Source organism: Rhinolophus sinicus, chromosome 14 (assembly GCF_057876585.1).
Source record: "Rhinolophus sinicus isolate RSI-liver-muscle chromosome 14, RSI-T2T, whole genome shotgun sequence".
In the NCBI taxonomy this organism is placed as follows: Eukaryota; Metazoa; Chordata; class Mammalia; order Chiroptera; family Rhinolophidae; genus Rhinolophus; species Rhinolophus sinicus.
Genome location: NC_142514.1, coordinates 146385507 through 146521501, shown reverse-complemented (window position 1 = coordinate 146521501; position 135995 = coordinate 146385507). Strand labels below are relative to the sequence as shown.

General features: G+C 37.5%; 3 protein-coding genes and 1 non-coding gene across 8 annotated transcripts; all 4 read right to left on the bottom strand.

The window, feature by feature from the left end:
• Positions 1–17132: 17132 nt before the first annotated feature.
• ZNF143 (zinc finger protein 143) lies at positions 17133–60089 on the bottom strand. 5 transcript variants are annotated; one of them, XM_019728891.3, is made up of 16 exons: positions 59941–60089; positions 48707–48825; positions 48295–48387; positions 47383–47466; positions 46785–46868; positions 45334–45530; positions 44541–44615; positions 37904–38023; positions 36029–36104; positions 35182–35307; positions 32779–32958; positions 27124–27351; positions 24565–24713; positions 22281–22442; positions 18971–19117; positions 17133–18125 (listed from the first exon to the last, which is right to left on the bottom strand). In XM_019728891.3, the coding sequence occupies exons 2-16, from the start codon at positions 48816–48818 to the stop codon at positions 18042–18044; spliced, it is 1917 nt and encodes a 638-aa protein (XP_019584450.1). In that variant the 5' UTR covers positions 48819–48825; positions 59941–60089; the 3' UTR covers positions 17133–18041. The 5 variants fall into 5 exon arrangements, with proteins under 5 accessions (XP_019584450.1, XP_019584480.1, XP_019584470.1 ...); XM_019728921.3 differs by having other exon boundaries at positions 46785–46865; XM_019728911.3 differs by lacking the exon at positions 59941–60089 and adding an exon at positions 59018–59895.
• A 7465-nt stretch (positions 60090–67554) lies between these two features.
• On the bottom strand, positions 67555–115287 carry IPO7 (importin 7). The gene is made up of 25 exons (XM_019728877.3): positions 115019–115287; positions 101015–101096; positions 97613–97766; positions 96985–97143; positions 93288–93444; positions 91126–91215; positions 88743–88837; positions 88541–88625; positions 86580–86714; positions 85843–85942; positions 84153–84229; positions 83877–83993; positions 81204–81293; positions 80629–80794; positions 80262–80422; positions 79066–79194; positions 77357–77423; positions 77148–77273; positions 76611–76708; positions 75146–75241; positions 74228–74448; positions 73918–74123; positions 72916–73122; positions 70527–70643; positions 67555–69689 (listed from the first exon to the last, which is right to left on the bottom strand). Exons 1-25 carry the CDS (start codon positions 115100–115102, stop codon positions 69592–69594), a joined length of 3117 nt encoding a protein of 1038 aa, XP_019584436.1. The 5' UTR covers positions 115103–115287; the 3' UTR covers positions 67555–69591.
• LOC141572556 (small nucleolar RNA SNORA23) lies at positions 80874–81055 on the bottom strand. The gene has a single exon (XR_012497881.1). It is a non-coding gene; the product is annotated as a small nucleolar RNA SNORA23 (small nucleolar RNA).
• LOC141572232 (rho-related GTP-binding protein RhoG-like) lies at positions 105557–106325 on the bottom strand. Its single transcript, XM_074335974.2, has one exon. The coding sequence runs from the start codon at positions 106193–106195 to the stop codon at positions 105692–105694; it is 504 nt and encodes a 167-aa protein (XP_074192075.1). The 5' UTR covers positions 106196–106325; the 3' UTR covers positions 105557–105691.
• Positions 115288–135995: the final 20708 nt, after the last annotated feature.

Below are 135995 nucleotides of genomic sequence, written 5' to 3'. Positions count from 1 at the left end.
CCCTACGGGTCGGGGCAAACGCGGAACCGCCGTGGCCCTCGGGCGCTTCCCGGAGAGACCGGCCTCCAGTCCTGCGTCCCTTTGGTGGTGTGGGCGAGGCTGTGGGCAGTCACGTCCTCCGGTTGAGGTCTGAGCCGGAAATGTTGACTCGGGCCTCAGGACCTTTCCGAACTGTGTGAGCCGATTGCTTAGGCGGGCACCGAAATCAGAAGAAGACGGACTCGCGAGTTCGTTCTCGAGGCGAGGACACCGGCTGTGGGAGCGGCCTCTGGAGCTGTTAGGGTGGGGTGTCTGTAGCGAGAGGAGCTCGGTCCCCTCTGCAGTCCACCCCAGGCTTGTCCAGAGTAAAAATAAGCAGCACCACGATTGGCCCTTGCACAAAACCAAGTGCCCACCTCGCGACTACGGTGATTGTCTGCCAGCACGTGGGCAAGTGTTGGCAAAACGGATTGGCCCAGCTTGCTGCAAACTTAAAGGCAACTTGAGGAAAAATATCCTAGTACTTCATCAAATTGTGATTTAATTTGTCACTTATTGTCGCACAGGTTTCTTAAGTTTTCATTTATAAGTAACCCCATGGTTAATAATCCTCATGTTTTTTCTCTGGTGTGTGTGTTTTACTATTATTTAGGATATATTTATATAAGTATTACTAGGTCAAAGGACATAAACTGCCCTCCAGAAAAAATTTACATTCTCACTAACAGTTGATTAGAATACACTCTAGTGAATTCTGAACATCAGTCAGTATTTAAAGTTTGTTGACAGATTTGTTGTTTTGACTGATACTGGACAGATTTCCATGAGCTTATGGCCATTTACATTTATTTCTATTGTTTGTTTTTCTTACTGTAGCACTTCATGAATATTAACACAGCCATATATGTCGTTCTGACACTTTTTAAAGGCTAAACTCAAGCTGGATTTTGAATAATGGAAACATCTTAGTACTCGGCACATGGGGAATGCCCTAAAGATGCAGTGAAGGGTAAACCACTGCCTTCTACAAACATTTGCTAACTGATGTATAAATGTCTTTTTTGCATGTTAATCCAAATTCAATTTTAAGCTCTTGAAAGACAGGAAATCTACCTTCTTGTGTGTTTCAAGGAGAAGCAGTCTCTGATTCATGGTGCCCAATGCCAAGGAGTGGTGTTTAGCACCCTCCCTCCAATGCCTCCTCTCTCCTGATGACAAATATAATTTTTTGATGTGGATAGTCAACATTTTCCCAATTTCATGTGAAGTGTAAATAAAAACAACTTTAGAAAACTTCTGCTCTTTACTAATCTGTAGTGTGAGTTGTCTGTAAAACTAGTGTGCTTACTTCCTAAGTAAAGGGGAAGTTGCAAGCCCCAAAGACACTTCTCCCCCACAGATTGTTGTTCCTAAGCCCCTCCTATATAGGAATTCCTTTTCCCTTGTTGCTATCTGTGCTAGCTCACATCCCCTCCCCCCTTCATTCTTTCACAACACCCTACTTATTTCCTTAACAGGTTATATCTGTCTCAAAGTATGTTTATTACTATACCCTTCTACAAAATGAAGTCCCGAGTGTAGGGACCTCTTCTGTCATTGCAGTATTCTGATGTGGCTTAGGTGCCCAATATCTTCTTAGTGATAATAGAGCCCTTACTTAAATGTTTGTTGGTTTATTTTTCTCAGTGTAAATTTAATGGTACAGAAGTCTCCCACCTACCCCTGCAGCCCCCAGCCCAAGTCCCCTTCCTAGAAGGTACTTAATAAATGTTTCTGGAATAATTGAATAATAATCTTGTGTTCTTTAAAACAAAAGTGCCAAAATGAGTCAGAAACCCGGGACCTGCCTCCTCCAGCTGAGAACATGGCACAGTGCTGTGGTTTAACTGCAGCAATGTCCTAACTGAAATTCGAAATGATTGTTCTGATTTTTTAAATTTCATGCTTTTCTGAGTACCGCACACACTGTACTGGAGAAACGGGGTTACGCCCACCTGCCCCACGGCATATCTAATTCAAATTTCCTGTTCTTTCCCTACCCAGTGTTATTTCTAACTATAAAATTGCTAGGCAACTTTTGCAGAATCCACGAGCTTGTGGTAAAGTTGTAATAACTGAGTAAAAATCTTGCCCCTAGGCGTTGGAAGAACAAACTTAACCTGTTTGTCTCCTTTAAACAGATGACTTAGCACTTTAATACCACTATTGTCAGCCCATTCACCTTCCTTAGCAAAATAAGCAAGAGTCCTGCCCTAAAGATTTGTAATTGAGATTCCTAAATCACCCTGTCAAATACTTTTTGTACAAGCATGAATATATGTGCATATTATTAACATAAGAATGCACTTTCCAATGAAAGATCTTTCAGAACTAGGAACTAATTTTTCAGTCTGTAAAAATGTTTCATAAAACTAACCAGGCTTTCCCTAAAGCTGAATCTTTTCTAGTTTATGCTTTTGATTTTGGAGAAATAACTCTCAAAACAAGAGCTTATTCTGACAGATTCCTAAATTTAAAAAAAAAAGTCATGTTAGTCAAATCTGTCTTTCACTTAAAAACCAAATAATATGCTAAAAAAGTTTAACTTTCTTCATCTTCCTTGTTATCTTTACCTTCCCCCTTCTGCTGGTTCTCTCAGTAACCAAACACTCCTACCCAGCTCTAACTGTTACCAACTGCCAGTTGGTCCCAGGAATCCAGATCTCACACTGGAATGTGGTCTAACCCCTACCACTACTCCTGTTTGACTTCCCAGGTATAAATTTCTCTACTCTGTCACTTGTCTTAATAACCTCTGATGGATGACATTTGACCATTTTGCCACATGTTCATCAGCTCACCCTCACAATACAATACTGTATAATCAAATCCGGTTTCTCCTTAGTTGTTCCAAGAATTAAATGGAAACTAGCATTGTCCCTTACAAATAGTGTTCTATAAATGTTATGTGTGCTCTTAATTATAACAATGTTGGAGAATAATCCACACTTGTTAATGGCTTTGTAGTCAGTAAATGCAACATTTGACTCCTGATATCCACAAAATAAATTTGCTTACGTAATACAGGTAGACAGTTGAGTTTCTGTATAACCAGTGAGGATAATCGAATCAGAACAGAGATAGTATTGATATAATAAAAACTTGAAAAGCATAGCTCAGGAAGAGTAACCAATTGAGAGTTTGTATTTTAATGACATAAACCATATTTCTTGTCATGTCTAAATAATCTTTAAATACTACTAACATACTATTTCTGTTTATGCTTCTAACATTTATATAATCAAGGGCAGATTTCATTATTTCCTTTAGGTATGGATTACATCAATTATTCAGATTACATGCAAAAAGTTTGAGGACCTATGATACTCATACCATTTTTGCTTGGGGTCTTTGGCTATGAGAAACCATGCCAGGGTACTTCAAAGTTGTGTCTGTACATACACAAAACCTTGGCGATCACCAGCCTTATTAGTGAAAGAATTCTTCAGGCCTGTTCCCAGTGATCTTAGCCCTCGCACAGGCCCCCTAATCTTGAAAAACTTGACAGTCCACTGCAATCAGCACTGTGGCAATGATACTAACTTCAAGACTTTTCCCAAGAGAAAACACTGACCACTGACCATATCTCATTCCTAGATAAGAGGAATGCTCAACCCACTTATTTAAAACTATAGTTCTGTGAAGCAGTTAGCCAAAACATCATGCTTCCTATTTACGATTTTAAAACTCCTTTCTGCTGGAACGGAACCAAGTAGCCCCATATTCTCCAATTTCCTTTTTTATGTCTTTTACAAAGGCCCCAAAGGCTGCTTTTATCTATATGCTTAATGAGTATCAATAACTGAAAAGGTCACTAAACAGAAATGCTATAAATAGGAAGAATCATAAGGGAGTGCCAGTGCTCAGTACACCTTCAGGTAATTAATGAATTGCCTCTTCTCTTGGGTTAGTGACATACACAGGAAATGACCTGCAGGACCACGAGGACGGCCAGTTGTTTGCTGGCCACACTGTGGTTATTCAGACCAGCTTTGTTCAGATTACTGCAGCACAAAAGATGTGATGACTCCTCCAGTGAGTCAAGGGGCCCTGTCTCATTACAGACAGGGAAAGGAGATAAGGCAGACATCCCATGCTGGTCTTTTGTGTAGCAACAGGCGTGTGTTTGGATATTCCTATGTTTTGATGACTCAATAGTGAGTCAGTTTTAAAGTTCTGTAAAAGGCCTTGTTCAGCTAGCAGGATTGAGAAATGAGCTCATCCAGTAGCTAATTGGATAAAGACTACCCGGTAGTGTGTGATACAATCAGCCGATTGGTGGTGTAAATATGTACATGGAAACATGCCAGTGAGGATGAACTAATTAATCCCTGAAAGCAGAAATCAACTGTACTTGGCAGTCATCTGCTGAGTGCCTACTATGTTCAGGCACCATCCATGTCCTACCCTCTCCCCATTGCCTTTATACAGGTCAGAATATGAGAAATGTCCTAAGTACGACAAAAAGCTGGGGTGCTTTTGAGGGAGCTAGGAAAGACATAGTGCCAGCTATAAGGTAGGCACTGTGTGAGATGCTTTACACATTTATCTAATCTTTACAGGAATGCTCTGAGAGAGGTATTTTTATTCACATTTTACAGATGAAGAAAATGAAATCCAGATAGGTTGAATGCCTGCATCACGTAGTCATAGAGCTAGTATTAAGTACTATGTTTCTAAGACTGTAGTACTACTTGCTTAAAGACTAGCTCTTTCTAGAACCCCAGCAAGAATGGAGTAAAGTCAAGGTGAGAACTAACTGGCAGACTTAATGAAAGCAGTGTCACTGGACCCAGCTGGTGGGCCAGACGCATTATGCAGTGTGATGCTGGAGTCCTCTGGACAGCAGGGCACACAGCATGTATGTTATGAAGGAGGGATGTGGGATCCAAAAGGAGTCAGACTTGCACCTCTACTTTTTTGTGTTACCAAAAAACCCACTTGCATTTTAAATTCTAAAATCAAGGGGAAAGATCACAAAAATTGATAATATCCTGTGTTGTGGAGGGTATGGGGGAAACGCATTCTTATCTACTATGGGGATGGGTGTAAATGGGTACCATTTTTAAAAGATTGTTTTGATGATTTCTGTTACAGTTTAAATGTTGATACTCTTTGACCTAGCAAACGTTTAAAACATTTGTACATATTTAAAAAATAAGTAAAGGAATGTTTATCACTGTATTAATTCATTCAATAAATACTTCATGAGATTCTCCTGTGGACACTGGAAACACAGCAGTGAAACAAAACAAAGTTCTTACTTTCATGAAACTTTTGAGACCTCTGATGGAGACAGACAATACTTAAGTAAACACACACACACAAAAAATACCAAGTAGTAACAAGTTCTATTAGCAAAGAGGGGAAGGGTAAGGGATTAAGAAATGGTGAGGGTTGGAGGGAAGTGTTATTTTAAATAGTGTGATCTAGGAAGGCTTTTCTGAGAAGGCGGCATGTAAGGAGGAACCTGAATGAAGTGAGGGAATCAGCCAAATGGAGATCTGGAGAACTGTATCCCAAGCATTGCCTATAATACCAAAAATAGGAAGCCACCCACATGTGCATTAAATACTAAGTAACCACAGTCCACAAAATGAGAAAGCCATATGTAAAAAATAAAAATATATTTAAGATATAATTTAAAAAGTCACAAAACTGTATAATGATCCCATTAAAAAATAATAAATTGAAACCTATATAATTTTCCCCCTTTTCTTCTACCTCCCCCTCAACGCCGGTTCAAGCCGTAGCAGAGGGCACAGCTCACTGGCCCATGTGGGAATCGAACCTGTGACCTCTGCATTAGGAGCAGGGTGCTCCTAACACCTGAGCCACCAGGCCAGCCCATAAACCTATATAATTTTACTAACAAACATCACCCCGATAAATTTAATTAACAAAAATAATAAGAAAAGTAACCTAAAGCAAATATGTCTACCACAGGAAGATATCTAGAGAAATACACAAAATTGTCAAAAACCTTACTTTTAAGGGTTGTTGTATGGATTGAATGAGAGAACAAGTCAAAGTGCCAAGGTGCCAACTAAAGAGACAGCCAGGAGGAGGGCCTTATCATTGCCTCTAAAACAGGCTAGGGCAGACAGAAGTATGACACAAGTCCTGAAGACGCATTCTCTTGCCTTCCTGATGTACTTGGAGCTCTCCTTGCAGGTCGCTGATGCCTGAGCCCTCCTTCCCTTTCCTCACTTCCCCACATCCCTAGCTCCCTCCTCCAGCTTTGCTCTTGGGAGCAAAGACTGTGCTTCTGTTTTCTTAGCCTGGATCCTTCATCTGGAGTGGTCTTCTTTTCCATCTCAGACAAGCAACTTTGTGTTCTGGCTGCAGTCTGTGATGAGGTGCTGATAAGGAGAGGGCTTTCAGGATCCCTCTGATATATTATAGGCTCACCTTTTTTTTTTTTAATTAAAATTTTTTTTCCAATTACAGTTGGCATTCAATATTATATTAATTTCAGGTATATATACAGTGTAGCCTTTAGACATTTATGTAACTTACGGAGTAATCACCCCAATTAGTCTAGTACCCACCTGACACCATACATCATTATTACAGTATTATCAACTATATTCCCTATACAAACATATCAAAATATGTACAGTTTGGTGACTATTCCCAAATTCGAGACCCAGATTGAGAAACAGAAGAGTACCAGCAGCAGGCATGAGGTATATAATTTACAGGGCCCAGTGAGAAGTGAAAATGCGGTGTTCACATCTTACTAAGAACTTGAAGATGGTGACAGCAGAGCAGGGTCTCCCTAAGTGCAGCACCCTGTGCCCATGAAGCTGACCCTGCCACACCCCTCTGGGCTCTCCTCCCATCCCTAACCCCACCTCCCACCAAGGGTAACCTGACTTCAAATGGCGAGGATAGTTTTGCCTGTACTCCTTTGTGTCTAGTTTCTTTTGCTCAGCATTCTATTTGTGAGGATCGTCTGTACTTTTACGTGGAGTTGAAGATCGTATATTCTCATTGCTGTATAGTTAAAACTAGCCTGTAATTCAGTTTAGGTATGCCACTGAATGAGGAGTTGTTTAGGAGAACTCGAAAAGTTTTTCTAGTGGTTGAGCACATTTCCTAGTTTCGGGCTCTTTTTCCTCTGAAAGAGCAGGTGTTTCCTCACAGAACATATTGTATGAGTAAGACTCAGTGAGCTTTATTCCCTCCTCAGGTTCTTCTGACACCCAATAAGGATGAAAGAGGAAAAAAGCTAGCCAAAGAAGGTAGTTAAAGGCAACAGTTTTTTTTAACCTTTCCAAACAGTTTTTCTTTTTAAACTTTTCCAGAGTAGTAGCACACACTGATTATTACAGATAAAGGGGCTGAGGTTGCCTTGTCGGCCTGTGAGTTGCCAAGGAAACTGGAAAGAAATTAGGTCCTACCCTGTCAGGTCAGACGGAGGCACAGCACGTCCATCACAGATGTGAACAGGGGCAAGATCCCTGTGCATGTGTCTTCCCCCAGGCTGTCCTGGAGAGGTGACCAGTGGGCCCTTTCTGTTATGGGGGCAGCTGAGTGCATTCCTGACAATGAGAAAGTCAGGGATGAGTAGCCCAGGTAAGTAGTACACCAGTCCTTGAAGAATATATCACTAAAACCCAATCATACTTTTCCATTCAAACTTAATGTTGAAGCCTAAATTCAAACTATTTTATTATAATCAACTTGTACCAGCCAGCCTATAGCTCAACTATGATGAGCAAACATAACTTTTTTTTATCAAAGTACTGTTTGTTTGAGGTAAAGGGCCTCAATATGTCATTGGGACTCTTTCTTGAAAACAACAACTTTATTTGTTTTTAAATAGATAAAAGTTTATAATACAAAATTTAAAAGGCACAAAAAGGTATACAGTGAAAAGCAAGTCTCCCTTTCACCCCCAACTTCTAGCCTATTCCCCAGGGGCAACCAACTTTATTATTTTCCTGTATTTTGTTTCAGAAATGACCTATGCAAATAGATGTAATCTTTTAACTATTTTAATAGAAATTGTAGCATTTTATGCATACTGTTCTGCACTTAATATTTCTTGGAGATTGTTTCATATTAATGTATATAGGACTGCCTTATTCTTTTTAAAGACTGCATAGTATTCCATTATCTGGATGAACCATAATTTTTTTTAAAAGGTTTGTTTTCTTTCTTTAAGCAGCTTCATTGAAGTAAATTTACATACCATAGCATTCACCTATTGAAAGTATGCAATTCAATTATTTTTAGTTATAGAATTGTTACCATCACTACAATCCGGATTTAGAACATTTACCACTCCCCAAAATTTTCTTATGCCCATAATTTATCTTTTAATCTTTTCATTAAACTTTGTTTTTCCTTTTCACTACTTCATTTTAACATTTCCTGGGGTTGTGATCCTTTGATTTACTATCCACTGGATAGGATTTAGAATGGTGAGATGTGTTAGGAGAGCATTTCAAACCTCATGTGGTATTGATCCTCTCTTTTAAAAAGCAGCTATTCTCCTTTTCATTCAAGGCTGCTCTGATTTTGGAGTGAGAAATAGGAGATCCTGAACATTTTGCCAGTGAGCTGCTTGCTGTCCCTCCTTCTTTCTCTCTTCATGAAAAGCAGCACAGTCTTAACAACAATAGGTAGGTTAGAGGAGATGGATAAGCTCTCTCCCTCCAGAAGATGGCTGGTCACGATAGACAGTAGCTAAGTCACAATGGCTACAGACTGTCCTGAAGGCAGCAGGAGGTAGAAGGCAGGTGACCTCTCCATATTTACTAACACACCATCTCAGACAGGCACCCTTCTTTTGGCTGATGGTCACCAGGGCTGATGAGAGAGTGTGTGTCTCTTGTTCTTCCAATGGTCCAAGCATGCATACCTGCAATGGAACAGAGAGCAGCAGCAGGATGCATACCTGCGAGAGAACAGATGGTAGAGTCATCACATGGTCCAGAACGTGAAAATACTATAGGTTGGTCCGTTGCTGTGGTTTTTCATTTCTCCATATTTCCCCTCAGTTCTACTCACTACTATCTTGTCTCAAATAAAAGGTTATCCATAGTTAGTGCTCCAGAATGGGAAATATCACACTAAAATATACAGCGTAAAAAATGATTTTTTTCTGACCCTGTTCTTCCAAAATTAGAGCTTTTTTTTTTTTTTCTCATGCTTTTTTTTTTTTAAAAGATTTTATTGGGGAAGGGGAACAGGACTTTATTGGGGAACAGTGTGTACTTCCAGGATTTTTTCCAAGTCAAGTTGCAGTTCAGCTTCAGGTCCAGTTGCGGTTGTTAGTTGCAGGGGACACAGCCCACCATCCTTTGCGGGAGTCAAACTGGCAACCTTGTGGTTGAGAGGATGCGCTTCAACCAACTGAGCCATCCGGGAGCTCAGCAGCAGCTCAGCTCAAGGTGCCGTGTTCAATCTTAGTTGCAGGGAGCAGAGCCCATCATCCCTTGTGGGAGTCAAGGAGTCAAATTGGCAACCTTGTGGTTGAGAGCCCACTGGCCCATGTGGGAATCGAACTGGCAGCCTTCGGCACTAGGAGTACAGAGCTCCAACCCCCTGAGCCACCGAGCCGGCCCCTCAAGCTCCTTTTTTTCCTCCTCAGTTTTAACCTGAGAGTTATGTACCTGTTAGTGTGTATACAGCCTCATTTATATTTTTATTTCCAAAATCAGTAATTATCCAGTCAAAAAATTAATTAGGTGGCTCCTGTTCTCTTCATCTCAAAGATGAAAGAGAGGAGAGCAGATACACACAGTATGATCAAAACAGAGCCCTGGGAGAGGAGGGTGAGGGCTTCTGTGCCTTCCCCACCAGGCTGCCCCAGCTAGCAGGGTGCCGGCCCTCCCAGACTGGCAAAGGGGAAAGTGCAACTGCAGGAGGAAGTCACCACCTGGTCATCCTGAGTTCCCCCTGAGATGGTGCCCTCCCTCCTGCCAGGAAGGGTCCATGTGACTCAACTTGCAAAGAGACGATGATCATCCAGCCAAAGCATCTGTGTGCTCTGGAAATCTAAACTCAGGGGCCAAAAAGAACAGAAGCCTGAGGAAATCTTTGTAGAAGGTGGAATGCCAACGGGCCATTTGATACAGATCCTTTGTGAGAGCTGCCAGTGTGGATGGAGGCTTTCGGCGCCATTTCCCAGAGGGTTGGCTATCTGTGGTGTGACTTCTCTGTAGATTACCTTGCTCCTGAAGGAGGTCAAGCTCCAATGCTACTGCATGGCTGGGGACGCGGAGAACCAGAACACGGATGGGACTGCAGTACTTCCTTCAGAAGCTGGTCTGGTCCCTGGGCCAGACTGCGCTGGACCAGTGGCTCTAAGCTCTCAAGGCTAGGATACCGGGTGTATTAGTTTCCTGTTGCTGTTGTAACAAATTACCACACACTTGTGGTTTAAAACAACACAAGTTTATTCTGTTATACTTCTGGAGATCGGAAGTCAGAAATTAATTTCACTGAGTTAAAGTCTAGGTGTCAACAGGGCTGGTTCCTTCTGGAAGCTCTGAGGGGAACATCCATTTCCTTGTCTTTTTCAGTGTCTAGTGGCACCTGTATTTCCTGGCTTGTGACCCCTTCTTCTGTCTTCAAGGCACACCACACCAATCTCTACTTCTGTCACCACAGTGTCGCCTGCTCTGTCTCTTCCCTCTTATAAGACCACATCAGGTCCACCAGATAATCCAGGACAGTCTCCCCATCTCAAGATCCTTAATCACACCTGCTAAGTCCCTTGAGCCATAAAAATTAACATTCACAGATTCTGGGGATTAAAACATGAACATATTGGGTGGGCCATTATTCAGCCTACCACATCCCGAGACTCCCCAGAGCACCCCACCCAGAATCTTCTCACACAGTGCAGAGGCTCAGAGGAGCCCAAGGCAGCAGGACTCTCCCAACATATATCTAAGTGGTACTCCATCAGGTTGTCTTCAAACTTTTGCTATTAGGAGCAATGCTGCAATGAGTATTCTTGACATCATTTCTCCACACGTGAGTGCATCCTTAGGGGACATTATTAGGAGTAAAATTGCTGGGTCAAAGGACATGTGCACTTTATTTAAACCTATTTCCCTACATCCTTGCCAAAAGATCAACTCTTTTGAGATTTACCAATTTGATAGGTGAAAAATGCAATTTTGGTATAACTTTTTTTTTAAACTTTATTTTGTGGTAATTTTAGTACAGTTTTATTATTTTTTTCTTATTATAGGTGAGATTGTGTATTTTTTCATATGTTTAAAATTCCGTTTCCATTTATTTCCTGTGATTTATTAGTCCCTCATGCAAAACATTATATCTGAAGTTATAGTCAATAGTGGCAATCAAGCAAAAACGTGGTGTCATATGACTAAAAAAAGCCCACCTGGAGAGTGATCATACAGATGGAGAATTCAGGGGCAGGCAGAATAAGACTCCTGATACCAGGCTGGATTTCAACAGCAAGAAGAGTCCCTTGGCATTCTGCTCTGATAACCACAGACACAGCTTCACATGTCTGGGATCCAGGAGAGCTGACCAAGGCAGATTCACTCCTCGGGGACAAGATCAGATCCACTTATTAGACTTGGATCCACAGGCAGGGCAGAGGAGGGCATTTAGCCCAACACTTGCTGTCTAAGAACACGGGATAGGAACTATTGGCACCCTGTTGTCTCTGGTCAAGGTTGACCTGGGTTCCTGGACTGGGCTCTGCCTTTGGGTGAGCAAGTGACTCTCCCTGTGGAGATGGAGAAAGGTGGCCCTATTGACCTTCCTCTGAGACTGTAGGGTGTGGTGCAGATGCCAAATACTGCCAGCAACCTGTCCATTCATTAGGACTGGGCTTAGGAGTGTTGGATGTTGCTGATAATAAGTGACGAGGGCTTAGGACTCTAGGCCTGGCAGAGGTTTGCCCTGCAAGTGTATGTGTGACAATGATATTTAGTCCTCAGCACCTTCCAGTCCCAAGGATGGCAACTGGCATTTCAGGACTGAATCTGAGATGCCCTCAGAGGTTTTTCTTCGGTCAACACTAGTTATATAGCAAAAGTGGTTGTCAGATTGGGCAAGGAGACAAAACTAGTCTCCAGGTCTGATGTGGGTGTTTATTTCCTCCGTAGTGTCATCCCAGTGACCCGAGGAGACAGTCAGAATCTTTCTATTCCCATCACTCACCCTGTTTTCTCCCAACATAAAATGATTTCCTTCAAGGTTAGAGAAAAGACTGCCCCTGCCCAGGCACAGCTGGTTGATTTATTCCAGAAGCAAGTGGGAAGCAAGTGGTGTTTGGTTGTGGATTGCTCCCTGAACCTAAACAGCGCCTCCTGCTGGTGGCTGACCCCAATACTCACCAATAGTGCCTTTCATTCATTAACTAGTCCTTTCCTTTTTTACTTTGAAACACCCACAAGGTTTCACCAGTTTCACAAAAGTGAAGACCACCTTTGCAGAAAAAAGTGGTCCGTTTTTCTGTTCCTGATTTTCTGCTTCAAAGAACATTAAGCAATTTCAGGACGTTAGAAAAGCCCTAAGGCAACGGGGGAAAGCTTTCCTGATGAGTTTTGTGTGGCTAAACAAACTGGTGAATGTTAGGAGCTGCTCCCAGCTGGGACCTATTGCTCTCCCAGGGTCCTCAAAAAGACCTGTTACTGGCTTGGAGCAAAGAAGTCTCTTATTTACAAAGATAAGGCAACCCCCTTGCGACAGCAGAGATTGTATGTCTTTGCTTTTTCATAGAAATTGCAGAATATGACTGGAGGGCATTGCAGTTGAGTCTGTAACCCAGATTAGAGCTGTTTTCCACATACCTTTCTCAGGCTTTTATCTGAGCCAGGACTTTTGGACAGAATAGTGAAGAGCAGTCTGTGGAGGGCTTTTGGATGCCTCCAATGTGTACAGGGAAACCTTATAGAAGTGAGGCAAACTAGGGAGAGATTTGGGATTGACATTAGAGCAAGAATCCCATTTTCTTTCACTTGAATGTGGCAAGTGTCAAGAAAAAGTTTTGCCAGATAATTTTCATTTTAACTATTCATGCAATTATCCTGAATCTTGAGCAATTCTTTATTTGCCTCAGCATGACTTTCTGTCCTTCAGTTTTTTGTTTGTTTGTTTTTAAGATTTTATTGGGGAAGGGGAACAGGACTTTATTGGGGAACAGTGTGTACTTCCAGGACTTTTTTCCAAGTCAAGTTGTTGTCCTTTCAGTCTTAGTTGTGGAGGGCGCAGCTCAGCTCCAGGTCCAGTGGCTGTTGCTAGTTGCAGGGGGCACAGCCCACCATCCCTTGCGGGAGTCGAGGAATTGAACTGGCAACCTTGTGGTTGAGAGAGTGCGCTCCAACCAACTGAGCCATCCGGGAGCTCAGCGGCAGCTCAGCTCAAGGTGCCGTGTTCAATCTTAGTTGCAGGGGGCGGAGCCCACCATTCCTTGCGGGACTTGAGGAATTGAACCGGCAGCCTTGTGGTTGAGAGCCCACTGGACCATGTGGGAATCGAACCGGCAGCCTTCGGCACTAGGAGTATGGAGCTCCAACTGCCTGAGCCACCTGTCCTTCAGTTTTAGCTGTGCTCTGGAAGCAAATGAAACTCCTACATGGAGGACGGAGGATTCTCTGAACCCCTCAAGCTAGGTGAGTTTAGAGCCAGAGGTAACAGATAGAGATGACCTGCTGCTCTGCAAGCCCTCCTGAAGTTATGGGGAAGTTGAAGTTGCCAATTATATTAAGGGAGCCCATAATCTAAAAGGAGAAGCAGATAATATAGTTCTAAAATACAAGTCACACTCATGTGACAGCAAAAAGAGAAGGGCTAATAGAAGGGCTTTCCTCAGCAGGGCAGGCTACATAATCTACGGGGCTCGGTGCAAAAAGAAAATGTGGAACCTCTTGGTCAAAAAGCAGGGGAAAAAGTGCTGATAAAGGTACACATAAAGCCAGACACAAAAGAACAAATAGTGTATGATTCCACTTATATGAGGTACCTAGAGTAGTCAAATGCACAGAAAGTAGAAAGGTGGTTGCAGGGACTGGGGGAGAGGAGTGATGGGGAGTTATTGTTTAATGGGTATAGTTTCAGTTTGGGAAGATGAAGAAGTTCTGGAGATGGATGGTGGTGATGGCTGCACAATATGAATGTCCTTAATGACACTGAACTGTACACTCAAAAAGGGTTAAAATGGTAAATTTTATGTTGTGTATATTTTACGCCCTCCCCCCCACATAGTCTACTTCTCATGGCGTTTTTTGCTATTTAATGTCATTCTAAGAAAAAATAAAATTTTAGCATGAATTTTACCCTTCATCTTTATATTACCCAATGTCAATTTTAAATGAAAACAGTATTTAACTTGTATTTGGAACCACTGAAATTACAGTTGGAATTTCGTGCCTCATCCCAGGAGGAGGGTACCTCCAGCTGGCTAGAAGAGGCAAACATGAGCCAGGCTCTGGAAAGGTCGAAGGAGGAAGCGAGGACCCCTGGGCACAGAGCTTAGAGAAAGAACTTTCCAGGGCATGGGCCCGCACAGGTGCCTGGGGTAGGTACTCTCTTGAGCCTGACAGATCTCCTCACCCCTCTCCACAAGGCTGCCACCCCAACTCACAAGAGACAGGCTACTCCCAGGTATCTTCAAAACTCAGAGCTGGGACACACTCAGTACGGGGATTGGCAAGAGGCTAAAGTCGGCCATCCATCAGGGACACCGGAGCTGCCAGCCTGGGGTGAGGATAGCTATCACCACGCCCCACTCCACAGGGAGATGCACCTATCACTGACCCTCCTGCACTGGCACCCAGGCCCCTGCCAGAGGCAGAGAGCACAGCAGCAGCAGCAGTCGCAGGGTAAGGGTGAGAAGGGGGAGGCCAGGCAGGGAAGTGGCAGTGAGAACCCATCCAGGGAGGCCTTGGGGGTGGGACTATGTCAGTGCAGGCTCCAAGGCCCTAATGCCTGCTCCGTTGTTCCATGAGACTTCACTTACAGAACACAGATACAAAGAAAAAAATTACTAAGAATTTTAAGACTACAATCACAGTGCATTAACTCCCAAGTGCAGGATCTTGTTCAACTGCATTGGTCACATGTCCACGAAGCAGCCTATTCCTCAGGCAAAAACAGAGAGGGTGTTTGGCTGGAGTGTTCTTTGAAAGATCGCCTCATCCCTAAAGGAAACCTAAGCAAGGAAGTGCTGACCGCAGAGGAGACTGAGGCAGCCTTTCTCCACTTCCCATATGCTTCACAACAGACTTCTCCTGTGCCCCTTTTCTTTTCACCCTCCTGCTCCGTGCTCACTGTTGGGGTCTGCTGATACTTGACTGGTCTCAATCGTATCTGAGCCAGGAAATACTGGACCGGAAATTCCTTGGGACGATACATGGAATCCCGTCCATTTCAGCATTTCAGCACCGAGTGCATGGTTTCCCAAGTTACTCACCTAGTCCCAGGGCTGCCATACAGGAAGGAAGCATGTGAGACCGCCCAGGTAGCTTGCTCCTGTGGCCTGGTGGCAGGGGTTGGGGGGTAGGCAGGAGGCAGTGCAACCCTCTGGGCAGCTGCCACCTGCAGAGGATTAAGGAAGCCAAGCCCTTATCTTCCTCTATTTCCTTAATTCTTACAAGTGCAGGCTGTAGGCAATGTACTTTTCCTTTGTGGTGGCCTGGAGCTGTGTCTGGGATAAAATGGGGGTGTTTTTCTTGGGCTCAAAGGTTTGTCTTGAGCATTGTCTGGATCGTATTGCAATTATGCTCCCACTGGCTCCATTTGCTGAAGTGTACTCGTTTCATCAAGTGCCTTTTGGGGGCTTTTCAGCTTTGGAGGGCTCTTTTCTGCATCCTGCACTTTAAAAAACCCACATCAGCTTTACCGAATAGCAACTGACAGCACATCAGCTGGAGTCCTCCCTTGGGCACATCCTCCCCAGCCTGGGCTCCTGAGGTTCCGCTCCCAGGAAGGCAGGTAGGAGACAAACCAGCGAAACGCCTCTGCCCTTTTCTCTGGTGCCAGCAGGAAGGCATTTTCTTTTGAGCTGAGTTATCCCTCAGGCCACACCGTCCAGCTCAGCCCTGCCCAGTCCAGCTGGCAAAGGAGCTGGGGCCAGGGAGAAACAGCCTGGAATCAGAGCAAAGGCAGATGTTAGAGGCTCGGGGAGGTCAACAGCTTGGGTTTGGGTCCTGGGCACAGCAGGCCTGGCTGGACCTAGTAGAGGAGCTCCCTGTTAGCAACCAGGACTAGGGCCGGGAGGCAGGCGCACCGCCCTGTGACTTCACAGATTCTGTTCTTGTCCCCCCATGCCAGCCCCTTTCTGAGCCTCAGCTGGGAGTTCTGGGGGTTTCAATGTCTCTGTCAAGAATGAAGACTGGTTCTGTGGGTGACTAAGACCTTTTCTAATGTTTTATGTCTATGAAGAGCTTTGAAGGGCAAGTGACCAATCCCCTGCCCAACCCAGAAGGGTTTCCCATTTCAAATGACTAAGTCATGACCCTTTTTAGTAAGACCTCTAAGAACCTGATCAAAGACAACATTTATATTAAGCAGCACAACCTGTATTTCCTTTTTACTATGAAGCTGGAAATGAAAAACAGCCCCATTTCAGTTCCCTGGTAAACAAAGCATGGTGAACGACAGTGAGGGACTGATTGTTACAGGAAAACCCTTTACAACCCCCCTTCTTTTGGACCTTGGTGGACTCCACGCTGAATTTCTGACATTAGAGATGGGTTTTCAAGTGCTCACGTTATTAGGCAATCAGAAACCAAAGCTCATCTTCATAATCTCTCCAACAAATTATCACCAGAGAAGGCAGTTGTGCCATGGTGAAAAAAGCACTGGACTTGAGAGTCAGAAAGTCTGGGTTCTCCAGTCTTTGCCCACCTTTTCACAGCTGTATGGCCCGGGTAAGGCACTTAACCTCTCTGGACACTCAGTTTCCTCCTGTACAAATACAGGGATTGTAAATTCCACGTATCTCACAAAAATGGTTATGATACATAAAAATGTATAGAAAAGTACTTATTCTGTGCTTGATACACAATATACTCTCAATATATATAGGTTGGGTTATAATTTATTACCTTTGTGGTATTCTCTGCAACACTTCCCCCCACTCCGATACCAATTTAATAAAACAAATATAACCGTAACATTTTAAAAATTGCTGTATTCAAAATTAATAACAAACTTTAGGGTAAATAAGCTTTAACACAAAAGTACATAAGCAAAAATAAATAATTTACACCAACCCACTAACCTAATTTTCAGAGTAAAGCCATTTCCAATTACAGCACTGTTATCTGGGCTCTGGCCTGTGGTCGAACTTTGATAGTTCATTATTTTAAAAAAATAGTAACAAAAACCTGAACACTAAATAAAGTCTTTAACAAAACCAAAGCATTGTATTGAACTTTTTAATTTTAAGTAACTTTGTAATTTTATACATAATCCAATGTAGTGCTAATATAATTAGCATTTCAGCTTAAAGAGTTGGTATTTAACAGGGATAGAAAACTATAATGAATAGTCTTCAGACAGTGAGATACAAATAAAAATGAACAAGTACACAGTAGAACAAAAACTGCAGACACTGTACTAAACTGGGGAAAATATTTGAAGGCTTTACCTCCTTTATTATCCATGATGGCTTTTGGAATTATGATTGTTTGACATATAGAACCTTTAATGTTTTAGATATAGCCTTTATTTTATTTTTTTCACAGTAAGTTAAAAATCCATCATAAGGCTCCGTAAGACTTCACTGGTTTTGCATGAAGACTCTGGGAGTTTGCAATCTGATAAAAGAGTAACATGAAAATGTACTGTATTGCCCTAATTTCATACTTCCTTGTACACAACGAATCAATTTGGGAATCTATTCCAAGAGTTATATACACAAAAGTGTCAAGAATAAAACGTTCTCCACTCTTGCATAAAAACGTGTACAGTGTTTTAGGAATGGAAAATTTCTCATTTCCCTGGGCCTGGGCTTCATGGATCTCTGCTGCCTGAAGATGAACGGCTCCTCTTGCTTTATTGCTTCACTGTTCTCAGGATTAGTCATCCAACCCTGGCGTTTCTCCTTGTTGGATCCTGGATGCTATTCTGATGGCTTCTTCCAGAGATGGCTGTTCTCCAAGCTGAAATAGGAACATCCACAAACCCACAGTCAAGAGAATGGCAAAGGACAGTATATGCCAGAAGTGGAGTTTCTCTCTATGATTCTGACACCTGGGCTTGTTGAGGTATTACTGCTGATCCAATCAGTAAGAGCACAAAAACCAATTCCTGCAGAATAATGCAGTTTCTTTATTTAGGATTTTGATAAACTTTCACATACTCAAGAGACAAAAGATGCTCATGTTTTCCAATGGAGATATGTAGAGAGCTTCCTGAGCATTTAGCTTCTATGCCCATAAACTAAACTAAAACCAACGGCTGTCACTTCCCCGAGTATGTTCTAACCCATTTCCAAGTAAATACACAAACAATTCCACCCAAGGAAAGATAATCTGCACCTAGCATTCTAGATTCTCTGCTTGAATCCAGTGACTTCCCAGAGAATGGTTTTCTTCTTAGTTTTCTGATATTCCGCAGTGTCAAACAGGGCGGTGCAGTGATTCTCAGATTTATGGTCTATGTTTACACTAGGTTCATTTCCATGGAGCAGCTCCTAAGTGCTTTGTAGAATACTACCTAATTAGGCTTTTATTTTGAGAGTTAAGATAGCTGGCTGCGTGCACACAGGGATATATACCACAAGCTTTATTTTTCTTGCTAGAAATTCCCCTAGAATATGCAAAGGTAGTAGAGAACAAAGCGTTCGTCTCTTTGAACCCCCCTCAGACACAGCAATTTCCCTCAAGTGGCTAAGTGACACAGATTGTTCTGTGCCCTGCCTCTTGTAAAGGTTATTCATAAAGCACAGTATACAAAGTTGAGAGTAGCGCTGCTGTTGACAGAGGACAGCTGCCACTGTACTCACCTGAACTGCAATCTGGGTGCCATTGGATGTTGCCACTAAGGTCAGAGGTCTGGTTTCCGTGGTTACTAAGTGATGGCTGTGCTGTTGGTGCCCCATTTCTGATGACGCAGTGTGGAATGCTGCCAAGTCCTGAGCCACAATTGCAACCTTAAAAAATACACAGAAGAATTAAAACTACAATTTAAATAGATTAAAATCCATTTAATGAGAAGGATTGTCTTCAAATTCGAAAGGAAAAACTCCCTTCTGACCATAGACTTGTAGAAGCCTAAAGCTGTAAGGGGCCTTACATGTTGTCTATTCTGGACTCCTCCTTTTTGTTTGAAGAAGTTGATGCTCAGAAAGAAAGGATTTATCTAAGGTTATGAAGGAGCCAATGGCAAAACAAAGTAGAGGACTCTGGAGCAGTGGACCCTCTATACCAGGTTCCACTGACCAGGGGAAATGTTACTAATGTAACCTAGGTTCCATTAGCCCTAAGTGGCTGCTCGGGGAGTTACACATATGGACTAATTCACATCTCAAATGTATACTTATTCTCGTTTGGAGCAATGGTACGTTATCTACATAACATACTATTTTCTCCTGTTTATCTGTTGCATTTAAAATTAGATTTCCATTTAACTAGGAAAGGACCATTAGCATTACTGACAAATAGCAACATATCTTGTTATACTCATTTCCTGTTTTAGATTCCATGGAATCTTTCCATATTGTTCCTGAAGCATCCAGGTAGAGCGGTTAAAAGTGCTTTTGTGGCCTCCCAAATCACAAATGTAGCTTTTTCTATGTAGCTAACATAGAAAATGCCATCAACTACTTCTGATATAGGATGTTTTAAAATTTCATTCAGTCAAACTCAGAGGAAGAACAGGTTAAAAACTAAAATTTCTATTTTACTTGGCCATTAATCCACTAAGAATGCTACATTTTTAAAAGCTAATAGATATTCATCTTGGACCAATCCCAGCAATGTTCCGTAATCTTCTAACAGATATCAGCTCAGCAAGAGCAAAGTAGCTTATACTAGACTAACCCCTCTTGCAGAGAATAATCATAAATTGTGGACAAAAATATGAAAAAGAAGTTATTCAAAGGGATTAGCAAATGAGGAAAAGCAGGCAGAAACTGGAGGGGATTTCCAAGGAAGGAAGGGAACCACACTGGGTCCCATCTATTTTTACATAGCTTTTCTAGTGAGGGCACTCCCCAGTCTGAGCAGCATAGGGCAACTGAAGGTATCAGATAATGGAGTCTAGGGGTGCTAGAATGGCTATGCATTGGGAGGAGTATCTTAGAAAGGAGAAAACTAAAGGGGGGATCCCCAAATCTGTGTATAAATATTCAATTCCTTAAGACCCCAGAACTGCAAATGTGTGGGAGGTTCCAATAAATCTGGTAAAAACAGCAGCTGGAAGGCTGAAAACGCTGCGAAGAGAGTTTAGTAGTACTCGCCACAGGAGAGACAGAATTCAGCATTTCAATCCCACCAAGTTCAAGGGCTGTACTACAAATAATGCTAAAGCAGATGCTCCAGATAACCCATAGGTGGCATCTGAACAGCCCGTGTGCATGGCCCGCATTTGCCCCATGGCCTACAGTTGCAGCAGAAGGAGTGGCAGCAGCTGTTCCTCAAGTGAAACCCCACCTCTGCTGTGATATCCCCGTTACTGGAAGCTGCCTGATTTCCTTCCAGTCCTCAAAGCCTTGTCTCCTGAGAATTTTCCCAAACCACAGGCTACAGATAAGCTACATAAGATTGTTTGCTTTCGGGTCACTACTTTCCCAGACCTACAACTGTGACTAGTACAAGGCGTATTTACCCAAGTTGGGCTATAATCCCATCCAGGAATCCTAGATCATTGGAAACGGCTGCAAAATGATTAGGTGGGACCATTCCATAAAGTGGCCTGAAAGCTCGAGCTTGGGCTTTTTGTTTTAGCATAAGGTATAGTTAGCAAACAACAAACACGCCCACATGTTAGGTGTTGAGTTTTGACAGTTAGATACATCTGTGAAACTGTCACCTAAAACAAGGTATAGTACAGTTCCTTCATATTCCATGCCATCAATTTCCATCCCCCAGCCAAGCAGCCCTTTCTGATTTTGATCACATGGATTCGTTTTGTCTGTTCTTGGATTTCATATATGTGGAATCATACAGTATGTATTCTAGAGGAATTTGTGTCATAGGATAGAGGTATGTTCAACTTTATAAGAAACTGCTAACAGTCCTCCAAAGTCGTTGTATCATTTTACACTCTCACTAGAGTGTATGAATGTTCTAGTTGCTTCACATCTTCGCCAATATTTGGTTTTGTTACTCTTTCTTATTTTAGTCATTTTCCTGTGTCTGAAATGGTATCTCACGGTAGTTTTACTTTGCATTTCTTTTATGACTAAAGATACTAAATACTTTTTTGTGCTATTGCCATTCATGTTTCTTTCTTTTTTTTTAATTTATTGGGGTGACAATTGTTAGTAAAATTACATAGATTTCAGGTGTACAATTCGGTATTACATCATCTATAAATCCCATTGTGTGTTCACCACCCAGAGTCAGTTCTCCTTCCATCACCATATATTTGATCCCCTTTACCCTCATCTCCCACCCACCACCCCCTTTACCCTCTGGTAACCACTAAACTATTGTCTGTGTCTACGAGTTTATGTAACTTCTTTTGTAAGAGCTCTGTTCAAATGAACATTCAAATGATTTGTTCATTAAAAAAAATTTGTTTTGTTCATTTCTGATGGGCTCTCCATCTTTTTATTGTTGATTTACAGATGTCTGTTATATATTCTCAATACAAGTTTGCTGTCATATATACTGTGAATATCTTTTTCTCACACTGGGGCTTATCTAATCTTTTTCTTAATGGTATCTTTTGGTCTTTATGTCAACAGATGCAACAATCACTCCTATTTTACAGATGATAAAAACCTGAGACTCAGAGGGTTATATAGCTAAGAAGTTGTAAAACTATCCTGTTTCCCTGAAAATAAGACCTAGCCAGACAATCAGCTCGAATGCATCTTTTGGAGCAAAACTTAATATAAGACAGGTAACGTTTTATATAATATTATATAAGACCCGGTCTTATATTATAGTAAAATAAGGCTGGTCTTATATTAATTTTTGCTCCAAAAGACACATTAGAGCTGATTGTCCGGCTAGGTCTTATTTTTGGGGAAACACGGTAGGATTGAGTCTGAAATTAGTGTGCTCAACTGCTATATCACTCTGTACCATCTAGTAACAGCGTTGATGCTGATATGTTTTGATTGATATAAAAAAAAAAGCAATTACCTGCTGCCCTTCTGTACCCTCAGCAGTTACCATAGCAACAGAGTGTGTTCCTGCTGAGGAGATGACTGCATCATGAGCAGGGACTGTGATGGGCGTGCCATCCTGAGTTACCATTGTGATGGTATTGCCAATGGCTTGCATGTCAGCTTGAGATATGTTGACCTGAAATATAATGCATTTTACAAATCAGGTAACGTTTTTTAATATATTTCCTAATCTTTATTAAGGACCAGGTATAATCCCTATATAAATCCACTCTATGGGAACAAAAAAGCATTTTACAATGGAATAAACTTTTAGAAAGAGGTCATCAGAAAAACTGAGTATTTCTTAAATGCATTTCCTCCTCTTCATCTCTCTTGCCAATTAGGACCCTTATTTTTCTCTCATCTTTCTGCAATAATACAACTTCTTTCCAGCCTAACCCTTCCCTAACCATCCTCTACCTTGACACCTTTCTAAAAAAACAAATTTCATTACGCTCCCTGCTTAAATCCCCAGTGGCTCCCCGTCACTACAGTTCAGACTTCTTACATGGCGTGCATGACCTTTCACAGCTTCCCCAGACTCATCTTTCACTACTTCCAGACCAGCATCTGGCACTCCAGCCACAACCAACCATCTGCAGTTCCAGAGAGTGTTATGTTGTTTTATCTTCGTGACTTTGCCCTTCCCTTCACTCTGCCTGGTGAGCTTATGAAAACTTTTCAAAATCCACTGAATGGCCATTCTCTGTAAGGGCCTCCAAGATTCCTTCAGGAAGAATCATTTACTCCTTTCTCCAGACTGCCACAGAACTTTACATATTCCTGAATTATATACTCACTATTATAAGAAATTATCGTTCATTTTAGGAATGTCTCTTTCTTATTAGATTATGATACCCCCTTCCTGTACTCCTGACACTATATCCACCAAAATGTCTAGCATTGGGTAGATGTTGAGTAAATGTTGATTATTTAATTGACTAAAGGAATGAACAGAAACCTAATTCCAGAAAGAAACAGGAAGCTACGTCCAGAGAAAATATAACACTGGGATGGGGAAAACAACTGTTTTGGAACACATGAGGGATTGGACTCATTCTCGATGGTGAGAGAGGAGCCATGAGTGGATGACACAGCAATAGGTTCCAGTGTGATAAACACCAGAATTACCCAAGAATGGAACAGGCTGCCTCTTAGGAGAGAAACTGCCTCATCTGTTTTGGGTCTGCTTTAGAGGGAATTTCTCCTGTATAAGGAGGATGGTTAGATCAAATGACCTACAGAGGGCGTCTGTGGTGATCTAATTCAAGAAAAAGTCTTAGGGTTGAAGCTAAATTAAAACTGGTTAGTAAATATGTTTAATCTTGCATTCCAATCAGTGGGCAAAGAGGACTGTGTGGGAAAAGTGAGGGGGAGAGAGATGGTGGGATGGTACAAAGCTTTCTATTTTCCAATCCTGAGTATGTTCTGTGTCCTACCTAACACTGACATCTTAACAGTCACCAGCACAAATGGCAGATTGATCATGGGAGGTAAAGCTCTGAGAGAGACGGGTAGGCCAAGAGTTCTCCATGGAAAAGGCAGATATAGAAGGGTAAAGAACCATATATGCCTATTTCCACCAGGTACTAAGACAACCTTAGCTAGAGCTTAAAAATGAAATTGAGTCTGAATTATTTTAGACTCTAGAAAACAGTGGCATCTAGAAAACAATAACAAGTTTGCCTATTGGAGAACAACCATTACATTGCCTTTCCTGGAGAAATCAAGATACCTGTTCTATTAATTCTGTGAAACTAGTTGAGTGAACTCCCATCATTCCAGATATGGAGCGAGCCACACTTTTTTACAGGTTTGGCCATCACTGACTCCCCAGGATCTTTGAATGTTGCCATCATCACTCAGCTAAGGCCTGCTGATTTCCCAATCTCACCTCCTGGATCTAATCAGCCACCAAATCCTATCTCTTCCCTGAATTGTGCTTCACATGGATCTGTTATTTTTCAAGCCCTCAGTTTCACTGTGGTTCTGACCTTTATCACTTCGCCTTTGAACTATACCAGTAACACCTCTGAATCCTACAGTCACAAATCTTCCCTCTCTACCAATCTCCTTGCATGTGGGCTCTTTTAGCAGGCTACTGAAAAACCTTCAGGAAAGCTAGCACAGTCTACAAGCTGAAGTCCACACTTATGCCCTGATATTCGAGGATTTCTTCAATTGGGACCCAACCTGACTTTTAAGCCTAGGTTCAGAGAAATATTATTTAACTTGTTTGGCTTCTGGTGGATACTTACATGCTGAGTCCCGTCCTGGGATATGAGTGTAACTTGTTGACTCAACCCAGATTGGGTTACTGTGGCCACTTGTGTAGACACAACATCGTCCCCTTCTACACCTGTAACATACGTGATCTGGGACCCTTTAAGAACATCTTCACTTTGACCTGTTGAAAACAAATGAATTATTTATTTGACCGACCAACCAAGATGTTTAGAAAGCAGAGGATATTTTAAATATATAGAGAAGTGTATACAAATTAAAGTGTATATGTATTATATTCTAAATAGTGAAATGGCTTCTAGCACCTCTTTCCAATTCCTCCACCTCCATTTTGCAAAGCCAAACCAAATCAAGGCAGACCAGACCAAACCTTTCCACATCAAAGTGTTGTAATTTTGAAAACTAACAGACCAATAACCCTTCCAATATGGCAAGTATGCACTTAGTTCTTGCAGTCACTTAAGAAGCTGTTAAAAATGATAAGACAATCTTCATAAACATTAACCACAAATCTGGAACGGTGTATAAACACAATCTACTAATATGTTACTTACTTTTTTATTAGTTTCAGGTGTAATAAAGTTACTTACTCTTTAACACAAGTGATTGATTGCAAGTCATCAGTACATGACATCATTGTGTAAAGACAATGTAGTGGCATGTTATCTGAGGTAAGGTTAATCATTTAATAAGTGACAGAACAGGAACCATCACGCACTTATTTCATAAAGAACCAGCAAGTAAATAGCATTTTCAACAGTCCATTACTACTATATTTGGCAACCAGGAAGATTACTAATCCTTCTCTTCTTACGTCTCTTGCCACCTCCCATGAAGGCAGAAAGAAGGTACATATATATATATATTTTTCCCTCAAAGAAGGACTTAGGGCCCGCCTGGTGGCTTAGGTGGTGGGAGCGCAGGGCTCCTAACATCATCGAGGACACTGGTTTGATTCCCACTTGGGCCAGTGGGCTGCGCCCTCTACAGCTAAGATTGTGAACTGGAGCTGGTCTGCCATGAGCAGCTGGAGGTTGACGTGAGCTGCTGTGGGCTGCTGAGTGCTGCTGTGAGTGGATGACCTAGGACTGGTGACCCAACTGCCTCAGCTGGGGGTGGCAGGGAGCGCAACTCAATACCAGCATGGGCCAGGGAGCTGTGTCCTACACAACTAGACTGAGAAACAACGGCTTGAACCGGAGGGCGGAGGGAAGCGGAAGAAAGGGGGAAAAAAAGAAAAAAAGGACTTAATATGCTAATTTAAGAGTACTTCCCGAAGTTAGTGGCTGACGACGAACAGACTCAAATGGCTATAGTAATTCTGGTGTACTCATTACTTCATTTTTTTTGTCCTATCCCACAGCTATTTATATACCATTATTCTAATAGGTTACAAAACTTAGGGGATCATATGCGGGAAAAGGAAAAAAAATCCATCCCTATTCTTGGAAAAACAATCTTATTTTAAATAATAGAATGTATATTATATTATATTATAGACTATTTTCGTGAATACAAGAAATTCTGACAATGTGAAATATCAACATTTAAGAAAAAGACTGAGGAAGCTTAAAAAAAGGAAGAGTCTTAAAATCTAAGTTTGACATCGTCAAAGCCTGCTTTCCAACTGCCAGGATTCAGCAGTTGTTGTAGTATGTAACCATGCACGCTTACACAGTGCTTTGTCTAGAAAATAATACAGCATTCAAGACGGAAGGATTTATTTTATTACTATCATATGATAGAGATCTGAAATGACAAATTAGAACTACAGAGAATCACCTGAGCAGATAATGAGTGATCTGTTTTCCCTTATTCTTCAACCAACTTTTTTCACCTAAATGTTTTCAATGTGTCAGTATCAGTTGTTAAGAATGGGAAAAGATTTTTTTTTTAATTTAAATTTTCAAATTTACTTCATTTAGGAGATACTCAATGAAACAGGAAGACAACCTATGATTTGTTCTTTTGTACAACACTACCTAATAGCACGTGAATGAGCCAAGAGTTCTTTGGGAGTGCTGCACACTGATGATTCAGACCAGCATCCTCAACACACCCAATCGTCTAGCCGCCCCTGCTTCTCTCCGGCCTCATTTCACACCACCATCTCGGGAGAAGTGCCACACTGGCCAGGCTGCTTTCAGTCTCCCCAATTCACTTTGCTCTTGCCAACCTCAGGGCTTTTTTTTATTTGGAATGTTCTCTTGCCTTTTCTCCCTATTTCCCCTCTCGCTAACCCCTGCCTCTTCTCCGCTTAGTTAACCCCTATTCGCCTTATAGATCTCTCCAAAACTCACTTCCTCAGGGAAGCTTTCTCTGACAAGTCTAGACTAGACTAAGTTTCCTTATACAACCCAGAGCAACATGTACTTTTCTTTGACAGCATGTATCACAGTTATAAATTATACGTTCATGTGATTATTGAATGAATAATCACACAATTGAATGAAATAATTGAATAACCACATATTGAATGAAACTGTACGATTTGAGAAAATACTAATCATAAATGATGTTCATTACTGTGGATTCTCAGACACAGAGACAGACGTACTAGACAAAACCCTCACCTGGGGGAGGCTCAAAGAAGGCTTCCTGCTCCTCCTCGATGGGCTCAGTGTCATTGTGGGCCGTCCGTTTGTGCATGGCCAGCGTGGAGATCTGCTTGTACGTCTTCCCACAGTGGTTACAGTTGTATGGTTTGGAGTGAGTGTGAACAACATGATGTTTGTACAAACTGGAATATTCTGTAAACCTTTTATCACACCCAGGGACTGTACAAACATATGGCTTTTCCCCTAAGTAAACAACAGCACCAAAAAAAAAGTCAACTTTTACATATGAAGACATAAGCATTCCATACCTCCCCGGAAAGGAAAAAAAGAAAAAAGAAAAAGCTTACAATGGCAAAAGTAGGTAGTTGCCAGATTCCTTCCTATCCCACCATTGGGCAGCACACAAGAAAAGACTCCCTAACAATGATTCTGACTTGGCTAAAAAGGTAGTCTGCATCCTGAGTGTTGTCCTGTGTCTCAATACCACTTTTCCCTTCATTGCAAGGGATGAGAAAATTAAGGACGGAGATATTGCCCAGTTTAACTCTAAGCTTTGATGATTTATTGTTACCTTTACTAGATGACAATAATATATGCAATTATAACTAATGCAGTTTATCCTAAAGATAATAAAATAGGATTTTCTAAAAAGCCTTATAGTTTGGGCATCTCAGTAAATCTAAAAGGACATACATGTTTCATACTAACTTCACTTGACTTCTTACATCCATTCAAAAGCTACTGAATATTCACTAAAAACAACTAGGCAATACAAAAGGAAGTAAAAACTGTTAATCTTTTTCCATGAAACAATTTGAGAACAATGTAGGCAATACTACCATTTTTAGAACTTTTTATTTAATTTGGGGAACAGTGTGTTTTTCCAGGACCTATCAGCTCCAAGTTAAATCATTGTCCTTCAATCTAGTTGTGGAGGGTGCAGCTCAGCTCCAAGTCCAGTCACCATTTTCAATTCAGTTGCAGGGGGCGCAGCCCACGATCCCATGCGGGAATTGAACCGCCAACCTTGTTGTTAAGAGCTTATGCTCTAACCAACTGAGCTATCCGGCCACCCCAAAATTTTTTATTATAGACAATTTCAAACAACACAAAAGTATAGAGAAACTGTAAAACCCCCCACGTACCAATCACCCAGCTCTAACTAGCAATTCATGACCAATATTATTTCATTTATTCACTACACATTCCCTGCCCCTTCTTCCTACCCTGGATTATTCTGAAACAGCTCCAGATAGCATTCTATTGCATCTATAAATATTTCAGACTGTATATCTGAAAGATGGAGCCTTTAAAAAAACACAAAATTAACAATAATTGCTTAATAACATAAAATATCTAGACAGTATTAACACGTGGTGGTGGTGGGAATCTAAAACTGAAAGCAAACTAGAAAAAAATTAACCTAATTGTGGTTTAAATGAATACTTTTAACCACACTTAAAGAGTTGGGGTTGGGGAGAAAGAATAAACTAATTCAAGTAACTCATACATACAGTATCTGACTAACATGCTCAGTCTTGGACTAGGTTGTGGGGTTGGGGGTAACAGCAAACAAATCTTCAACTCTTTTTAGTAGCGGTATGGGCAAAGCAATTCTGAAACTATTTGAGACATAAAAAAATATGAAGCAAATAAGTAAATGTGTCATTGCTGTTGGAAGCCAGACTCTTGCTGTAGACAAAGGGACATACACATATGGAATGCGGAAGGAAAAGAAAGAGCTCTGTTGGATAAAATGCATTGGAAGTATTGGTGTAAACTCATATTATTTCTAAAATGTGCACATGCATGTGTGTAAACATGTGCATGTCCTACTTTATTCTCATTTTACACCTTCCTTGGGTAAACCACTCACAAATAGTAAAATTTCATAGTAATGCAATCTGTAATATAAGTCTTAGACATAAAGTAATTGGAGCTTGCCTCCATCCTCTGCCAAGTCCCCATTCAAAAAACAGGGCAGGTTAAAGTTCTTATCTTGGAGGATGGTTGTGGGGAAGGCGTGGTGAAGGCAAAGCCAGGCAAGGAAATGGGCAATTACAACTCGGGAAATTTGCCCTATTCATATTCAGGCTGGAGCAAAAACCGTCACTAGGTGGCACCAAATCATAGTCAAGACATAGATGGGTTTACATTGTGCTTTTCAGCTCCCTATAGGCCAGGGGAACAGCCTCAACTGGGTCATCTGATCAACCTTGCGGACCACACTAATCTTTACACTCCACTGACAGCATAATGTGGGCATTTACTGTTTTACACACTTGATGATCATTAGCCAATCCTTTCTTCCAGCCCAGAACTATCTCTTGAGTCAGACCAACATTTATAACTACCTACTGGATCTCTCTACTTCAATGATTCTCAGCCACGTATACATATAAAAGACCTGGTGAGTTTTTAATATATACCGATACCTGCACCTCACCCCAGTAAAATTACATTAGAATCTTTGCACACAGAATTTGGGGAAGGAGTCTATATTTAAAAGGCAAATGCGGTGTGCAGCCACATTTGAGAGTGTTGCTCTTTCTACCCAAATGTTCTAAAGATGGCCACACTTAATGTAGGCACTACTCTTACTAGAATCTAATTTGCCCATAAAATGTGTTGAATGGCAAACCTTCAGATAATAGGTCTATATTCCATTACTTTAAATGGGAAAAATATTTTCCCAGTCAATTTCCTCAAATATCACAAAAAGGCTCTTAAACATAGGAATTTAGTTTTCCTTCTATATTGCAAACATGTACTATAATTTAAAAATGAAATATCTTAAAGATATAAAAGGAATGCAAATTATATATTAGCAAAATATCATCTTCTAATCTACAGCCACCTTTCCTAGGTCTCTTAGGTTTTCACAGCCTTTTTAACTTTCTTAGGAAACACATTAACTTAATCATGTAGGGAAGATGATAGCAATAGTGCATAATGCACTTACACAATGTAAGCATAAGATATGAGTGCATCAGAAATATGACTTCAGTGTATTGTATGACTTCACTTAGACTCACATGCGATTTAACATTTTTTCCTTTCATAGAAAAGTGCACCCACATGTAGATTTATTTATAATGGTTTTCAATCTGGATCATAAATTTTGGGTAAAAATTTTACAAATCGTTATAGCAAATAGACAGATGGTAAGAGTTCAGGTGCTGAGAGATACCCACAGACCTATATATTCCAAACTGACACCACTATCTTCCATTTCCAACCTGCTCTTCCCCATCTTAGTATCATCCAATTTATCACACAAGCTAGAATGATTGGTTCTTCTTTATTCCTCATGACTAACTTGGTCACCAAGGCTTTTGCTGATACTTCTTCAATGTCTTTCATTTATATCCAGCTCCACCTCAGTCTCCTTGCTTATGGTCTCATCTCCCTTTAATTTCTTTTTATACTATTGACTGAGTGATTTTTTTTCTAAAAAGCAGATTTTCTTTAAATCCCGTTAAGGCTTCCGTTCTGCCCAAAGCAGTATTCAAACTTGTTAATGTACCCTTTCAAAAGAAAGGAATTGTTGTGGATCCCTGAAAATATTTACGGAAATACCCAGGGGTCTGTGGAATGCAGCCTGAGAAACACTGACTTAAGCAACTAAAGTTCTGTTCTGTAAAAATGTCTTTTAGTTTTGAATTATCACAAGTTTCTGAATACCAGTAATACAAACAATGTTAAAAAATTTCTTGTAAAACTAATGCACATTTTGCCCTATTCCATTTGCCCTTCCTTTCCCACCCACCAAAAATATATTCACAAAGTGGAGCACCAAAATTAAAAACTTTTCTTCTATAAATGGTACCATCAAGAAAGTAAAGACAACCCATAGGATGGGAAAAAATACCTGTAAATCATATATCGGATATGGGAATTGCATCCAGAATATAATAAAGAATTCTTACAACTCAACAATAAAAAGACAACACAATTAAAAAACAAAAAAAAGGCAAAAAACAGAAAAGGCTGAATAGACTTTTCTCCAAAAAAAGATACAAATAGCCAATAATCACATAAAAAGATGCTCAACATAAGTACATTAGGAAAATGCAAATCAAATCACTTCACACAACAGAATGGCTATAATCAAAAAGATATATAGTAACAACTGTTAGACAGGCTATGGAGAAATTGGAATCTTCATACATTTTTGGTGAGATTGTAAAATGGTGCAAATGTGTTGGAAAACAGTTTGGAAGTTCCTCAAAATGTTAAACACAGAGTTACCATATGATCCAGCAATTCTACTCCTAGGTATATATAAGAGAAATGAAAAAATGTCAACACAAAAACTTGTACATGAATGTTCACAGTATTCATAATAACTAAAAGTTAAAACTGGTGAATGGAGAAATAAAATATGATACATTCATATAATGGAATGCTATTCAGTAATTAAAAAGAAAAATATTACTGATATATGCTATGACATGACTAAACCTCAAAAACATTATGCTAAGAGAAAGAAAACAGATGAAAAACACTACATATTGTATGATTCCATCTATATAAAATGTCCAGAATGGGCAAATCCAAAGGGAGAGAAAGTAGATAAGTGACTGCTTATGGTTGCGGGGTGGGGATAGCAGAAGACCACTAATTAAGTATGTAGTTTCTTTTAGGTGGGATGAAAGTGCTTTAAAATCAGATTGTGGTATGGTTGTACAACCCTGTGAATATACTAGAAAAGATTGACTCATATACTTTAAATGGGTGAATTGTATAGAATGTGAATTATATCTCAATAAAGCTGTTAAAAAAAAAAAGAATCTATCCACAGACCACCCCTCCCACTGTCCCACAAGCACCACAAAACCCACTTTAAGAAACGCCCCTGGGGGTGGCCGGATGACTCAGTTGGTTAGAGCACAGTGCTCTTAACAACAAGGTTGCCAGTTGGATCCCCACATGGGCCACTGTGAGCTGCACCCTCCACAACTAGATTGAAACAACTACTTGACTTGGAGCTGATGGGTCCTGGAAAAACACACTTAAATAAATAAAAGTTAGAAGAAAAAAAAAGAAAATGCTCTTACCATAACAGAAAACACACAAGGCCCCCGCCTCCCACCCCTGACCTCACTTTGTACTACGCTTTTCCATGTGCTGGGCCTCCAGTCATAAGGAGTTCTCCAAATAAGTCATGCTTTCTTGTACCTTTGTGCTTTTACCCATGGCATTTCTCCTGCCAGGAATACCTTCCCTCTACCCAGCAAACTTTAGGACTCACTCTAAAAGTCAAACTCCCTTGTAAAACCTTCCCTGAATGCTCCTCCCACAAAGATGGCTGCTCCCCTCTCTTCTTCCACAGCATCTTGTTCATGCACATGGAAGACACTCTGTACTCTGTGGCAATTATGTCTACTATCTCTTCCCACCTCACCTGCCCTGGACAATGTCTTATCTGTCTCTGTATCTCTGATGCCTGACAGGGCAAAACGCAGCAGATGCTCAACAATTATTTGCTGAATAAATGAATGTACAAAAGCTAAGGTGGAGTTTTTTTTTAAGTTGCTTAATCTCTCTCCACCATGCCAAGTGGTAGGAAGGAGGGAAGAGATTACTTGGAAACAGTTTATGAAAGAAGCAGGAGTTAAACAAAGCCTTGAAAGTTAAAAGATCAAGAAATCAGAGACTGTTTGTTACCTGTATGTATCCTCACATGGTTTTTATAATTGGTTGCACTGGCAAACGCCCTCCCACATCCTGGTTCTGTGCAGTAATAAGGTCTTTCTCCTGTGTGTGTCCTAATATGCACTTTTCTGATATTTGATGTTGTAAAAGACCGACCGCAGCCTTCAATGGGACATTTAAAGGGCCTTTCTCCTGAAAACACAAAAGGGAATAAATTAAATGGTGCAAAAATACATACAAAATTGAAATGTCTTATCTTTCACTTCTGCTTAGGATCATGCTCAAGGCTCTAGCCTTCTTGTGTTTGAGCTTCCCTTTCAGTTTTGTTTTATTTTCCTGTAATCTACTCCAAACTTAAATTTACATAGGAAAACCTGACTAGTGTTCAAAACTCATCAATGATTACATGACTCTCCAAGATAGAATCAAACAGACGGGCATATTAAAAAATAAGCTAAGCAAAGCAACTAAAGAAATACCATAAAGAAATACGAAAGAAAAATAGAGTGAGGAACAGGATTAAGTTAGAACAACCCTAGGTTAAGTTAGAACTCTAGAATTCCCTAAAAGCTTATCTCCCACTTTATTATTCCATAAAACTTTGAAGAAAAATGATTTTTGGTCTTTTTAAAATCAAGTGTCTAGCATATAATATACACAATAAAATTACTGGTTGAGTATATTACTATTCTCATACTCTTACGAAAAAGTCTACTCTGCCAATTATATTCCTTTTCTTCATATTTGCTTTAAACAACCTCAGAAGCCAAAGGGCCTTTAAACTGTCAAGGAGAAAACAGCCTTTGCTTTTGATTCCCATGTGCCCTTTCCTTGAAGGAGCTCAAATTAAGCAAACAATTTCTGGGACAGAAAAAAAAGATTTCTCTCTCTCTCTCTAAATGTGTGTGTGTAAATAGATAAACAGATATAGGTATTTATCTATACATATTTTTCTTTTGGTCAAGTGAAATTAGGATTTTCTTGGTGGAAACCATTCCAAAAGATTTCTGCCCTCAAGTATGAAGTCATTTAAAAAGGAACAGGAGCGGGAATCCTTGATCCTTTCTTTAATGAGAGTTTTGTTCAATACATTAACCTAAGGAGAACAAAGAGTTTTACCTGGGGTAAATCCCTTCTCCTCTCAGGATCTAGATGACCTCTAATGTTTTCCCAGCTCTGACATGCTATGATATGATACCAGGCATTTTAACACTTTTCATTGTGCTATATATGCACGACTCCTCTGACTCTGCAATACCTTGCTTTGTTTTTGCACTGAAATCACTTGTATTTATAACAGAAGTCCCTTGACGCCCCTTACTCAAATACAACATTATACAAATGAAAATACTCATGATTTAGAAACCACATAAATATGTGGTTTGCTGGATGAGTACTATCAAAGAAAGCACAATTTTGATGTTTTGAACAAATATTAATAAAACTAGATTATGATTTTATGTAACTTTTATATAAAAAGTTGACATTATGTAGCAAATCCAAACAAAATTTGCAGGAGTTTGGAAACACTTGCTTCTGATATAATGAATAAAAATAAGTGCATGAATGAAACAGAAGCAGAGATCTACAGCTTTGCTCCTGAACATTATAAAATAAAGCCAATTTTGGATCATATTGGAACTAAAAGTTTAATGAGTGGAAGAATCCTCCATGGAAATGTGCTAAACTATTTCAGAATGCTTGTAACTATCTGGGGACAAACTTATCACACTGTATTTAACACATCTGTTGTAAAATCTCAAACAAATTTCTCTCATACTGTATTTCTTAGTCAACAGCTTATAACAGCATCTCTTATCAAGTTTCTGAAATTCTTCAAGCTCTGACCCAAAGCAAATAATTACCTTTATAACACTAATTCCATAAATAATCAAGCACTAAGAAGAGAGGGGAGGAAGGGAGGTAAGAACAAGTACCCTTTAGGAAAAGGAGAGAAGGAAATATAAAGGGGAGGAGATGATCACAGGAAACAACAAGCTTTTCTTTCTTTGGGGCTGTTAGGGATTCAGACGCTTTCTTTAGCAGCAGCTTAATGTCTCAGAAACAATATTAAATTGAGAAGGAATTGGGTGCTTTAGGTTTTGGTCTCAGTTGGGCTACTAAATAGATGTGTAGTCCTTAAATAAGACTGTTGCTTAGATAATTCCTGAAAACTGAGAGGGCTGGTGGTCTAGGGCCATTGTTAATCTTTTTTGGGACAAGGACCCTTTTGAGAATCTAACAAAGTTATGGGCCCTCATCCTGGAAAGAAGCATACATGTGCAAATGGAATTTCAAGAGTTCAAGAAAAGCCCTTGACAATGACTCTCTGAAACTCCTTCAGAGGCGCCTTCCCCAAGGCCCCTCCCTGCAGGTAAGAACTCCTGGACTTGATATATTTGTTCACACCAGTACCTGTATGAGTTCTGATATGTTTCTGTAGATCTCCTGAAGTTTTGAAAGATTTAGTACAATTATCTTCTGAACACCGATATGGCTTTTCTCCTGTGTGAGTTCTGAAATGACTTTTTAATCCATAACCTTTAAGAAAAATATAAAAGAAATTTAATTACACAAGATGCTTCATTTCTAAGCATCCCCACTGAGATGAAGCTATTTAAAAATACAGTAAACACCAAGGATATAAGACTAGGCAAACAACAGAATAACTATTAAAAACGTACAAGAGTACGACAGCTCAGGACTGTCATGCTGAAAATTCAATAGTTTCATCGCTGTCTAGAAGAGGCCGTGTGTTTTTCTTTTTATAAAGTGCCCCAATCTTATTAGATGTTCACAACTCATAATGCAAAAGCCTGAAGTGGATGGAGACATGGAGCGAGGAACAGGGTGGAAGTCAGGACCCTGGTCCTCGTCCTGCTGGATGCGATGCGCCCTTGGGCAGACCCCAGCCCACTACTAAGTCCCAGTTCCCTATGGTTCCCTAAGGTCCGTCCTAATGTTGAATTCTGTGTCCGTTTTTAACGCTTGGCTTTTATTTTTCCTGCTAAAAGAAAGCAGGGTGTGGAATGAAACACCGAACATAGTAGGCAAAAACAAAACAAGCCTGAGGAGAAAAATGAGAACAGAGAGAGAGATAATAGAGCAAGCAGGACAAGAGGTAGTTAAGGGAGAGACTGAAAAACTGGTCGCTGTGTATCTGCTAATTCAGACAAAGGCAAAGGGTCAGTTCCTGGCTCTGGCCTGTCTCTACTTGCCCCCAAAGTGGAACCAAAAAAACAAAGAAAATTCACGTCTTTACCTGTTGCAAATGCTTTCCCACAGCCTGCATGCTCACACTGGTAAGGCCGGTCTCCTGTGTGTGACCTCTCATGGACCTGTCATTAAAACATAGGCGTGATTCTATTTCCTTCAGGCATTCCTCAGGGAGATGGTGTCAACACAGGCCTATGGATTTTTTTTATTCATTGCTGAATTATTTTGTTGTTTGTATGTTATTTTTGAGAAACAAAAGATAACTTTTCTCAAAAACTACAGCCCAACAATTCTCAATATAAACCAAAATGCTCTATGTTAAGAAGTACTCATTTTAAATAAGGAACAGGGACACTGGAGGTTTGGTCTTCTGGACTGGTCAAAGGTGTCTGTATGGAACATATACGTACATGGTGAGAGCTAGGAGCCGAGTGTAGGGAGAGGCTACACAATGTAAGGGTAAGAATGGGGAGGCTGCAGCTAGGCAAAGCTTCTGAGGCAAAGCTTCCCCAGTGACTAGTGGTGTGGCCACGGCACTTGCCTTCTCTAAGCCTCCAAATTTTCTTTGTAAAGTGGGGACATAACAGTATCTGCTGTAGAGTGCTGCTATGACAAATCAATGATCATGACAATGGCCAACATTTACTGAACTTCTACCATGTGCCAGGCCATTCTTTTCAGTACTTTACATGTATAGTATTATTTAATTCTTGCAACCACTCTATGAGGGAGGTACTTTTTGTGATCCAATTTTATAGATAAGGACAATGAAGTACTAACAAGTCAGGCAACGTGTCAAGGTTACACACTGATAAGTAGTAGAGATGGGCTCTCAGGCTGCTACTCCAAATATGCCAAATGCACACTTCTTGACCCACTGCAAGTTATTCAATGATTGTTACTATTATTTTTATAAGTGGTATGTTGTGTTTAGCTGCAAAGAAAGTACTTGGCTTATATATTTGGAAAAGAGAACAAATCAACCCCAACTTCTACTAGATTTCAGCATATCACTGTTAACGAGTGATTATACACACTGCTCATATAATTATATACATTTCACATTTGACAAAAATATATTCAAAATTGGGGTGGCCAACTGGCTCAGTTGGTTAGAGCGCCGTACTCATAACACCAAGGTTGCTGGTTCGATTCCTGTATGGGCCAGTGAGCTGCGGCCTCCACAACTAGATTGAAAACAATGACTTGACTTGGAGCTGATGGGTCTTGGAAAAATACACTATTCCCCAATAAAAACAAAAACAAAAACAAAAACAAAACAAAACAAACAAACAAACAAACAAACAAACAAAAACAACTAAAAAAAAAAGTATTCAAATATACAGAGTACCTGTCATGTGCCAGGTGCCAGGTAGTATGCTTGCCAATAGGGAGGCAGAGATGAAGTAAACACAGTTCAAGACCTCAGACTTGATAGTTTCTAAAATATGCATAGGCTTTTTTTTTTTTTTTTATTGGGGAAGGGGTACAGGACTTCATTGGGGAACAGTGTGTACTTCCAGGACATTTTTCCAAGTCAAGTTGTTGTCCTTTCAATCTTAGTTGTGGAGGGCGCAGCTCAGCTCCAGGTCCAGTTGCCGTTGCTGGTTGCAGGGGGCGCTGCCCACCATCCCTTGTGGGACTCGAGAAATTGAACTGGCAACCTTGTGGTTGAGAGCCCACTGGCCCATGTGGGAATCGAATCGGCAGCCTTTGGAGTTAGGAGCATGGAGCTCTAACTGCCTGAGCCACTGGGCCGGCCCCTGCATAGGCTTTTGTGTGTCTTTGTATGAGTGTGAATGTGTGTCTGCACCTTGATAAGCGGGGGAAAACAACAGCATTTGAATGCTACATATATATTATGTTGGCGTTTAATATCCTAGGTCTCTCATAACTAGATACAGCATTTCTTTATGTATACCTTAAGATGATGAGCTGTTGTATATAATTTTCCACATCCATCATATGCACATCGAAATGCCTTCTCTCCACTCTGTTGAGATTTAGCAGTTACTCTTGTTGCATGTCCTTGTAAGACAATCTAGATGAAACAAAAAGTATGATTTAAATTATTTATACAGAAATAAAATAGATGAAATTACTATTTTCAGAATAAAAAAGAAAAAATTGTGATGCAGGTTTCCAGACTCAGGTCATTTTATGAAGACTCTATCATGAGCCAGTTAGGCTAATTCTGTTCCACGGCTGAAGTCAGCGGTTCTGGAAGAAGTTGAAAGGAGACCCACGAGGGGGTATAGCAAGAGCTCACAGATCTACAGTAGTTCCCTCTTATCCATGGGGGACACATTCCAAGACCCCCAGGGGATGCCTGAAACCGCAGACAGTACCGAACCCTGTATATACTATGTTGTTTCCTATACATACATTCCTATGATAAAGTTTAATTTATAAGTTAGGCATAGTAAGAGATTAACAACAATAACTAAATACAAAATAGAACAAGTATAACAACATATTGTAATAAAAGTTATGTGAATGTGGCCTCTCCCTCTAAATAGCTTACTGTACTGTAATCACCTTTCTTATGACTATGTGAGATGATAAAATGCCTTATTAAGTCGAGAACTTTCAACTTTCGCTTGAAGGAAGTACTTTACAGATTCTCTTTGCAATATTTGAATTGCCAGCATCATTACTACTATGCTTTGGAGTCATTATTAAGTAAAATATTACCAAGTACTTAAACACAAGTACTACAATATCATGACAGTCGATCTGACAAGCAAGATAGCTACTAAGTGACTCATGGGCAGGTAGTGTATACAGCATGGATACATTGGATTAAGGAATAATTCACCTCCCATGCAGGATGGAGCAGGACAGTGTGAGATTTCATCATGCTACCCAGAATAGCACACAATTTAAAACTTATGAATTGTTTATTTCTGGAATTTTCCATTTAATATTTTTGGACAGCAGTTAACCACAAGTAGCTGAAACTGCAGTTAAGGAAGGGAATGCTGTATTCCCACTATAGAAAAATCAACCCAAGTGGCATTCACATTATATACAGGTATTCCCTGACATACTCAAGGGATCCACGCATGCGTGCATACACACACACATGCTTTTTTTTTTTTTTTTTTTTTTTTTTTTTTTAGCACGTGTCCTAAAAACAATGTAAAAAGCATTTTCAATTTCAAAAGCAATCAAAAAGGAGGTGTTAGGTCATTTGGGTCACCTGTGGGAGACATTACAATCCATATAATCCTAGTCTGTACTTATATTCAGTAGAAATCACTTTTCTGGAAATGGACACCACATGACTTCAAACAACTGCACTGATTTTAAAGGCTTTTTAAAGATGACCATCTATTTTAGAAATTAAGATAGCGTAAAAATTGAAGAATGACTCTACTCTGTGAATAATGTGATAACAGTGTTGCAACATCCCAGGTTGTGACACATGGCTCAAAAAGACTCTTCCAAAAGCTTTTGTATATTGCAAAAAATTTAAAAATAATGGAGGACTAAAGATCATCATGACTGAGGAGATACTACAGATGCTAAAGGCTGAAAGAGAAATCCGAAAATAAAAGGCATAACAAAATTAAGGAGATGACCCTTTTTTCCAAAGAGCTGTTAGAATCCCTTTGGTTTCTGGTAAAGAGAACTCTCTTATTTCCCAAAGAGATTCTATCACACAGCACCTGCTGCAGATCAACATGGAGTTTTTGGTAAATAAAAATTTCATACAGGGCCGGCCCTGTGGCTCAGGCGGTTAGAGCTCCGTGCTCCTAACTCCGAAGGCTGCCGGTTCGATTCCCACATGGGCCAGTGGGCTCTCAACCACAAGGTTGCCAGTTCAATTCCTCGAGTCCCGCAAGGGATGGTGGGCTCTGCCCCCTGCAACTAAGATTGAACATGGCACCTTGAGCTGAGCTGCCTCCCAGATGGCTCAGTTGTTGGTTGGAGCACGAGCTCTCAACCACAAGGTTGCCAGTTCAATTCCTCGACTCCCGCAAGGGATGGTGGGCAACGCCCCCTGCAACTAAGCTTGAACACGGCACCTTGAGCTGAGCTGCCGCTGAGCTCCCGGATGGCTCAGTTGGTTGGAGCCTGTCCTCTCAACCACAAGGTTGCCGGTTCGACTCCCGCAAGGGATGGTGGGCTGTGCCCCCTGCAACTAGCAACGGCAACTGGACTTGGAGCTGAGCTGCGCCCTCCACAACTAAGACTGAAAGAACAACAACTTGAAGCTGAACAGAACCCTCCACAACTAAGACTGAAAGGACAACAATTTGACCATTGTTCCCCAATAAAATCCTGTTCCCCTTCCCCAATAAAATCTTTAAAAAAAAAAAAAAAAAAAAAAAAAAATTTCATACAGGGCCGGCCCTGTGGCTCAGGCGGTTAGAGCTCCATGCTCCTAACTCCAAAGTCTGCCAGTTCGATTCCCACATGGGCCAGTGGGCTCTCAACCACAAGGTTGCCAGTTCAATTCTTCGAGTCCCACAAGGGATGGTGGGCAGCGCCCCCTGCAACTAAGATTGAACAGGGCACCTTAAGCTGAGCTGCCGCTGAGTTTCCAGATGGCTCAGTTGGTTGGAGCACATCCTCTCAACCACAAGGTTGCCGGTTCGATTCCTCGACTCCCTCAAGGGATGGTGGGCTGCACCCCCTGCAACTAGCAACTAGCAATGGCAACTGGACCTGGAGCTGAGCTACGCTCTCCACAACTAAGACTGAAAGGACAACAACTTGAAGCTGAATGGCACCCTCCACAACTAAGATTGAAAGGACAACAACTTGACTAGGGAAAAAAAAAACTTCCTGGAAGTACACATTGTACCCCAATAAAGTCCTGTTCCCCTTCCCCAATAAAATCTTTAAAAAAAAAATTTCATACATATGTTTCTAATTGCCTGATCTTTTCTATCTCCATTTTTAAGGTAATGAATGTGCTTTACAGAATCTGAGTCAGTATGAGAACTGATAAACAAAAATTTTTACTTGCATTACTAAATATTTAGGTTTTAAAATAATCATTGTTTCCTCCATTTTCAGGTAAACCCAGATATTTTCAATCTGCATAAAACTGTGACTTAACACATTTAATCTATTTACATGATGCATTTACATTACATAAGATTTTTTTTAGGGTAGATCCTTTTTAAAAACTTGTTTATTTTTTATCTTACCGCATGTGACAAACTAGCTTTTTAAAATCATTCTTCTAGCTTTGAATAGAGTTATTGAAACTCTGGGACTGGGTCAGGTCCTCATCATTTAACTACGGTAATACACATGTTTAAATGGTAAGGGGAAAGAGTAGACAATTACTGAGGCTAGAACAAGGGTCAGGGGATTTAGAGGGGCCCAGAATTAGGTAACTGCATAGAAAACGGTGGTTCAGTATGCCTAATATGGACACTGGTGGCTATACAGAATGTACCTTAGGTTTTTCCTTGAAACTGTCAAATCAACTAAAAAAACAAGCCATAGATCTCAATGTAATTGTTAAAGTACAAGCAGTAATTTAGACATACTCATGTATTACAGTGTATCCATTAAATGTTGCAGACCACAATTTTCTGATTAAAGGTAGGCCTGTGTTGATAAAACATTTAGGTAAAACATGGGCGCAATTCCCAATAGTTATTAAGGGAAATGCTTACAGACTGGAAAGTGTCTTTAGAAAGAATGATACAATTCCACATCTTCTCTGCCTAGGAAATTCCATCTCCCTACCTCCATGAGGTATGTTCTCATCATTCTAAACAGAATTGATTCTTTAATTCCTCAGCATCTCTGTAATATTTAGCTTAGATCACTGACATGGCACTTGATCAGCTGTCTTATTTTAAGAATATCTGTATTCTGTTCTCTTCCCTATTAGTTTAACAGCTCCTTGAAGTCAAGGATTGTGTCTTATCTGCCTTCATACCTCACAGTGCTAGGTAAAAAGATTTATGTCACTAAATATATGAACAGAATCAAAAGGAACTGAAAGTTTTTTTTGGGGGGGGTGTTAAAAACTTCTAAAATTAAGATTGTGGTGATGATTGGTCAACTCTGTGAATTTACTAAACCCACATTGTGGTTTACCATTTTAAATGGTTGACCTTTATAGTATATGAAATAAATGGTAATTGGAATAAGAAAGTTTCTGTTTATTTCTCAAAAACCAGAAGAGCCTCTGATTCCTTTAAAAATTAACTCTTATTTTTCAAAGTTTATTATTACTTTTTCTAATTATAACAGTAATCCATGTAAGAGTACATTGGAGGAATCTGGATACCATTGCAAAGAGTAAAGAGAAGTTCAAGGGAACTATAATTCCACCATCCAGGGAAAACTTTTATTAACATCATGATGTGTTTCTATTCAGTATTTTCTAAATGTACATATATTAGTGTGTAGTTTTATCTTAGCAGAATTGGAATTATGCTTTACATGAATTCTAAAGGCAGATATTACTTGAAAGTGAGACTCCAAAGCAAGAGAAAAGAGTTCTTGCTCGTCTCTCTACTTCTCTAGGAGCACCAGAGGAGTGTGCTTATCTCTTCTCAGGTCTGACAGATTAAACCCAACAGCTCACACTTTCAGACTAGATTGTGGCAGCACATTATCTTGGAGAGGCTCACATCTGAATCTTTTGTTGCTATATTGCTCCCTCCTAGGCCAATTTATCAGAAGCTTTAATTCTGGTATGAAATATTCATCAAGGGCTTGGCATCTAATTTAATTAAGCCGAAACAATGAAGTAAGGTAGAATTCATAACCTGTGATGAGGATGAAAATTATTTTAAAAAATGTACTTATGTGGTACACATGTCCAATGGAATATTACTCGGCCATAAAAAAAGGAAATCTTACAATTTGCAACAACATGAATGGACCTAGAGGCTATTATGTGCTAAGTGAAATAAGTCAGACTGAGAAAGACAAATACCATAAACTTATATGTGGAATCTAAAGAACAAAACAAATAAACAAACAAAACAACAATAGACTCCTGGATACAGAGAACAAACTGATGGTTGCCAGAAGAAGGGGGGTTGGGGAGCTGGATGAAAAAGGTGAAGGGATTAAGAAATACAAATTGGTAGTTACAAAATAGTCACGGGGCTGTAAAGTAGAGAATAGAGTCAATAATGTTCCAACAGCTATGTATAGTGTCAGGTGGGTACTAGACTAATTGGGGGATCACTGCGTAATCGTTAGACATTTATATAATAACTGTTAGTCATTAATCAGAGATAGAACCCTTACTGGGTCACCCCCAGATACGGACCTGCATCACTTATATATATTTACATTATGTTTACACTTTAGTAGAGGTTGACTTAGGTGGATATGACATACGGCCATATAAAAAATATTAAAGTCTCATTTTATGAATTCAAAGACTTGAAAATTTGTCAAGAATCACATAGTTTCAAAGCTGATGGGCTTAGTGAACTGTAAACAGTGTTTATTGCCACTTCATGGCACCACTTTAGCTGAAAAACAGAAATACTGGCTATTCAGCAACGTTTAGAAGCATCAAATTTCTACCACTGTTTTCAGTGATTCCTGTTATTTTTATCATTTACTATTATTATAAACGTAAAACCTTCTTGATAACCCCTAATAGTATCACTCAGTGTCACTTAGTGGTGATGCTAATGCTCAAGTTAAGTGTGGCCCTGAAGCAGTAACTTTAAAATAGGAGTTAAATATGATAAAACTCTCAGAAGAATGCAAAAAACTGTGATAAGGGAGCAGCCAGCAAAGTGTCAGAGATAATTTCTGAGACAATAAGGAGCAGCATTAGAGCAAGAATATGCTACAAGGATTATAGAAGCTCCAAGAACACTCACTCATGCAAACACAAAAACATATAATGCCAAACAGAGTCTTGAATTAGGCAAGTTTTTGAAGTTTTGAATTGTAGATCTCCCAGAATGCATCTGTACTATTTGGTACTTGCTACAAAACTTTTAGAAGCACTGCTGCTCTAAGTTGTTATTTGGGTAAGAGTTAGCCAATGACTGGATGCAGGGTGAGCATGTGAATCAAGGGCAGCTAACCCATGGCCTTCTGCAGCCCAGGAAGCGGTCTGGCACAAAAAGTATAAACAGCTTTGCCCAGTAGGAACAATGATAACCAGCTACGCTGGACCTTCTCTCCAAGAGTTGAAAAGGGAAGTATGGAGGGAATCGGAAGCAAAAGAAACAAAGACATAAAAAGCAATGTAGCGAGGATTAGTTAGTCATAATAATGACAAAGCCCCAGAAAAAGGATCCACAAACTGCTACAGGCAGGGGCAATCAGATCACCTGGTCTCCAAAGCTGCCTTGGTTTCTAGCACACAAACTTCAGCTGGATTTCTGTGATATTTCTATTTCTTCAGTGCCACTTTACAACCATATGATGAATCCTGAGACCTGAGGTAGTTTGAGAAAGCTGCTAATACATACTGTACACTGTTTTTCTGAATAGGTAAGATTTTCCTAGAAAAGTAGTGAGTTCCCTATTCTGGCTTTCATCCATAAAAGAGCCTAGAATGCTAAGAGAAAGAGATTCTAATGTAAAAAAGTAGCTTTACATACCTGCATTTTTTTCTCTTGCTCATTTTCTCCAATCATTCCAGCACCTGTTACACTTTCACTTCCATCAATGGACACCTATAGGAATAAAATAAAGCTTAAAAACGTTTTACCATTTGATAGTTGTTTAGGCTGGGTGATAAGTACATCGGGATTCATTTTCATTTACTTTTGTGTATGTTTGAAAATTTCCATAATAAAAGTTGGGAAATAACCTTTTAAATTATATAGAATATATATATTCTATGCCAGGGGTGGGTGGGGTGGGGGAACCCTGCCCTTTTGATGTAAAACTTAATTGAGATTTTCCTTCTCTTTTTCCAATCTCTAATTTCTACTTCTTAATTCATAAACAGCTCTATCTATATTTCTCTTATGGCACTCATCCTCAAATATATCTTTTTGTGAGTTACCTGCCACACATTTCTTTTCTATAAGCTCTTATCCCATCACCTTATTTTTCTTTCAGTATTTCTTTTTACATTTCACTTCTTTTAAGATAAATGCCAATCTTCTTGATGCTGTCTGATTTTGACTCCTATCTTTGGTGTGGTATTTTTCTTTTTTAAAAAATTTTACTAAATTTATTGTGATGACATTGGTTAATAAGATTATATAGGTTTCAAGTGTATAATACATCATCTATAATGTATTATACATCATCTGTTTGTTGCATTGTGTTTGATTTTGACTTTGAATTGCTAGTTTCTTATTTGATAAAATATGTATTGTTTTGTTTTCTTTTCTTTTAATGAAAAATAAAGCAGGATGTTGTTGTCATTGTAAAATGATGTACCTTTGCTGCATACTGTTCCAAAGCACTGATGGTGTCAGGGTCGATCGTGGCATCTCCAGTGTGCAGACCTGCCACTGTACCATCAGCCTGAATGGCCAAGATGGTGTCCGACTGCGGGACTTGCACTGCATGGTGGATGTAAGCTGTGGTGCCGTCCTCCAGCTGAACTGCCTGTAATGCGCTCTGGTCATAACTATCTGAGGGAGTGGAAGAGAATGGCATTAAAGAGAGTCTGCTAAGCAGTTACGTATTTAAAGGAAGAAGAGAAGGAAGTTTAACTGAGTAGTTTACATGAGCACTGGCTCATTTGTTTTACATGTGTTATTTCATTCAATCATCACAATTCTACTTACTACTACCCCCACTGTACAAATGGGAAACTGAGGTTTGGGGAAGTAAACTTACTTTCCTTAGGAACCAGGAGATAAATAAAACTAACAATTAACAGTCAAAATCAGTATGTAGAGAAACCAGGATCCAAATTCACGTCAGTGTGACTCCAAAGTCCATTTTTTGCCCTCTAAGTAACTATACGAAGCTATATACAGTGTTGTGAAATAGTAAATCTGTACAATTACAATGAACCGATGATTTACTCCCACAGCTAAAGAAGAATTTCAGAGTTTACTTTTTCTCATCTTTAATAAACAAATTTACTTACAAATTTAAATATTCTCAAATTTAAAAAATTTCTCCCTTTGGTTTCACAACTAAACCGTCTTTCTAAAACATGTTATATCATTCTATAATAAAATATTTTATAAAGTAATAACAATAGGTAACATTTATTAAGCATTTACTATGTGACAAGAATTATTCTAAGTGCTTTACAGATGTTTGCACATTCTGTTGTCCCAACAACCCTATGATGTGGATACTGATTATAATCCTCATTTTATAGCTGATGAAACTGAAGAACAAGGAGGTTAAGTAATTTGCTTATGGTCATACTGCTAAAGAATAGCAGACCAAGATTTGAATACAGATCTTCTGGTTGCAGAGCTCTGCTCATTACTCCGATGCATTCCATCTCAAACCCCTGGTCCTCTCCACACAAAGCTAATAAACGTTAACATTTTGCCATATTTGCTTTAGATATTTTTAAAATTTTTATTTAGTTTTAAATAAAGATCAACACAGCAAGCAAAGGACTTTGCTAAAGAAGTTACATTTAAGCGGAAGAAAAAAAAATCAACAATTTAACTTTCAAATATTTAATTTCATATTTTAAAAGCAGCCTCTATTTGAAGTCTTGCAGGAAACAGGGGTTTGCTATTCAGACCTGGTATTGGACAGTTCAAATTATTAGGAACTTTTTCCTTAGATTGTGCAAAAATCTGCCATCTTGTACGTGAGAACAAGTACACAATTCTTTTACATGACAGCACTTCAGTAACTAAAGGCAGGTCTTATTTTTCCCACACTGCCATTTCTCCCTTATTTTATTTTACCTTTGGAGGTATGGTGAATAAATGCTGTAGTTCCATCTTCTAACTGTACTGCTTGACCATCCTCTAGACGTAAACTGTCCCCTGCTCGAGAACAATGCTTACATTTAGATCCCATGTTTTCTGACAACTCAGCAACAACAGAATAAATAAATCATTAAACACATTATAAAAACTACACTTGCTTTATGGGTCCTTGAACATTTAAGTAACTTCAGTGAAGCTGTTCTGAATAAGTGTCTAAAGGTAAAAAGATATTAAGATACTTGTTTTAGGAATATATCAGGGGATAAGGAGAGTTGAAAGAAGGAAGAAAAAAGAAGAAAATGAGAGACATGCAGGATTTTGCTCAAATAGTAGAAATATTTACTTAGGACTGTTGCACATTTATCTCAAGTGTAGTCCAGTAATTTATTTTCTTTTATCTTTGAGAGAAAGTCTCAATTAAAATGGTCTTTAGATGCTCTTTTTGACATCTATTGATCTTCCCTTTCAGAAGGAGGACTAGAGCTCAGGATTAAGTTTAAGTAGTAAGAGGAACTGGAGGTAGCAAATACTGAAGTATGAAAACCAAAAGGCTAAATAAGTATCAAATACTTACTACTTTTAGGTATGGGTACATGTTGAACATAGGCAGCAGAACCGTCTTCCAACTGAATGACCTGGCCATCTATGAGTTTTCCATCTGGAACACAACATTTAAGCCAATAAATTAGCACAAGCAAAAAGTTTTAAACGTTATACAATTTCAAAATGATATCAACTATAAAAACATACACTACTTAAGCTCATGTTCATCTTGATTCTTCCCTCAATGTTCTGAGGCAATTCAATAACACATCCAGTGATCCTATAGAAAGCAGAAAATCCTCCCTCAGCCATCCTTCCTCCCCTCCAATTTTCAATTAGACAAGTTCAAGAGGAAGAGTGGCTCATCACAGCAGGCTACATGAGTTGAACCTCTATATACCTTTGAGAGCCACTTAGGAACAGTGACTCTGACCATTGGGAAGCTGAAGCTGGGAAGAATAAACAGATATGTCAGTGTATGTGAGGCTATGTTGTATGTTGTCATTCTCATCCCTGGGGGAATAAGTCCCTGGACTACATATTCACATGCTCAGTAGGTTTCCACAAAAACAAGTAGTTTGAGAATTAGACTATTTTTTAGAGCAAAGTAAACACTGATTCAGAGACAATGTTATATAAGCAATACCAAATGTCTTTACTCTTATGCATATTTTATAAAAACATTAAATAATAACTTGAACCAAAAAAAGTAAGAGCGGTCTTACTAGAAACAGGCTGGGGACACTCTCCCTCCCCGCTTCCCCATTTTTCAAATATCTCAAAGGGGATCTCCAAATTATCAAAACAAAATTTAAGTTAAACTGAAACTATTTAAAATATGCAATAGAGTCTTTAGGAGGGATTGGGAAGGGGTAGAGTTGCTAAGTGCTCTGACTCTGAGGTTATGCATTGCTGGTATTAACCAATGGGCTGAGGCACATACCTTTGGAATTGTGCTGTATGTAAGCAGTAGAACCATCTGCAAGTGTCACTGCTTGCAAGCTGACACCTTCCATATTTTCCAAATTGTCACCATCTATTATAAAAAGATAGTTATTTTCTTTAGATAACTATTATATGTGCATGCTGTTTAATTTTTTTTAAATGAAAATTAGGCAAAAGGTAGATTGCTTAACTTAGACTCAAATAGAATTTCTTCTAGCATTTACAAAAATATTTCCCTGCCCTACTGTACCCAGCACCCACACCAAGGTAAAAACGCTCCTAGAAAGGCTTAGCTTTGGCTTGCCTTTAGCTACACCAGGAAGAGGGAAGTAAACACAGTGAGTTTTCATTTCCCTTTAGATAAATGCTGTTTTCAAACCCACATCATCCCTGCAAACAAGACTGCTCACCTGCCACAGTTACTGCCTCTGTCAGGCACAGGGTAACATGCTGGGCCTCCATTCCTCCTCCAGGAAACTCTGCCATTCCCTGAGAATCTCGATTTATTTGGGCTAACAACATTTTTTACCTTGAAGAAAAATATAGGCACTTGAGAACAAAGAATGATACACATGAAAAAAAGTTACAAAGAACATTTCAGAACCATAAAAAATTGCTAAGAAAGTAAACGGTGTTTGAAATAAGCTGAAATTTCACTTAATATGCAGGTTAAGACTATAAACCCGAGTCACCTCTTGCCCTTCCCATTTTTCCTTCCCTTGATGTAAAAGAAGCCTGAACTCTGTGCTTTCTTAAGATGGATTTGAAATACCACAGGGCTCCCATCTTCTCCATCGGCACTTTCTAGATCAATAAACCTTTCCTTACTCCAAACTCTGACGTTTTGAATTTTGGCCTTTTGAAGTGTCAGGCATAGAGACTTTGAACTGGTAACACTTCCATGTCCACACATATAGAAATAGCTCCTTTTAAAAGCTGTGTTGTGGTTCATACTGAGTACAGGTCCTAATATATTTGATAAGCCCTCTACTCAGGGTTATTTTAATATTTCTTTTTTTTTTTTGCTATTGAAAACCATGCTGCAAAAAAAAAGAAGAGTATTAACCCAAAGTCCAAGGCATGCTTTTCATAATTCATCAGTACTATTAAGCACACTGCCTATCAGTCTTGCCTATCGGTTTTGTATCATGTCTAAAATTGCCATAATTAGAATTCTTTGGGTTTAGCATGGTTGAAGATTCCAACTTACAATCCATGAGCAATCCTGGTTGCCTCAATCTTCAGAAATCTATCCTGAATCTGGCCACTTCTCACAACCTTCGCCATTACTTCCCTGATGCAAGCCTAACTACAATCTCTCACCCACTTTACTGCAAAGCATCCTAACTAGTCTGCCTACTTCTACTGTGACTTCCCCACAGTCTCTTCAACACAGCAGGCAGAGTGCCCTTTGTTAGAGCATGTCCCTCTTCTGCTCAAACCCTGATGGCTTCTCATCAGAGTAAAACCAAAGTCCTCATACTGGCCTATGAAGCCAAAGGTCTTGTCCCTCATTTCCTGTTACTCTCCATCTCATTCATTCCATTGCAACCACACTGGTGTCCTTGCTTTTCCTCAAACAAGTGTTCTGCTGCTTGAGGAGCTTTACATCTGATGCTCCTTCTGCCTGAAACATTCTTTCCAGCATTTTCATTATTATTCCCTCATCTTCTTCAAGTCTCTGTTCAATGAACAGCTTCCTTGTTCACCTCATTTCCAGCTGCACCTCTCACCCCTCAAGTGTGATGTACCCTCTCTCTCTTTCCTCCTTCATATTTCTGCATGGTACTTATTATTGAACACATTACATGTATTTACTTGTTTGTTTCTTATCTATTTCCCCCTGCACTAGAATGGACAGGGATTTTTCCCTGTTTGCTCACTGCTGACTCAAGTGCCTAAAAAGTACTTGAGTTATCGCAGAGGATTTGGGATAACTTAGCTACTTTAAGCCAGGGAACCGGACGAGAGTATCTCTTGAGGACTTTTCCAGGTCTAAAGATCTGATTTTCAGTGTCAATATTTAAAAAAGCAATAGGCAGAAAGCATAATAATTTTCAGTTATACTTATGTTTAGGACTACTTGGAGATTTTTGTTTTAGAAATTCTATAAATAGTGCCCTCTTTGGACTAATGCCAGGGACTGTGGTTTAGACTCACAGAAAGATATTAGTGCTGTGCTAAAAGTCAATCAAGGGTTGTTTTTCCGGGATCCCTGAAAGATTCATAGAGCAGACTGAAACTGCACTTTCTTGTTACCTCTGAGGGCTGACAGAGAAGTCTCAAAGTAACACTGGTACTCTGCTGTTAAGATGCTTAATGAATATAGGATTGGGACAAGCTAATTTTCAGAACTACTATCACTATATAACAGAAATATAAATTAAGATAAGGAAATGCAAGGGAAAACACTTATAAAGATGCAGTAAGCATTGCACGATTTTTGCAATATTCATTTAAGAGAGGCAGATTACAAGGTAATTTGGCTCATGAAGTTAAAAAATATCTAAGGTTTAATCGTAATGCAAGCCTTTGTCCTTTTCCTTCAATTATTTATAAATCTCCAAATAACTACAATATGTAACATTAGTAGGTAGCTGGCATATCTGCAATAAATAAAAGTTCTCTCATTTGAAATCTGGTCAACTGTTAAATTTCTTTAACCTATAGTTTCAATCCTAATGGGGAAAAAATCTACTCTAACTGAAAGATGAGACAGCTGTTTTCTGGACACAAATTGCTGGCAAATACAAGGGGTAGTGAAGGGAGAAAGGACTCAGAAGAGTTCAAATGGGCACTACAATTACCAGAGGTACTAAGCGATGGGAGGTGCACGGACCATCTTATTGTTAAAGTTCTCAAAAAGACTCTGTGATATAATCAATGCCTTGTTAGAAAATGATCCAAAGGGGAAAATCTGAGAGTGAAGAAAAGGAATAAACAAGCCAGAGATAAAACACTCTACAGTTGTTCACACCATACCCATCACCATGTCTTGATCATTTCTGTCACCAACGTTTCCAGGTTGTATGAAAATGAGCATGTAAGAGGCACATGACATCTTTAGAAAGGGCCACCTTGTGAAAGGCAGTCAATTTCATGCGCTTTAATAAGACTCATGGACCAAAATCAGACACAGAGGAGGCTGTCCTGAAGCACTAAGAATCTCCAATGAACTTAATGTGTGTAATAAAGTTCCTGCCTTTCTGGAAAATGATGATGTATGTGAGCATAAGAAGAAAAACCCTACAGAAATGTAGCAAATGTAATATCCAGAATACATAGAGCACTTGTACAAGTCAACAACAAAAATCAAAATACCATGATCTGCACTCGACTAACTTCGCCAGTAGGGAGGATAACCTAAGTTTGCCTAAGACTGAGGAAGTTCTGGGGACATGGGACTTTCAGTTTTGTTTAGTTTTGTATTGTTTGGGGCGGAGGGGAGGGGAAAATTCACTTTGTTTTAAAATTGGGATGGCATTGGGCAAATCAAGACAAATTGGTTACTATATCCCTCCAGTCTTGTTTTAGCCAAAACCTGCTCCCTTTCTATACTCCAACAATATGATTAAAATTCTAGTAGTTAACGATATTGTCACTTAATAATAATGTTAATAACACAAATATATTAAATAGAAAATGATAATGATAACTAACCCTTCCATAGTACTATTAGGTTGGTGCAAAAGTAACTGCGGTTTTTGCGACTATTTTTAACCTTTTAAACCGCAATGACTTTTGCGCCAAATTAATATATGCCAGGCATTATGGCTAATTTATTCAATCCTCCTAACAATCCTATGAATTAAGTACCATTTTATCCTAATTTTGCAGATGAAGAAAACAAAGATCAGAAAGGTTAAATGTCCTTAACTTCACAACGTAAGTGGCAAAGTCTGCCTTCTAACCATTTGGCTCAACAACTGTTATAGGAGCTACTGGAGTGCATCTAGACCTCCAAACATTACTATTCACACCATCTAGAAAACTCTTTCTGCTCTTTACTTGGCTAAATTTTTCTTGTCTCAGTCCACCAGACAGTTTTACCTGAACTCCTCAAACTGGGTCAGAATGATTCAGATTCCCCGTGATACTCTGTCTATACTCTTATCATAACATTTATCACAGTAACTTTACCCATTCTTCTCCAGAGTGGAAGCAGTGTATCTACAGTAAGCAGTTACTAGAACAAACTCTCTAAGGAGGATGCCCCATAGTTAGATTAGAAAGTGAGGGTTACACCTAGGAAGGAATGCTTGTAAGAGGTAATAGAACATTATTACTTAAGAATGAGGACTCTCGAGCCAGACAGCCTGCTTCAAAATCTCGTTTTTCCACATATTATCTATGTGATCTCGGGCAAGTTATTTACCTGCTCTGCCACAGTTTCCCTATCTGTAAAAGGAGGGTACTTCACAGAGCTGTTATTAGGATAAATATAAATCCTTTAGAATAGCACCTGGCATTACATATATGTTTGCTATTAATGCTTATGAGTAGTTTTAAGCTAAATGAGAAGAGATTTATACAGCTCCATGTCTCTGTCTTATTCTACTTTCTCTTATTACTAGGTTTTTGGTGTGAGGGGGGTAGAGTAGATTACATTCTTAAAGTAAACTCCCAGGATTAAGATTACTGGATTTAAAAATATGAGCATTTTTATGGCTATGACAATTTACCGCCATTAGTTTTTTAAAGTGTTGTGCTAACTGCATTGCCACCAGCAACACAATGAGTATGTTCTTTTTACATCTTTAGTGGCATTGGATATTATACTAGAAGGTTGGTCTGTTATAAGAACAGATGGATGATTAGTCAAAAAGATTAAAGGGAAGCACAAAAATGACATATACCGCAAATATTTTAATTTTAATATATAATCATACATTCATTCACTAATTTTTGCTAGAAGGCCAAGGCCTTTACTCTGAGAATTGGTCTGTGGATCTGTTCAGCATGGACTTTTTGCAAAAATCAGTAGCACGATGAATTCCAGTTGGGGTTACTTCAAAGAAGAGCAAGAACTTAAGATCTTTGCAAAGGGATTTTAAGATAGAATCCTTCTGGGCTGGTCCGGTGGCTCAGGCAGTTAGAGCTCCATGCTCCTAACTCCGAAGGCTGCCGGTTCGATTCCCACATGGGCCAGTGGGCTCTCAACCACAAGGTTGCCAGTTCAGTTCCTCCAGTCCCGCAAGGGATGGTGGGCAGCGCCCCCTGCAACTAAAATTGAACACAGCACCTTGAGCTGAAAGCGCTGCCACTGATGGCTCAGTTGGTTGGGGCACGTCCTCTCAACAACAAGGTTGCCGGTTCGACTCCCACAAGGGATGGTGGGCTGTGCCCCCTGCAACTAGAAACGGCAACTGGACCTGGAGTTGAGCTGCGCCCTCCACAACTAAGATTGAAAGGACAACAACTTGACTTGGAAAAAAAAAAAAGTCCTGGAAGTACACACTGTTCCCCAATAAAGTCCTGTTACCCTTCCCCAATAAAATCTTAAAAAAAAAAAAAAAAGATAGAATCCTTCCATATTTGAACGTTTTTTCCCCTTCTGATATTTTATAGTTGTATCACTTACAGGACTAAGTCCAATTCCTTAGTCTGATATTCAGGCTACTCTTCAACCTGGTCCCTACCTACCCTTCTAATTTAATCTCCTATTATTCTCTTTTAGGTCTTTACCTTTACCATGGTCAAACTACTAAAAAATATGTTTGTTGGATAAATGTGCAGGATTTATATTTTGAGTAGTATATGTACAGGCACATGTATGTGTATGCACATACATATCAGACAATGTGTATGCCTTTACGGATATAGAGAGGTAAAAAGAAGTGGTCCTTGTTTTTAAGAAACTCATTCCATTACTCCAGACATGTAAAAACAGATCATTAAAACACAACATGGTGATTCCCTGTCAAGATGGTGTAGTAGATAAACGTTGTGCTTGCCTCCTCTCACAACGACATCAAAATTACAACTAAATTATAGAACCACCGCCCTTGAGAACCACCTGAAGACTAGCTAAACAGAAATCTTATAACTAAGAATATAAAGATAAAGCCACGTTGAGACTGAAAAACAAACCAACAAACCAACCAAACAATGTAGAAAAACAACAACCCACAATTAGGACAATTTGGCACTAGCTATCAAAATTTTAAACACAAGTCTTAAACCAAGTTATTCTACTTGGAACGTATTAAACAGATCCTCTCTCTTTTTTTTTTTAATTAAAGTTTATTGGGGTGACAACTGTTAGTAAAGTTATACAGATTTCAGGTGTACAATTCTGTATTACATCATCTATAAATCCCATTGTGTGTTCACTAAACAGATCCTCTCTTAAGTGTGCAAAGTTCACTATTATATTATTTATAATAGCAAGAAATAGTACAATCTAAAAATCCATCAAAAAGGACAGGTTAAATAAATTATAGGACATCCATAAGTGAAACATGCAGGCATTAAACAAAATGGGATAGATCTATATGAAATGGTGGGAAATATGTCCAAGATATACCGTAAGGGGGAAAAAGCAAATTGCAGAAGAGTATATATGGTATGACTACATTCGTGTTTTTAAAAATGTATCTAAGTATCTGCATATGCTTGTATAGATATTTAACAATTCACATGGTTACCTCCCAGAAATGGGACTAGGAAATGAGGGTGGAGTGTAGAAATTTAAATTTTTACTCTATACCTTCTAAGTTAAAAAAATTTTTACGTTGTATTATGTTCATTGTTTTAAAAACTAAAACTAGTTACTTAAAAAAAAACTAGTTACTTTACTATAAACAGAAGCATTAAAAGTAAGAGCACCTAAACTTTGTCTCAGGGATGCAAAGACAGGGCATGTGAATTTGGGCATAAAAAAATAATCATTTCCTACAGTAGGACGAGCAGAAAGGCAGTCCCGGAACAGGTAACAGCCTTTACCACCGGCTCTTCCAAGGTGCTCAGCTCCTCACTACCCAGTTTCAGTCATTATTTGAATCCTATAGTATTTGCTGTTATTTGACTTCTGGCCCAGGTCACTTTGAATTACTAATCGCTTTTATCATAGATTTATCTGCATATGGCTTTATAATTTGCTGGAGTGTTACGCATCTGAATCCTGCTCAGCTCCTGGGCAATTAGCCTTCTGCTGAGCTTCCATTTCCTCTTTCGAAGAAATGCAAGAACACCCACCTGATAAGGCTGTTGTAAGAATCAAGTGAAATAATGTATGTAAAGGCCTTAGCACTAAAGATGTATTCTTGTGCCAGTTTTCTTTCTACAAGTGAGGAAAGTGAGGTTTATAGAACCTTGTTCTTGGCTGAAAGGTTTCTCATTCCTGATAACTAATGCTCCTCTCCTCTTACCAGTTAACTCCTACATCTAGTCTGCCCAATTAGACTATAAGCCTTCTAAGGTATGTCCTGTATCCTATGGGTCTTTGGAATTTTGACTCCCAAGATTATATGCTCAATATATAATGAGTTTAAAATTCCTCATGTTGCAAAGTGCTTTACAATTACCATCCATTATATACCAGGGGTGCCAAAAAAATGTATACAAGTGGACACTTTGGTCAATGTTGCTCAAGCAGTAGTTCGCCAGTAATCAGAAGTGTCTGGACGTTGATGGTAACCACTTTGAGCAACTCATGTAATTGCAGAAGTCACACATGACTTGTAGTCATCTTTTGTTATCAGTATATATATTGAGCATTACAGTTTTAATAGTTTTCCTTTCTTAAAATGTGTATACATTTTTTTGGCACCCTCCGTATATTTAGCCACGCTGACCTTCTAGTAACTAGTACACACCTAATTCTTCCTGCTTTTGCACATATAGTTCAGTGTCACCTCTTACTTGAAATATCCATTCTACCACCATCTCCTTATTCTCTATCATAGGACTATTTCCTTCATAGAGAATTTCACTTACCAGAATTTCCAAGTTAACTCTAAGTTCCCCAAAGACAAGGTCCCCATCTGTCCTAGTCACCCCTGAATCCCTAGTGCCTACAAGAATGCCTGGCACATGGTACCTGATTACTAAATATTTGTTGAACAAATGAATACAATTTGTATGAGGTCATGGACAGGATTAAAGATTAGGTTTTCTTTTATTCCAGTGCTCTTTTCATTGTCTCACTTTTTATAACATGCTGTATTGTGTGGCTATAGCAAGTACAAACTACCATTAATTTAAATGATTCCAACTTCTTGTGACCATTACTCCATACTATATAAATCTCTGTATTTTCAATACGAGGCCAAATGCCTTCATCATTTAACTTAAAGATACATAAAAAGGTACAATAACATCCATCCTATGCCAATATTATGTACAGTACTTAAAATACTGTTATCAATCTAGGAACTACAGACATCTTACATTTTAAAAGTTAAAGAGTTGGGTATGTAGTAGGTTACTCAGTAGAATAACTCAGTAGAATACTCAGTTGAGAGACTGAGCTTTTGAGTCAACATAGATTTAAGCCCCAGCTTTGCTGTGTAATACGCAGTTGGACATGTTACCCTAAACTTCAGTTGACTCACCTGCAAAACAGGGGTAACTACTCCAGTACTTGACTTAGGTTTGTGGTTAAGATAAAGTTTATGTATATATGTAAATCACCCAAAAGCCATTTAATTCACCCCAAAAATCATTTAGCCACAGTTAAGTGCTGAGTAAAGTGGTATCTTAAGTACAAAAAAATGTAGTTTGGAGTTAAATGCTTGGGTCTACACATTAATGGACAAGTTATTAATGGACAGGGTTGTTTGTTACTGCAGTGTAGTTTTAAAATGGAATTACAGTTATGGGCAAGTATGTTGAAAACTTTATCATTGTTTTCAAAATTTTCTTTTCTACAAGGGGGACAGGGGATTTCTCAGTCTAAATCCATCTTAAAAACAAAATCATTTTGACAGTACAATAAAGTTTAAAACACTGTGTCACTAATTAAGCACAGAATGGAGCAGTAACGCATGCAACTCCTGGTTTTATTTCAGGACATTTTGTTCTGAAATACAGCCAGGAGCAAAAAGACCCAGAACTAGGTAAAACCTCACATTATAAAACAAAAACAAAAACTAGATAAAAACTTCCAAATTAAGTAAGGATGAAAACCTCAGGACTCAGAAAGTTTTCCTCACATGATCATAAACTGCACATACATTATACATAATTAATAACAGCTAAAGTAATAGTAGAGGCACAATTCCCCAATCCAGCTTGGTCTTTCCATGAAGAACACAATGAATCCTTACTTCACAGCACTATCTCAACTTGCAGCAAAAGGCTATGGACAGGGCCTGCCCGGTGGCTCAGATGGTTAGAGCTCCGTGCTCCTAACTCTAAAGGCTGCCGGTTCGATTCCCACAGGGGCCAGTGGGCTCTCAACCACAAGGTTGCCAGTTCGATTCCTCCAGTCCCACAAGGGATGGTGGGCTGTGCCCCCTGCAACTAGCAACTGCAACTGGACCTGGAGCTGAGCTGCACCCTCCACAACTAAGACTGAAAGGACAACAACTTGAAGCTGAATGGCACCCTCCACAACTAGGATTGAAAGGACAACAACTTGACTTGGAAAAAAGTCCTGGAAGTACACACTGTTCCCCAATAAAGTCCTGTTCCCCTTCCCCAATAAAATCTTTATTTAAAAAAAAAAAGGCTATGGACATTTTGCAAATCACTATCTGATAAGTTACTTGTATATAGATAAGACCTTTTACAACTCAATTAAGAGACAATCCAATTTAAAAATGCGGAAAAGACCCAAGTCGACATTCTCCGAAGAAGATACACAAATGGCCAAAAAGCACATGAAAAAAATGCTTAAAACCATTAGTCATTGGGAAATGCAAATCAAAATCACAAGAGATGCCACTGATACCCACTAAAATGGCTACCATGAAAAAGACTGCGTTAATAACAAGTGTTGGCAAGGATATGAAGAATTGTGAATTCTCATACACTACTGGTAGGAATGTAAAATGGTGCAGCCACTTTGGAACAGTTTGACAGTTCTTCAAAAGGTTGAACATAGCTACCATATGACCAAGAAATTCGACTCCTAGGTAGATATATCCAAGAGAAATGAAAACATGTCCACACAAAAACTTTTACACAAATGTTCATAGCAGCATTACACATACCAGACAAAAGCTGGAAAAAACCCAAATGTCCATCAACCGATGGATAAAACATGTTGTATCTATACATGAAATATTTGGCAACAGAAAGAAATGTATTGCCACATGCTATAACACGAACCTTGTAAATATTATGCTAAGTGAAAGAAGCCAGTCACAAAGGCCCATAAACTGTGTAATTCCAGTCATGTAAAATGTTCAGAATAAGCAAATCAGTCAATTAGTGGTTGGGGGAGGGGTGGAAGGTTAAGGGGAAATGGAGAGTAACTTAATGGGTAGTTTCTTTTTGGGGTCATAAACATGTTTTAAATTGATTGTGGAGATGATTGCACAACTCTGAATATACTAAACCAACTTGATTACATACTTTAAATGGGTGAGTTGTAAGGTTATGTGAATTATACCAATAAAGCTATTATTTAAAAAAAAAATAGGGGACTATGGAATTATACGCCTGTATTAGTTACGAATCTCATCAGTTTTTCGGTGATCTTATCACCTATTCTTACTAAAAACTTAACAATGAACTTAAATACACAGATTTTTGTCAACTACAGCAAAACTCACATATCTTCCACTAAGATTCAGGACAAAGCTGACAATTTTCCACCATATCCCCCCGTTGATTATATCAGCTGATTAGACACTTCCAAACTAAATGTTGACATTGGTTTTAAACAAATAATGGGTTTAGCAATGGTTTCTCCCAACTTTTTCCTTAACTTCGTTAATGCGGGGGTTAAAGGTTAAAAAAAGAGTAAGGGGAGGGAATAAAAACTCCTTCACGTTCCACAATAAAATGTTAAAAAGCAACTGAAGGATTCGTTCACTCTTTGGCCCCAACCATGAAAAAGGAGGTATGATAAAATGAATAATTTCTAACATTCGATGTTAAGCCTCAGTGACCTAAAAAATTAAAAAAAAAAAAAAAGTGAGGGAAACAAGTGATCTGTGCACGATCTGGGTTGGAGAAAATTCCAGGTGCGATCCGCAGGTGGGGTCCCAGCGGGCCCTGGGCCAGTCCTGCCGCCGGCGCCCCAGTTGGGGCCTAGTGCGGGCTGTGTCCCGCCGTCCCAGTCGGAGGAGCTTCGCCTCAGCAGCGCCTGGGGACTCGCTCCGCGCGGAGGTCAAGCCGAGAAGCGCCGCCAGGCTCCAGAGGGCTCCACCCTCCCCTCCTTCATTCCCTCCCCTCGGCGGTTCCCAGAGGGGAACAGGCGGGGCACAGCGCGCAGAGACAAGGTGTGTGGGGGGGTGGCGTCCGCAGCGAGAAAAGCTCCGCCGCCCCAGAGTGGCGGCCGCGGGTTATTAATAAACTCCGCTTCTGCCCAGGCGCCGCTCCCGCGGCCGGCCGTAGAATCGGCAAGGCCTGCGGCGGAGGTTGAGCAGCCGGAGTCAGAGCCGGGGCCCGAGCGAGCCCGCGCCGCCGCGCTAAGGGCGGCGGCCGGGCGGAGAATAATGCACACTGGGTAAAAACACATTTATATACGAACCTCCGAGAAAATTTTCCAACAATTCCTTCGTCCGACCACCATGCACCAGGACAGGAAACAGCCAACCGGCCCCCAGGCCCCGCAACCCGCATAGTGAGTCTGAAGCCCACCCCCAGCTTCCATTGGGCTATCACTACGTTACTCACTGGACGGTTTCTGCTTGCCATTGGCTCAAATTTAGGCTACGTGAGAGACCGCCTTATCCACGCCCCATTTTCGTTACGTCATGTCTTAAAGGCTGCGTCTGAGTGGCTTGCGCAAAGTGCGGAATTAAAGTTCCTCTGTCTGACTGGTTAGCAGAACCGCTCATCCTAGACCGACACCGCCTCTCTGACAAGTGAATTACGCCGATTCTGGGGCCCCAGCGGGAGGCGCCATTTTGTAGCGAGGGAGGGAGGCTGGTCCTTGTGACTGGCCGGGAGGGAGAAGGGGTGGCTGGCGCCATTTTCCCCACAGGGGTAGGAGATGGCCTTGGCTCTCCCGGTGGGCTTGTTGGAGAGCGTTCTGGCGATTGGTTAGGCTTTGCCTTGCGATTGCCGAGTGTCGCCCGTTGGGAGGGAAGTGGGTGGGAGGGATAGGACAGGATGGAAAGCCTAACAGTTCCCTGGGGGCTCTCGATGCCAGCTGAGGCCTTTGGTCTTGGGCAAGGGCTGTGCTTATCCTAGAGCTGCTGTTTGCCGGTCACTGGCTGCCCTGCTTCTGCAGTCGCCGGGGTATCACCATTCGGTGGGAGGGTGAGCTTCCTCCCTCTGCCGAAGCTCCGGCGCAGCTTGGCACCTGGGCGATGGTCTTGAATGCTGCTGGGAGACACTGCGGATGATTTTTCGTGCTTTCATGTTTAAATTCAAAATTTGAAATCGTCTGTAATGGTGTCGCTACTTTACTTGACCTTTTACCTTTTGTGTGTCGCGAATTAAAGGAAAGTCAAAAGGGTGGGAAAAGCATTGACTTGGACTCCCCAAACCTATTAAGAATGGATACAAATTAGTTGTGAAATTTAGGTACTATTTTTGTGGTCTTAACCCAAACTTTTTCTATACTATTGGAAATACTAGCCATTTCAGTAGTATTAAGTACTCATTTGCTTTGACAAGCAGGCTGAGTAAAGATTAGATAAGGTGTATAGACCAAAGGTCTTAAATCGGGCATTCCAGATGCAGAATTGAATTACTAAGAATGAGGAGGCTTGCCGGTTGTAACAGGTTTGTATTCTGTCTGCTTCCAAAAATTGGCGAGAGCTGAATGATGTTAGGTTTATTGCCTTTTGCATTTCAGACGATTATTGAATAGCCAAGGGGTTAAATCAAAAGGAAGTTAAAGGTAGCATTCTCAGAACAATTAAAATGTTTTGATTTACAGTTGAGCTTAGTTTGAGATTTTAACATTACCTTCTTTTTGGTGGAGAGTGGCGGGGGTCAGGCTGACTATAACCAAAGTATAGTTGCACAATCATTGTCTAAATGCCATTCGAAGGAAAATAGAACTTTGAGTTTCGTTTGATTACATATTCTTTATTAGTCTAAAGTAGTTATTTTTTACATTCTTACAAAAGTGAAAAATGTGACAAAATTGGATTAGGTTACTTGAAACTGGAGGAATGGCTCACTTAAACCAGTCTTGTATCCAATGGATTCCCTTTGTCTTAGGGCTGTACAGAGTTCAGATGAAAAGTATTTTAATTTATATTGTCTGTACTTTCCAGATGGTGTATCTGTATTACTAAGTCCCATGCCTGTAGTCTACTCGTTAAAACACTAATACAGAACCTCAAAAAGAATTTAAAAATAACCCTTTAATTGCAGATTGCAGTTACAGGACGTCCCCAGGACTACTAAATAGTTGTAAAAATTGAATGGTAGTGGTGGTGAATAGGACGCTGTAATTCTGATTCTGGGAGAGAGTTTAATTCTGATTTTGTCACAAATAATAGAACTTTGTATTAACAGTATTTACCAGAGACTGGAACAGAGTTCAAATGTACAAAGTATTCAGAGCCATTCATCATCTTCACATTTGCCCCAGATCACCTCCTGTCCCTTACAACTTGTATCTTAAATCAGCGGCTTGAAAGTATTTCACTTCCAACCAATGCTAGTCTAGGCTCTTAAAGCTGGACTATTTGCCCAATTTTCTAGATAGCCTAACTTATTTCTAGCCCCCTTTAAAAACTATTAACATCACGTTTTTTTTTTTAAACATTTCCTTCAATAACTCAAAACTTTCTGGAGAATTGACTTAAGCATATTTGTACGGTGACATAATGGTTATAATAGGTATATGTATACATATATAATATGTATAGAAAAATAGAAATGATGCATTAATTATGGGAGGTGTTATAGGTGATTTGGATTTATTAAATTGTTCCTGTAATAAATTTGAATTTATCATGAATTTGTAGTTTGTTTTTAAACACTGAGGAATTTAAAACCAAACTAGTGGTTTGCTCTCTGTTGGGAGCTGTGGCTGTAGATGTGTCACTTGTCTCAAAATCTGTTGTCTCATGTAAAGTAAAACCACTTATGCCGCAGTGTGATTGGATGTCTCATGAGAATGTAGGTAAACAAATCTAGCACAGTTCCTATCAGAGATGCATTCAAGAGCTTAATAAATGGTAGCCCATCTTTCTCCAATTCTTTTTAATGGTCTACAGCAGTGGTTTTTGAGCACTTTGATAGCTCCTTTGAGATTTTGGATGAAAACTATGAAAAAGATTAAAGTAAAGTTTATGGTTTCATAGGGCTCATGGACCCAAAGTTAGAGCCCTTGCTTGGTCTGTAGACTAAACTCATTCAGTTAATCTCACTCAGCTTCCACACTGAAAGCACTGATTAGGGCTTAATTAGAACATATTTTGGAAGTTTTGCCATGATTAGTTTACTTAAAATGTTCCTTTCCAATCTCAGATAAGTGATTCTCAGTATATATGTTGACTTAAGCATAGCTATAGTACAACTAATAATGTTAGCGGCTAATTGCATGATTGCCCTCAGAAGCTGATGTATAGTAATTCTGGTATGAATGCAATATTTCCATTTTACCAACTCTACCCTTGGACCACTTGTTAACCCCATTCATTATATCTTTGAAAAATCACCCAATAGCTCAAAGGCTTACCAATTGTGGTTAATGTGTGCTAAATTTTAGTGGCAAACTAAGGGAAAGATACCGTTTATTTACAAAAGGTTACAAATCTAAAGCCCCTTAAGATTCCAGGTGTCCCTTTAAAACTGGCTACCTTCAAAGATTCTAGTTATCATTTTGGCTTCTAATTACATTTGCTTAAATCTAAAGTAGAGCATTCCAGACAAAGGGAAAACCAACTTTCATTAATATACGTAATGTCTGCACTGTTCCAGCAGTAGAGTTAAATAGTGGGTAGTCCATGAATGAAACCAGTCTTCAACATGATTTTATCTTCCGGGAAAAAACTTGAGACAATTTTTTTTAAGGTGAAGATCATGTCTCCAAACAAGCAGTAAGGTTGATAACCACTTTATAGAAAAACACTAAGTGCTGTAATTTTGGGGGGAAGTTTGGCTCAGTCTTTTTTTTTTTTTTTTGCTCAGTCTTAAAATTCCTAATTATATTACATTGAAAGATATAACAGATGCAACATTTACAGAAAAAAAGGAACTTTAAGGGTACCCCAAAATTTAACCAAAAGTTTGGCACTACCTTAGATTGTTTGATAGGGTAATAGGATTTAAAAAACAAACCAGTAACAAAACAAAATACTGGGGGAATACAATCTATTTTCCCTCTAATATGGGTAACACCTGCACAACCATAAGTAAAACTTAGTTGTATTAAGTCAACATTTCATTTTACATTTTAGAGAACTTTAACCAAATTGGAGACTTCCTTTAAACAAAACTGAAAATTAAGATCCTCATGTACCGTAAGACTCACCATTTTAAAGTATATACTTAGTTTTTAGTATATTCACAAGGCTGTGCAACCATAACCAATATCTAATCCAAAACATTTCATCATCCCCAAAAAGAAACCCTGTACCCATTAGCAGTCACTCTTCATTTCCTCCTCCCCCCCACTCCTGGCAACCTCTAATGTAATTTCTGTGGACTTGCCAATCCTACACATTTCTTTAACTGCAATTTTTGTGTGTGACTTCACTGATTTCAAGGCTCATTCACATTGTAGCATGTAACAGTACTTCATTCCTTTTTATTGCCAAATACCCGATTTTATGGGCAAACCACATATTACAGATTTTTCAATTGACAGCTACTTGGGTTGTTTCTGCCTTTTGGCTATAATAATGCTACTATGAACCATCACAAATTCTTGTGTGTACATGTGTTTCATTTCTTTTTAATATATTCAGAGCCAGTCATAATCACACACACAAACACACACACAGGCTGACAAGTTCACGAACTTGTTGGAACGATGTTGCTAACCTTTTGATATCAGAGGGATTATTCATTATGAATTTGTACCAACTGGACAGTTAATCAAGTTTACTATTTGGAAGTGCTGAAAAGGCTGCGTGAAAAAGACGACCGGAACTTTTCACCAGTAATTCGTGGTTCTTGCATCATGACAATGCACCAGCTCACATGGCACTGTCTGTGAGGGAGTTTTTAGTCAGTAAATAACTATTGGAACATCCTCCCTACTCACCTGATCTGGCCCCCAATGACTTCTTTCTTTACTCGAAGATAAAGGAAATACTGAAAGGAAGACATTTTGATGACATTCAGGACATCAAGGGTAATACGATGACAGCTCTGATGGCCATTCCAGAAAAAGAGTTCCAAAATTGTTTTGAAGGGTGGACTAGGTGCTGGCATTGGTGCATAGCTTCCCAAGGGGAGTACTTCAAAGGTGACCGTAGTGATATGCAGCAATGAGGTATGTAGCACTTTTTCTAGGATGAGTTTGCGAACTTAATTGTCCGACCTGTGTGCGTGTGTATACGCGAGTGGAATTGGTGTGTGACATTATTTTCAACTTGGTGAGGAACTGCCAAACTTTTTCATAATAAACATTTTACATCTTATCAGCAATGTATGAGGTTTCTAATTTCTCCACATCATTACCAATACTTGCAATTGTCCACCTTCTTGATTATAGACATGCTAGTAGGTGTGAAATGTTTTATTCTGATTTGCATTTTCCTAATGACTAGTGATGTTGAGCATCTTTTCCAATGATACTGGTCATTTATCTTTAGAGAAATGTCTACTTGGATTCTTTCCCATTTTTCAATCGTCTTATTGAATCATAAGTGTTCCTATACACTAAAGATTTGCAAATATGTTCTCCTACTCTGGACTGTCTTTACCATTTCTGGAATGTGTCCTTTGATGCACAAGTTTTAAATTTTGATGAAATCCAAGTCATCTATTTTGTTGCTTTTGCTTTGGTGTTATATCCAAGAAACCATCTAATTCATAGTCACAAAAATTTATGCCTACATTTTTTCCTAAGAGTTTTATAGTTGGAGATCTTGTATTTAAATGTGAGGCAAGGGTCCAACCAACTTCATGTTTTGCATGCAGATACCCAGCTGTCTTAGAACCATTTGTTGAAAATATTCTTTCCTACACTGAATGGTCTGGCACCCTTGTCAAAAATCAATTGCCCACAAATTTAAGGGTTTATTTCTAGACTCAATTTTATTCCACTGGTCAGTATGTTTATCCTTATACCAGTGTCACTGTCAGGATTATTAAATCATTTTCACATTTGAGGTTGTTTTGGCTACTGAATCCCTTGTATTGCCACACAAATTTTAGAATCAGTTTATCATTTCCTGCAAAAAAGGTAGCTGGGATTTTTATAGGAATTACACTGAATTTGTCGATTTGGGGAGTATTGCTATCCTCACAATATTGTCTTCCAATTTGTGAACATGGGATGTCTTTCCCATTTATTTAGTTCTCTTCTTTCAATAGATTAGAATGCAAGTTTTTCAGTTTTAAACTTATTCCTGTGTATTTTTTGATGCTATTGTACATAGAATTTTAATATCACTTTCATTTCATTGCTATATAGAAATACAACTGATTTTTGTATGTTGATCTCATGTTCTGTATCTTTGAAGTCATTAGCACTTTTTGTTTGTGGATCCTTGGAGTTTCATTTAAGATCACATCACCTGTGAATATAGTCTCACTTCTTCATTTCCAATCTGGATGTCTTTTATTTCCTCTTCTTGCATAACTGCCCTGGCTAGAACTTCATGTCCAATGTTGAACAGAAGAAGGAACAGGGGGCATGCTTTTTTGGTTCTTGATCTCAAGGGGTAAAGGGTTTTAAGTCTTTTATCATTAAGTCCATTAGTTTTAGGTTTTTGGTAGATGCATTTTTCAGGAACTTCCATTGAAGAAGTTCCCTTGTATTTCTAGTTTGAGTTTATTAAAAGGATTTTGAAGGAAACATCAAAAGACTGATAGGAGGAAGCATTTAAATATAAGAATCACATAGAGTATAACTGACAAATTTCAGTCTGTAAATATATAAAGGAATTATCACCTGTGCTTTAAAAAACCTGGAGGGGGGATTACCACACACCAAAAATAAGCTATTTATTCCTTCCATAGTGATAGAATCCTGGATTTCTAGCTGGGTACCTACTTTCCCTTTGTAAGAAACACATGCACCAAAGTATGAAGTATTGCAAGGTTGGCCAACTTCAAGGGTAAAACCTAAAATTCAGGCAGGTAGCTATCATATAGTCACAGATAATCTTCACCAAAACTTATATAAACAGAGCTGACATTTTTATAACTGTTAAGTTTTAATGTAATTTTAGGTTATTCATTTTACAAAGCATGGAATGCCTATGCTTAAGGCATTGTGCTAGCTCTTCCCAAAGACCTGGTTTAGTCATAATACATTTTTTAATGACTTTTTATTCATGCTTGCTTTCAGGGTATACCTGGGGCTGAATAGCAGTATGTAGCCATAGGGCTGTGGTTTGGCCAATCCTGCTCCACACACTGGTCTCTTCCAGCAGTGAGCATAGTAGTCACCATCTTGATAAAAGTGTGTAGGTTAGTAATTACCATTTTATAACCTGCAGAGAAACAGATGCACTTCTTTTATTGACTACTGATAAAGGAATAGGTTTTTAAAAGATGGATTGCTTAAGTTTACAAAAAAAGATTTTACGCTAGTGTCAGCCACTAAGATAAATACTGAAACCCAAACAAAATCAGAATTTGTGTAAATTAAAAATTAAGTTATAGGTTAGTGAAACTGTGGGAAAGGCTATACGTTAAATAAAATCTACATGCAACGAATTACATGTTTCTAAATATACTCAAAAGTTATCAAAAGTCCTATAACCTTATCTAGAAACAGACATATCAAGATTCATAATCTATAAGAAAATAATTTGATGTTAAATTTAATAAATACGGAAAATAACTGAGATATATTTGATGCATTAGAAACTACCATTTGAACACTATTTAATATTAAATATAAGTTTAATTTTAAGGTCTTTAATTTCAGTTAAAATCCATAAATGGAAATGTTTGGATTGTATGACAGAGGAAACAATAAAACTTGTTCTCAAAGACATACCAATACATTTTCTTGAAACAAAACCTCAGCAAATGAGAATTTTCATACCGTGCATGGGAATAACTAAAACCTTTATTAGATATGGTTTTCCAATAACAGTGAAAACTGGAATTATCAATTCAAAGAGCAGTGAAGTCTGAAATTTAAAAAAGTGGACTAAGTATTAGGGGATAAAAGGTAAAGGAAGACGAAAACGTTTAATACTATTCAGTATCTCCCCTCTGTACACAATGTTGCATATATACAACTACTCCATTTTAATTTTATTGATTTTATATAATAGTGAAATCCCCTTAAGCAACCTAGGGTATACAGATGGTGTCCAACTTGGGGGGAAAAAGTAGAAACACACTTAACAGTTTTCATCCACACATTTTAGACAGACAATTCTTTTTTTTCATCTTTTTTTGGCCAAGATTTTCATAGTAAATTCATAAATATAGGAAACTTTTCACTCCTTCAGTGTTAAAATAGAAAACCAAACAGTGCCAACAACAGTGGCTTAATTATTGGCATACAAGAAAAACACAACACCAATGGGTTTTCTTCATTATGCATTTTAAATATCAATATGTGCATGTTTCATTTTTACAGTTATAAATTTTCTAGTCTGTTATAGATAACAGCATTTAATAGTTTTTAATCCATTGAGATGTTGCTTTCAATTTGAAATATTGTGTGTATACATGTATATAAAAAAATAACCCAATGTATGACTCATCTGACAGATGTTTAAGATCAATAAAGGCTTATTTTTGAACATGCAGTTAGGAGAGAGGGAAGCAAGCCAACCTCTTTATGTTGTCTTGTTGCCGGCTTGTTTTTGCAGTGGTATCAGTAGTGGTTTTTGGAGGGAACCATGTGCCTTCAGCCTATCTATTTAAGATAAGATACCACAATCAACAAGAGGGGTAAGAGAGATGGGCAAAAGGGGGTGGGCAGGTGTTAAATGTCAAATTTTAAAAGTGTGAATTTTGCACACTTTCTCGGTACAGGATAAAAACAAGCCAATGAGGAAAAACTTTTATAATTAGGAAAACACTGCAATCGAATTAAGACGTAATAGCCGAATTAAGTTCTTTTAATAGATTGCATATATAGATGTTTAGCCATACTTTGATCAACTCCTTAAGAGTAGAACTTTATATCCAGTTTACATGCTTCAAATATCACCTTTCTTATTTGTTACAGTAGGGTCTTGTATCCAAATATCCACTTGTACACTGAGAGCTTTAAGAAAAAACAAGACACAGAGGGAGTTGCCATTTTTTAGCAGCAATGAAATACCACTAACCCCTTTTAACATACCGAATTCAAGTCACTATCAGAAGTGAGCGCACCACGAAGTCACCAGGTACAAAACTGCTAGTTCATTTTTAAATTAATAACTTGAAATTACCCCTGCCCCCCGCCCCATTACATCCCTTCTTTTTATAAACAGCAAACATTTTGCTATTTTATACATAGGCTAGCAGGCTTGTTTCAATATGAAAGTGCTAATTCATTTACAGATTTTTTTTTAATCAGTTTATGTAGTGCTACAATAAATGTCCAATAATCTACATAGGAACAATATTTGATGAATGAAATGATGAAGACTGAATAAGGTTATCAATTACCTTATCTTATTTACATATGAAGAATAGATACCCAATGGTGAGAAAGAGACAGAAATCGGACAAATACTCATAGGTGTAAAAATTACATCTACCTCTGAGCTTATACTGTAAATGAGACATTTTAAATAGTCCTGTAGCCCATGCCTATTTTTTCCTCAGAAAAAGAAAAGCTGCCTTCATGACATCCCCTCTTGTTTCATATTTCCACAGTGTCACTTGAACTTTCAGTCAGAATCTTACTTTCTTCAAAAAATAAAGAAAATACCCCCCCCTCAAGTTTCCTCCCTCCCCCCCAAAATCCCTCTGGTTTCTTTTTCAGTGCCAAGTTGCATGATCAGGTCCCACCTCCTGGGTTTTTGTCCATCTATTGATCAATTAGTTTAGAGTGGATAACACGAACCAGTTCTGGAACCGCTACTGGGAGGAACACAAGCTCTTCACTACACTCACACAGCAGGAAGGAAAGTGAAACTCAATTCATCCCTGGCGCCGGGCCTCCAAAATTGAAAGAGCTTGGCACAACTGGAGCACTGAATTTGTATCCTCCATGCTTCTCAATCATTTTGGATTCTAGAAAACAAGTGAGTGATAGTTTAATAGAGCATTTAGTCATCTTACTGCTTTGGAAAACAGAAGAAACTGACATTAACCATAGCTTTACTAGTATTAGGCATGAAGTTCCAAAGTTCTCCCTCTAAATGTACAGGAGCCGAGACAAGTATTATGTAGACAAGATAAACTCTCCTGCTGTAGTCTGTAGACTTCTTAGCTTTCACTTCCCATTGCTTTTTTTTCCCTTAAATCTTTAAATACCCCATTTTGAGTCAAATACTGAATCAGTAGGATCCAATCTTCAAAGGGACTAACAGCTAATGAATCTAATGCAAGCAAACCCAAACCCAATCATAAAAATACTTTAGAAAACAGGAGGACCCTTCATTGAATATAAAAGTAGTTTGACTAACATGTATTAAGATGTATAGAAAATTGTTAGGCTATACATTATCTAAATGTCCTTTTTAGAAATGCATACTGACTGGAATGTTTGAGGATGAAAAGACAAGATAATGTCAGGATTTTCTTTAATAAACTTATAAGAGCAGTTTTCATAACTTCAAACATTTTTTTTTCACTTTTAATAGGATTTTCGACTATCAAGCTATCACGATGAGCTTGAGTGACCTTACGAAAATTCCTGCACACTGAGTCTTCAACTACACTTTAAACCAGTAAACTATAGCCAAACACAAAATTCATTACTTCATTTCATTCCTTCAGATTAGAGTGAATTCCTATCACCTGCAACAACGGTAGCTGTTATATAATTTTAAATCATTTAATATAAAATTTTAAAGCTGTACCAAATTATTAGTTGCATTAAAGAGGGGCTGTGGGCAATTAACATACCATGGGCTGCTCTTCTTTGATCGGCCAGAGTTGCTATATCCTGTAACTGTTTTCTTTGTTCTTCACTAAGACCATGAGTCAGAGCCTGATACCACACAGGATTACGATTTTGTATAGCTATCAAGAAAAGAAACAAGGGTGAAAAGGGCAATAAGACAGGCCTGGTAGTTCCTTTCCATTCTGTTCCCTATAGTCTATCTCCAGTACCAAAATTCTGACCTATTTTATATTCCCCCAATAATAAGTTATTATGAAACAAATGGTATAGGGGAGGAGGGGAAATTCTGGTTTTGCTTTATGCCTCAAAAAATATAATCATTCTCATAATTAGATTCATATCCTTAGCAAATAAGGATTCAGAGCGTAAACCATTCTTATATAATAAGTAACAAACTAAGGAAAGTTAAGAAATAAAATTAATATGACCCCCGTACAAGATTCAGAATTAAAGCAACTTGAAAATAATCAAGGCTACTTTGGTTAGATTTCTCAAATCCCCAAGTTACAAAACAAAAATCAGAAGCATTAAGTAGATGCAAGAAAGGGGTGAATGGTACAAAATAAATGCCTCATTTCTTTCTGTACTCCCGATTCAAAACCCTTCTTAAATACACCTACTGTCTTTCCATAGAAAGATAGCTCTGCAGTGCTTAAGTTTAAGTTAAAATTGAAATGCTCACACATTTTTAATGTTATATCCTAAGTAATGTTCAAACTCAACCTGTGAAAAAACGAGAACAAATTTTCCCAGCATCACAAGACCAGGTATTAAAAATCTCACAATGTTTCATGAAAACATGCACTAGGGAGCCGGCCCGGTGGCTCAGGTGATTGGAGCTCCATGCTCCTAACTCTGAAGGCTGCCGGTTCGATTCCCATATGGGCCAGTGGGCTCTCAACCACAAGGTTGTCAGTTCGATTTCCCGTAAGGGATGGTGGGCAGCAACTAATGATTGAACATGGCACCTTGAACATGGCACCTTGAGCTGAGCTGCCTCCGGATGGTTCAGTTGGTTGGAGCGTGGGCTCTCAACCACAAGGTTGCCAGTTCGATTTCCCGCAAGGGATGGTGGGCAGCGCCCCCTGCAACTAATGATTGAACACAGCACCTTGAGCTGAGCTGCGCCCTCCACAACTAAGATTGAAATAACAAAGACTTGGAAAAATTACTGGAAAAATACACACTGTTCCTCAATAAAGTCCTGTTCCCCTTCCCCAATAAAATCTAAAAAAAGAAAAAGATGCACTCTTATATAAAAAAAAGAAAACATACACTAGATAAATTGATGTATAAAGATATCAAGTCTGACCATGTATTTCCCTATTTCAATTAAATAATTACACAAAGGTGTGTGTTGTGTGTGTGTGTGTGGTGAGTGAGAGACAGTGACAATGAGAGAAAATGTTCTCTATAAAGATTTTCCACAAAAGAATTTTTTTTAATGGAGTAATTTCAAGAATGAAAACTGATTTCCTCTTATACTAGGCGTGCCAAGTATTTTGTGGAGGAAGGCTGATTTTCAATCACATGATTTTATATTTCTATTTTATTGCATTTACTGTGCATGAGCCCTCTATTTTAATTCCTTAATCCTTTAGGGATTAATCCTTTGTGTTTAAATCTACAAAACACAAAGCCATAGACAAAAGCAAGACAGTAGTTCTTGGCACCTCAGTCAATTCTTGCTGCCTGCCATGCTCTGAAACCATTTCTTTGTGTTTCTGCAACGTTGCATCAAAATTGCTTTGCAATGGGCTTGGAAGACTAATCAGAGAACTTATTTTATATATCAAAGTTGATAATGCACAGGAATGATACAGTGTAATAATTAACTCTGAGGGAAATGGTGTTTTGTTGAAATCCAAGCAAATGAATGGTTAAAAAAAAAAAAAGCACAAACTTGCACCTAATATTCTGTAGTCACACACTGTGACACAGGAGAAAAAGAAAAGGGACGCCAAGGCCATTATTTATAAATGATCAAATTCTCAATAGGTAAGTGTAGATTTGGCTGGGAAGAAAAGATACAGAAACCCATAAACACACAAACAGAAGAGTGGATACTTCTGGGTAAAGCTGGGAGGCTAAAAATCAGAAGTGGGAAAGAGGAATTGTCATTATATAAACTTGTTGAACTACACTATTTTCCTATAATGTGCATGTTCCAAAATTATAATCTAAATAAAAATAAAATGATAGGATGAGGAAAATACTCTCAAACTATGGCAACAGTAGAAATAACTTTGGTTACTTTGCCTAACAATCCTAAATCACATTCTAGTTTGGATTTGACATACTCAAATTCCCTTTAAAGGACATAAAAACAGATTGCTTCAGGGAAATGGATTATATAGAGGTATTCGAATTACATATAACGAGTTGACTTACTCTGAAATATAGCTTTAAATATCTGATACTCATCAACAGGGTTGTCTTCATCATCAATGATTGTGGAATAGCCCTCCAGAGCAGTCTCCTCAGCATCATCTTCTTCCCAGTCTTCATCATCTCCATCTTCACCTGCTTGCTTAGCCAGAATCTCCAAATATTCTTGACCATCTTCATCAATGTCATCTTCATCACTCCCCAGTTCCTCTGGCAAGTCATAAAATAGGTGCTTTTGTTAATACTGAAATATTCTGTTACTCAACAAACTGACAGTGATAACTGTCAGTAAATTACAAATCACAACTGAATAAATTCAAGGAAGAGTTCCAGGACTTGGTGTTTAAGTATATATTCAGCAATAAATAGAAAAAAAAAATCTCATAGAAATCCAAGAAACCCAACCACGATTAATATTAGAGGTTTAAAAAAGGACTGCATAATATGAGATTTAGACTTGGGTGTGCTCTATGCCTTATGTTATATACCAAAACAAACACCAATAGTAAAGTAATATAGTTTATGTTATATCCACAGAACACATTTCGCAAGATTTTTTTTCAAGGCTAGCTTAATAAATGATAAAAGACAAAAATGGCAATAACTATCTTATTCTGAAACCTTTACAGTAATTTATCTTAACCAACATTCTATCAATTTATACTCTTGTAGTCTACAGATGAAATATATTAGGCAACATTCAATTAACTTAATTATATAGTGCTAGGATGCTTGTTTTAGCATTAATAAATGACAGATGTTTGCCACCACTGAAAACCATAAATGCCTAGAACTGCTTTATGTGTTGGAAATATAGCTGAAGTTCCTGCTTTCGTGGCCCTTACACTAGTGGGAAGGTAAGATAGTCTTTCTATAAATGAAAGAACAACATGAAAACATTTGGCTACAATCCCACATTTCTTGAGGAGAAGGACTAACAAAATAAAATATCCAGTGCTATTTTTAAATACATAGGTTTGGCTTCCTTCATCGCAAATCTCTTACCGGTTTCATCATCATCTTCAGCTTCATCATCTTCATCACTGTCATTCTCATGTTCTGCATGGCAGGCATATGCTCTTTTTAATCCATTAAATAAAAGGATAAAAGCTGGCAAAATCTGTCCAGAAACCTGATTTAAAACTTGTGGTATTTGTTCCATATCAATGAGAGCACATAAGCCCAGAACACACATCTTTCTGTCATGTAGCCTAAAAAATAAAATAAAATAAAGATTTTCTTCTTTCTTTTTTAATTTAATAAACAGAGTTCCTTACAAAGTTAAATAAACGAATGTCCAATATATGTCACTTACCCCAAGAAACAATCAACATCATTAAGCCACTGTGTAATAAAATGATTTGTAACTGGTTCAACGTTATTAGGGAAGCGAAGATTTTCTAAGGTGTTAAGAAGTAGGTGTGGATTATAATACAAAGCTGCAATGGCAACTTGCAGGCACATTGTTCGAAGTTCACTTGTCTTCACCTCTCTTGTCAGTCTCTCTAAAGCTGCTTCCACAAATAGGGGAATGCACTGGAAAGAAAGAGCAAAATATCCCAAAATTGAAAGGAACAGCAATCTAACTATCCTACCCATATTAAATTACTTGTTGCCTCAGCTAACCCTTTTTTCCCCATTAGATGATACAACAGTTTTTATTATTGGGCGTTTCATGGGGAAATCTAATTTTAGAGAAAAACAAGTCTTCACTGAGATATTAGAGCCTCACCCTAGCAGCAATCATGGATTCACAATATTCCTATTGACTAACCCTACTGTGGTAATCATTTCAAAGTATATGCATGTTATCACCTAATTCATCACACTGTCTATCTTCAACTTATACAATGTTACATTTCAAGTATATCTCAATAAAGCTGGGGAAAAATTGCTATTGAAACTGACCACAGAAATTAAATGACTAAATCTATCTTACTGCAAAATGATAATGTGGCAAGCAATACTCTCACAACGTACTGAAAAATCTTAAGTCAAAACTTACCTTGCATGATAACAAGTAGCCATAAAACTTGCCAGTCATATTTAACATATACATATTAAACATATGATCATTATTATATATTGGTTAAATTTTAAACCAATGCTATCTAGGTATCATAATAAACAATAACGTACAAAACATAAAACAAATGGCAAGGAAAAAGTGGGGAAAGATTCCTTCTCTGAATGAAGCCTCACACATGAATCATTACTAGTTAGCCACACTGACCTGGTCAATGCCACGCCCTTTGCACTGTAGAATGATGACTTCTAACAATTTTGCTGCATGACACTCTGCATCTTCTCCTGCAACTCCTGTAAGAACCTAATCAACACAATGTAAATTGCAGTGAGGCATCATGAAATCTTCCAATCTGAGAATTTCCATCCCCATCTAGTATCTCTGCAGTATTTAAGACATTCTAAATTAATATGAATAAATGAAATGTTCAGACATAGTCTAAAGCATCTGTGAGGATATAGAGTTGTTATCTGTCTATCTGTCATATTCCAGCAATCTGGGATCTTGGTCTACATAATTAAAGCACCCCCCTGTAGTGCCATTCTGGACTATAGCATGTTGACAACCACTACCTTCTCATACAAACATGCCAAAGTATCTTTACCTCAGCCATTACCTTTCTCAGGGACATCTAGCTCTTATGTAAAGAACTACAAAAAAATAAGCTGATATTGCTAGGAAAACCTTTTCGCTACACAAGTTTCAAAACATCGAAACTACTGACATCGAAGTGGGAGAGGTGGAGGAAGAGGCACCTTGTTGACAGCAATATGTCCATAGACAAATAAAAAACATGGACTTGAGGTACTCGTTAGCATTACAGAACTGACAGTGTTACGGATTAAGTGTTTTAGAATACAATAGTATAGAGAATATGTGTTCCCAGAATATTAACATAAACAATATTATTGGCAATAAATATTGGGTAACATAACTAGGTGATTATTGTGGTATCAATGAGGACAAGCACACCCAAAGACTTCATGAAGCAAAATCAGCTTTTAAACGCCTGGTGTTAAACAGCTTGCTGCCTCTAAACAAGTACTGTTAGAAACTCAAATGTTACCAATTATATTAACTTTTGTATCTATAGAAGGACGCCAATTCAAGTATTTTACTCACACCTCTAGTTTAAGAAAAGCATTTTTTTTAAAAAAAGTAGCATTTACCATAAATTTATCTTATGATTTTTCCAAGAAATGGCACAGTACTTTTGACTGTTTTAAAAGAACCCTCACATTTTACAATCTTGCTATTTACTATATAATTACCATATTGCCTCTATAAACCCGCAGCCTCCAAGGATTTTTCTTTATAAAACATCTCTAATAATTCCTGATCCTTTCAAAAATCCCTCAAGTTCTGGATTCTTTCCTTCTTTTGATCCAAAGCCTATTAAAGAACTAATAAGCTAAGGTAAGCTCCAGGCCCTCTAAAAATAAAAAAATGTAACACCCAATTAAATGTCGGAGGGCAGACAGAAGACAAATACTTATCAAACCCATTACTGTGATATCTGGGATTCAAAGTCTTTTTAGGTTAAAACGTTTAAAGGTCTTATTCTGTCAGACCCATATAATATGTTTGCCATAATGTGGTATCATGTAGCGTCACAGTTACATATTTTTTATAGAAGCAGCATCGTATGTCCTGTTAATTAAAAATGACCTACCTTTTTGCACATACTGTATATCATTTCAAGATACTTGGTATCAGACAGAAGTGTGTCTGTATCAATAGTCACATAATTATGAAGCAGAGGCATCATATCTGTATTAATAAAAAGCATCAGTTAAATATAAATGCTTTGTTTCTGAAAAATCTCCTTAGAAAAAGAACACAAATCTGAGATTGTTTTGTCCCTGACATTCACTTTTAATTAAGGTAATTCATTTATAATTAGATGTAGTAATGAATCATTATTAAAGTGAGTTCCTTTATATTTAGTAGCTAAAAAATTATACCAAGATTGATTGGGGGGTGGGGAGAGTGAGATACGTGTCAAAAAAACCCAAAAGACTAAATTAATAACTAAATCAAAATATGCAATGGAAATCAATGCTATGGGTTGTCCCTGAGCATTAACTACTGACAACTTATCCAAACAATGAAGCATTTAGAATATTCAAAAGTATTTGTTCAACTGACATACTAAAAATGAATCAAAATAGGGGGAAATCCTCAGTATTTCTATGCTGACTTGACTTACCTGTAAAGTAATCAAAGCCATCTTGTTGAAAAATCTCAAATACCAGAGGTAGAAGCTGCCACATCTGTGGAGACACTTGTTGACATGTCAAACTATGCGCTAAAGAGAAGATCTCCTCATAGAATTCTAAAAGAGAACATTGAGTCTTTAGGACAATGCTTGCTGATGTGAAATAGCAGTAAATTATTAGTACAATCAGAGGTATATACCTAAGACATGCTGCTGTAAAACAGTTCCAATGACTTGTAAGCAGATTCCCTCAAGCTGCTGGGTTATCTAAAAAAGACAAAAAAATCATATAGAATTGTAGTACACTGAATGAATTACTAAATAATGTATAATGTAATTCATTGCATTTAAATATAAAGTCAATATTGTTAAGAAATCATTTTAAGTCTTTGCTTTGAAAGGACCCGTCCTTTGATATTGTGAATCAACCTTGGATTCAAATTTAATGAAATACCATTACAATGAGACTAACACAAAACAACATGTGTAGTTTTCCTTAAAAGGAAAGAAAAAAATAACATCCTAGAAAAACACAAACAATTATGAAAATAAGGGAGCCACAACCATTCTACAGACAAACTTTAGATCTTTTTGTGTATATAGATTAATTCAGCCCAGTTATAATCGAAAAGTCACTGTCAATGCTTTACAGAAAAATTATTTGAAAGAAGGCATTATTCCCATCACTCCCAATAATTCTTAAGTCACCTCCATTTATATAATTATGTTAGATACAGTGAACCAGGCCAAGTCATATAAGATAGAAAATACAAGTTCCTTTTTAATTGTCAGGATGGTCTTTAATTGGATCCCAAATCTCTGAAATTCATTAAGATGTTTAGAAAGGGGGAGGGAAAATAAGATAAAATTTACTAATCAGATATAAAAAGAGAACATCCATCTCAAATACATATTATGTTTAATACATTTTCAACTCTTCAAATATAGTAAACAACTGATTTGTTAACCATAAGGTAGCTTAGCTATAGGGTTATGCCTATCTCCAATTATAATCTAGAATACAAAAGTTTATTAAAATCTCATGTTGCAAAAGGCAATTTGTAGATCATTCCAAAATATAATTTATGTATATAAATTCAAAAATATAATTTATGTATATAAATATCTGCATTGGAATTATACACACCAAATTCAGGACAGTGATTACTTCTAAGAAAAGGAAGTAAGGAAATGAGATCAGGAAGTGGCTGGTACCCTAAGGGCTTCAATTACATCTCTCTGACATTGTTTTACTGGACATTGTTTTAAAGTCCAAAGTATATACTGTATAATGTTAAAATCTAAGAAATTTAGGTGTTGGTTAAAGGGTATTGGTTACAGTTTTCTCTGTATAGTTCTCATTAGTGTTTATTTTAAAAATTCCATTTTTAAAATTCACGATTACAAATTCTCTTACCTTTCTAAAGGATAACAATAATAAAAAAAAACCTGGGAAGATGATGGTGATGGTTGCACAACAATGTGACATGTACTTAACACCAATGAATTATACGCTTAAAAAATAGTTAAGGTGGTAAATTTTATGTCATGTGTCTTTTACCATAATTAAAAAAAAATTTTATTGAAAAGGGAAACTAAGTAGAATGTTTTGCTAGAAATCATATGGATCTGAGTAAGGTAACCTAAGAGGAAGCCAAACTCCTAAGCCTTGAGGTAAACACATGGTAATACAAATAACTTGTTCTTCTTCCTATTAATAGTAAAGAACCTAAAGTAAGGTACCAATCTTATCCTTACAAAAGGGACTAGTTCAAAGATGGCAGAATCAAGGTGCGTGAGAAGATGACCAAAGAATTATATGTCAGAACCCTCCAAAAAGCATAGAACAGTTGATGAAGAATGGTTTGAAATAACCTAAAACCTTTACAACACTGGATCATTTTCTTACCTCTTTATGATCTTCAACTACACTAAGAAGCGTGTCAATGGTATTCAGGATTCCCATAGCAGTGACTGCTTTGTCATCACTTCCTTCTTCATCTGGCCCAGTCTGGATTACTTGATTAAATGTCATTGCCTAGATTCAAGAGGATATAATTTAGGTTTGTCATTAAATTAGTATAAATACATTATGGTCTAAAACTTTTGATTTTTAAAATGTTCTTACTGGGACAGGACAACCAATCAATGTTTCCAATAGATTAAGAAACATTAAAGAGCTTGGGCTCTATAAACAAATGGTACTGCTCTGCTACTTACTAGGGGACCTTAACATCATTTGGGAACTTCAGAGATATTACAAAGATTAAATGAGGCAAGGCATAGAGACTGTTTAGTATTATGAATATTTTTATTAATATTACTGGCTAACATTTGACAATGGCCAAATACAAGTATATTAATCATCAAGGTTTTATTTGTTGTAATATTTAATATTCAATCACTTTGAAATAAACTTCTGAGGAGTCATAACTAATAATCAAACTATTATAAATGCAATATACATACTTAATAAATGCTACATTTATTCAAATGTCCTTATCCATTTTAACATCAGGTGTTAAGAACACACTTTTTCACAAAACTCTGTGCCTTTGTTTAAATCCACAGCAAATATCAAGAGTTAGATTCTTGAAATCTCAATACTCAGCAGGAATATAAACTGGATCAAATAAATCATTGTAGGGGGAAAAGGAATGGATACTTATTGGGCACATGTTCATACTTTCCATTACCCATAAATAGTTTACTGAATTCTCAGATGTTTGGGGCTGTGTATAGTAAACAAAGGCCATTTATAAAATATTTATATAAATTTCATTAAAAAATTAATAACTATTATGTCTACTTTATCTTTAAATCATATGAACAAGGCAATCATAATGCAACGTAAGGTAGCAGTTAAAAATGTGCATTGTAAAGGCTACAGCTCAGGTGTGAATCCCAGTCCCGCCCATTCTAGCTATGGGCAAGCTACTCAACCTTTTTATACCTCCCATTTTCTCCCAATATAGGAATATTCCTCACAAAGGATTGTGTTAGAATGAGCTAAATATGTATCAAGGGTTTACAACAGTTATCTGACATACAGTAAGCTGTGAAAATAACTTCTATAAGCAACGCATAATGGTTCAAACAACATACCAAATGTTGTGTCATTTCTACAGCAATTGGAGTAACTTCTTCACTATACTCGCATATCATTTTCTGAATTACATTGGTAAGATCATCATTTTCTGTTTCTCTGATAATATGAAGAAGAGCCTGCATTACAGGTCTGATGAATGGTGTGATGTACTCTTTAGCTGTAAGAAGAAAAGAGAAAAAAATTGTGGCTAAAATAGCTAAACTCCTTAAAACCTGATACAACGTACACCAAAGAATAAAAAAGAGATACTTTCACACAAAAAGGAAGATAATGTGTCAAGTTTGTAGGACTATACGAATATGTAGCCCTGTACGAGTATGCATAAGCATGTTGTACTTTTTTTGAGATGATAAACCCCATTACCTTTTTCTTGATTGCTGATCAACACTTGAAGTGCAATAGCAGCTTCTACCTTCACAGGCATTTCCCTATCATCAATCAGACATCTCCGTGTCAGCTCTAAGGCTGTCTGCAGATTCTGGTCACTTTTGAACTTTACTTCACAAAAATAGTGAAGAACCCAGCAAGCCTTTTTTAAAAAAAATGCAGTGTTACTATATACATACATTAAATTTGCCCAAGATATGGTTATCTCTATTCCCAAAGTTCTGTGTGTGAGAATTTGGAGGCTGGCCAGTGGGAAATTATGTCCATTAAGACAACACTAGACCAGTACTATGATCCCAACTTACTCTTTGGCTGCATGTTTGTGTGGATAGCAAGATCTGAATGCAAAACACAGACAGATACTGCTATCAGACACAGATGAAAACTATGCACACATTATAGCAGCCATTTACAAATTTACATGAACTAGAAGTGTAAAATGAAACATGGCTTATAAAGTGAATGTTAAAACATTTCCATTTAAAAGTTTACATAAGCAGTCATTTGTTACAAGACAGAAATATATAAATTAATACAGCTTTAAAACATACCCTGGCTCTCATGTAGCCTAGTTCACTGCTGAAGAGAGGGAATACATGATTCTGCAACATGTATTCCATCTGATCTTTGTAGATCTTTTTCTGTAAATATAAACAAAAATTACTATTGAAAGAGTTCCAAATATAACCATCTCAAATGCCAAATAAATACACCAGAGTTAAAAATGACTACTAATGTTAAAACATACATTTATTCTGATTCTTTGAACCCCAGAATTGACATCCAATTTTCTTATTTTCGATCTCTACCAGCAAAAAACAGTGAATGCATCCTTCAACTTTTTTATATCATTTGTTTAGAAAGCAATTATGCCAAATCTTAGCTATGTTTAAATAATAGAATATAGTTAATCTTATTCCATACCTTATAAAACTTTTTTCTTATAAAACTATTATAATAAAAAAAACCTCTAGAAAGTTTCTAAATGAACATAACAGATTGAGAAACATTCTGCTTTCAAAGGTAATAATCTGGGTATCTAAAAAGATACTTGTATTTTCCTAAATGGTAACATGCTTTTAAGAATAGTTCCTTGAATTGCATATTAAATCAACATTAAAAACTGATAAACACTTACAAAACTGAAGGTTAATGAGACCTGAGAACTAATGCAATATGGAATGGTGGAATGGATTATGGACCAGAAAGAAGGACATTAGTGGAAATTCTTGTGAAATGTGAAAGGAGTCTATACATTAGTTAATAGTATCATATCAATATTAATTTCCTGGTTTTGAGAATTATGGCATGACTAGCTATCTAAGGTGCTAACATTAGGGGAAGCTGGGTGAAGAGTAATGAGAACTATTTTTGCAATTTTTCTTTAAGTTTAAAATTATTTAAAAATAAAAAGTTAAAACAAAAAATCTGCATGTACCAAGAGAATTCACTCGATTCCCAGCCTTCTATACAACTAATAATAATTACTGTCTTTAATTTATACTTTATGGACTAAGAGAAGGATGGGCAGAAAGGTACAGAAAAGCTGAAAGATGCACAAAATATACCCACAAATTAATGGTGACAAATTCACTACAGCTGCATATAGAACAAGGTTATTGGAAGTGGATATATTGTGACTAAATATTTACTCATAATTTGAATAGTTGCCATTTATTAACTTTAAAGTGAAAACAAATTTCAGATCTTATTTATGAAGCCAGACACAATGTGTACAATTAAGTTGAAGAGTCTAAAGATAAACCTAATCCAGTAATTCATTCTTTACTAGAAATATATCACAAAAGCATGATGTTCCTAGGAGGTATTCATGTGTGTAAGTTTCCTTAAAGATCAAATGCTTGAGAACAAAATCACTATTTTACAATTATCTTGCAACACGAAAACTCACACAAAAAAAGTACCTTCAGCACACTGAACAAAAAATATCAACTGGACATCATTTCAAAATCATATCAAAACTTATACTTTCAAAGGCCATCATCAAGAAAGTTGAAAAAATAACCCACACAATGGCAGAAAATACTTGTAAGTCATATATATGTAAAAGGTCTAATATTTAGAATATATAAAGAACTCTGATAATTCCACAATAAAGACAATATTCAAATTAAAAATAGACAAAGGATTTGATTACACACTTCTCCAAAGAAGATATACAATGGTCAACAAGCACATAAAAAGATTCTCAACATCATTAGTCATCAGGGAAATGTAAATTAAAAGCACAGTGAGAAACCATGTGACACCAACTAGGATGGCCATAACAAAAAAGACAGATAATAATTGTTGGTAAGGAGACAAAAACTGGAACCTTCATACACTACTGGTAAAATACAAAATGGTACAGGAAACCACTTTGGGAAATAGTCTTGCAGTTTCTTAAAATATGACCAGCAATCTGACTCCTACGTATTACCCAAGAGAAATAAAAACATTATGCCCACACAAAAAATACATACACAAATGTTCATAGCTCCATTGTTCGTAATAGTCAAAAACTGGAAATAACACAAATGTCTATCACCTGATGAATGGATAAACAAAATCTGATATATCAATACAATGGAATATTACTTGGCAATTAAAAGGAATTCAGTTCTGACACATGCCACAACATGGGTGAACTTTGAAAATATTATGCTAAGTAAAAAAAGCCACTCAAAGGACCACAAGTTATATCACTCCATTTATATGAAAAGTCCAGAATAGGCAAATCTATAGAGACAAAATAAATAGAGTAGGCATAGCCTGGGCTACGGATGTCTCAGAGAAAAGGGGGTGGGATGTCTCAGAGAAAATGAAGTAACTACTAACAGGGTTTCATTTTTAGAAAACATCATAAACAGTGTTGATGTAGCATCTTCTTTATATCCGTTGCCATAAGGGTTCTTCTTCCGCTAGTCTTCAGATGATTCTTAAGGTTGATTGTTCTATCATTTATTTGTAATTTTTGTGTGATTCTGGGATGCAGTAGACATAGCATTTACCTAATCTGTTATCTTGGATTGCACCCTCTAATAGGGTTTTTTATAGAGTTATGAAAATGTTTTCAAATTAGAGGTGATGATTACACAACTCAGAATACCGGAAACCCCACTGAATTGTACACTTTAAGAGTCAACTGTATGGTATGTGAATTGTATCTCAATAAAGCTGTTATTAAACTACTTGAGTGCACACACACACACACACACAAATACCTTCAGAAGTATTTCAGCTAAAGAACCAATCATATGCAGGGCTCCATCTTTCTTTCGAGGATCAGCATTTGGTTCCGTAAGAATCTGGTAGCAAAATCCCATAGTTTTTTGCAGTACCTAGATTAAAAGAGAAAAGTAATACTTTATTGGATAAACCAACAATCCTTAAAAAACATTAATGCCAAAATGACTTAAACGGCCAACATTAAAAACAGTGTATATTGGGATGAATTTTAAATATTAAAGCACAAGTATTCTACACAATACTTAACCTACCTCTTTCCTCTTACTACAGGCTGTAAACAAAAGTGTCTGGGCAGCAGTAGTAGGAGAAATGAAATCTTCAAACACATCTAGAGAATAAATTTAAAATTAATACAGAAAATAGTAATTTCTTCAACAAACATTTCTACATAATTGATAAATGATGCTCTGTAAAAAACAAAAAAGGATCTTAAAATTTTGCTCACTCTTCACGTGAGGTGAATATGAAAATGAATCCAGGTCCCCATATAATTTTACAAAAGCCCAAATCCAAGTATTTTCTGTACAAATTAAATGTTAATTCATCAATTTTTTCTAACAATTATTTTCTTTCATACAAATTTTCACAATAGGGTCATGGAAGTACAAACTACTAAAAGTACGTAAGATTTTGGTAGGAAGGACTAATATTCAATATTAGCCAAATTACAATTCTTTAGTTCCATAAGAGACTGTGGGTTTCTAGCTTCCAGTATGCATCTTCTCAATTCCCACATAGATGATGATTGATATGGGATCCAAAAGTATAGTTTAGACGCTCAGTGTTAAGATACAATCTTGAATTTCTAACAGTTTTGGCATGTGCCAGACGCACATCTAATAACTTAATAACACTATTGTACTGTATCTCCTAAAAATGAAGATTATCACTATCTAATGCCATAATTAATGAATAGTCCCCCTAAAGTCTAAACAATGGATAAATTACCGTATTTTGCTGTGTATAATGCCCCCGTTTTTGTTCAAATATGTGAGTGAAAAATAAGGACGTGCATTATATAATACATGGACAGTACTAATTCCGTATCTATATAAATGTTTTTAATTCTTTTATTTAAGCTATGAGTTAAAAGTGTAACTCCAGAAATCAATACCAATATCCGTACATAAAATAATACCCTGGAATAAGATAATCGGTTTTGTTGAGCTTACCACGAACTTGCAACAAAAGTAATTTCGGCCAACAAGTCAACGAAATGAAATGAAGAAACAACATATTGTTGTCCAAAGAGCAAGTGACTCTGACTTGACAAGATAGGTGATGCCGACTTTATTACCATAGGGTGAAAGGCATGACATTTCTCTTTGTACACTTTAGGAGGAGCTAGCAATCTAGCTGATATTTTTACAAAAATTACTGGAAAATCCCTTGGAAAATTAAAACGTAAGATTATTTTTCTCTGAAAACTTTGGGCCAAAAACGTGGGCATGCACTATACATGGGAACGCATTATACGCTGCAAAATACAATACATTGAAACAAAGATTTTTCAGTACCAAAGACAGGAGACCTTAAACACTTCCTATACACAACCTTAACTGACATATTTTATTTCTAAAAAAAGTGAAAATTCTAAGCGAAATAAGTCAGACAGAAAAAGCAGAGAACCATGTGATTTCACTGATATGTGATATATAAACCAAAAACAACAAAAGAACAAGACAAACAACTGAGAAACAAAAACTCATAGACAGACAATAGTTTAGTGGTTACCAGAGGGTAAGGGGGGTGGGGGGTGGGAGATGAGGGTAAGGGGGATCAAATATATGGTGATGGAAGAACTGACTCTGGGTGGTGAACACACAATGGGATTTATAGATGATGTGATACAAAATTGTACACCTGAAATCTATGTAATTTTACTAACAATTGTCACCCCAATAAATTAAAAAAAAAAAAAAAAAAGTGAAAATTCCTTACCAAACTTCATGCGTATATATTCATAAGGGTCTTCTTGCCAAAGTTCTTCATCAGCATCTGTATAGCACATCAATGGAAAAATAACATCTTGGATAATACCCTGCAATTCAGAAGTTGAGAAAGTAATAACCTTAAGTCAGTCTTCAAAGTTAAACCTTCAAATTTCTGTTAAGCGGTAAAATAAAAATAATCCTATAACATGTATTTTTTAAAGCTTTTTTGCATTCGTAGATCAACTATCAATGTACACATATTCTTTCCTCTGTGCAACAAGTAATTATGAAATAAAATGTGCACATAAGTAGCAATTAAGTATTCTGAGAAAATACAACATGAAATTTTAGTCTATCAAGTCCTACAGTTCTAAATAAAGCAAATTACTCATAGAAATAATACACAAGCCAATTATCCTCAAAACTGATCTGGTAAAATAGTCCTTTGCTTACTCCAAATTACAGAATGAAACTGTTAACTAAGCATAATCTAATAGTAAGAACTAAAAGGCAAATTTTAAGATAACAGTTTTAAATGCAAAGATAATCTGAATAATCACAAAATACCTTTCATAAGTTTATGTCAAAGTATTATATCTTGTTTTTCTGCTCTACTCTCAAAACAATTACCAGAATTACACTAAGCAACACAAGTCAACAAAAAATGCATTTTTCCACATTTATCGTAATTAATGTTGTTTCCATTATATTTTCTAGAAAACATTTCAGATAGAAAATTATTACTTGTATATGAGGCTTCAGGTTCTTCCAGGTGAGGGCATGAGAAACTCCTTGATTAATATAATTTAATGTCTGTTGTAAAACTCGAGGAGCCATGTATTGCTTCTCCTTGTACTGATATAACACCTTCAATAAAACCTTTGGGAAAAATTTTTGATGAAAAACCAAAATTTAAGTAGAAAATTAACCACTTACAAGCCAGCAAAAACACCTGACACTTATCTTTATATCCAGGTCATCATCATAAAATAATAACAACTTCTAAAAAGTAATTTTTAAAATTATATATTGGTTCAGAACCATCTTTATTCCCAAGGCATTTAAATAACAAATTGAAGTAACACTATCAAAGGACTATTTTCTGATTAAATATAAAAAGGGAAAGCCATACTTAAGTACTGAACATACCACAACAGTCGGAGACAGCCCTGTATCGCTAAAATTGCCTTCAAAGAAAACCTTACCCAAACCATTCACCTACCTATTTAATGTTTGGCCAGTTTTCATTCTATTTCATATTTAATAACAGTGATTGTCAAAATCTGGTCCACTGACCTCTCAAAGTGTCAGTGAGGTTAAAACTTTTCATAACAAAGCTAAGATGTTATTTGCCCTTTTTATTGTGTTGACATTTGCATCGATGGTACAAAAGCAATGGTAGTAAAACTTCTTGTGCCTATGAATCAAGGGAGTGGCCCTAAAGTTACTAGCAGTCCTCATATTTTTTACAACTACATAATCACAGAACAAGCTTTCCTTAAGAATGTCCTTAATGCCACGAAAAAAGCTTAAAAAAAAAAAAAGAATGTCCTTAATGAACCAGAATTATTATTATTATTATTATTATTATTATTAAAAGGGAAGTATATACATAGCACTTCTGCTACATACTGAGGGACAATCATTAGAATACTAAAACAATAGCTTCTTCCATCGAACACTATTATATACTTGAAAGAAAAACTGATACACAAATTATGGTTATTTAGACTAGTGTGTATGGCAGATTTTTTTTCTTCTCAAAAATGAACAAAATTAGCCTGTCACTTGAAGGAAAATAATCGACAATATGTTACTGTTGTTAAAATCTAAGCTTTCAAGGAAAAATTAGACTTCTTGAAATTTTAAACCCACTGTTAGATTTAACTGATAGCTTTCCAGTATTTAAAGATATTTCTGATGAGACTGGTGGTGGTATTAATGAATGTGATTTTTTAATTGCAAAATGAAATGGTGAAAATCTTCACTCATTAAACAAGTCAACATTCTCTAAATGACCACTGCAGAATGTTACAAAATCATGCATGGATAAAGTGCAATATAGACCAATGGGTGTTATTGCAACAGACTATGAAATGTTCAGTTACTTTCAAACTCTACACTACAGTTAACCTTTAAGAAACTACCATTGTCAAATTTTGGTGTGACATTAAAGAATTTCCACAATTAAGTGAAAAGTCTATGAAAATATTCTTTCCTTTTCCAACTTCTCATACCTAAGACCAAACTGTCCACCATAACAAATTAAAACAGACTGAATAGAGGTAGACGAGTATACAGCTGCAAGACATTCAAGATATTAGTAAAAATGTTTAACAATGCCATTTCCTCTTACTAAAATTTTTTCATTTTGGAAAATAGCTATTTTTAACAAAAAACATGTATTCTACATTAATATGTAATGGGTTTATTATTTTTAAATGAATTAGTACTGTATTAGCATTTTAATTTCTAACACGGTAAATATCACTAGGTATAACCCTTATATATGCAAGCTCATTAGGGTTCTCAATAATTTAAGAATCCTAAGACCGCACCACAAATGTTTGAGAACTGTTACAGGATTCAAAATGTTCAAGATTGCTACATGTAATCTCTGGATGTTGAAGAAAGTAGAAATAAGCCAGACAGAAATTAACTTAATAATGCCATGTTTCTACTTAGAAAAATTATCTCAGACTTACTTGCTGGACACCAACAGCAAAGGCCTTTAGAAATACTTCAGCAAATTCATTATACTCCTTGGAAACATTGCCAGGACTTCCATATCTAAAAGAACATTAACATGCCCGTTGTTTCTTTATAATGCTTTATATCAGGACTTACAAAACTAAAAGCCTGAAAAAATAAACTTACATCATTATATCAAGGAGTCAAGGAGCTTACCTTTCAAAAAGCCTTGCTAAAATATGTAAAGCCCACTTCTTACATTTCCACCATGGTAACTCAGGTCTATCATCTTCTTCAACTTGAAGTGTTTCCTTATTTAAAGAGACATTTATTAATGATAGTAAGAGATGATACAATCTAAGAGAAACAGTATGGGGTAAGAACAGATTCACAAAAAAATGAATGCTCCACCAATGTTGGCCTTTCATAATAAAAACGTAGATTTGGAAAAGTACTAACCCTCATTTAAATATAAGTATTCCCACTGCTTCAACTACTTTACAAAGGAAATGCTTTTTAAAATTCTTATAAAAGCTTTAACCCAAACATTTTGGTCAAGACCCTAACAACATAAAATCAAGACCATGGCAAGTAGCTTAACCAAAACCAGTACAGTTCAAATCAAAAGGGAACAAGAAACTCCATTTCAGAAATCTAGTTTCAGAAATATTAGTATAAATACACAGATATATGTGTGAAAATATTCATTTACAAAACTATTTGTTATAGTGAAAAACTGTCAAGAACTTAACATTAATAACGAGATGTTTAGTTACAGAACATCCATAAAAGACTACTATACAACCATTAAAAGAATGGATTGGGTCATTATATATTGATCTAAGACATCCATGACATATTTTTAGGTTACGATGAGGAAGTGAGACTATGAAGCAAAAAAAATTCCTGTACATTGGCAGTGAAAGGAATGGGAAAACCACTTTGGAAATCAGTTTAGAAGTTCCTTACAAAGTTAAACATACACCTACTCCATGACCCAATTCCATTTTTGGTACTTACTCAAGAAAAATGAAAATATGTGATCACAAAAAGACTTGTGTAAGAACATTCATAGCAGCTTTATCTAATACTAAAATCCTGAAACCACCTAGACGTCCACCAAATTGTGAATGGATAAACTGTATTATATCCATACAATGGGATACTACTTGACAATAAAAAACAACCACAACACAACATGAATACATCTGATAAATATATTAAGCAAAAGAAGGTAGATACAAAAAATTACTCTTACATTAAGTGCTAGAACAGGCAAAACTGGTACTAGAAATGAGAATGGCAATAGTAGGGATGACTAGAACCAGCTATGAGTAAACATTCCAGGTGAAATATTTACATGGATGCATATGGTTGTCATAACTCATTGAACTATTTTCTTATAATATGTGCATGTTTATGATTATAAATTTTACCAAAAAAGGTACAGTATATATGAAAACTTTGAAAGTTATATTTTATATAGTTCTATTATGTGTGCACAAAAAAATATTCATCAAACTAGTTTCCTATGGAGTGGGAGAAATGTCCTATTTATTTCTTCTGCATTGCTTTTTGTGTGTGTGTTTTTTTAAATAAAAAATTCAGCAATAAACTACCAGACAGGTTAGTTTTACTTTACTTACGCCACTAATAAAATTAGGCTGGATAAATTACACAACCCTTCCATGTCCCTGTTTAAAATTAATTCAGCAGGACTGTTTCATTTTTTTGATCAAATAAGTAAGACATGTAAAAGCACTAAAAACATACCGGGTATTCAGGATTGTAAATTCCTCACCTCTCTAGAAAACTAGGTTATAAAGAAAAACTGCGGTTATTTAAAAAAATTGTGATTACATAACATAGTTGGATACTTTTGTATGTATTAAAACCCACTGAATTGGACACTTTGAAAGGGTAAATTTTATTGTATGTGAGTTGTATTTCTATAAAGTTATTTAAAAAAACAAAACTATGAAGTCTGATTAAACTTATAAGTTCTCCCCTGTTCATGGGTGTCTGACAAATTATTAGGCTAACAATCTAGCTATGAACTGTTTCTTTAAGACATAATTTATATATAACATGGTATTAGCTTAAGGTGCATAACACAATGATTTCATACATGTATGTATTGTGAAATGATTACCATGGTAAGTTTAGGAAGGTGGTCAAAAGGTTCAAAGTTCCAGTTATAAAATTTAATGTATAGCCCTGGTGACTACAGTTAATAATATTGTATTATATATTTGAAGATCGCTAAGAGAGTAACAAGTTCATGTCACAAGAAAAAAATCTGTAACTGTGAGGTGATAAATATTATGAGCTTTTAATTAAAAACTGAGACAAGAAACAGAAGAATTAGGATGAAATAATCATATGCATAAGTACTTAATAATATATGAAATAACCCTTCATAAATTTTTACTTAGTATATGCACATATGTAAACAAATGAACCGGTGTCTCTTTTGTAAAAATTTACACCACGAATTGCATGCTTTTATAAAGAATGTTACAGGAAACAGCAGTTAAAATTCTCAAAAGATAATTAAGTATTTATGTTTAGTAATATAAGAAAACACAAAGAGACTTACATTAGGTACATCTCTGTTCACAACAGTCTTTAAAATTTCTATCCATTCTGTCAGGTTCTGCTGGTTTATAAGTTCCAATGGCAGTGTATACTAAATTAAAAATCAAGAATCAATTTTTAAAATCCTTACAAAAGAAAATCCCATTTCCGTTTACAAAAACCTACAAAAAGTACTTTATTCAATCCACATTTCTCGTTTTTAGTACACAGGTAAATTTCTTATTTGGCTGATTTGGTTAGTTATCTACACTGCTGAATTGTGGCAACGACAGTGGGCATCCTGTCTTATTCTCAAATTACTGGGAATATATCTTATTTTCACCATAAGGTGATTATTCATTGTGGATTTCTAGTAAACATTTTTTATCAAGTTAAGGAAATTTCTATTTCAGTAGTTTTTTGTTTTTTTTTTAAATCAGGAATGGTTACTAAAATTTTAGCAAATACTTTATCTGGCGTCCTCAAAGATGGTTACAGGCCTCTCTTTCCATATAAGAGTTAATCACAGAAACGGATTTCTTACTGTTGATCCATTCTCGCAACAGTACTGGAACAAATACTCTCTTAATAGACTCATAAAATCAATATCCTATTTAGAATTTTAGGACATCTATTTTCACAAGTGAGAAGGGGCTGTATTTTTACACCAGGGTATGCTGTCTCAAAAAATTTGTCGCACAGGTAAGTATTCTGCCCTATGCCTTAAAACATATTATACAAAAAACTTATTTTTAATCTAAAAGTTGGGATCCTACAAGTTAGGGGGAAAAAAACAAAAACAGATGTATACATGCTGTCTATCCAAATCACTTTAAAAAGAATTACACAAGAAGGAGCCAATGGAATAGCAAAGTGCCCTTAGGTTAAGAGAGACATTACCATATTTTGCCATGTATAATGTGCACTTTTTTGGCCCAAATTTCTGAAGGGAAAAATAAGGATGTGCATTATACATGGGTAGTACTAATTCCGTATCTATACACATTTTAAATTCTGTTATTTATGCTTATGAGTTAAAAGTGTAACTCTAGTCACCTCAATAAACTTTAATTTAAAAATAAAACAAACTCTAGAAATCAATAACAATATCCATATACAAAATAATACCCTGGAATATGGTAATTGGTTTTGTTGAACTTCTGACAAACTTGCAACCACAAAGGGGCCTTACATGATGTGTAAATGTCATAAATTTGTTACTGGTACATAAAATTTCTTATACTTTGTATCTGCTCTTCTGTTTTGTAATTATTTGTTACATAAAATTTCTTGTACCATAATGTTAAAAAATGAATGCCCAAATTCCTTTATAATACAAAAAAACAAGTACCCTAAATGTAAACAAATAAAAATTTGAATTAAAAAGTTAAAACGAAAGATTTTTCCCCTGAAAATTTGGCCGCAAAAAATGTGGGTGTGTATACAGGAGCGCATTATACACGGCAAAACACAGTAGGTTGTCTTTAAAGATCTAACAAGGACATGCAAAACCCAAACAAGCAATGGAGTCAGTTACAATCTCAGTGGAGGTAAAGTCTCAAGGTCTATTCAAATGGGGTTTAAAAAGTAAGTAAAGGCCTGAATTGAACCAAAGGTCCTGGTAGATAAGATGAATCCTTCTCTGGCTCTACACCACAAAAAGAACCAGAATTTTAATACTGATAAAAAAACTGTTTCATAAGTAATTACATTCCACTGAGAATATAGACACAATCATTTCCTTAGTGGATATCTTTTATCCCAGGAAGACGTAGAATATACAAGCATGACGTCCATTTTGTGTGACAGTCAAGCCCACAGTATTAGTATTCTTGTGTAAGCTTAGGAATAGATTTTGTATTTATTGGGACAATCTATGCATATTTGCCATATCAGAGTACTTGTTAGATATAAATTGTAACCAAGTAACTGATGTCAGACTTGTGAATTCTTAAGGTAAAAGGTGTAAAAATTTTTTTACTAATTTTGTAAATAGTGTTGGATTGCTTTAAGAGAACTTAAGAATGATCATTTATATTTTAAGATTTATTGGTTGTTTGTGTAATTGGGAAAGTATGCTTGATTAGACTTATAACTTTGACAATTTATATTTGACTAGCAAATCATCCACTGAATCTAGCCACACAGACTTTTTATATATAAAAATTGCTTTATAAAAGTTACCTGAACAAGAGCATAGAAGATCTTGAAAATTTGTTTCTGGATAAGAACAGATTGATCAGATTGATCAGAAAGAAGCTGAATAAAACGGTCCTTTAGCACTGGCAGGAAATGCTGCATTGCTGCTACCAATGGACTCCGTTCCTCGGGTTTCTTGTACCTTTGGGTAGGAATACAAACTAATTCTGTAAGAATTTATTTTTATTTCACAATTTATATATGAGATAAAAATTTAACTACTTGTTTCTTCACAAGATTATAAGTAAATAGAAGGAAAAAACCTACCATGTAACCAAAGAATAAGCAAAAACAACTTGAGAAAAACCTCAATAGAATATCTAAAATTTACTGAGCATTTATCATGAGGTCATAATCTTCAAGGCCCCATTAGTATCCTCACTTCAATAGCTGAGGAAACTGAGGCACAGAAGTTAAATATCTTTCCCATTATATACATCTAGGTATGAACTTCAGCAGCTGAGATCTAAGGATGCCCTCTTAACAACTTGACTATGCTGTATCTAATTCTGAATATTGGTACAACTGAGGAGCTACAATGATTTGGCTTTTAAACATTAGCAGCTGATAGATATGAAATCAATTATATTTTACTAACCTTATGTAATTTATATATCAAGAGTATTAAAGCAGAGTGGCATCTACAAAGCAGAAAATATTCTATTTCTAAAAGCATTATAAACCAGAAGTTCTATTACAACCCATGTGGCAACAAAACGGAACCTCAACAGGTTATTTATGATCTTTATCCCATTTGGAGTGAATCTTCACATATTTTTATAGTAGATATAATATGTTTGACTACTGAGTTGCTGGTACAGATTTCACTGGGAACTCACAGAACATAATTATATAAACCTTACTACCTTTCTAAAAGCCAAAAAACCCTGAATTCTGAACCACATTTTGCTCCAAGATCATGGGTAAAGAATTACTGAACTGAGACAATTTTGCATATAGATTCCTTAACATTTTAACTGTGTTGTTAAAAGGTCTGTTGGTTTATTTCAAAAGAGAAATTAAATAATTGAATTTATAGTTTAGAACCATGGGAAAGAAACTCCAGCTTCCATTATTTCTAGATTACATTATATAAACTGCTTTAAATTGGTTTTCCCTTACCAGAATCCAGTTTTATCTACTGGTAGACTTTTTGAAGACGGAAAATATATTTAAGAATTACATATCTGAGCACATTTTTACAAGGCAGAAAGTCTTAAAAGGCTGGATTCTTTTTTGCTATTGGGTGAAATGAGAACCAAAGTAAATTTCCAAGAATTAAAAAACACCAAGAGAAATGTTCACACTAATAATGACTAAGACTGTTAAGTAATTAACTGACAGGTTATTTTAAGTATTTTAATGTGCTGAGAAAGTATATCTAGCATACACTTTAAAAGGTAATCTGTACATTTCTTTTGAGTCAATAAAACAATTTGTAAAAGGAAGCCATTTGCACTCTCCAATCTGATTATACAAACGATAATAATTATAGACAATATTCCCTTTTAACAATAAAGGTTGAGAACTGTATTACGCACCTCTCTCCATTTATGCAACCCAGGTGATATCTCACATTGACAAGGTATTCCATGTTAGACATTCTTCTCTTCTACCTCCCTCTCTACATTGAGTGGTGAACTGGGAGCTGGGTGGTACTGGTTGCTAATCTAAGCTAATGGGTATGAACATAAATTTTTGTAGGAAACAAATTACTATTCCATAAGACCTGAAAATTCCTGAACCCATGAAAATGTGACACTAAGAAAAGCCTGCCACCACAAGACTATATGGTGTGTCAATCTGATGAGCCATGTTGATAGGAAATCCTTAAATACCAGCCCATCGCTTTTCTATTTAAAAAAAAATCTTCAATGATTCATCTGTACCTAAAAGATCACATCCAAATTCCCCATGGCATTCAAAACCCTCTTTAACATGGTCTCAACTTTCAAGGCCAAAATTATCCCCAACCTCAACAGAAATTATCTATACCATTTAGCAGTCACCTCACTACCCACTAAAAACAGTGTCTAATTTCCACCGCTGTACCTTTCTTTCTTTGTTCATACTACTCCACATGGTGTGACAAGCCTTCCTCTTCAAATGCTCCTTCTGTGCTCCTTCAACTGACAAGTATTTCCTGAGGATCTATGCTCCTGAAGGCACAACTTCCAATTTCTCCATGAATTTTCTTAGAACTGCTTCAGTCCACACAGATCCCTTGTGAACACCTTGTGCTCCACAACCGAACACTGGCTGAAAATGAACTGGAATTCCAATATTGTAGCAGCCTCCTGTGTCTCCTATTAAAAAATTCCTGTCACACTCTCTCCTGCTAAGATTATAGGACAGGAGAGACCTGAACCTCCTCAATGACAATGACAACTTATTATTTATTCTCTCTCATTTTAGTCACTCACTTACCAGAACTACAACAACTGGCACTCTGACAGAGGTTGGAGCAACAGCTGGAACATTCCTTAGCAGGAAGATGGGTAGCTGGTGGGAACACAAGAAAACACCAGTACCAATGCTGTAAATGGAATGATTTCTCTCCTGCTCAGAACAAAAGCAGCAGTTCATCAGCTACTTTGAGTTGGGACCCAAAAGGGTATCGGAGGCTAACTACAAGCCCCAAAATTAGAGGGCTCACAATGGCATCTGTGTAGCTGTTAGCACTGGAAATAAAGCCACCATCATGGTGTAAGTGTTCCTCATGCCTTCCACATAATTTTCAAATATTAAAACTTTCATTTGCCTACCAATTTCATTACTTTCACCACACACTTAAGAGAAAATCCCTTCAAAATTTGGCTTACTACTTTCAGTGATACATATCTCAACTTCTAAGGTTAGATTTTTTTTTTTTTTGATCCCTAAACCTAGATCTAAAATGATCCCTTGGTCTAAAATAATCTTTCTTACTGATACCAATTACTTATATGAACTACAATTTGCTCAAATATGCAAACACTGAAACAGGTGACTGTAAATCCCTCAGAACACAATGATTAAAAATGGTCATATGAAATCCCAACATATTCTTCTTAAAGAATTAGAAGTAGGTTCTTGAAACTTATCAAGAACCCAAATTAAGATAAAAATTCACAGGAAGCCAGAATAAAGAGCTCTAATGTACTCTGATTCCCTTCACATTTAAAAAAAGCTTATCTTTAGGACTTTTACCAGAACATAATGAGGAGCCCATATTGAGGACCTAGAGAGATAACTCCGTTTTTGAACAAGGAAACATAATGATTAAGAAAAAAGAACACAGTGCCCCGGTGGCTCAGGTGGTTGGAGCGCTGTACTCCTAACGCAGAGGTCACTGGTTCAATTCCCACATGGGCCAGTGAGCGGCGCCCTCCACAACTAGATCGAAGCTTGGGGGGGAGAGGGGGCGCGGCTGGATGGCTCTAAAGACTGAAAAGATGACTGAACTTGCGCCCTCCTGGAGAAACACACTGTTGCCCAATATTCCCGAATAAATCTTTAAAAAATAACAATAATAAAATAAGAATGCTATTTCAAAAAGAAAACTGTGAATTAAAATAAACATAATTCATTAATTTAAATATTTATACACCAAATGTATTTTAGATGTTCAAACAAATTAGCTTAAATTTTCCAAACTTTTCCCATTTCTGAAAACTCTATAAGAATTGAAAGAGACACTTACTCATAATTTTTCACAAGCTGATAAAGGCAAAGAAGAATCCCTAGCCAACAAGCACTGTTATCAGACTGAAGATAAAAGCCAATTTTGTCCACAATGGCAGTCCAACGGCTTGGATAATCATGTTTGATGATATGATGAATGCATGTAGTAAGCTGTACCCTGAAAGTCAACAATAAACAATAAGGAGGAAGAAATGCTACCTAGATAAAATTTTGCTAACTTATACAAAGAACACAGCTGTTTAGAAAAAGTGAGTCACTGAACAAAAACTGTTCCTACTATTTCAAATATCAAAAGATTATATTGACAGCATTCTATAGTTTTCTTTACCCCCCTTCATCTGATCACAGTGTGTTTCACAAGTTTTACATGAAATTTAAAACTTTTTGGTTTTATAAACATAAAATTCAATTGCAGAAGAAAAGAAAACAAAAAATTTCTCCTGTAACAGCATTTGTTAAGTTTCCTGCTACAAAATGACAGGTTTCTATGTTCTGAAAAGACCTCCCAATGTCCCTCCTGCACCAAAAAGCGCACAAATTATATACCTGAAACAATGGGTAAGTTTAAATATCTATATATTTATATATATATATATATATATACACACACACACACACACATATACCTGATGAGCTCAGGAGAGTGGATAATGGCCTCTACAATATTTTCTCGAATACAATGTCGATCTTCTTCTGGAATAGTATAAGGAGATATATCCCGCGGTGCTGTTTCCCGATCTGGCCAATACTGTGTTATCATATTTTTCAAATAGATAACACCTAAAATACATTTTGACAAAAAAAGAGAATTTACTATGAAAGCACTGTGAATATCACTTATAAACGTGTCCACACCTCAATTTATTTCTTTCAGATCAACCATCATTAGTAAAGCTATCCTTTTAAAAACAAAATAATGCACTCTGGTATTTTAAAGTTGATAATCAAACACAAATTTAATACTCAGCTACAGTAATCACCCACAAAGTTTTTATTAAACAGCCTAAGAGAACTTTGCAAATAAACACACCACAAATTAAACTATTAAGACTTTTTATATCACATTTATTCATAACACTTTTTATCCTATTTTCTGTAGGAAAGCTATATAATAATAAATTAATTTTACCAACTGCAGCCTCTAAAGACACACACTGAAAGAGCTTCTACAATTAGTAACACTGCAATAGACTGAATATTTGCGCCCCCCCCTCATCCCATATTGAAATCCTGACCCCCAACATGATGCTATTAAGGCCTCTGGTAGGTGATTAGGTCATGAGGGCTCTGATATCATGAATGGAATTAATGCTCTTATAAGAGAGACCCCAGAAAGCTTTCTCCCTTCCCACTAACTAAGGTTCTATGAACCAGAAAGTGGGTCCTCAGATACCAAATCTGCCAGTGCCTTGATCTTGGACCTCCCAGTCTCCAGAACTGTGAAAAATACATTTCTGCTGTTTATAAGCAATCCAGTCTACATTATAGCAGCCCAACTGACTAAGTTACACACAAAGATGATTTCTACCGCACAAAAATTACATATATATAAATTCTTTAAGTCTACGAATCTAAGCATTTTAACCATACGCCACAATCATACTTCATGCTATTTAAGAGAAAATTTGCTGTGTTCAAAAATTACAGATTACTACTTTCTGTCAACTATCATACTGCTATCTTGTACACTGCTGGTTAACTCAAACTGAACTAAATTACTAACAATATTTTTTATCCAGTCTTCTCCCAACAAATGAGGGAAGGAAGGTGGGGACAAACAGGAAGAGGGAACCCTCCATCACAAATGCACAGGATGTATAGGAAAGGGAAATTATTCAAAGTTAATTAATTCCTATATTCTACAAAACACTGGCTCTTCTCTGATTAGTTTAACTCTTACCTGGAGTTCTGTACCTATTTAAATAAAAATAACTGATACAACTCTTATGATTTTATATTCTACTTTGCTTTATCTTGGGAATTAAAATACCCATCTCATAGTATTTAAAAAAAAAAAGACTACACATCAAAATACCCTTCAACAAGTTTTAAGATAAATTACATCTACAGTAAACAACACTTGACCCCGTATATGGGACGGATATGCTTCAGATTAATACTACTTCTAGAATTTTGATTCTTTACAGCTCCAAAACAGAACAAAGATCAAAATGAAGACCTGATGTAGCCTCTGAGTATTTCCTTCTATTGTAATGCACAAAGGAGTTAGGTATACATATTTATTTGTGTGATTTGAACAAACAAAGCTGTTAAAGCAATTTATAAATCTGTAAATAGATCATTTCAGTCAGTTGTATTCATTAAGAACAATGACTTTGGATTCTTGGGATTCTGATATCCTTTTATTAACAGAGAGAAAGCCTGTTTAAGGATATAACCACCTGCATTTAATGAAAATAATCTCTACAGAGTATCATTCAATTATTACAAGGATGTAATTTTTAAAGTAATGATCATAATTTAAAAATTTTTGACCACTTTCATAGTTTGGTTGCTTCTCATTCTGTACATACTAATAAACAACTTTCTAGTACTATTTAATTTTGCTCTATGGATACCATGGACTGCCACAAAGACGAACAAGTGGATCCTAGAACAAATTAAAGTATGAAACAACGCTGGAGACAAAAATTACAAAACTGAAGGGCACACCATGAGAAGGCAGGGGTTTTTTGGAAAAGACAATAATGCTGGGGAAAATAGAAGGCATCAAAAAAGGAGGAAGACAAAATATGAGATAGGTTGACTCCATAAAAGCAGCGATAGACACTATTCTCCAGGAGCTGAGCAGGGCTGTGGAGGACAGGATATTGCGAACATCACTCATGCACAGGGTATCCAGAAACCAGAGCCACGTAACACACACAATACACATAATCAAGTCTCTAAAATGTGTTAAGATCCCTCCTAAATGCCAAACACTTTCAACATCTTAGTAAAAATATATTTGAGATTTACAGGCAAAGATTCTTATCGAAAATATAACCAAATGGGAAAATAGCAACTTCATTAGTTAAAAAAAAACCATGACAGTTAAAACAATCAAAGCAACCATTATCTATTTAATTAGAAATTTTAAAAAAGATTTACTGCTGACCAGGGTCCAGTGAAATTACTATATTTTATAGGCATGAAAAATGTTCCATTTTTGTGCAACTTAAATACCAACTTTTAAAAATATAATAAGCAATTACATTACATTCATTCACTTAATTTACTGAGTACCTTCAGTGTGTCCGGCAGTCTTTTAGGCACTGGGAATGTAATTGTTAATGAAACGTATCTGAAATTAAATTCTAACAACTGAGAAATAGTTCACTGCACGTGGTATATTATGGTAAAACATAAATTTTAAGGCTAACACTATGTAAAAAAAGGGCAAATGTTTACTATACACTAAATGAAGCACAGAAAGAAATAACACCAGAATATAACTGATTTTTCCAGAAGGATAAAATTATTGGTACTTTATATATTTCCTATAAAATTAATACATCTGCAAATTAGTAAGACGTAAAGATGTGAATTCCATTATTCCAACAGATAATACCAGAAATAATGTGCCACATTTTCCCAGACTTTGATACTAAAGGAATTGCTCACTATCTTGCTTAAACCTGAACTAAGAAATAGTACTTTTCAAATTGTTGAAATATACAGTAAAAGCAAGTATCTGTAAGGAACAATTGCAGAGCATAAAGTATCTTTATACTTGTTATCTTAGAATCATCCATCAGGGACAGAAACAAGGAATACACAGAATCTTTTAATGAACCCATCAATTTCTCTTTCCCGCTTCTCTTTTAATTCATGGAAATATCACATTCCTTTGAACTCTGCCACCAATTAACAAGGCACTTGCTGTTTGTAGTAAACACGTAAGAGCAAACTGATTTTCAGGGAAGAAAATCATTGAAGGGCCATCCCAAGATGTCTCTGCTATTCAACTATGAACCGCTTAAACAATATATTTACATACACCCAAGAAAATAATTCAGGAAACTTGCCTGCTTGTCTCACAGGTAAATCCAGTTGTTCTGACATAGTAATCTGAAGCAGGGTTGAAACAAAATTCAGAGACTTGTGTGCCTATAATCAAAAACATACATTTTAAATTTCGGCAAACAATTATTCTCAAGTACTCTATTCCACTGCTTGGCTGGCACAAAAGGCTCTCCATAAATTAGTCCTGGCCTTATTTCCCATCACTCACCTACATAAAAAAATGAACTAAAAGAATTTAACATCCTAACTCCTAAAACATTTTGGATGTTTGCATTTGCCTGCATTCCATTGCACCTCTCAATTAGCATTCTTAACCTACACTGGTGGCAGCAGCAAAAACAATATCCTTTGATACCTATTTTCCCCAATTCAGTAATAATTTCTCCATAGAGATAGTCTATTAAGTGGCTAGAAACAAAACTAAATCAGTAAAAATTAACAGCCTGGGATGGTGGTAGTTTCCACATTGCTATTAATGTTTTATTTCTTAAGATGGCTGTGTTATATAAGTGTTTAATTTGTGAAAATTAATCATCTGTAGCATTTTGATCACTTTTCTGTATGCGTGTTATATTTCAATAGAGAATTTAAAAATCAGTAACTGAACATTCAATAAAAGCAGGATACAAACTAATAAATACGTTTATATGCATATGCAAAGCAACCCCTACAGGAAAAATATGAAATATACTGAAAATGCAAATATAGTAGTTATCTCTGGGGTGGTAGGATTATGGAGGAGCTATTCTTTATACATTGTTTTCCAAATTTTATACTATGAACCTGGGTCACTTTCATTGACAGTACAAAAAAGTTACTTAATGATTCCTAAATTTGTCATATTTGCTTCTATTTTTTTTTTTTAAGAATGTTTTTCTAGGGGCTGGCCCTGTGGCTCAGGCGGTTGGAGCTCCGTGCTCCTAACTCCGAGGGCTGCTGGTTCGGTTCCCGCATGGGCCAGTGGGCTCTCAACCGCAAGGTTGCTGGTTCGGTTCCTGGAGTCCCACAGGGGATGGTGGGCTGTGTGCCCCCTGCAACTAGCAATGACAACTGGACTTGAGGCTGAACGGCACCCTCCACAGCTAAAATTAAAAAAGGACGGCGGCTTGACTTGGAGGGGAGTCCTGGACGTGCACACTGTTTCCCAATAAAGTCCTGATCCCCTTCCCCAATAAAATCTTTAAAAAAAAAAAAAAAGAATGTTTTTCTAGGACCCATCAGCTCCAAGTCAAGTAGTTTCAATCTAGTTGTGGAGGGCGCAGCTCACTCACTGGCCCATGTGGGGATCGAACCGGCAACCTTGTTGTTAAGAGCACTGCGCTCTAACCAACTGAGCCATCCGGCTGCCCTCAACTTCAGATTTTTTTTTTAAAGAACTCAATATTCAAGTTAAATCGTTTCTTGTATGGTTTGTTTCATCCCCTCTTTGATTTAACCACCAGCTATGTCATCTTCTCCTTCCACCCCATATTTTATTATTTTTCTGTACATAATGACATGAACAACAGTGATTTTTATTTTAGTTTCCTCTTGACATACTTTCCCCCCTCCCCAAACATTTTTCGAAACAGAAAATACTCCCTTTGGATATAAAAAAGGTCTTCCACATTAAAACCTAGAACGACACTTTATTCAGTCACTCCAAAAATGATTTATGTAGGTGTTCTTGGCGCAAGACACTACGCTGAGAACTGAGAATACAGGATTGAACAAGACAAATGAAGCTTCACGACCTCGTGGGAAGAGTTTAGTAAAGGAAAACAAGATAAACAGGTAATTGCGATAAAGTATAACAAAGAAGTAGAGAACACAAAAGAATCAAAAGGCGAATCTCCTAACTCGGAGAAGTAATACTTAAAGACCTGAACAGGAGTAGTCAGGTGGGTGAAGGGGAGTTATTTGCCCCTTTCAGTACTCTAAATAGATCTGAACACAGTTAACCACTATCAGTTTCTTGAAACACCCTTCCATTTATGCAATTCATACACTACTTTTTCTGGTCCGTTCTCAGGCTCCTTTGCTGTTTTTTTCATCCTATTTAATCTGCAAATGCTAGAACCTGGTACCAGGATTCAGAGGCTGTCTTTTCCACTCCACAGCTGATTTCATCCAACCCATCTTTAAATACTATCCATGTCAAATATGTTATTTCTAGTCCAGATCACTTTAACAGACCTACTTAACATCCCTAACGTCATTATCTCCCAAGCTTCTCAGATTTACTATGTTCAAAGCCTCTTTTCCACTAAAAACTGTGACTATCTCCTTGCACCACCTCTTACAACCAACCTTTCTCCTTTCTCCTCACTATCCTCAATTATTCACATCTGAAACCTGTCTGAATGTCATCTTTAATACTTTTCTCTTCATCTCAACTCATCAGGGTCTGTCAATTCTATACCCAAAATGCTTATATAATTAACATACGCACTTTCTGCAACCCCTTAACATCACCCTGGTCCCAGTGACTGTCATTTCTCTAATGTTTGCCCCCAGCCATTCTCTCTATTTAACAGCAAATGAGCTTTAAAATTGTATAAACCAATCCCCTGCAAACAAACCTTCCGACAACTTAGTACTCTATTTCCCAAAGCGTACCAGGTTGTGTATTATCTTGCCCAGCCTATTTCTTCGGCCTCATTTAAAGACACTTTCTCAACCCTTACTGCCCCACTGTACCAACCTTCTTCAGGTTCTTTCAACAACAAACGTTATTACCCCATTACAGAGGCTTTGAAAATGCTGCAACTTTCTACCTACCAAATCAAGACTCTTCTCTCCAATGCTTCACCAGAGTTGTTTCATTCTTTGGGTTTCAGCTTAAACATTACCTTAGAAAAGCCTTTCCTGACTGACCATTCAAACTAAAGTAGCGCTTCCTGTTAATCTCATAATCTCCAGGGTTTTTTTTGCACCATAACACTTATTACATATTTGTAATTATTATATTTATAGACTGGCTTTATGTCTTCCTCTCCTGTTAGGCTTTAAGCTCCGTTGAGAGTAAGGATTATATTGTTTGTAAATCCAATTCCTCCTATGATGCTTGGCATTTAAGATATTCAACAATTTTATTAAATGAATTACTGAACGAATCAAAAAAAAAAAAAAAAAAAAAAAAAAAAAATGCCTCGGAAGCAGCTGTGAATACCCAGGAGCAGTATACAGTAAAAAGGGTATTTACATTTAAGGGGTAGACAGATGACTCCACAAAGGACACTATTACCGTGATTCCCCGAAAATAAGACATAGTCGGACAATCAGCTCTAATGCGGCATTTGGATCAAAAATTAATATAGGACAGGGTCTTATATTATGTAACAGTAAAATATATTATTACTACAATATATTATAGTAAAATAAGACCAAGTCTTGTATTAATTTTTGCTCCAAAAGACACATTAGAGCTGATTGTCCAGCTAGGTCTTATTTTAGAGGAAACGTGGTATCAATACTACTATGGTACTTTTTAAGTCATTTATATTACAGAATATCTTATCTCCTGCATCAAATTATGAACTCCTGGAATAGACTGCTGGAATCAGATAGTCCTGGTTATAAATATAGGTGATGCCACTTCTTACATTTTTAACTCTTGAGCAAGCTGATTCAGCAAATCTAAGTCTCAATTACAAAATTAGTATAATATATTTCACAGGATGGCTGTAAGGAATGAAACATAGAAAACATTTTAGCAAATATCAAGACAACAAATGTTGTTGTTTATATACCCATACAGAGCAGAATTTCATTTTTTCCCGAGTATATACTAAAGCCAGTAGAGCATAAAAATATTGCCAAATTCATCTTTAGTTCCTTAAGAACCCATAAAATACAGCCCAGCTGGTTTTGTATATATAAAACACTCTCGAGGTCCCAATAAAGCATGTTTTCCTTCTGAGTTGAAAAAGACCACTTTCTACTACTGGAACCCCAAATCAGTTATTGGTTTATATTTAGGAGTCATGTTAAAACAACAAAAAGCACCAGTTTTTGTTGGCTGGACACAATACATATAAGTTAAAAGTGAGCATATACCACTCACTGTAACTTCCACCTTCCTACCGCACAATAGGTATTCCAAAAATGTTACATTAACAAAGGACTTTCAGCAATTTCTAACTTCTTAAGGTTTAAATATAAAAAACAAAACTGCTAGAGTACTTGAAGGAAACGAAGCTATCTATTTTTATCATCTTGGTGGGGAAAACGAACCATGACACCAAAAGCTGAAAGTAATAAAACAGTCCCCCCAACACACCCACCCACTGGACACAGGAGATTTTTACCAGTACTGATGGGGGTAGGAGCCTGTCAGCGATGCATAAGGCCTGGGCACATGGGGGCAAGTTAGGGCACATTCATCGTCTCAGGATTCTGTGGCTTCTCTGGGACAGGGAAAGAACATCGCGAGGGGGAGCAATATGAAGAGCAGCAAGGGAGAGGTTAGGGACAGCTGAGAGTCCCTAACCTGAGGGAAGGAAGGCAGCAAAATCGGTGTAGAAAGATGGATCAACTGGTCAGTAGGGGAAAATGGGGAGGGGGCACTGGGTTGGCTTCTTGGGGAGGGATCCAATCTTGGCCTGGGTGAGCTCTCACGAATACCTGGTATTCCCAAGCAGAATGGGGCAGGGCCCACAGCCCTTTTCCCTGTGGGCCTCCTTAAGGAGAAACAGGCATCAGGGAGCCCCCTGGCAAGGGGTACCAGAATTAGTCCTTAAGGCACAGCTGGGGGCAGACAAGGCGCCAAGGCACAATTGGTGGGGGGGCAGGGGCAGCCTCCAAGCTGAGTGCCAGGGTAACAAGAGGATGCAGGACCGCCCACGCTTGACCGGCGTGGGGTTGAGCACAGCCCGGACAGCCTCAGTGAACACTTCCTTGACGCCGTCCTGCTGCAGGGCCGAGCACTCGAGGTAGCGCACAGCGTGGATCTGCTTGGCCAGCGCCTGGCCCTGCTGCGGCGTGATGGGCGCCTGGCCCTGCTCCTTGAGGCACCGCAGGGTGTCAGGCTGGGCTCTCAGGTCCTTCTTGGTGCCCACCAGGAGGATGGGCACATCGGGGCAGTGGTGGCACACCTCTGGGTGCCACTTGTGCCGCACATTCTCATAGGAGGGCGGACTGGAGCCCTCCCTACTGCAGGAGAGCTGGGGGGTGGCGGGAGGCTTGAGAAAGAAGTCATCCATAAAACAGTGTTAGTATCAAGTAGACAAAAAGTAAAAACAATGTTTTAAAAAAGGGGAAATATCTGCAACACCTGAGGAAGAGTTGATCACTCCACAAAAATTAGCAAATGTATCCAAAAGAATGAGTGCAAGTGACAAGACAGTCCTACCTCAAAACAATATATGCAATACACCAAAGCGCTGGTGAGGAGGTAAAAAAAAGTGAACTCATACAATGCTGGAAGATGTATAAATTGGTACAACCATACTGGAAAACGGGCAATTTCTAACATGCAACTACTTTACAACCTAGCAATTTCACCCTTATATATTCAAGAGAAATAAGTGCTTATGCCCACAATATCTGTTCTATGACAAGTGAATGTATAAACAAACAGTGGTACAATTCATACAATGAAATACTATACAGTAACTTAAAAAAAAACAAAACAACCTACAGAATCAAGCAATACAGATCTCAAAACCATGCTAAGAAGCCAGACTAACTGGGTACATACCAGGTGATTCCGTGTGCATGAAGTTGGAGTACAGACAAATCTAATCTATAGTTAACAGAAGTCAGAATTATGGTAACTTGGAGGAGGAAAGGTATTGATCAGGAAGAGTCTCAAGGGAAACTTGTAGGCCAGTGCAAATGTTATACAGACGGTGCCAAAAAAATGCATACACATTTTAAGAAAGGAAAACTGTATTAAAATTGTAATCATACACACACACACACACACACACACACATATATATATATACACACACACACCGATAACATTGTAATATTCAATATGTATATACCGATAATAAAAGATGAATACAAGTCACATTTGACTTCTGCAATTACAACAGGTGCTCAAAGTGGTTACCATCAGCGTCCAGACACTTCTGATTACGCCAAACTACTGCTTGAGCAACGTTGACCAGAGTCCACTTGTATACAGTTTTTTGGCACCCCCGGTACATATCTTCATCTAGATGGTGGTACCTAGGTAAAAGCTAACTGAGCTGTACATATTTTTGCGACTTGTATTATATGTAAGTTATCCCTCAATTGAAAAAATTACAAGACTACTTTTGCCTGAACATTCCACAGCAGCATTATTCATAACAGCTCAAAAATGGAAACAACCCACGTGTTCATCAACTGATGAGCTGGAAAAGCAAAATGTGGCATATCTATCTGGGATGCCAAAAAAATGTAAACATATTGTAAGAAATGTTATCTAGGTACCCTGTTTCTCCGAAAATAAGATGTAGCTGGACAATCAGCTCTAATGCATCTTTTGGAGCAAAAATTAACATAAGACCGGGTCTTATACTATGTAAGACCCGGTCTTATATTACAGTATAGCAAGGCTCATAATACCAGCATGGGCCAGGGAGCTGTGTCCTACACAACTAGAGTGAGAAACAACGGCTTGAAAGGGCGGGGGGGTGTTATGATAATTTAAAAAATAAGTATAAATATCACTAGCATCAATCTTTATCACAAATACCCTTTAAAATTTGAGTAATTATGGTATTCTCAATAGTTTGGCAAACATTGACAGAGGCCTTAAAAGATGCTACAATAAATGTTTTATATGAGTCAAAGTATAAATGTAACTTCTGATTGCTGACACTATAATTACTCGTATATCCCTGTTCAAGCTTCTGGCTTGTAGCAGAGAACCAGAATTAAAGCAACTAATGGGCCATTATACATCATTTCGTAGAGCTAAAACTACCAATACTCAAGTTTGAAAGCTGCCAACAATAACATAAAAACCTTTTTAGACAACTTCTTACACCTTCTCATTATCTGTCAACAACCCAGATAATTTGACATTCACCCTTAATCCATCTCATGAAAATTCTTCACTCCACTTAGTAGTAGTCCTTACGTGCCAGACACTACTGAGATAAAAGAGCACTATAAAGGTAGGTTGGGAAATTAATTCTAATTGGACTAACAGGTAAAATTTTGAGTAAGACCCTAAAGGACTCAAACCCACAGAAATGGGGAGAAAGGATTTTTAAAAGTATGAGTGTTATATTAAAGAGATTATTAGGAGAATAAAAGAGAATAGTCAAAGACAAAAATGAATAGGCAATTGTGACCACATCAAGATCTAGTAAGTGTGAACTTTTTTTTTGAAAGTTTTTACATATTAGATCTATGCTGTAGGTCTATAAGGTCCTGAAGCAGTATAAGGGATGTAATTCTAGGATAGATGACTACATTACAGGTGGAAAACTATTATTACAACAGGTAATAATAGGCCTGAAAACTACTCCACAGGCAGCTTCCCTACTCCCCAAAATAAAGTCTAATTTTATCAAAGAAAAAAAAAAAGAAAAATACACCTATCCACATAAACAAATTTCCCCCAACCTTACTATCCTTTTAATCTACAATCTTTCCCCACTCCTTTACTAGCATACCACACACTAACCCTGTAACTGGAAATTGCTTTCTCCAAGTTTACCAGTATTTTAAAAGCTTCGCCCCTCAAAAGTCTTCATTTTACTTTAAAACCCCTCATTTAGAAATGTCAACAATGCTTTCTTTTTCTAATAGTTTTCACTTATTACAAAAATAATTCATATTCAGCAGTAGAACATTTATGAAACTTAAGGAAAAAGAAAACCAAATTGCCCATAACCAACCTTCTTACTTGAAATTCATTTTATTGGCTTTGTTCTACTTTTAATGCACAATTCTCCAGTCTCCTTTTTCCTGTTTCTCAGTCCCAGAAATGCGCATGGCCCAAAGTGTAGCCTTCAGTCCACCCCACACCTCTGGATCACACTCCTTTCCTCTCAATCCACCTGCAGAAAAAAAATTACTTTTCCATTGCCACTTTCTGCCCTAAACTACAGTTCCACATTCCTTGCCTGCTAGACATTTTCTCCTGGGTGTTTACCAGCTCACCAAACCAGATTTAACCTTAAGTCACGTTTTCTCCAGTATCAGTTTCCCCTCTAGACACATATTTTCCAACATAATCACCTAATGTTGATATCTTTTAAAGTTTACTCTTTAAGAGGTAACTTTTTATTATTTCTCTCCGTTGGAATACAACCAAAGAGGAGGACTTCAATTAGCTACTACTGTGTTTCCCCGAAAATAAGCCCCAGTTAATATCGTCAGCCAGACAGACGCCTTTAGTACGTTATGATGATGTTCCAGAAGAAGATGACATGACTGTATTTGAATAAATGTAGATCGTCGTACATGAAAAAATAAAACATCCCACGAAAACACGCCTCAATGCATCTTTTGGAGCAAAAGTTAATATAAGACCCGGTCTTATTTTCAGGGAAACACGGTATACTTTACACAATTTATAAGGGAGAGGCTTAATTTAAGGGCATGTGACATCAGAGTTTACATAAAATAAATACAACCAGACAATTTCAAGATTCAAAAGAATTCTAACCTTTCTGTTTTACTAGAGAATTTGACAAAGCAAATACTTTATTTTACCTACATGGAATGAGGCATAGTGAGGTTAAGTCATCACAGTGGTAGAATCAGGACCACACTGAGGCTCTTCACTGTGTCCTCCTGTCTTTCATTAAATAGCGGCAATACGTAAATGCTTTCCAACTAAGAAGTTTTTAAAAACTTTTAAATTATAAATTACATAGCGACCAAAAGAAAAAACCCACTTTAAATCAAACTTATGTACCGCTGATAGAAATAAGAAAAATAATATATACGTCTAATATATCTGAAAAAGAAAATTGTTTTCTTACCAATATTAATATAGTGCTCTCTGTCAGATCTTTAACATGCTGTCAACTTCCTGTCTAACAGCCGAAGTATCCAGGGACTTTCCCTCTCCCAAATTCAAAACAGTATCTACTTCATGATAGTCTTAACTAAGGAATGTTACCTGCTCGGACTACAAACGGTCTTTAAAAATATACACTATATTCTCATAAATATTTTGCTGAATTTCTAGACATACCAAATTGTACTATAAACATGCTGTGATTTTGCAATTTTCTAGATCTAAGATTTTCATGAATTAAACATGTGTAAGTCCTTTATTAAACTGAAATCCAATTAATCACTTACAAATAAAATATATCACAGTAGTAATAGTAATCATCTGTGAAGATCCCAGAGGTGACTCAAGATAGTTTATGAATTTAAAAGACAAACAAATATATCAAGAACCTTATCAAAGCTAAGTTCACTTACTTTTTCAGATAAAGCACGCAAGAAAGCAGCTTTTCTGCCTTCAGAACCATTTTTTAGCACATTAAGTTAGGAACTGAGGGTTTAAAAGGCTCCTAGGTAAGCCTTTGAATTCTACGTAGGGCATTTTTCTTGGCTGCAAGTATAACAGCGAGTATTGATGCTGACATTGTATCTGCCTTAACCAAAGGCAAATATAATAGTTTCCTCATCCAAGACTTACACATGGCTCTATTATAGTTTGGACCGCATGTATTATGAGGGCCGTGTTGACTATGGAGCTCCAAAAATGCAGGAATCATGAACTTCTTCCTATCTACCTCTTGGCTCCGTGCCTAGGACAAAGATATTTGCTATTAAATGAACCAGGGTGGGAACTGTCATTCAGAATATGTATTTCAAAAAACAAAGCTTCCTGACATTACATTTAAAATTTAAGCTCAAATGCGAGCTACATGACAACCAGGACTGTCTTGAGTAGTACAGTATTGGATCCCCAGCATCAAAGATACTATTTACCACATGATAGGCACTCAAATATTTTTTAAATAACAGAAATAATTACTTGTTGAGTGTCTACTCTCAGCTAATACGCCAGGGTTAAAAAAAAAAAATCTTGATCTACAGATTTAATTCCTACTGGAGGTAAATTAAAATCAATGAAATACTTAGAGAAGAGAGCAGTCATCTAGTTCAAAAATTAAAATAGTTAAAATAAAATGCAAAGGAGAACATACAACATATTAAAAAGATGTGGGTTTAGTGAGATGATGGCATGTAAAAAAGATGTTTTGAGTTTATACAGCACCACAGGTCAGGGTGGGAAAAGATGGCATTTAAGATAGGATTCGTGAGGATAAATGTTAATTTTAGGTGATAAGAGCTTAACAGGACAGCTGAGCAGCACGAGTAAAGGTTTGTACACAGAAAGGTTTTCAATAAAGAACGCTGACAGTTAAAGCAGGAAGAGAGCACAGAGACTGATGTCTATTAACATAATCTGCCCCAAACCTTCAGAGATATTTTATCTTTATCTCACAAATGAAGAGACAAGTATTTCAGAGTTTGTGTGTGTACATATAGGAAAGGACAGTTTTTGTATACCCAAGAGCAAACAGTCTCTGGAACATAACAATTAAGGTTGAGTGAATGAATACCAAATGTCATATATTTTAGATTTTACAATAACAATACCTACTTAGTGATCTGTGTCCAAAGAATATGTACTGGTGTTCTTTCGCCATTAGTGCTGATCATTTTCCATTGAGACATACAACTACTAAGTTAGTAGACTAACACAGAAAATAAAATGTATGACATATTGGACTGGTTAATCAACTGACAGTTCAAATAATCTGGAGAGAATTTACTAGGTGCCAAACGCTTTCTGAAATTTTTTACATGCCATCATCTCACTAAACCCACATAACACAATGACATACATACTGTAACTACTTTAATTTTATATATGGGAAAATGATACGTAGAGGTTAAATAACTTTCCTAAGATCCTCCAGCTAGTTCAGAATTCAGTAGTTTTAAAAAAAGGCTAAAGTGGTTTTCAGTGATATTTCCAAGAATACTTCTACTTTTTAATGGTTTTCTCCAGGCTCTGAGGCAAAGTTTGTTAAAATTTTAACAGCAGTTCAAAAAACATTCTCAACATACTACAGAGTAAGTCAGTGGGGAATACTAAGTCAGATGTTTCTGAAAATACGCCAAAGAAATATCTTTAACAGTTTAATGAACCGTTCTTAATTTTATCTATATGTAGTATAAAAAAATAAATAAATACCCCCAAAATCCTTGAGGTAGAGGTGGTATAACAGACTAAAGCCTATGTTATCTATTACAAGTAATGAAGCCTAACACGGACAAATCAAAGAATGGCAGTAATAAAAGACAAAAATTCCTGATCTCCTGAAATTCAAAATTATAGTGAGAACAGTTAAGTAAAATACGTATGATGATAAATCAATGCTATAAAGAGGAATAAACAAGCGAAGGGAGATAGGGAGTGTGGTAGTCCAGGAACTCTTTAGTGATATGGAGACAGTTGGAACAGTGACAGAAGTGAGAGAACAAGTCTGGGAGATAACTGAGTAAAAGGGGTTTCAAACAGAAGAAATAATCACTGAGGCAGGAGCACTTTTTAAAAAACTATTTGCACTATAATACTTTGATAACATTTAAAATTTTTACAGAACTGTGATTACTTCACTTAGCTGAAGAGATTCATTCAAATGTCAATGATCTTTTTCTTTTAACTAAATGAAACAAAATATAGCTTCAGTAGAGACATCATGGAATGACTGGTTCATCCTATCTTACTTAGTCAAAGAAAGAAGACCCTGCCAGATATAAAATGTTACCTTCCTATTCTTACTACAGTTAAGCTTCAAGACTTATCTGGGATCTATTTCCTAAATCAAGGTTCCATCACAGAAAGTCAAAGCAAAAATTATTCAAATGGAATCACTCCATTAGAATGAAGATTAGAGATGAGAATACTCTAACAGAAAAGTTACCTTAGGAAGATTACTTTAAAAATCTAGGTGTAATAATCAAAAGAAATTTAAAAAATATAAATAACTAACAATCACAAATGCAGACCAGATACCAAATTTCCTTTGACAGAAAAGATAAGCAGTGTTCACTATTCCAGAGTATTCCAAAACCCTAACAGCACCTTAACAGTTAAGTAAAAAATGCCCTGAGTATTATTTTATTTGTTTATCTTCCAAAAACTAGCTTGTGAAATACTTACTCCAGGTCTCCATTACAAGATGCTAGTGCATAGAACTAGACATTCAATACCTGCTGGAGGAATAAATTTTCAAATTTGCAGGAAGTATTACTTATCTTATTTTTCTACAAGGGAACCAACTCTTTCAAATAATAATTTTTAAAATTGGTAATTACCTGCAAGTATGTTTAGTCAAAACAATGTGCTATTAGAGCAAAGTCATGTGCTATTAGAGCAAAATACAATGTGCTATTAGAGCAAAGTCATTTAGTCATAACTATGACTAAATTTTTAGAGTGTCTAGGCTTATACATGCATTTAATACTTCATAAACAAAATAATGCTCACCTTAACCTATCACAAAATAAATCAAACTAATAAGTGATCCATAAGTCCCTCCATAGTTTAGTAATGGTTCAAACTGGGAACTTGTTTCAATTCACTATTTCCTATCCAAAAAAAAATCTAAGTTCCTCCCCAAAGCTACTCTGAGACCCGGTATTTGAGCATAGCTCTTGGTATAATCAAATGATGGTCTCATTTACATATAAAATAGATTTAACTTTTTATTTTAAAACAATTTTATACTTAATTTGTCTCAAGTCTGTGGGGGGTCTTAAAATATAAGTTTCTTAAGGGCAGAGCTCTCTAAAAGTTGCACTGTACATTGATGATGTTCAATTAGGAATACTCGTGCAGCTTCTAGTAAGTCAACATAAACATTTTTAAGTGATTTGCCTACCAACTAAGAGGAGCATAAAATAATTCAATTTCTATTTTAAAGGACTTCCTTTTACGTTAAAAAAAAAAAATGTACCCTAAACCTCACTAAAGCTGCCAAAATCAGGAGTATGGTTACCAAAGACAATTAACTGTCATAGGAAGTTAAAGCGGTCCTTTTAAGAAACATTTAAAATGCTCACTAAAATATAAAAAGTTGCAGAAATTTATAAACAGAGAATGAAACTAAAGATAGCACAAAATACCCACATGATAAGGCTGTTTTCCAAGGGTGTTTTGAGGGTCCCTCAAAAACGTGGGAAAAAAGAAGCCACCCTCAGCTTCTTGATAGGGAGCTTGGCACGTTTCAAGGCACTCTGTCTTAGTGTCTCACTTGACAGGCACAGCAACACTGTGGCCTAATTTTATGAATGGGGAAAACTCAGCATCAAAAGGTTAAGCGACCTGCCCAAGGTCAGTAAAGAAATTAGTGTTGCAGCTCTACCTTGAAGGGTGCACTTCACCTGACACTTGCCAGTACATCGCCCTGCCTCCCGACTGAGGCATTATTAAAGAGCAGTGAATCAGACTCATGTGAGTATCTCGCACTACCCTCACCCTGCTAAATTAGAGGCGGGGGCTTGCTGCTGAAAGCTTCCCCCAGCAGCTCAGCCAGAGAGGCGAAAGTTGTGCTTCCCAGTGAAGTGACAAGCTGACAGGCGCAGCTCCCAATGGACCAGTTCTACATTCCCAAGAGCCCCTCCAAAACCCGGCAACAGAGAGACTGCTCCCGGAAACGTCTGAAAAACCTCCCAATGAGTTTCGCCCCCTCCTGGGCGCGAGGAACGAGTGAGGAATGAGCCAGAAGGCGGTCGGCTACCCGACCCAGCCATGTGTCCAGCCGGTCACGCCCGCCTCGCCTCAGCCGGCTCCTCGTGCCTCGACCGCAGCCAGAGGCCCAGCTCAGGATCCGACGCAAAGGCAGCCTGGGCCGCCGCCACCACCGCAGCAGCAGCAGTAGCAGCCTGAGGCGCCCCGGCGTGGCACTCGCCGTCAGGTCCCCGCCCCACCCCTCCAGTCGGGCCCCTCCGTGACGCCGTCCGCGTCTCTGGCCAGGCCCGGAGGGCTTGGCCTGACACAGACCGCCTGCCCGCCGCCGCCAACCCGGCGTCCTTACTTCATTGAGCTGGCGCTCGGCGGCCTCACGCAGGGCTGGGTCCATAGTGCCCCGCAGGGCCTCGATAATGGTGTTGGGGTCCATCGCAGCGCGGACTCGGTCAAACGCGGGGCTCGGGTGCTTCTGAGCCAGGTAGAGCGCCGCTCACTGCGCACATGGACCCGCCGCACTCCGCAGCGGCAACCGGCGCGAAAGGAAAGAGAAGCGCCAAGGCCCCGGATAGAACCTCTTCGCCTCGGCCTGGAGGCGGGAGATGCTACGGACACTTCCTGTCGTCGCGCCGCGGAGCACCTTGGGATATGTAGTCCACGTGTGCAGTCGGCAGCCCACGTGGCCCTGAGCTGTCTCACGCTGACAAGTCTTGCTAATGAAAAAGGAAAACCGTCAGACTCCACAGAAAGAAAATTGAAATAATCAATTGCAAATTTTCACATCATAATATACTTGTAGTGGCTATAAGGTGAATCCGATGCAATGAGTGATGCAATCCATTGCTGCTCGTTGTGTAATTGAAGGAAATCTTTTGAAAAGCAATTTGACACTGTTTATAACATAAAAATGTTTAGAATCTTTGATCCAAGTAATCCCATTTATGTGACTATCCTAAGGAAATAACAAAAGATTAAATGAGCTTTATGTTTAAAAGGTATTTATCACATAACATGTTTATTATAATAAAAAATTACGGCTTTTTATTGAGTAAAATAAATGCAGAATAAAAGCATAATCCCTATTAAAACCCACCTTCTTTAAAACAGTTAAAGAAACATTTTCAGAAAGTTAAATAACTTGCCCAAGCTCACTTAGAATGTAAGAGGTTCACCTAGCATTTCAAACCTAGGACACTTGTTTTCAAAGTTTTCATCCCACTGAATTACTTCTCTCAAGAGAAATGTCGAGCAATATGGGATTGGTTAACTCTTCACTGTGTTAACTGATTTCAAGTTTTTTCCCCAATTGTGTCAGAAATCCACACACACACACACAAAAGTTGATATTTTGACTATTATATGTATTTAATAATAACAATTTGAGCTGCTTTGTATATAAATGACATTTTTTATGCATAAAAATTTCCTATTGTTATTCATTCTTGAAAAACACAAAAATATAGAAAAATGTACATCTGCTTTCCTAAACTTCCTTTTTGGAGGTTTTCATCCACACTCAGCAGATGGAAATATTCATTCAGATATATCCAACCATCACAGTGAAAAGGCAAGTTACAAGAATCCATTCATAAATATTTCACACCATATAATATATAACACATTAATATATTTATTACTAATTAATATATAATAAAATATTTTATATCACTTAAATGTAAAATTACAAATATTATATACCTTGTAACAACATAAAAACATTTATGTAAGGATACAACTTTGTAACAGACAAAGATTGGGAAACAAGGCTAGCAAGTAAAAGTAATTGACTTTCTAGAATGTTGAGATTTTGAATAATTTCACATCTGTTATTTTTGTTATAAAGTTATGTGAACATAGTGTTAAACAGAAAACCATAGGCCCAAAATGTCATCATGAAAGCCCCATGATACCAAACCTAGATTTAATACCTGATCTAATGTTACCATCTTCCAAAAACATAATCTAATCAATCAGTTTGGTATTTCCTGATCAACACTAGTGAGGTAATCTGCCTGGGAAGGAAGTCCCTCTGCTTTCCCCTAAGAGGAAGTGTCCTTGCTTGAAATAATCCACTCTTTTAATTTCTTAGTCTCACCCTCTTTGTGCCTATAAAAAATTTCCATTTTGAACAACTCATCAGTGTCCTTCTAGTTGCTAGATGGGATGCTGCCTGATTCGTGAATGCTTAAATAAATCCAACTGGATCTTCAAATTTACTCTGTTGAATTTTGTTTTTTAACAATAGATACTTAAATGAATCATAAACCTTCAAACACAATTAGTTAAAAGATCAATTATTGTTTTTAGTTTGCAAAAGGGAGAAAGGGGAACACAGAGACCTTTTGCAAGAGTTTATTTGAGTTTATGTCAAAACTGATGACAATTGCTGGAAGCAAGATCTCAAATGCTCTGCAAGGGTTATGTCTTATGCACTTCAAGATCTTCACCTCCTACCACAGATCTTTAATGTTTACCAGGATTTCTATAAATATTTTAGTGAATAAATGAAGAAAGGAATGAATGAACTAGTGGCTGAGCCAGAACTGAAACCTCAATCTTCCTGATTCCAAAGTCAGTCCTCTTTGCTCTAGTACATATCTATTTTAGATTCCAGAATTGACTCGTACATCATGGAATTGTGACAATCACAACATAACACAATGTATGTAAGAGCACCTGACACATAAAAGGTGCCCCAAAAATGTTGATTCCCTCTCTCCCTGATTACTGGGAACTGAAAACCAGCAAGATTTGCAGATCTACAGCTAGAATGGGGCCTGTGTCTCAGCTTCAGAGAGAACAGCCCTCATAGGATACTGGACTTTATCTAGGGTGCCAGAGTTCCTTTATCTACCTCAGGAGCTTGGCTTTAGGACCCTTCAGGAGCTTACCTGGCAGTGAGATTAGCACACCAAACTTATTTGTAGGTTTCTTTTTATTTTGTCAAGCTAGCAACACAGATATCACTGGAAATTTAGAGGTGAACTTCTCCAGGACAGGACCACGTCTATCTCTTTGTGGCAGACACAGAAATGAGTGTGATCAATAAATAAATGTGTGAAGATTAATGGGAAAAGCACTAAATTAGGCCAGTATAAACATAAGTAGGTAACCTTATCACACCCCTCAATTCCAGTTGCCAGTGCCACAGCCAATTTAGATAAGTCTATGCCTCCCTGGGCAAGTCTGAGGAATTCAGAAAAGTATGAAAAGTATAAACTATGGATTTTCAAAAGTGGTTTTGAACTGGGATAGGATTAGACAAAAATCAAGAAGAGATAAAGATCAATGCAGGTATGATTTGTTTAACTGATCTTATAAATGATAGCTCTATTATTCAAACAGAAAAATATCTGGCTGCAGGTAGCAGAGAGGAAATGCGGATTCAGGATACGACCATGATCGCTAGAATATAAAAGAAAGGTAAGAATTAATCTTCCCTTTACAGCCTTCCATTGCAGAATTTTGTGGGTGAACACCAATGACAAGGCCCTTGATGATAAGTACCAAAGGCATATTAAGGCCCAGACTGATCTGTCTGAGGTGACAAGATTTTTGTCAAGGCATCCCATAATCACTGAGACCGTACATCCTATTCTTACTATGTTAGGTCTATTTCAGATATCCAGAACATTTTAGATGAAAATTTTCGTAAAGCTTAGTTTTTTCAATGAAGGTAATCATTACATTTGTAACTAAATGGAATTCATTTTTACAACTTGGTAAGATTTTTACTCTAAACAATTCAAAATGTAGGGGGTAAAAAAAGACAAGGAAGCTAAGAAAGCAGCTATTGATTATGTTCCAAGGCATGTGACAACTGTGCTGCCTTGGGTATAATTGTTATCTCACTGGCCCTCATTTTTGTTGTTGTTTCCATCTGTAAAATGAGTAACTATTCCTATCCCAGCCTCCCAAAATTATTCTGAGAATCAAATGAAGTTGGAAAGTGCTTTGTAACTATAAAGTTCAATACAAAAGTTAATTGTTATAGGTTTTAACGAAAGGGATGAGGAGAAAGGAAGGTAAGAGGGTAAGGAAGGAGAGTTAAAGAAAGTGAAGAAAAAAGGAGAGAATCCATCCCAGCAGCTATAAGTCTGCACATTCAGCAGCTTGACTCATACGTGTCTAAAGCTTAGCATATACAAGGAAAGGGAAAAGACAATCTTGTATTGAAATTGTCACAGGAAGACCATTTTATTACTGCATTCTTTTAAGTACACTGATCTACACAAAATTGAATTTTATACCCAAAACCATATAAAAATTTTAAAGATCAACCTCATCAAAGTATAATTTATATAAAATTGAATGGTTTTTCACAAATTTATACACCCATGTAACACCACCATGTAATACCACCACAATCAACATAAATATTTTCTCTATCGGCCCTTCCCTGTTAATCCTGCATGTTCAACCCCAGGCCACAGATACCCATTGATGTGTTTTCTATCACTATCAATTTGATTTGCCTTCCCTAGAGTTTCATATAAATGGAATCATTCAGCAAGTACTTTTTGTGTCTGGCTTTTTTCACTCATTATAACGTTTCTGCGATTATTTCCAGGATGTTGAGTGTAATCAGTAATACCCTCCTTTTTGCTAAATGACTGTCCATTGACTGGATATACAAAAATTATGCATTCATCTGTTGATGGACCTTTGGGTCACTTCTAGGTTTTTGCTATTGTGAATAAAGCAGATGTGTACATTTGTGTACAAATCTTTGTGTGGATATATGTTTTCATTTCTCTGATAAATAGCTAAGAATGGAATGACTGGAGTGTATTGTAGTAACTTTATAAGAAACTGACAAATCATTTCTCCAATTGGTTGTACAATTTTACATTCCCACCAGCAATTTATGGGCATTTCATTGTTCCACATCTTTACCAGCAGAGTAAATTCTCAGTCTTCTTAATTGTATCTGGTAGAGTGAATATGTGGTGGTATGTGATTCAGTAGGTCATTACTCACAATATACATTTCTCTAATGACTAATGATGTTGAGCATCTTTTCATGTGCTATTAGCCATTTGTATCATCTTTTATAAAGTGTCTGTTTCAATCTTTGGCTCATTTTAAAAATTGGGTTGCTGCCTTCCAGCCATTGAGTTGTAAGATATTCGGGGTTTAATTCTTTTCGTCATATTTCTGTATTGTGAATATCTTTTTTCAATCTGTGTTTTGCCCTTTTTGTTTTCTTAATTGATCTTCAATAAGCATTATTCTATTTTGGTAAAATCCAATTTATTTATTGTCTCTTATATAATTGTCCTTTTTCTGTTTTATAAAAGAAATCTTTCCACCCAAACATTGTATAGATTTTTTTCCTAGGAATTGTATGGTTTCAGCATTTATATTTGGTATGTGAGCTAGTTTGACTTAATTTTTCTCTATGATGTGAGGTGAGTATTGAAGTTAATTGTTTCTGCATATGAATACCCAGGATCTGTTAGTATACTACAATCTGTTGAAAAGTTTATGCTTTGACCATTGAATTACCTTGGCCCCTTTGCTGAATATCAATTGACCAAATATATGTAGATCTATGTTTGAACTCTCTATTCTATTCCATTGATATATTATCCATCCCTATGCCGATATCACAATGTCTTGATTAATGTAGCTATCTAGTAAGTCATAAAGTCAAGTAGTATAAATCCTCCATCTTTGTTATTCCTTTTTGAAGTTACTCAAACTATTCTAGATTATTTGCATTTCCAAATACATTTGGAAAATTCAGCTTGTTTCTAGTTTAAAAAATGTCTGTTGGGATTTTCATAGTTATTTCATTTAATCAATACATTAATTTTGGTAAAATTAATACCTTAACAATATTGAGTGTTCTGATCCAGGAACATGGTATAGCTCTCCATTTATTTAGATATTTAAAAATTTTCTGCCAGCAATATTGTGAATGTATTTTCTTAATGTACAGATCTTGAATGTATTTTCTTAAATGTGTCCCTAAATATTTCATATTATTTTTCATGATATTTAAAATTTTCATTTTCCAATTATTTATTGCTTGCTTGTATCTAGAAATACAATTTTTTTGACTTTGTATCTTGCAATTCTGCTAAGCTAACATTGATGTTAGTAGTTTGTTTTTCTACATTCCTTAGAATTTTTTGTGTATATACCGTGTTTCCCTGAAAATAAGACCCAGTCTTACATTAAGTTTTGCTCCAAAAGACACGTTAGGGCGTATTTTCAGGGGATGTCTTATTTTTTCATGTACAACAATCCACATTTAGTCATGTCATCTTCTTCTGGAACATCGTCATAACATATGAAATGCATCCATCTAGCTGACCATCTTAACTGGGGCTTATTTTCGGGTAGGTCTTATTTTGGGGGAAACACGGTAATCAGGTCTTCTGCATATGAAAAGTTTTACTGTTTCCCCATTGTTTAGCGATAGGTTTTTCATAGATTCTTTTTATCAAATTGAAAGTTTCCTTTTATTCCTACGTATTTTAGAGTTTTTAACATGAACAGGGTGTTGAATTCTGTCAAATATTTACTAGAGTTATTGATATCATCATATGGATTTTCTTCTTTATTCTGTTACTATGGTGAATTATACCAATTGATTTTCACATGTTGCTTTCCTAGGATAAACCTCACTTGGTCATGGTGTATTACCATTTTCACATGTTGATGGATTCAATATGCATAGCTAAATTTTTTGAGGATATTTGTATCTATCTTCATGAGGGACATAGGTCAGTAGATTCCTTTTCCTAAATAGGTTTACCTGGTTTTAGTGTCGGGGTAATGTTAGCCTCATAAAATTTGCTCTTTCCTCTTTTGTTTTCTGAAAGAATTTCTGTAGGACTGGTATTATTTCTTCCTTCAATATTTGGTAGAATTCAACAGTGAAACCATCTGAGCCTTGGAGATTTCTTTTTGGAAAGATTTTGAATTGTAAATTTCAGTTTTAATAGATATAGGACTATTTAGGTTTTCTAGTTTTTCTTAGGTCAATTTCAACAATTTTTGTCTATCGAGTGATTTGTCCATTTCACCTAAGTTGTCAAATTTATTAGCATAAAGTTATTCATAATATCCACATATTACTCTTTTACTGTCTTTTTGAAGTTTCTTTGCCGTATCTATAGTGATATCCCTCCTTTCATTCCTGGTATTAGTAATTTCTGTCACATTTTACTACTTCTTACCAGGTCTGGTAATTTTTTATTGAATACTGTGTATTGTGAATTTTATGTCACTGAGAGAGTGAATTTTCTTGTCTTTCCTTAGTGAATGTTATATTTTTGTCCTGGTGGGCAATTAAGTTATTTACGGTTCAGTTTGACACAAGTCTTGTTCATAAAATTTTTAAGGGTACATCAAAGTTAGCACTTATTACAGGGCTACTTCACAGTACAACTAAGGTGTGGCCTTTTGGGATTTCTATTCATGTCCCAAGTGATCAATATGGCCTCTATAATCTAGCTGGTGGGAACTCTAGGGTCCCAAACCTATGAGAACTCTAGGGACTGTGCAACTCAGAGCTTTCTGGTTATTTTTTGCCCAATCTTTTAAGTTTCACATCCTATATATGTACATCCTAATATTCAGGAAAGGCACAGGGGCACTTTTTGTGGATTTCTTGTGCTATTTTTCTCCTTTCAAAACGCTACTCTGCTATCTCCATCTACTTTGGCCTCCCTATATGCCCTAATCTATGTCTCCTTGACTTAGTGAGACCACAAATCTTCCTGTGAACCCCTCCCTGCCCTATTGTTCAAATTGTGCCTTTGGACACAAAACTGGGGAAACAATTGGACTTACCTCATTTGTTTTCTTTCTCTCAGGGAACACAATCTTAATGTTTCTTCTTTGAAGTCTGAAAACAGTTGTTTCATATATTTTGTTCAGTTTCTAGTTGTTTACAACAGGAGGTGTTCACTGTTAGTCCACCATGGTTGGAAGCAGAAGACTCTGCAATTTTTAAAAAATTAGTTTCAGGTGTACAAAACAATAGACTCTCTGCAATTTTTAGCTACTATGAACAGGTGGATACTCTTTCTCATCTAAAGTTTTCAGAGTAGCCATGAGGATCAAAAGAAAAGTCACACATCAGGATTATTCTTTTAACTCACAATGGAAAAGTTTCCTTTTATTTGCCCACTCATAATGTAGGAGAGATATGCTACTTATTTTATCCTTTAATATGCAGGACATGTTTAACAGTCCTTTAATATTCAGAGTTAGCACAACAGGCAGATTGAAAGGGAGGAAAAAGTCAGAATACATGTGAGGTAGCTTTGGCTGCAATATCCAGAAAACTACCCTCAGGTCAGATTACCCCATTTCCCAGGAAGGAGGTCTATGTTGGGGTATTTGGTAGCCTTCATTTTCTAGGAAGGCAATCTAATTGAGAGCTAACTCAGAAGCACCTAGCTTTTAGCTGGGAAAAATTATTCTAGTCAGCCACAGACCCTCAATACCATTATGGTTTAGTAAAAGGTGCGTTAGCCTCGAAGTCAAACAGACGTGAGTAGAATCTTGACTCTACAACTTACTAGCTTTGATATGACTGAGGGCCTCCATTTTTCCTTCTGTAAAATAGGAACAACAGCAATTTTATCATTAAGTTGGTGCAAGATCATATATATCAAGTGATTAGCAAAAGCCCTGCATGCATAGTACACAGAGTACAGATAACTCAACAAATGGTAATTTGAACAGACATCTCACCAAAGAAGATATACAGATGGCAAATAAACATATGAAAAGATGCTCCACATCATGTGTTATTAAGGAATTGCAAATTTACACAACAATAAGATACCACTATATGCCTATTAAAATGGCCAAAATTCAAAACAGTCACAACACCAAGTGTTGGCAAGAATGTGAAGCAAAATGAACTCTCATTCATTGCTGATGAGAATGCAAAATGGTACAGCTACTTTGGAAGACAGTTTTACGGTTTCTTACAAAACTAAACATACCCTTAACATACAATCCAGCAATCCTTGCATTTACTCAAATGAGTTGAAAACTTATGTCCATACAAAAATCTGTACATGAATGTTTACTGTAGCTTTATTCATAATTGGCAAAACTTGGAAGTAACCAAGGTGTTTTTCAATAAGTAAATGGATAAACAAACCATTTGGTACATCTATACAATGGAATATCACTCAGCAATAAAAGGAAATGAGCTATCAAACCACAAAAAGACATAGAGGAACCTTAAATACATATTGCTAAGTGAAAGAAACCATTATGAAAAGATGACATACTAGATGTTTCTAACTACATTGATATTCTGGATGTGGGGACAGAGCCAGGAGTGCAGTTTCCAGGCTCTCAGCCTCACGTGGAAAGGTGCTGGCTCAGGTAGTAAATGGCCATCAACTGTGATTGGATGGCCACCAGCTGTGGCTAGTTGGCTGTCAGCTGTAACCAGTGAGCCACTGGCCACTAATATAACTGCTGTGGCTACGCTAGCAGAAAATGGGGGCTAGCAAGAAGATGGTGGCTGGCAAGCGCAGATTGCAGTTAGCACGGCGGATTGCAGTTAGTAAGGGGTCGGTTGGCAGGCAGAAAAGCAGACAGCAGGTCACACATCGTGTGACTCCAGCCTCTAGTGAGTCTATAGTGGTATGACTCCCCTAGCTATGGCTCCGTGGGTGTTCCTTTTTGGCCTAGCCACATCCTGCGTTCTTATGTGGGGAGCGGGACCAGAGACCCTGCAGGCCACCCCGCATGACACTGGAAAAGGCAAAACTATGAGAAAAGTGAAAAGATGAGTGGTTGTCAGGGGCTCATGGGAGGGAAATAGGAAAAAATAGGTGGAGCACAGGGGATTTTTAGGTGATGAAACTGTTCCATATGAAACTATAATAGTAAACATATGTCATTATACATTTGTCAAAACACAGAATGTACAACACAGAGAGTAAACCTTAATATAAACTATGGACTTCAGTTAATAACGTATCAATATCAGCTCATCAATGATAACAAATGTACCACATTAATGCAAGATGTGAATGATAGGGGAAACTGTGAGGAGAGGAGTGAAGCGGTATATGGGAACTTTCTGTATTTTCTGCTCACTTTTTCTATAAACCTAAAACTGCTCTAAAAAATAAAGTCAATTTAAAAATCAATAGTGGCAAAATGATAATATTATAAAAGTGGAGAACAGATTAGGAGTTATCAAGGGTTAGAGGAGGTGGTGGAGAAGAAGTGGTGTGACTGTAAAGGGGTTAGCACAAGGAAGATGTGGCAATGGAATAGCTGTGTATCTTGATTGCAGTAGTGGTCACACAAATCTACACATTCGATAATAAGACATAGAACTATTACACACACATTGTACCAATGTCAATTTCCTGATTTTTATATTGTACTAACATAAGATGTAATAGGAAAACTGGGTAAAGAGTACACAGGATTTCTCTGTATTATCTTTGCAACTTCCTGTGAATTTATAATTGCGTAATAATGAAAAGTTTTTAAAATAATAAATATTGTAACCAAGAGGAGTCCAAGTAGACGTAAAAGTTAAATGTCATGTAATATTCTGGATGGGCTCCTAGAAAAGAAAAAGAATGTTAAGGAAAAACAGGACACCTGAATAAAGTATAGACTTTAGTTAATAATAATGTATCAGTAGCAGTTCATTAATTGTTACAAATGTATCACTCTAATATAGGATGTTAAATAGGGGAAACTGGATGTAGGGTATAAGGGAACTCTCTGCACTAACTTAGCAATAATTTTGAAATCTAAAGCTATTCTAAGATTAAAAGTTTATTTAAAAATAATAAATAAATAAATCGGGGCAGCCAGTTAGCTCAGTTGGTTAGAGCACGGCGCTCTTAACAACGAGATTGCTGGTTCAGTCTCCACATGGGCCACTGTGAGCTGCGCCCTCCACAACTAGATTGAAACAACTAATTGACTAGGATCTGATGGGTCCTGGAAAAACACACTTAAAATAAATAAAAGTTAAAAATAAATAAATAGCGGCATGTTAATAAGATACATCAATCCAAGTATGTAAGGATTTATATCCAGAATATGTAAACATTCCTATATATCAGTAAACAAATAAACAGACAACTCAATTTAAAAATGCCCAAAAGACTTAAATAAGCATCTCATCAAAGACAAAAACAAAATGGACAATAGGGCCAGCCCGGTGGCTCAGCATGCTCCTAACTCCGAAGGCTGCCGGTTCGATTCCCACATGGGCCAGTGGGCTCTCAACCACAAGGTTGCCAGTTCAATTCCTCGAGTCCCGCAAAGGATGGTGGACAGCACCCCCTGCAACTAAAGATTGAACAGGGCACCTTGAGCTGAGCTGCCACTGAACTCCCAGATGGCTCAGTTGGTTGGAGCACGTTCTCTCAACCACAAAGTTGCCGGTTCAACTCCCGCAAGGGATGGTGGGCTGCGCCCCCTGCAACTAGCAACAGCAACTGGACCGGGAGCTGAGCTGCACCCTCCACAACTAAGACTGAAAGGACAACTTGAAGCTGAACGCCACTCTTTACAACTAAGATTGAAAGGACAACAACGTGACTTGGAAAAAAAAAAGTCCTGGAATTACACACTGTTCCCCAATAAAGTCCTGTTCCCCTTCCCCAATAAAATCTTTTTTTAAAAAAAAGGACAATAAACACATGAAAACATGTTCGGTGTCATTAGTCATCAAGAAATGCAAATTAAAACCACCATAAGGTAGCATTACTCATCCAAAGAATATCTAAAATTTAAATAATTAACAATACAAAGTATTGGTTAAGATGTGGACCAACTAGAACTCTCATGAAATGCAGGTGGAGTGTAACTTGGTACAATAACTTTGGAAAAATGTTTGGCAGTGCCAACAAAAACTAGTCATACATATGACCCTGGATATACACCCAGGGTCATACGTAACACTAAGAAATTTGTGTTTATGTTCATCAAAAGACATGTACAAGAACGTTTATAGCAGCTTTCTTTGTAATTGCTCAAAACTGGAAATGACCCAAATATCTATTATTAGAATAGATAAATAAATTCATACAATGGACTACTACACTGTGATGAAAAAGGACAAACTGTTGATACACACACAACATAGATGAATCTCCCTGGCAATGTTGAAAGAAGTCACAATAACAATACATATTGTATGACATCACTTATATTAAATTTAAAAACAGACAAAATGAATCAATGGTTGTAGAAGTCAGAATAGTAGTTACCCCTGGAGGGGTTACTGATAGGGAGAGGGCACAAGGAACCTTCTCAGATGATGGAAATGTTCTATGTATTTGTTTGGATAGTGGTTATAACAATTACATACACATGCAAAAATTATCTAGCTTTTCACTTAAGATTTCCCCACTCTATTATATACTTGTATGTTACACCTCAGTAAAAATTTTTAAAGAAACAAATATGTCAACCCTAAACAACTAGAAATGATAATAGAAAATAAGATATAATCACAATAACACCATATTAACATACCATAAAGCCATAGTAATTAAAAGCATGCACACATGTCACTGACTTAGAAACAAATAGGGAAATGGAACAGAACCATAAGCTGAACCCTTATATAAACAGGAATTTTATATATGACAAAGGTGACACCCTAAAGTAATGGGAAAAGTACAGGTTATATAGTGGGTGATTTTGGAAAAACTGGCTTTTTATAAGTAGGGAAATAAAACTTGATGGCTACCTCACACCATACACACAAGTGGATCCCAGATAGACTAAAGACATAATTTTGAAAAGAACAACTATGAAGAATAAGAGTGAGAGGTTTTTTTCTTTACTTAGAGGAAGGGAAAGGCTTTTAAAACTCAAAACCAAAAATGTGCCTATGTGAAAATAAGGATTTCTATCCAATAAAAGATACCATAGATAAAGTTAATAGTCACAGACTCTATAAAGATATTATATATACATCTAAAACCCACAGAGGATTATTATCAAGTATATATGTGGAATTCCTGCAAATCAGTACAAACAAGACCCAAAGAAAAAATGGAAATATGTTATTAAAATGCAGTTCATAGAAGGGGAAGCTTGAATTGCTAAATGGGACATGAAGAAATGCTCCAGGGCATGGGTAATTAGTGAAACATAAAACAATGAAATGCCATTTTTATTCTATTGGGATGACAAAAATGACAAAGTTGTATAATATTTAAAAGTATATGAGAAGATTTGGTCCTCTTGTGTGCTGTTCATGAGAGTATAAACTGACAACTATTTTGGAAAATTATCTGTTAGCACTTAACAAAATCAAATAATGCTTATATACTGTAAGGCAGTACTCCCAGTCCTAGGTCTATAATTACAGAGTATATTCTTCATAGCTTTTTGTTGTTGTAGGGAGAAGTAGGAGGCAACCCAGATATCTATTACTAGGGCAGTGGAAAGATAAAAGTAGTAAATTCACACCTTGGAACACTATGCTGTAGTTAAAAGCAACAGTCTTTATGTATCTATAGCAATATAAACACGTCTTGAAAACAGTGTCGTGTGAAAAAGGAAGCAAGTTAATAAAATTTATAGCATAATGACATTGATGTAAATTATAAACCCATTCACATGCCACTTCTGACCATAATGCAGTAACTACAGGAATAGACTTACCAACAAAATATGTGAGGCATCCATTTTCAGGTAAAGGAAAATAAAAAGTATAAGACTCTGATCCCTAAGGAACTAACAAAATGAGCCCTACGATTGTCCATCTGTCTGACAATAGTTCTTAATTCAGCTCAACGAACTGGGTTCTGGCAGAACCCAGGGATCCCACTGATTTGCGGAGGCAGAGATAAGAGTTTAAGACAAGAGAAATTGCTGAAAGTTTTGAGGTGAGATTTCATAGAGGAGGGAGCTGTGTAGAGAAGCGAAGCCTGAAAGTTTCTGTAGTGGCGGTCTCCCATGAGAACAGGGCTCAGGACTGTGATGTACACACACAGAGTTAGACCATCCAAGGTTTGCCAGATAGAAGCTTCTAGGTGCTGAGGAATGAAACAAAGATTGGAATTGGGTCTAAGCAGGACCAGAAGATATGAATAAATTACAATGACAGATGACCCAAATTCCTCTGTCACTTACCTCTGCTGCACTGAAGCCTCTCTCTCAATTCACTCCAACGATGGGGACAGGAAGCTTAGGTCAAGTTCACAGAAAGGTCAGTTAATATGTTGGTACTAATAAAACATAGACTATGCTGCATTACAGCTCTACACTGACCCTAAAAGACAGTGGTGAAGGATAATCTTCCCAGTAGGTAGAATTGAGAACAGTATATTCATTCATTCACTTTGCATGGAAAGAAAGTAGCCTGAGATATGGATATATGTGGACTCCTAGAAGTGAATGTTTTGTCTGATTAATCAGGGTCCTAGAAGAAGAAATATCAGAAGGTGGGGATAAAGAGTTCTGGGAAAAGATGAATAGATGGACTTAAAGAAATAGGCACAAAGTTTATAGATCTTTGTGTCTCATTATAATGTCCACCAAAGAACAAATGTTACAAAAGATGCACTCAGAAACCAGGTAGGCATGATGACTTATCCTGTGGATATCAGCCAGACACTCTACTTGGCCATCTCAGTGCTTAAACAATGGGCCTATACATGGAGTGGCCATAATAGCAGGAATAAAGGCTATGCATGGGTACAACATTTGGGTTTCTTCTAACCAAAGTTGATCTGGCTATCGTGACTGAATGCATGCCCAACCTCCCAGCAGAAGAGACTAATACTGAGCCCTCATTATTACTCTATCCCTTGAGAAGACCAGCCAGACACTTGGTGGAAAACTGATTATATCAGATCCCTTCCTCCCTGGAGGGGCAGCAATCAGTTCTTACTAGTACTGACAACTACTCCAGAAATGGAGAACATTGATACAAACATAAAACTAATTAGTCTGAGTAATAAAGTCCTTTGTCTCTGATCTAGGAGTCTCATATCTTGTCAGCATCCATGAAAGTGTGGCTTGCAAATACAGTTCTTAACATATAGTCATGCAACCTGTCTGTGTGACTGAGCCTCACCTCAGGCCTAGCCAAAGGCCTTTCAATTCCTACCCCAGAGCTTCTCTGATGCTGTATCACAGAATGTGCATACTAGAAACATGCCTGGCTCTTATGCATGTGCAACCTGGTTGTGTGGGGGAAATTAATAGTCTGTGAGGCAACCCTTGACCTATTGCTGATTCTTACCTTCTTTCTTTTTTTTAATAGATTTTATTGGGGAACAGTGTGTTTCTCCAGGGCCCATCAGCTCCAAGTCGTTGTCCTTCGATCTAGTTGTGGAGGGCACACCTCACTGGCCTATGTGATAATCCAATCGACAACCCTGTTGTTCAGAGCTCATGCTCTAACCAGCTGAGCCATCTGGCCGCCCCTTCCCTGATGGTTCAGTTGGTTAGATGGTTCTGAGATACATTTCATAAATCTTCTCACAGTCCCACAGGCCAATCTCCATTAGTGGTAGACAACCAAAAGCCTTTCTTTGTATTGGTTCTTTCTCCTTCCTAATTTCACTTCTCATTTCTGCCTTTTGGAATTATACTTCCAGATAAACTACTGGCATTATGTCTCATATTCTACGTTTGGGGAAACACATACTACGACAAGGCAACTTCAGATGTGGTGGCAAGACAACTTAAAGTTTTTAAGCCTGAGTGACTTGTAAGGTGGTAATGCCTTTAGAAGAAATCTGCAATACAGTAGGAGGGGCATGCCTACCACTGAAAACATTTAATTTGAAATATTTGTGTATATCCTTGTGATGCCCAGGGCACAAGATGTGATGCTTACCTAGATATCAAGTAAAAGTTAGATCTTCCATTCAGCAAACATATATTGAAATTTTACTATGTGCAAACCAGTTTTGGTTCAGTGCTATGTTCTTAAAGATAACTGACACCATGAAAAAATTAAGATCTGAGAAATGGGGAGAAGGTAGGCAACATATCAATAGAAGTAGCAGTAAATAATTAAGTACCTATTCTGTGCATGGCTCCATGCTTAGTTCTGCTCTAAAGGAAACAGATGAAATAGTTATTGTATTTACTTCAAGATACTCATAATGTAATAGAAATGATGTTTTCATATAATGCAGAGGTGGGAGTGAGAAATACTCTTAAAAGAAGTAGAAATATGAGCTCTGAAGAGAGAGGGAGTCATTAACTTGCAGTTGAAACATCAGGGTGGGTGGATGGAGGGGGTGGCGTCTGAGCTGGACTCTAGATACATAACCTGTAATACCAAGACTGTGATGGCAAAACATGCAAGCGGAGAAGATGACAAAGGCACAGAAATGGGAGAGCATGGTTTAGAGAATGTGGTAGTTAGGATCTTTGATTGCACAGATCATATTACTTTAAGTGATAAAGATTTCTTTCAAGGTTTGTGGGAAAATAAAGAAGACAGGAATCTCAATCATGTAGGACTGAGGTCTTTTATGGGATTAAATTCAGTGTGGGAACTGGAGGCTATGCTGGATCCAAGGCAGCTCTTAAAAATCAGGTATTTTGTCTGGATCCCTTTCTATGGTCTGTCACTATGTAGGGATGCTCTCTCTGTATCAACAGCTCCTGCTACTACCACTTAACTTCTAGTTATGTGTCTGCATACTCAACACTGCTGTCTACTCCCCGATTGTTATGTTGTATCATAACTTTTAGTTATAGTTTTTTCTCTGTGTGCCTTTCAGCTTCTGAGTCTGCTATTAACTACTTTACTGTCCAGGTCTCAAATTCAACTTTGCAAGAGAAAATTTGATTGATTTGGTTAATTATTATCATTCCTATTGAACCACTCTTGGGTAATTGGACAGACTGTGAATAGGCTGGTCAACTAGATGTATCAAAGGTGACAGAGTCCTGTGGTATAGAACAAGGTGATCTCAAGAGTCATGGGAGTGGAAGGCGCAGCTCCAATACTGGGAATATCAAGTAAACAACTTGGCCTAATCTTAAGTATAGCAAAGAGGAATAACCCTGGGACAAGACAATGATGGCCATAAGTGCCAGGATAATCCATTTATATTTAGTGGACTAGAGTAGTAGTTCTGAACCCTATCAGGTCTCTTTTTGTAATGTCCCTTCTACTATTCTTAAATGAGGTCCACGGATACTATAGCTTAAATATACACTTTTTTTTTTTTTTTTTTTAAGAAATCAATGTAGTGTTGTAACTGTAATACAAGGGAAAAATAAAAGGAAATTATTTGTAATAAAATAATATGGATTTCAATATGCAATTGTTCGTGGACAACCACACCAGAAGTCATAAAATAGTACTAGGATGCTTGCAACTATACATAGCAAAATTATAAATTTTATAGCTACAAATGCAGTCTGATGGAAGGAAGCACGTTGTGTGGGTGACTCAGATCACACCAACAGCATTGCAGTCAGTAATGTAATTGTTTGAAATGATATCCTTAGCTCCTAGCATAGTGTCCAGTACTCAGATAAATTTAGTGTTTTTGGTAACAAAAAAACATCTGAAAGTAAAAGAGACCCATGAAAAATTTTAAAAAGACAAGTGTCTGGATCAGAACAATCTTCAGGAAGATATGACTCCTAAAATATGATGAGCTTCAAGGCCTAGGTTGTTTTCATTTTTGGCTCATCTCCCACTCCTACCTCAGTACCTGTAAGTAGTAGGCACTCAATATATAATTTTGAATTGATTTGATTTGAATCAAATAATTTCTCTAGCAAAGTGCCCACAGGGCTCTTTAGTGTAACATTATCTTCAGGCAGAGCTCCAGAAAAGCAGTATTAGTGGAAGAGACTCCCACACCACCAGGCCCTAATTCAGTCCTATCTTTGTTTCACATGTGCAGGACTCTGTAATTTGAAGTAGAATGTTCTAGTTCTAGCTCTGTTGCAAAGAAAGCTACCTATTAGATCATCTCAAGATTCACTAGCAATAAGCCCACAGACCCACAATCACAGAAGTCTTTAACAAAAATTCATTCTATGTAGCTGGCACTCAACATGTTCCAAGTTTTGGTAGGCTGTTTGAAGAAGGTCTTCAGTATCTAGCATAGTGCCTGGCACATAATAACCTGTTAACAGATAGCCATTGAATGGATGAATGAATAACAGCAGTTGAAAACTGTGCCTAAAACAGAAAAATGAAAAAGCAAATGTCTAGTGTCTGTTAAACCAGAACCAGATTAGTTTTCAATTTGAAGAACCATCAAGCAGATTGTTCAAAAGCGAGTACTCAGGCCACACATCCAAAACAAAACAAAAAAGTGAAGAATATATGTGCATGGTTACAAAGTGGTATAGAAGAGCTAATGAGGAAAAGTAATAGTTTCTTTTCTTTTTTTTTTTTTAAAGATTTTATTGGGGAAGGGGAACAGGACTTTATTGGGGAACAGTGTGTACTTCCAGGACTTTTTTCCCAAGTCAAGTTGTTGTCCTTTCAATCTTAGTTGTGGAGGGTGCTGTTCAGCTTCAAGTAATGTTGTCCTTTCAGTCTTAGTTGTGGAGGGCGCAGCTCAGCTCCAGGTCCAGTTGCCAGTTTCAGGGAGTGCAGCCCATCGTGCCTTGAAGGAGTCAAGGAATTGGACGGGCAACCTTGTGATTGAGAGCCCACTGGCCCATATGGGAATCGAACCGGCAGCCTTCGGAGTTAAGAGCATGGAGCTCTAACTGCCTGAGCCACGGGACTGGCCCCAATAGTTTCTTGAAATTTTTCTTTTTTCCCCACCTTCAGTCCCACTGCCCCAGATAGGTCTAAATTTCTAAATATGCAACTTTGTTTAAAAGATCTCGTAACATTGTATCTATTTTCAGCTTTACCCATTTTCTCTAACTATGAAATTACTGATCTGATTAAGAAGACTTACATATTGAGTTAATTTTCAAATGGTAGGGAGAGTTCACAAGGAAACACTTCCACCATTTCAGCCTTGGAGGCCATAGCAGATGTGCTTGTAATTACTCAGTACAGAGTCATTGTTCTCTTTGATAGCAAACAGATAATATTTATTTATAAGTAAACATTTATTGACCACTATGTGCAAGCATCACTCTAAGCACTCACTTTACAAATATGATCTCAATTTAATTGTCACAACAATGAAGTGTGTACTATTATCCCCATTTTTTTAATGAGAAACTGAGACTGAGATTGTTTGTTCTGAATTACATAGAAGACAGTAAACAGTGGGACTTGAACACAAACTGCTTGATGGTAATCAGAAAATATCTCAGACACAATTCTGAATCCTACTTGGTCAGTCTCCTTGCGGGTCAACTGTTTTTCAATGTATACTATCACAGTCAGTTATAGCATTAAACAAAGGCTGTAATGATCCAAGTGGGATAAAATATTGAATGAATATCTGGGGAAATGATGCCAACTCTTAAAAACAAACTTTCCTACAGTGCAATGGTTGGCAGCCACTTTTCCTCGTAAGTTTCCACCATTTTGCCCAGTGAGAACCTTTCCTGATGGAGGATAAACACTGACAAGATCAACTCCAGCTAATAAACAATGTACAAGCACACCAACAGTAACATATTTTAGTAGTTTATATGGTGAGCAAAAGGCAGTTATTTAAACTAATGATCCTGGAGATCTGTGAGACATGGGCAAATGTATATATGTAACCTTCCCGAAAACAGTAAACTAGAAAATTACAACTATGATGCAGCTATATAAAAACTTGTGAATAAAATGTTGAGAGAAGCAAAAGAAATCGTGGTTTCCAGTTTAGGGACTATAATTAGATAGGATTTCTCCCAGAAATTTCTATAGTATTGTTTTTTGACTAAAAAAGAAACTTGAACAAAACCAATAAAGTATTATTATACAAAAATGGGTTCTGAGGGTGGCCAGTTAGCTCAGTTGGTTAGAGCATGGGGCTGGTAGCACCAAGGTTACCAGTTTGATCCCCACATGGGCTGCGCCCTCCTTACAAAAAAAAAGAAAAATTTATATATATATAGTTCTGGCCTCAGTAGTGGAGGAGTGGGGAGAAACCAGCAAAAGACCTTCAGATCAAGTTTATCAGGCACCTCTAGAAAGTCCCTCTGCAATGCTCCTATCGTGTTAGAAATTTATCTCTGAAACCAAGGTTTATTTTCTCTTGGAGTTCTGGAAATTTTGTTCTTGCATTAAAAAATAATTGTGTGTGTTTTTTTTATTTGCATTTTGGAATTGAGTCAGGCAAATCAATTTTGGTCCTGCACAAGTCCCTTTGATCTTCCAAATCTAACCAGTCTTTGAGACATAGTACCATGTCTCCTTTCACAAGGTCAGTAGCTTCCACTGAAACCTATGTTGCTTGCATATGTTGCTTGGGGCCACTTCAAGATTTCAATTTGTGGTCTCAGGTTCCAATTCTCTGGCGGGATCACCGCAAACCTGCGCCAGATCTCTCCTGAGCGGGGTGGTGGTGAGTGGATGGCCGGGGATTTCGGCGTGCAGCCGGGCGCGCAGACTGGTCCGTCGCCGCGCGCGGGAGGCGGGGGTGGCGGGGCCCTGGAGCTGCGGCGCTCGGCGCGGGCGCATCCGCCCTTCCCGCCGCTCCTCGCGGCGTCGCCTGAGCTGACTCAGCTCTTCCGGTCACCGTCAGGGGTGGTTCCCCAACGCCCTGAAGGTGCGGACGGCGAGCGTCACGTCTCATTAACGCAGGAGGAGGCGGCGGCGGCCGGGGCCCCTTCCAAACCCGCTGTGTTTCTACCGCGCGGTGACTCAGCCGCTTCCGCCGCCGCCGCCTCCGCCGCAACGCGCCTCCGTCCGCCCTTAGGTGCTGGTCTCAAAGGTCCTGAAAGAGATTGGCAAAGGTCCCCTGAACTCCAGTGCTTACGCCCTGCGAAGCCGTTCTAAGTAAATTGAGGAGTTGAGGCGCTCAGCTCTTGAAAATATTCCTCACTTCACAATGCAGAGAGTGACTTAATTGAAAACTTAAATTGAACGACTTAAATTGAAAACTCAGTTTGCCACTTGTCATGTGCGTGTGATTCCCCAGAGAATCGCTTAATCTGACTGGATCTCATTTTGTGCATGGGCGAAATGGGGGTAATTCCACATCCACCTTGGTGATTTTGGCACAGCCTAGAAAATAATAGGAACGCAGCAAATCTCATTTTCTATTTCTTTAAAAATACTTTTTAGATGTAGTTCTTCCTCCGCATGCCACTGCAACCACCATGCACTTCTTACCATCTCAGTGCAGGGTCACCGTGGTAACTTCCTAACTGGTTTTGCCGCATTCCCAGCCAACTCACAATGACCTGATATATTTTTACTGCACATTATGTTCTTCAAGCCATTGCCTTGCTCAGGA

Bases quoted from the DNA above. Each gene is read 5' to 3' on its own strand.
- ZNF143 (XM_019728891.3), bottom strand. From the start codon at position 48,818: ATGTTGTTAGCCCAAATAAATCGAGATTCTCAGGGAATGGCAGAGTTT. The intron at 46,869-47,382 runs GTAAGTATTTGA...ATTGTTCTCGAG, and splicing joins TGTACCCATACCTAAAAGTA to CAGGGGACAGTTTACGTCTA. The intron at 45,531-46,784 runs GTAAAATAAAAT...CCACTCCCTCAG, and splicing joins TATTCACCATACCTCCAAAG to ATAGTTATGACCAGAGCGCA.
- LOC141572232 (XM_074335974.2), bottom strand. From the start codon at position 106,195: ATGGATGACTTCTTTCTCAAGCCTCCCGCCACCCCCCAGCTCTCCTGC.
- IPO7 (XM_019728877.3), bottom strand. From the start codon at position 115,102: ATGGACCCCAACACCATTATCGAGGCCCTGCGGGGCACTATGGACCCA. The intron at 74,449-75,145 runs GTCAGTGTGGCT...CTTTCTTTCCAG, and splicing joins AAGGGCGTGGCATTGACCAG to TGCATTCCCCTATTTGTGGA. The intron at 73,123-73,917 runs GTAAGAGATTTG...ATGACTTGCCAG, and splicing joins TGAAGATGATGATGAAACCG to AGGAACTGGGGAGTGATGAA.